At 49.6% G+C, this 104,468-nt stretch overlaps 43 protein-coding genes across 43 annotated transcripts; 19 read left to right on the forward strand and 24 right to left on the reverse strand.

The window, feature by feature from the left end:
- Window positions 1-473: 473 nt before the first annotated feature.
- Window positions 474-659, forward strand: IAQ61_004805 (uncharacterized protein; the record flags this gene model as incomplete). Its single annotated transcript, XM_003839412.1, has 1 exon — window positions 474-659. One exon carries the CDS (start codon window positions 474-476, stop codon window positions 657-659), a length of 186 nt encoding a protein of 61 aa, XP_003839460.1.
- An 883-nt stretch (window positions 660-1,542) lies between these two features.
- Window positions 1,543-1,878, reverse strand: IAQ61_004806 (uncharacterized protein; the record flags this gene model as incomplete). The annotated part of the gene is made up of 1 exon (XM_066096505.1): window positions 1,543-1,878. One exon carries the CDS (start codon window positions 1,876-1,878, stop codon window positions 1,543-1,545), a length of 336 nt encoding a protein of 111 aa, XP_065953823.1.
- A 907-nt stretch (window positions 1,879-2,785) lies between these two features.
- On the reverse strand, window positions 2,786-5,048 carry IAQ61_004807 (uncharacterized protein; the record flags this gene model as incomplete). The annotated part of the gene is made up of 2 exons (XM_003839413.2): window positions 4,661-5,048; window positions 2,786-4,251 (listed from the first exon to the last, which is right to left on the reverse strand). Exons 1-2 carry the CDS (start codon window positions 4,806-4,808, stop codon window positions 2,786-2,788), a joined length of 1,614 nt encoding a protein of 537 aa, XP_003839461.2. The 5' UTR covers window positions 4,809-5,048.
- A 615-nt stretch (window positions 5,049-5,663) lies between these two features.
- IAQ61_004808 (uncharacterized protein) lies at window positions 5,664-6,822 on the forward strand (the record flags this gene model as incomplete). The annotated part of the gene is made up of 2 exons (XM_003839415.2): window positions 5,664-6,410; window positions 6,464-6,822. Exons 1-2 carry the CDS (start codon window positions 6,227-6,229, stop codon window positions 6,820-6,822), a joined length of 543 nt encoding a protein of 180 aa, XP_003839463.1. The 5' UTR covers window positions 5,664-6,226.
- An 818-nt stretch (window positions 6,823-7,640) lies between these two features.
- On the reverse strand, window positions 7,641-9,175 carry IAQ61_004809 (uncharacterized protein; the record flags this gene model as incomplete). Its single annotated transcript, XM_003839416.1, has 2 exons — window positions 7,641-8,782; window positions 8,839-9,175. 2 exons carry the CDS (start codon window positions 9,173-9,175, stop codon window positions 7,641-7,643), a joined length of 1,479 nt encoding a protein of 492 aa, XP_003839464.1.
- A 485-nt stretch (window positions 9,176-9,660) lies between these two features.
- Window positions 9,661-13,185, forward strand: IAQ61_004810 (uncharacterized protein; the record flags this gene model as incomplete). The annotated part of the gene is made up of 4 exons (XM_066096506.1): window positions 9,661-10,157; window positions 10,210-11,463; window positions 11,517-11,735; window positions 11,786-13,185. The coding sequence occupies 4 exons, from the start codon at window positions 9,661-9,663 to the stop codon at window positions 12,693-12,695; spliced, it is 2,880 nt and encodes a 959-aa protein (XP_065953824.1). The 3' UTR covers window positions 12,696-13,185.
- IAQ61_004811 (uncharacterized protein) lies at window positions 13,186-16,568 on the reverse strand. The gene is made up of 4 exons (XM_066096507.1): window positions 16,009-16,568; window positions 15,543-15,936; window positions 13,874-15,476; window positions 13,186-13,795 (listed from the first exon to the last, which is right to left on the reverse strand). The coding sequence occupies exons 1-4, from the start codon at window positions 16,011-16,013 to the stop codon at window positions 13,440-13,442; spliced, it is 2,358 nt and encodes a 785-aa protein (XP_065953825.1). The 5' UTR covers window positions 16,014-16,568; the 3' UTR covers window positions 13,186-13,439.
- Window positions 16,569-17,368: 800 nt separating this feature from the next.
- Window positions 17,369-18,520, forward strand: IAQ61_004812 (uncharacterized protein; the record flags this gene model as incomplete). Its single annotated transcript, XM_003839420.1, has 2 exons — window positions 17,369-17,641; window positions 17,696-18,520. The coding sequence occupies 2 exons, from the start codon at window positions 17,369-17,371 to the stop codon at window positions 18,518-18,520; spliced, it is 1,098 nt and encodes a 365-aa protein (XP_003839468.1).
- Window positions 18,521-18,609: 89 nt separating this feature from the next.
- IAQ61_004813 (uncharacterized protein) lies at window positions 18,610-19,685 on the reverse strand (the record flags this gene model as incomplete). Its single annotated transcript, XM_066096508.1, has 2 exons — window positions 18,610-19,231; window positions 19,321-19,685. The coding sequence occupies 2 exons, from the start codon at window positions 19,683-19,685 to the stop codon at window positions 18,610-18,612; spliced, it is 987 nt and encodes a 328-aa protein (XP_065953826.1).
- A 528-nt stretch (window positions 19,686-20,213) lies between these two features.
- Window positions 20,214-21,509, forward strand: IAQ61_004814 (uncharacterized protein; the record flags this gene model as incomplete). Its single annotated transcript, XM_003839422.1, has 3 exons — window positions 20,214-20,389; window positions 20,471-20,692; window positions 20,762-21,509. 3 exons carry the CDS (start codon window positions 20,214-20,216, stop codon window positions 21,507-21,509), a joined length of 1,146 nt encoding a protein of 381 aa, XP_003839470.1.
- Window positions 21,510-21,556: 47 nt separating this feature from the next.
- IAQ61_004815 (uncharacterized protein) lies at window positions 21,557-23,590 on the reverse strand (the record flags this gene model as incomplete). Its single annotated transcript, XM_003839423.2, has 5 exons — window positions 21,557-22,747; window positions 22,804-22,875; window positions 22,930-23,204; window positions 23,252-23,324; window positions 23,480-23,590. Coding segments are annotated over 5 exons (1,584 nt in total), but the record flags the coding sequence as incomplete, so codon positions are not given.
- Window positions 23,591-25,718: 2,128 nt separating this feature from the next.
- On the reverse strand, window positions 25,719-26,181 carry UBL1 (Ubiquitin-like protein 1; the record flags this gene model as incomplete). The annotated part of the gene is made up of 3 exons (XM_003839425.1): window positions 25,719-25,803; window positions 25,907-26,044; window positions 26,171-26,181. The coding sequence occupies 3 exons, from the start codon at window positions 26,179-26,181 to the stop codon at window positions 25,719-25,721; spliced, it is 234 nt and encodes a 77-aa protein (XP_003839473.1).
- A 2,507-nt stretch (window positions 26,182-28,688) lies between these two features.
- Window positions 28,689-30,224, reverse strand: IAQ61_004817 (uncharacterized protein; the record flags this gene model as incomplete). The annotated part of the gene is made up of 1 exon (XM_003839426.1): window positions 28,689-30,224. One exon carries the CDS (start codon window positions 30,222-30,224, stop codon window positions 28,689-28,691), a length of 1,536 nt encoding a protein of 511 aa, XP_003839474.1.
- Window positions 30,225-31,782: 1,558 nt separating this feature from the next.
- IAQ61_004818 (uncharacterized protein) lies at window positions 31,783-32,043 on the reverse strand (the record flags this gene model as incomplete). The annotated part of the gene is made up of 2 exons (XM_066096509.1): window positions 31,783-31,958; window positions 32,007-32,043. 2 exons carry the CDS (start codon window positions 32,041-32,043, stop codon window positions 31,783-31,785), a joined length of 213 nt encoding a protein of 70 aa, XP_065953827.1.
- Window positions 32,044-33,669: 1,626 nt separating this feature from the next.
- Window positions 33,670-37,816, reverse strand: IAQ61_004819 (uncharacterized protein; the record flags this gene model as incomplete). Its single annotated transcript, XM_003839428.2, has 3 exons — window positions 33,670-35,611; window positions 35,690-35,945; window positions 35,994-37,816. 3 exons carry the CDS (start codon window positions 37,814-37,816, stop codon window positions 35,267-35,269), a joined length of 2,424 nt encoding a protein of 807 aa, XP_003839476.1. The 3' UTR covers window positions 33,670-35,266.
- Window positions 37,817-37,868: 52 nt separating this feature from the next.
- On the reverse strand, window positions 37,869-38,147 carry IAQ61_004820 (uncharacterized protein; the record flags this gene model as incomplete). Its single annotated transcript, XM_066096510.1, has 2 exons — window positions 37,869-38,066; window positions 38,124-38,147. The coding sequence occupies 2 exons, from the start codon at window positions 38,145-38,147 to the stop codon at window positions 37,869-37,871; spliced, it is 222 nt and encodes a 73-aa protein (XP_065953828.1).
- Window positions 38,148-38,312: 165 nt separating this feature from the next.
- IAQ61_004821 (uncharacterized protein) lies at window positions 38,313-40,856 on the forward strand. Its single transcript, XM_003839430.2, has 2 exons — window positions 38,313-39,769; window positions 39,820-40,856. The coding sequence occupies exons 1-2, from the start codon at window positions 39,608-39,610 to the stop codon at window positions 40,597-40,599; spliced, it is 942 nt and encodes a 313-aa protein (XP_003839478.1). The 5' UTR covers window positions 38,313-39,607; the 3' UTR covers window positions 40,600-40,856.
- Window positions 40,857-42,648: 1,792 nt separating this feature from the next.
- On the forward strand, window positions 42,649-43,257 carry IAQ61_004822 (uncharacterized protein; the record flags this gene model as incomplete). The annotated part of the gene is made up of 1 exon (XM_003839432.1): window positions 42,649-43,257. The coding sequence occupies one exon, from the start codon at window positions 42,649-42,651 to the stop codon at window positions 43,255-43,257; it is 609 nt and encodes a 202-aa protein (XP_003839480.1).
- A 128-nt stretch (window positions 43,258-43,385) lies between these two features.
- IAQ61_004823 (uncharacterized protein) lies at window positions 43,386-43,910 on the forward strand (the record flags this gene model as incomplete). Its single annotated transcript, XM_003839433.1, has 1 exon — window positions 43,386-43,910. The coding sequence occupies one exon, from the start codon at window positions 43,386-43,388 to the stop codon at window positions 43,908-43,910; it is 525 nt and encodes a 174-aa protein (XP_003839481.1).
- A 931-nt stretch (window positions 43,911-44,841) lies between these two features.
- On the reverse strand, window positions 44,842-45,348 carry IAQ61_004824 (uncharacterized protein; the record flags this gene model as incomplete). Its single annotated transcript, XM_003839434.2, has 1 exon — window positions 44,842-45,348. The coding sequence occupies one exon, from the start codon at window positions 45,346-45,348 to the stop codon at window positions 44,842-44,844; it is 507 nt and encodes a 168-aa protein (XP_003839482.2).
- A 389-nt stretch (window positions 45,349-45,737) lies between these two features.
- IAQ61_004825 (uncharacterized protein) lies at window positions 45,738-49,425 on the forward strand. The gene is made up of 4 exons (XM_003839435.2): window positions 45,738-46,091; window positions 46,145-46,410; window positions 46,461-48,516; window positions 48,570-49,425. The coding sequence occupies exons 1-4, from the start codon at window positions 45,843-45,845 to the stop codon at window positions 49,191-49,193; spliced, it is 3,195 nt and encodes a 1,064-aa protein (XP_003839483.1). The 5' UTR covers window positions 45,738-45,842; the 3' UTR covers window positions 49,194-49,425.
- A 514-nt stretch (window positions 49,426-49,939) lies between these two features.
- Window positions 49,940-51,599, forward strand: IAQ61_004826 (uncharacterized protein; the record flags this gene model as incomplete). The annotated part of the gene is made up of 7 exons (XM_066096511.1): window positions 49,940-49,995; window positions 50,133-50,173; window positions 50,224-50,325; window positions 50,380-50,421; window positions 50,529-50,670; window positions 50,738-50,956; window positions 51,008-51,599. The coding sequence occupies 7 exons, from the start codon at window positions 49,940-49,942 to the stop codon at window positions 51,597-51,599; spliced, it is 1,194 nt and encodes a 397-aa protein (XP_065953829.1).
- Window positions 51,600-52,417: 818 nt separating this feature from the next.
- IAQ61_004827 (uncharacterized protein) lies at window positions 52,418-54,546 on the forward strand (the record flags this gene model as incomplete). Its single annotated transcript, XM_003839436.2, has 3 exons — window positions 52,418-53,040; window positions 53,088-53,421; window positions 53,470-54,546. 3 exons carry the CDS (start codon window positions 52,418-52,420, stop codon window positions 54,544-54,546), a joined length of 2,034 nt encoding a protein of 677 aa, XP_003839484.2.
- Window positions 54,547-55,312: 766 nt separating this feature from the next.
- Window positions 55,313-55,674, forward strand: IAQ61_004828 (uncharacterized protein; the record flags this gene model as incomplete). The annotated part of the gene is made up of 3 exons (XM_066096512.1): window positions 55,313-55,405; window positions 55,504-55,523; window positions 55,587-55,674. 3 exons carry the CDS (start codon window positions 55,313-55,315, stop codon window positions 55,672-55,674), a joined length of 201 nt encoding a protein of 66 aa, XP_065953830.1.
- Window positions 55,675-55,803: 129 nt separating this feature from the next.
- Window positions 55,804-56,496, forward strand: IAQ61_004829 (uncharacterized protein; the record flags this gene model as incomplete). Its single annotated transcript, XM_003839439.1, has 1 exon — window positions 55,804-56,496. The coding sequence occupies one exon, from the start codon at window positions 55,804-55,806 to the stop codon at window positions 56,494-56,496; it is 693 nt and encodes a 230-aa protein (XP_003839487.1).
- Window positions 56,497-56,700: 204 nt separating this feature from the next.
- On the forward strand, window positions 56,701-58,686 carry IAQ61_004830 (uncharacterized protein; the record flags this gene model as incomplete). The annotated part of the gene is made up of 3 exons (XM_066096513.1): window positions 56,701-56,816; window positions 57,272-58,526; window positions 58,621-58,686. 3 exons carry the CDS (start codon window positions 56,701-56,703, stop codon window positions 58,684-58,686), a joined length of 1,437 nt encoding a protein of 478 aa, XP_065953831.1.
- A 737-nt stretch (window positions 58,687-59,423) lies between these two features.
- IAQ61_004831 (uncharacterized protein) lies at window positions 59,424-60,888 on the reverse strand (the record flags this gene model as incomplete). Its single annotated transcript, XM_003839442.2, has 3 exons — window positions 59,424-59,669; window positions 59,724-60,573; window positions 60,626-60,888. Coding segments are annotated over 3 exons (1,359 nt in total), but the record flags the coding sequence as incomplete, so codon positions are not given.
- Window positions 60,889-63,103: 2,215 nt separating this feature from the next.
- On the reverse strand, window positions 63,104-64,186 carry IAQ61_004832 (uncharacterized protein; the record flags this gene model as incomplete). Its single annotated transcript, XM_003839443.1, has 1 exon — window positions 63,104-64,186. The coding sequence occupies one exon, from the start codon at window positions 64,184-64,186 to the stop codon at window positions 63,104-63,106; it is 1,083 nt and encodes a 360-aa protein (XP_003839491.1).
- A 926-nt stretch (window positions 64,187-65,112) lies between these two features.
- IAQ61_004833 (uncharacterized protein) lies at window positions 65,113-65,672 on the reverse strand (the record flags this gene model as incomplete). Its single annotated transcript, XM_003839444.2, has 2 exons — window positions 65,113-65,428; window positions 65,497-65,672. 2 exons carry the CDS (start codon window positions 65,670-65,672, stop codon window positions 65,113-65,115), a joined length of 492 nt encoding a protein of 163 aa, XP_003839492.2.
- A 1,988-nt stretch (window positions 65,673-67,660) lies between these two features.
- IAQ61_004834 (uncharacterized protein) lies at window positions 67,661-68,053 on the reverse strand (the record flags this gene model as incomplete). The annotated part of the gene is made up of 1 exon (XM_066096514.1): window positions 67,661-68,053. The coding sequence occupies one exon, from the start codon at window positions 68,051-68,053 to the stop codon at window positions 67,661-67,663; it is 393 nt and encodes a 130-aa protein (XP_065953832.1).
- Window positions 68,054-68,936: 883 nt separating this feature from the next.
- Window positions 68,937-71,863, reverse strand: IAQ61_004835 (uncharacterized protein). The gene is made up of 2 exons (XM_003839445.2): window positions 70,420-71,863; window positions 68,937-70,370 (listed from the first exon to the last, which is right to left on the reverse strand). The coding sequence occupies exons 1-2, from the start codon at window positions 71,671-71,673 to the stop codon at window positions 69,066-69,068; spliced, it is 2,559 nt and encodes an 852-aa protein (XP_003839493.2). The 5' UTR covers window positions 71,674-71,863; the 3' UTR covers window positions 68,937-69,065.
- Window positions 71,864-72,643, forward strand: CBP20 (Nuclear cap-binding protein subunit 2; the record flags this gene model as incomplete). The annotated part of the gene is made up of 2 exons (XM_003839446.2): window positions 71,864-72,133; window positions 72,194-72,643. Exons 1-2 carry the CDS (start codon window positions 72,071-72,073, stop codon window positions 72,641-72,643), a joined length of 513 nt encoding a protein of 170 aa, XP_003839494.1. The 5' UTR covers window positions 71,864-72,070.
- Window positions 72,644-72,905: 262 nt separating this feature from the next.
- IAQ61_004837 (uncharacterized protein) lies at window positions 72,906-73,751 on the reverse strand (the record flags this gene model as incomplete). Its single annotated transcript, XM_003839447.1, has 1 exon — window positions 72,906-73,751. One exon carries the CDS (start codon window positions 73,749-73,751, stop codon window positions 72,906-72,908), a length of 846 nt encoding a protein of 281 aa, XP_003839495.1.
- Window positions 73,752-74,339: 588 nt separating this feature from the next.
- On the forward strand, window positions 74,340-75,688 carry IAQ61_004838 (uncharacterized protein; the record flags this gene model as incomplete). The annotated part of the gene is made up of 2 exons (XM_003839448.2): window positions 74,340-74,444; window positions 74,501-75,688. The coding sequence occupies 2 exons, from the start codon at window positions 74,340-74,342 to the stop codon at window positions 75,479-75,481; spliced, it is 1,086 nt and encodes a 361-aa protein (XP_003839496.1). The 3' UTR covers window positions 75,482-75,688.
- Window positions 75,689-76,878: 1,190 nt separating this feature from the next.
- Window positions 76,879-78,445, forward strand: IAQ61_004839 (uncharacterized protein). Its single transcript, XM_066096515.1, has 3 exons — window positions 76,879-77,424; window positions 77,486-77,799; window positions 77,872-78,445. The coding sequence occupies exons 1-3, from the start codon at window positions 77,205-77,207 to the stop codon at window positions 78,082-78,084; spliced, it is 747 nt and encodes a 248-aa protein (XP_065953833.1). The 5' UTR covers window positions 76,879-77,204; the 3' UTR covers window positions 78,085-78,445.
- A 554-nt stretch (window positions 78,446-78,999) lies between these two features.
- On the forward strand, window positions 79,000-79,959 carry IAQ61_004840 (uncharacterized protein; the record flags this gene model as incomplete). Its single annotated transcript, XM_003839449.1, has 2 exons — window positions 79,000-79,432; window positions 79,514-79,959. 2 exons carry the CDS (start codon window positions 79,000-79,002, stop codon window positions 79,957-79,959), a joined length of 879 nt encoding a protein of 292 aa, XP_003839497.1.
- Window positions 79,960-80,013: 54 nt separating this feature from the next.
- Window positions 80,014-80,916, reverse strand: IAQ61_004841 (uncharacterized protein; the record flags this gene model as incomplete). The annotated part of the gene is made up of 1 exon (XM_066096516.1): window positions 80,014-80,916. One exon carries the CDS (start codon window positions 80,914-80,916, stop codon window positions 80,014-80,016), a length of 903 nt encoding a protein of 300 aa, XP_065953834.1.
- Window positions 80,917-81,487: 571 nt separating this feature from the next.
- On the reverse strand, window positions 81,488-83,010 carry IAQ61_004842 (uncharacterized protein; the record flags this gene model as incomplete). The annotated part of the gene is made up of 2 exons (XM_003839451.1): window positions 81,488-82,663; window positions 82,762-83,010. The coding sequence occupies 2 exons, from the start codon at window positions 83,008-83,010 to the stop codon at window positions 81,488-81,490; spliced, it is 1,425 nt and encodes a 474-aa protein (XP_003839499.1).
- Window positions 83,011-83,300: 290 nt separating this feature from the next.
- IAQ61_004843 (uncharacterized protein) lies at window positions 83,301-83,556 on the reverse strand (the record flags this gene model as incomplete). The annotated part of the gene is made up of 2 exons (XM_066096517.1): window positions 83,301-83,453; window positions 83,500-83,556. 2 exons carry the CDS (start codon window positions 83,554-83,556, stop codon window positions 83,301-83,303), a joined length of 210 nt encoding a protein of 69 aa, XP_065953835.1.
- Window positions 83,557-83,891: 335 nt separating this feature from the next.
- Window positions 83,892-84,278, reverse strand: IAQ61_004844 (uncharacterized protein; the record flags this gene model as incomplete). Its single annotated transcript, XM_003839452.2, has 1 exon — window positions 83,892-84,278. One exon carries the CDS (start codon window positions 84,276-84,278, stop codon window positions 83,892-83,894), a length of 387 nt encoding a protein of 128 aa, XP_003839500.2.
- Window positions 84,279-86,576: 2,298 nt separating this feature from the next.
- Window positions 86,577-87,770, reverse strand: IAQ61_004846 (uncharacterized protein; the record flags this gene model as incomplete). Its single annotated transcript, XM_003839453.1, has 1 exon — window positions 86,577-87,770. One exon carries the CDS (start codon window positions 87,768-87,770, stop codon window positions 86,577-86,579), a length of 1,194 nt encoding a protein of 397 aa, XP_003839501.1.
- Window positions 87,771-88,060: 290 nt separating this feature from the next.
- Window positions 88,061-90,890, forward strand: IAQ61_004847 (uncharacterized protein; the record flags this gene model as incomplete). The annotated part of the gene is made up of 4 exons (XM_003839454.2): window positions 88,061-88,389; window positions 88,445-88,643; window positions 88,692-88,789; window positions 88,838-90,890. 4 exons carry the CDS (start codon window positions 88,061-88,063, stop codon window positions 90,573-90,575), a joined length of 2,364 nt encoding a protein of 787 aa, XP_003839502.1. The 3' UTR covers window positions 90,576-90,890.
- Window positions 90,891-90,954: 64 nt separating this feature from the next.
- Window positions 90,955-92,301, reverse strand: IAQ61_004848 (uncharacterized protein). Its single transcript, XM_066096518.1, has 3 exons — window positions 91,839-92,301; window positions 91,643-91,773; window positions 90,955-91,566 (listed from the first exon to the last, which is right to left on the reverse strand). The coding sequence occupies exons 1-3, from the start codon at window positions 92,028-92,030 to the stop codon at window positions 91,311-91,313; spliced, it is 579 nt and encodes a 192-aa protein (XP_065953836.1). The 5' UTR covers window positions 92,031-92,301; the 3' UTR covers window positions 90,955-91,310.
- Window positions 92,302-104,468: the final 12,167 nt, after the last annotated feature.

Raw genomic sequence — 104,468 nt, forward strand, 5'->3', positions numbered from 1 at the left:
CAGCCAGGCCGGTGCCTCTCTACGCGAGGCTCTCTCCCAGCGTGTTGTAGTGATGAAAAAGACGATCAATCCCCAGGCGGTTTAATGGACGGTGAGCTTATCGTAAGCACCGAGCTGAGGACTGAAACATGGGATCGCACTGCATTACTACAATCGATACTGAAGCCTTCGTATCCAGTCTCAAGACCCCGCTCACATATTGTCTAGCGATCGTTTCAGGCAGCTGGACCCACACTGTACGCACTCCCTCGAAAAACTATAAAGTCTCACGGAAATCCACTCAACAGCATACACAAACACACTTACACTCACATACAAACACACTTACACTCACATACAAACACACTTACACTCACATACAAACACACTTACACTCACATACAAACACACTTACACTCACATACAAACACACTCTCTCTTTACTATCTAGTTTCAACTATCCAACAAACCTCCCACCCTCCACAACCCCAACCATGAAATTTCTCCTCTTCCTCCTCACCCTCCTCGTCCCCGCCCTCGTCTCAGCCACGCTGACAACCGGTGACGGACCCGGGGAAACCGGCCACAACAAAATGGTACGCCGAATGCCGGATCCAGCCGTTCCCGTGCAGTCTCAAGCCCCGCCGGATAACTCTCCTCCCGGGCTAGTTACCAGATAAGACTCCACGTTCAGGGTACCGCCACTATTTGCTTGTGCGGCGAGATTTTTGTTAGAGGGGGAAGTGGCGGTTGGGTCTAAGTCTGGTAGATGGATTTATTGTTGGTTTTACCTGGAGGTGAGTTTGATCTTGATCTTGTGATATGTAGATAGTAGGGATACTAACGTGTAGATAGTGAGGCAAATCATCAGCTATGGAGGTTGAAGTGTCCTCAGTGAAGGGATTGTAGTCAGACCTTGTATCAATCAATATCCTCATTGCAACCGTCAAAAGTGTGTACTTGTTGCTCTGCGTGCAATACAATTCATCCCAGCTCAAGATTATCAGACAAAATCTTCTAGGTCTTTTCACCAGGATTAGGTAACATGAAGTGTTTTGAATTTAAAGCCAGGTGCCTAGTAATCTATTGCAGAGTAAAACTAACAGCAGAGTAGAAAAATCACAGTAACTTCCTATCCGCGTGTTAGATACAAAGAAATACATGTCTATGATCTATCACATGGGAGCTATCGTAGATCTAATTTACATGGTAGAGATACTGACTATTTAGTACAAACACGTGTAAACTTAAAAGTTAGAGCTAGATAGGAACACCCCCTATCTAGCCAAAGTATCTAATCTGAAACATAACAATTGAACGAGAAATAAATACGATGTATATCATGCCTAAAACCGCACTCTGTATCCTAGCCACAAGAACAAAAAGTATAAGAACTTTCCTTAACCCAAGGAAAACAGACAAAGAAACACAACACCACCCCCGCCTTCAACCACACCTCTAAACAGTCTATACCCTAAACACCATGACAACATGCCCTTTAAACACACAAACCCCCACCCCTAGGCCTACATAAATCCTTCTGATTCCACAGAACATACAATATCAACCCCTACCCCCCCTCGACTCAACCTCTCCAATCATCCCCAGACAAACCCGGGCTGCCTCGCGTACAACTTCTGGACTGCAATCCCCGTACATGACCGCGAAGTGGCTTACGAGACGCTCGATTTCTCTGCTTTTGTCTTGGTCCTGTGTGGTTTGTGTTGTGTTGTCTGGTTGGGTTTGGCTTTGGCCTTGTTCCGTTGGGGCTGGGGTGTGGGGTTGGGTGGAGGTGGGCGTGGGCGTGGGCGTGGATGTGGGCGTGGATGTGGGCGTGGGCGTGGATGTGGAGGTGGTGGGGGTGTGGATGGGTGTTTGGTGAGAGGTGTTGGATGACATCTTGAACGTGTCTGTGTGCGTATAAATACACCGTCTACTAAACAATCAGCCATACTCTACCCAGAAAGCCCCTAGCCCTCCTTACCCTATACTCGCACGACAAAGAACGAACCGTGAAGGATGCCGAGTAGATGATATGTATGAAGCAGTAAGACGACAGTATACCCAGGAGACTTCCAAGCCTCCCACCAGCGACGCCATGTTATATACACTTCCCCCGTGCCACTAGAGACTAGAGGAACTATAATAAAATATTCAGAACCTGTTGAACACCAAGATGAATATTTTCCCACCGCCCAACGAACTAGTGTACCTTACAACAAACGCAGTGTTGTATGTGCAGGCCTCTTCAAAACTGGTCCGCTTTGGCAAGGAGCCCAAAGTCGTCCATGGGTGGCGACGAGTAGAAATCTGGCCGAGTGCTGGTGGTATAGGAGGGCCAGGTTTCCTCTCAACGTCCATACTCCTAACTGGCTTGAGAACTTGGGTACCATCACGAAAGCACCCTGGTACCCATCCCAACACGACCGCATGAACAAAGCACACTTGATAGATATCGCTAATGAATTCAGTTCAGAGTCCATGTCGTGAATCAAATTGGTATCGTATGCTGATCCCCAAAAACTCCCTCAAAGCGCCAAATGCTCAGACCGAGTAATAAGAACAGAAACGCGGTTTGAAAATGCCACAGAATTACGCCGTTGATGGAAGGGAGAAAAAAGCCAGGTGCGCCGTGTGCGTCAAAGTCAGTTCGTTTGTATACATGGCCTCATGCCAGCGGGGTGCAGAGGAAAGAAAAAAAAATCGCTATGCTCTTGCTTCCAGAAAAAAAAAACCCCCCCTGCGCATTGGCAGATCAATGCTCGACGCGAAGAAACCACACCTCATCAATCATTCAACAGCCCGCCTACTTGACCGCATCACCGCTCGTCCTCCCCGGCGTCATAGGTCGAATCTTCGTTTTTGTAGCCTTTTTGTGCGCTGGTGGCGTAGGAACCCTCATGCCGTCTTCTGGACCGAGTTCGCCCGTCAACCACTGTCCCATGTGTGTCTGCCACCTCTTCAAATCCACCATCTTCGTCTCCTCCCTCAGCCGCCGGTGCCGCACTAGTCGCTCAGCAACCTGCTTCAACACGACCTGTGGTGGCGCGTACTCCTTCAACGCCTCGTTGAGCTCCGTCCGCGCAAGGTAAGCTGCTGTAGCGTCTTCCATCAGACTCAGCGTCTTCCCGCCTGGCACTGTTTTACGTTCTTGCGTGGTGGGATTCGTCCAGGGCCCCCTTTCCCAGTTGTCCAAGGGCAGGTTTTGAAGCCCTTTGTCGACGTTGAGACGTTTGTACCAACGGTGTTCGCCCCGGGCAATGGTGCGCATCATCTTGTGGCGGTCTTCGCCTTCGGTGTACTTGATCAGCACGTTTTTGAACACGGCGAACTTTTCACTCCATTTTTGCAGGACTTTGACCTGGCCTAGCGGACCCGGCCAGACAGCCGCGAAGCCATCGTTGCTTGTGTCTGGTCTGCCAGTGCCAATGGAGAGGAGGAGCGCGGGGTCATGCTCATCGCCTTTGAGGGATGCATGTTCAGAGTAGGCAGCATACGAGGGGTTGTTCTCGCGGATTCCCCCATCCTTGAACCCGAGTTTCCCACGGTTGTGGCCCACGTCGGCAACGAGCATGGAGAAGTAGAAGGGCGCGGCGGAGGTGGCACGGGTCACCTGCCAAATCTTGAGAGCATCGGCGCCCGTGTTGTAGGGTGTGACCCATGCTGGGGCAATCTGAGGGTTGTAGACATGGTTGTAAGAGCGGAGGAGGTATGCCTCATCGATTTGCCCGGAATGGGTTGCGGTCAGGCAGATGGATTGACAGATGCGTGGTGTTGGTCTGGCTGGTACAGATGCACGCGACCAAGCTGACGACTCGAGGGAGGGAGGAAGAGATTCGGCAACGGGGCTTTCTGGGTCGTTGGACCAGGGGTGCATGTCTAGGCCGTCACAGTCTTCGTGGAGTTTGCAGTATTGGCTCACAATATCTTGAACTGCTCGCTCGAGAGGCTTGTGGTCGTATTTTGTTGCCAGGGGAAGAACGTTTCTGCGATGGCCAAAGAGCTCCTGCCCAACTTTGCGGTACAGTTCGAGACATTGTGGGACAGTCATTCGGAGTCGGGCCAGCATGACGGATATGAGGCCGCCTGTGCTTGTTCCATACATGTAGTCGAAGTAGTGACATGGCAGCAGTTCGTCCTCGATGAACTCTGTCCGTTGGCTCCCAGGCACAGGACCTTCTTCCCTTTGTAGCCGACGTTCGCACTCGGCGACTTCATGCATGAGCCGTTGGACGATGAGCAGGCTGGAGTAGCCGCGAATGCCACCGCCATCTGTTGCGAGTACGTTAGTCTATAATGATAAAGAATCTAGTGTAGTCCACGCCCAAGGCCAGTGTTGGGCGGCCAGGGAAGGCACATCGGTCGTCGTCCAGGGCTGCATTGCGGGCCAGGAGTGCTGTGCTTCCAGGCCCATCTCAGCTCTGTATAGGACTGGAAAGGGCGGTTGGAAGGAACGATTGTGGCTACGACGCTAGCTCCAGGGCGATAACCGCGTCCAGTGATGCGTCCAAGGACTGTGCAGGTAGTCGGTGCCTCGGTGGTCGCTCGGCTTATGTGAGGCCGTCGTTAGGATCGATAGGTTGGCACCATAGAGAAGTTGCATCTAGCATGGTTCCTGACGCGTTCCGGGCAGGAACGACACTTGCGTGCCTGCAGTCCATGGAATGCAGTGTTTACATACCTAGCGTCAAAATCAGATCCTCCCAGCAGTTTTCCTTGTTCACACTCATGGTCCACGTCTCTCCCGTCCTGTCCTGGGCGGTCGCGGAGGTACCCGTGGTGCGGATACTCAGCGGCCTCGATAGCGGTTCAGCAGGTGGCTGCAACATGTTGACTGCTGGCGCGCACGCGCGGACAGAGGGCGATATGTACGGGGAAGGGGTTGCTGCTGGAACTTGGTTTGATCAGGCTGTCGCGGATTGTCGCAGGGCAGGGAGAAGGGCTAGCTGGGTATGCTGGGTATGGCAGCAGTAATTAAGGCCGTGAAGAGCCTCCTCATGACTGCCCACGGCCACCAGCAGCAACAGCAGCAGGCACAGCAAGCGTGTATGTGCGCACTGGACTGTGCCTGTCGGGGGCGGGGGGGGGGGGAAGGCGGCGAGGGCGGAGACGGGAGTGGCTGACCCTTGGGCCGCTTGGCGCCTTCTCCCCGGTGAGATCCAGGCTCCCTATTGGTCCAGGCTCGAACTGGCTGAGTCCTCGCCCTCCTCTTTCCCTGCCAGCCTTGGACCGCCTGCTTCGCCTCACAGCCTATCTGGGGGCGTCGCGACGGTACTGGAATCGGGCTTGGGGAGGGCGCTGTCCTGTCGTCCGTCCAGAACTCCCCCCCTCGACTTCTCCTAGGCATCACCTGCGAACTGGCATCGAGCCGACGCCATTCAGGTGACTCGCCAGAGTGCACTGAGACCGCGTTCCCCCATGTCTTCTGGCCTCTGCTCGCCAATCGCCCAACTATCACACGGCGCTGTCAGATGGTCCATAATGGAGCAGGGGGGGGGAGGGGGGACACTGGGTACGATAGGTCCGGTAGTTAGCTAGCCAATGGTCTCTCTCTCTCTCTGGCACCTCAGCTTCACGTCAACGTCCTCCTCGGCACCGGATGAATTGCGTCATAAACAGGATTCGAATGTGAAGCTGGGTGGTTTGCTTGCATCCAAAGGGGGGGAGGCGGGGGGGGGAGCCAACGTCGACCAAGTTCTTCGCTTGGTCATAGCTGAGCAGTGGAGCCACAATGGGCACGGTGGATGGTGATGATTACATAACCAAGCCACAGACTGCACAGCCGCATGTCTTGGCCAATCGGAGCACAACACACCCGACCCAAACCGACGTCAGTGTCCAATGGCCCCCCTACTCTTCCAGCTTCTGTTAATTTGCCTGAGTGTGAGTGCCTGAAGAATGCCAGGTCAACACTGACTGGTTGCTTGGGAGGCGCAGCGCTGAGTCCGCCACCTAGGCCAATGTGTGACGCTGCTGGAACCGCCAGATGTGCTTTGCCAGCCCCGAAGCGACTTCCTACTACCTCACTCCACCTTGGCTTATCCTGTGCTTTCCCGCGCTCTCCCTCCATCACCAGACCCCGACGCCCATTCCTATACAAAGCCCGCCCCCGCTCACGGTCCACCGGTTTGTAGAACCACAAACAACGCCCTTAGAACAAAGCGAACCGCTTTAGTCGTCCCCTTCCCACCACCCGTTTCTGCCCTCCATCGTCTCAGCCTCACCTTTCTCTTGGGTCACAGTCGCCATGGTCGAAGCAAGCATGACCTTCAAGTCCATGTCCACCTCTGGCACATCGTCGAGCAAGGCGAGCAGCCTCTTCGATCTAGACGAAAATGGTCACAAGTCTATTCTCGTCTACAAGTATCGCTCTGGCGCAAAAGGTCTAGAAGTCAAGACCGAGCGCGAGCTCTGCGAAGAGCTCGACCAAGGTTCGTCGCCCACGCCCACCCCGCGTGCATCCCAACTGACAGGGCCCGACCAGATCCCTCATTACCCTTCATGCGCGTTACCAAGAAGCCCATTCCACGAGGCAACAGTCGCCTAGACATTCTCAGCGGCGATCTCATGCTGCCCGAGGAACGCAAACTGTACGGCGACAGACCCACGCTCAGCGCCTCGGTGGCCAACGTCGGCCTGCCCACGCTGGCCAAGTGGAAACACATGATCTTAGGAAGCTACGATGATCTGTACATTGTATCGAAGTCGCATTCGCCCGCCCCGTCGCCAGAAACCTCGCCCGAGGCGACCAAGGACAGCAGTCCAGAATCGAGCCAGCATGTGAGCCCTGCGACCACCTTTCCATCGAATGTCGCCCACCCAAGGCAAAATCCAGATGCATAAATGCGGCGGCGGATGATCTTCGGTTCACTACTACATCCGGATCGACTTATTATTGGGCCTCATCGGGCTTGTCTCACCCTGTCAAACACAGGGAGACATGAAGCAAGTGTTAACAGGCAGAATGGAGCATGTGCCCTCCTGGACATACTGTCCTCCTGCAGACAGCGCCCTTGGACATGCAGTGTCCCCTTGAATGCATTATCAGGAGACGAATATTGCAGCCTATGTACACAGTGTATACCTTCGTGCTCCTATATTGTAGGATAGAGTATTCCAGACTACAAACAAATTGTAGACCTTGTACATAATGATACAACAAAGGGCAGCGTAGTTGGTATGCATACATGTTGGAGAAAGAAGAGGAAGGAGTGGCTGAAATAGAGCCTGAATTTGCTACCAATATTAGAGACGTTCCTCGAGAAGAGACACTTTACGTTCGAGAACTTTTGGTCCACTCTGTTTAAATTGTCAAAATACGAGTCTAGACCATGATTCATGCGTTCATAGGGAGAAAACAACAAAACAAAAAACTCCAGGCTGCGCCTTCCTTGATGGTAAGGTATCGTGTCGCATCGCAATGGGAAAAGAGAGGTAGACGGGCTGAAAAGGGAAACAGGGACAGCTGTGGCTGGAGTGTGGCAGAATCTTGGATTGATGGTGACCGTCAAGTGCGTGCGACACAAACGGCGTGCATCAAGCCGACACAGGGATGTGAGACAAAGCCCGATGAAGGCCCAATAATAGCCCAATACCAAGTCGATTCAGATATTTATTCGTCTACAAGAAGGCGCTGCCAACACAAAATACAGTGTGGTCCATCAGACGAATTTGAACAGCTTCCCAGCCACACGATCCCATTCCTGATCCCATCTGTATTCACTCTCCACCAGCGCTCCCTGCTTCAACTTGTGCATGAGCGACTGCTCACCCCCAAACAGCTCAATCAACTGCTGCGTCAGCTTCTGCGCACTATCGAAGCCTTTGCCATTGACATTTTCCTTGACGAGCTCGGGCCAGGCTTCAAAGGCGCCCCAGCCGAGGACAGGCAGCCCGGCACCAAACATGTCGACGACTTTCATTGGTAAATCGACGCCCGAGGAGGATGTGTGCAGGGAGATGCCGAGGTGGGCAGAGGCTAGGAGGAGGGCGTAGTCGTCGGGTGTGAGCCATGCTGTGGCGATGACGACGTTGAGGAGCTTCTTTTCTTGGTTGAGCTGTTGGATCTTGGAGAGGTAGTGTTCCTTTTGTGGACCTTTGCCTGTGATGATGGCTAGGATGTTGGGGAGATGTGGTTTGGATGCGGCATGAGCGGAATAGGCACTGAGCGCGTCCAGTAGCAAGGCAAAGTCTTCGTCGGCGGTCCATGATGTTGCGCTGACGATGAGCTTCCAAGGGGTTTTGGCAGATGGTAGGAGGTCCTGGGCGTATTGCGCCGTCTCTGGAAGTCTGGCGAGGAATTCGGCGCGCTTGTCGGAGTTGATGGGTCGGAAGATGGAGGCGGGTCGATCGTGTAGTGCCTCTGCTGTTACACCGTAGTCGTTCACCAGGACACGGGCCATTGCGTTTGTGACGGTGATGTTATGTCTCGCTGATTTTGCAAAGCATTTTTCATAAAGAGCTGAAATCTTGACGAGCGGGTGGCTGCTCCCAAGTTTGAGTGCGAGGATCGAGTAGCCAAAGTTGTGCCAGTCGATGACGAGGTCAGTGTTGCGCAGGAAGCACACGAGGCTGGCCACGGCGAGCGTCGGGATAGAGGGGGGGTTCTGGACCAGTAGCCATCTTGCAGGTTCACATCTGTAGCCGAGAGCTCGATAAAGGGACCAGATTTGCCACAAGACCTTTAGGGGTGCCAGAATGGGGAAGAGTAGTTTGCTTTCTGAGCGGAGGCAGTCAGGTGCTGCCAGGAGGGGGACAATCCGGATAAGTGGGTTTGAGACGATATCAGGATGTATTTCAGACTCTACACAACAGATCAGAGTCGGATCTTGCGATAGCTAAAAGAGGTTGTAGATGTACCTTGATAGCCAATCAGGAACACCCTCCCCCCATGCTTCGCGATGCTCAGGGCATGATACTGCATGCGCGGTGAACGACCAATGTCTCCAAGCACAACGACCTGGACCGTCTTTCCTTGCTTCCATGCTAAATCATCACTCCCATTTCTCCTCTCCGCCTCGGTCTTCTTGCCATCCACGTGGACAAACTTTGGCGGCTTGTCCGTGTAGGGGTCGTACTGGCTTGGCAAGGCCAAGAGCAGAATGGTGAAGAAGGTGGACAGAGCAACGATGACGGTGAGGGCAGTGGTGAAGCCATTTTCATTGATGCTGTCGGGAAACGAGACCCCCCCAAACATGATGCGAAGGTGGAGGTGGTGGTGGTGAACACTGGAACAACAGGCCCTACCTAGTGCGGCTCTTGGGACAGGCGTGGGAAAGGGCAAGGTTGGCTGGCGTGTGGAAAACACGTGGGCGCGTGGTGCGGAGATAGGGAGCGGGGATAATCCGAAAGGGGAAGGCGATTGGCAGTCCCCAGTGGAGACCCCTGAAAGCTGAAAGAAGAAAGACTACGACAGACGGCCGCTTATCGACGACAAGGACCACCAAGGGCGCCGCGTAGCCTCAATGCGTCCCACCCGCGCCCCGCTGACTGCCGTTCCCCTGCCACTGCCGTCATTCTTCTCTTGAAATTGACAGCAGTACAGACTGTCGAGCTTTGATCTCGCTACCGATTCAACCCAAACCGCATCGCCTTGCCAATTGCGGGTCGCCAGTTGAGACAGCCGAGAGAGACAGCCGCTTCACTGTCCTGAAGGCGGCGTTGAGTGTTGGAACAGATCAGATGGCGTCGACATATGCCCTGCCCACTGCCACAACCGCACATTCCCACACGCACAATCATGGCCGCTCACGGTCGCAGTATACACCTGAGCCCTCGCCCTCGCCCTACGTCAATACCAATATCAACGCCAACAGCCCCTTGACTGGCGCATCTGCAGGCAAAGAAAACGACCACGGACACTACCGCTCGGAGATGAAGGGCAGCGGACAATTGCACGGCGCAGTGCGGTCGCCATACGCAGAGTACAACAGCAATGCCCATAATCACAATCACAGTCACAGTCACAGTCACAGCCACGGAAACGGGCACGACAGAGTCTCTTCAAACGACTCCACCGGCACATATACCCTCAGGCCGTTTGCCAATGGCGGGTCAGCAGGCAGACTGAGGGGGGAGTCTGACTTGGGACGAGCGTCGCCGCGAAAGCCTGCCTCCAAGTACGGCTTCTCACCCATACACGAGATGGCGCCGACGTTTCCGCCTGCCCCATTATCTTCGTATGTCCACCACATTTTCCAGATTGTAACACCCTCTCTGATATGTAGACAGATCATGGCTGGAGCTGCCCGAAGCGCTGACAGCGCTCCTCATACCTCTGCCCTATTTTCTCGCCTCCCTGGCATTCCCACCGGCAGTCCGACGGCTCTCGAAACTGCCTTCTACACTCACAGAAGCGGTGGCGGAAAGTGCGCCAATCGTTGAACCATTGGACACACCAGGCGGCGATCCGTTACTCCACGCCATGATTCTCTCGTCTACAACACTGCTGCTTGTCGGTGTGGTAGCCCAGATCAACTCCAGTTTACAGCCGTTGGACAGGCGGAAAGAGCAAAAAGGCACGTTTGACATGAAAAATGCGCCCATGAAGATTTTAAGCCACATGTGTGGAATCTTGCTACCTTTTTACGCTTCCCTGCAAATAGGCGGCTCCAAGACTGCTTTGACTCTCTTGGTGGCAGCCGCTGCTGGACTTGGGCCTTTGGGACAGCGCGCAGACCAAGCAGTGTGGGATTCCCTCTTGCAGACACTCAGAACCCGCAGGACAACCCTCGGCGCGTTACTGCTAGGTATCACAGCCGATGTAATGTCTTCTGCTGACATCAGGAGCACTGCGCTGGGCCAAGGAGCCCTTATGTTTTCAGTCCTGCTTGCTCCTCTTCCTTTGCCATATGTTGGACACTCTACGTCGATGAACGCCGATGAAGATTCGTACATGCGTCCGGCCTCAAGTCAGGGGCCGTCTCACAAGCCAGTCTCACCGCTGGTCAACTCATTCGAAAGTACATTACTGACCATTGTATCCGGTCTCATTTTGGCCGTTGTATCCATCTTGTACCATCTTGCAACTTTGTCGTTTTCCACAATCTCGCTGCACATAGTTGGGCTTTCTCTTTCATGCATAGCATCGGCGTCGGCCCTGCTGTTTTTCTCATCCCCATCAACCTTGCGATCCCAGAGACACAATGGGCTGAAGTTGGGGGCTCTTTTTATTGCTGGTTTTGGTTTCTGGGAGTACTACCAGTCCATTCTTGTTTATCTCGTCTTTTTAGGGGCCTGTGCGATATTGGTCGGAGCCACGATTTTCGATGCACGGTCATCTGCAACGTCTGCGCATTCTCATGGACATTCTCATACTGGTCATAAGCATGCACACAACCACGGCCACGGACATGACCATGATCACCATCTCCATGGAAATCATTCGCGACTATCGGCTTTCCTCATTTCTTGTGCGACGCCGGGATCAATCATACACAATGTTTTGATTGAGAAGGATTCGCGACGTATAGCATATTTTGGCGTGTAAGTCTTGTGTTACAACAACTTGTTCCTCTGCTCATGCTAAGACTTTACAGGCTCAACCTCAGTTTCATGCTGGTCCAATTCTTCTATGGCTTCGCCACCGGCTCCTTGGGTTTGCTAACGGACAGTATCCATATGCTGTTTGATTGTGCTGGTCTCGCTGTTGGCCTGGCAGCTGCAGTCATGAGCAAATGGCGCCCAAATGCTCGCTTCCCGTACGGATACGGTAAGATTGACACGCTGGCTGGGTTCGCCAATGGTGTGTTCTTATTGTATGTGTTTGCGAAGTCCCCCTTGCAATCTCCCTCCTAACATCCACCAGACTTGTAAGCGTAGAAATCATCTTTGACGCCTTTGAACGCCTATGGGAAGGCCACGAACTTCAACGTCTCAACGAACTCCTCGTCGTTAGTATCCTAGGCTTCCTCGTTAACATTGTCGGCCTCACTGCATTCGGGCACGCGCACCACGGACACGGAGGCCATGATCATGGCGGCCACGACCACGGACATGACCACGGCCACTCTCACGACAACGAAAACATGCAGGGCATCTTCCTCCACATTCTCGCCGATGCCCTGGGCTCCGTCGCCGTCATCTTCTCCACCCTGCTCACAAAGTACTACGGCTGGTCCGGCTGGGACCCTATTGCCTCGTGCGCCATCGCCGTCCTCATCTTCCTCTCGGCTATCCCGCTTGTCAAGAGCAGTGGCGCCCGCCTCATGCTCAGTCTACCCAATGATCTCGAATACAAGGTCCGCAATGCGTTGGGCGAGTTGAGCGGTCTGAGAGGCGTCGTCGGCTACGCGGTACCCAAATTTTGGCTCGAGGATGCAGGCGCCGCGCACGCCGAGGTTCATGCAAAGGAACATGCGTGCGAGGATGGACATGATGAGCACGTTTACGGTCACGATCATGAGCACGATCACGATCATAGTCACGATCTCAGTCTTTCTCACGACCACGCCCACGACCACTCTCATTCCCACGCTCACTCCCCCGCCCACCCCCCACCCTCAACCCAACGCGTCCTAGGCGTCATTCACATCATCGCCTCGCGCGCCTCCAACCTCGAAGACGTCCGCGAGCGCACCGTGCAGTTTCTCAAGGGCAAGGGTATGCACATCGTCGTGCATGTCGAATATGAAGGCGAAGGACGCTGTTGGTGTCGTGGTAGCGCTGGTGGTGCGGCTGGAGGTGAGGTTGCCGGGGCTGGTGTGAAGCAGACTTGATGGAGGGTGGGGTGGGATATGTTTAGGGTTGAGTTGGGATGGTTTGGTCTGGGTTGGGTTGGGTCTGGCTCGGTCATACGAGATGGTGGGATGGGAAACGGTCATGTATTCTTGGATAGGGATATGGACATGGCTGTGTATGATGGAAATACTCTGTATCTATACCGGTGGGGAATAGGCAAGGCAAGGCAAGACAAGACAAGACGAGACGAGATGTGCCATGTACACACGACATGGTACCAGTACATCAGGACTGCAACAAGGGGCAAGGTAAGGTCAGGTGTGTGTATATTTCTCTGTTCCTTCTCCTTCTACTTCTTACTTTGATCGTTGTGGGAATAACCCGTGTTCTCTGTTTCACGGATGTATATGTGTATATATTACATGGGCATATAGTCATGGTTTCTTTATAGAGGTGGGGGTGGTATGTTAAGGCGTGTGTATGTGTATGTGTATGTATGTGTTGTTTAGCCGTGCGTTCAGAGGGAGGTAAGGAGCAACGGGAGAGTAACCGATGTGTTCATACACTGGCTATACACAAGCTATATACTACTTCGGTCAACTACATGTGCCTACCGAGACGTACGCCATAAAAATGCGATTCCATTACCAATCATCCCTCACTACCACCCATGATTTTAAGCGAGCAGAGAAATAGCCATTTCAACATAGCACATCTGTCGTCCCCACGCACAACCACACGCGCACCGCCAAACAGAGCACCACCACCACCACCACGAAACCTCATCCCTTCAATCCACCCTCAATCCCCCCCTTCCCAAACCGATACCCAAAGCTCACACTCACCGCCGCAAACAAGCCCAAACAGAGCAGCGTCGGTCCCCACTTGTCATGATACACAACGGCCCTGCGTTCCCGAATCTTGGCCACGCGCCACAGATACAGGCCGGCAGAGTAGGTCAGCGCAATGACCGCCACGGCTGTAAACGCCCATGCAGCGGCCAGAGTGAGGGGGTCGCCAAAGTTGAGGAGGGTGGCGGCAATGGAGCCGATGAGGATGGAGAATTCGAGCCAGGAGAGGAAGGTGCGTTCGGTTGCGAGTTGGACTTTGGGTTCGACGCGGACGGGGACGTGGATGCCTGGGGAGGTGGGGTTAGTGATGTGCTATGGATGCGTGTCTGGGTTTGGGGATAAAAGCCCAAGAGAAAATGACTTACGTTTCCCCTTTGGTGCCTTGAAGCGTTTGACTTCTCCTTGTTGTTTCCAAGTTGGTACACCGAGGCTGAATCCGCCGTCGCCCACATCGGTAGGTGTAGGCTTTGGAATTATGGCTACGAGACCGTTGATTATGGCATTACCTAGACTTGCCGCCTTGCGTTCCACCCACTTTTGTGCATACTTCATGCCCCCCTCGCGTCTCGCAATTTCAAACTCATCCTCCTCATCGTCGCTGTCAGAGTCATAGATGGGATAGTCGTTGTCCCTCGCTCGGCCGGCTGCAACACGTTCCTCAATGTCCAGCGCATTGGGGTCATTGGCATTGGTAAGGGTCCCGTAATTCTGCGTGCGTGCCATTTCGTTCTGTTCCATCACGTCGCGCGCTTCGCGGAGGCGGCGGAGTTGCTCGTCGCTGCTGTTGGCTGGCGGGAGATTGCCCATGGCATCTGCATCTTCGTCGTCGCTATCATCGTCCAGAGTGCCAGACGTGCTGATCTCGTTACTCGCGCCTGGACGCTCGATACCGAATTTATGGCTGACGGGCTTGCGAATGTCGACGTTCATTTGCGGGTACCAATAGGGGATGAGGTTAATCCTGGTCGGATTCAGGGTCGCGGTGCCATGAATGTACTTTGAGAACTTGGGCACGGCTTCGACGAGGTGAGAAGAGGTGAGATCGCGGATCCACTGGGGAGGTTCGCCGCCGGCTTGGGTTTGCAGCTTGACTTCGAGGACGGCGTAGGGGAAGAGCTCCTTGTCTTCTTTGGGAAGCTGCTTAAAGGGCCAGTCTACACCAATGTCCATGCGGCGCCAGTTGTCGCCTGCGCGCGTCTTGCCGTCGAGATTGTCCTCGCGTATCATGGTAAGCTCGGTGTCGAGGGAGATGCGGACGCGGGCATCCCCAGGAAGCTGAAAGGCGGTGCGGTGGTAGAATGAACGGGTGACGGGTACCAGCTTGCGGGTCAAGACACGATACTGGATCTCACGGGCAAGCTGCTCATCGGCCGCAATGTCCTTTTCAGGCCGCTTCTGTTCCCTGCGCTCCTTTTCGAAGATTTGCTCGGGCATGAGTTCGCCGCGGAGGTAGGCATTCATGTTCTTCTCCTTGAGCTTGAAGCGCGCCTTGACAGACTCCTCGCCAGTCCAGTCCTCTCGATGCGTCTTCCTCTCGACAAAGATGGTATCGCTCGACATGCCTCCGTACCAGCGCATACGGATCGCCTCTGCGCCTTCGGTCTTCTTGAGACGGCCTTGGTACAGCTCCCATGTGTCCGTGTTGTCATAGTAGATGGAGGTGATGGCCGAATCCTCCTCGTTGAACTCCTTGTTAGGGTTGAAGACGAGGACGGGGAGGTGCTTGAGCACGATGAGCTTCAGCTCGAGGATGTTGTCGGGATGCACCCAGTACTTGGTCGTCTGGCGCACAAAGTTCTGCTGCTTTCCTCCAGCCGACGAATCGCCCTTGATGGGGTTGCCTCGGGTGCGGACAATGTCGTAGAGTCTCGAAAGCTTGACGACGTACGAGTCGTAGTTGTCTTGGAAGAAGGGCTTGCGCTTGAGGCGGGCGGCGAAGACGGGCTTGAGCACCCAGCTGGTGTTTTTCTGCCATCAGTCAGCATTGCATTGGCAGTCCATGCTCCCACACCTCCCCGTCTGCTATATACGCACATCATGCTTCTTGATGATCTTCTGGAAACCGGTGTAGTTGAGCTGGGTGAACTTGGCCAGATCATGGACATCGGCAATCACGTCGCTCAGATCCTCCTCGAGCAGATCAAAGTCGTCTTCATAGGCATCTTCGTGGCCTGGGTCCTGCTGTGCGCGCGCAACTGCGTCATTCACCTCCTTCTCCGAGGCTGCTATGCGACGGATAATCTCCTCGCTCTTGACGCGCTGGAAGCTGTAGACCTTGTCGAGTTCCTTTTCCAGCTGCTCGACAAAGTTCTGCTCCGACTTCTCGTCCCAGATGTGGTGGACGCGCAGCGCATCCTTAAGGCCCTCGTAGTCGATGTAGTAGAAGATCCATTCTTTGTTGAGCGACTGCTTGAGCTGCTGGCCGAACCTATCAGGGCGTGTTAATCGGGTGGTTGACGGGATGGCGCGCTATGTCGCAAATCGCAAAGAGTCTACGAACCTCATGATGGGGGGGGGGGGGGTTGGCTGAGGCGACACGACGAGTGAAAGGGGGGGAGGACACGAGCGAGAGACGTGTGGGAGGCTGCAGGCCACGGGCTCAATCTGCAGCGTGATCAGGAAAGGGTGTATGTATGTATGTGTGTATGTGTGTGTGGTGAGTATGTACAAGGAAAGGGATGTGAAGACTTCCACTCGAGGAGCTTGATCAGTCGGAAACTAGGTTGAAAGGTCGTCGCAGGCCCAAAGCGCAGAACGACAGCCGCTCTGCTGCTCCTCCCCGCCGCTAGCTGGGAACGGGCGTGCAAGAGCGCAGAGGCAAAAGAGTCTAGCCATGACCCGATCAACCACACAGCGCCGTTGACCCAGCCCACGTGTAGAGTCAAGTAAGTAGATGGCTTGGATGCTACTCTACGGCTAGGTGCTTACCGGTACCGGTACCGGCACCTTTAGCGAAGACAAGACCGAGGAAAAGAGATGTTTGTGACTTCTTCTCTTCTCCTCAACGACCGTCCGTGTTGGGAATGCTTTACAGTACGTATAGAGTATACGAGTCTTGTGCAATGGGTGCGAGTCAGCGGGGGGGGGGAGAATGTGGTGAGCCAGCAGATGCTGCAACCACCGTACATCTACGGTCTTCTCTTCTCCCGACAAGCGCATACACGTTACAACTTGACATGCACATGCACATGACTCCAAGATAGAGGATCAACCACTTTTCGTCGCACCAGCCCTTAACTTCTAGAAAAAGAAGACACTGTGGTCAAGATGATGTCCACTTCAAAGAAGCCTCAACAGAACTCAACAGCACCCACCCACCAACCCCACACCATGCACCACATCGCTTGCATCCTCAGACCGCTCCGAAGCATCCCTCGTCCTTCAACATGGAATAGGCCGAGGAGAAAGGAATATGTACACATCGATAGAGTACTCACTCGTAGGACTGACTACCCACCCACTGGTCCATTTGAGTCCTACCCTGCTTCGCGATCCTCAGGCTCGGCAACCATGACAGCCGTTAAGCACCCCAGACACCTCATGTCTCATCAACACAATTACAAAACCATCCAACCAATCTTGACGGCTGCTTGTCTTGGAAGGAAGCCTATAGCTCCCGAATAAAGCCTTGAACTATAGTCCTAACTCTCATGCACTCGGTCCCTCTCAGAGATGGGATTTCCGCCAGCCAATGGGCTGATCGACCATGACGAACAGCATGTCTGCCTTTGATCCGTGAACACAACACGCATTTCCATTGCGCCAGCTGAGCTCTCCCCCTCTTCCTTCTTTCTCTTTGCGATTCTCGCCTTTTGCTACTCTACTTCACTGCTGGACAGTATGCGCATCGTCGTTGAGCAATGATCTTGTCAACGCCTTTCTCCGCGGCGTTTTTACTTCTTTTCACATGTACAATATGGCCACTCGTCCATGCGCAGATGTTGGGTGTATGGGCTGGTGATAGACGTCTTGAAAGTCGACAGAGTGGTAACAACAACAACAATAACAATAACAATAACAATAACAATGGCAATGGCAATGGGCAGAATGGGAATAATAATGGACCCGACACGAGCGCGTTTACAATAGTGAACGGAAGGGTATTTACACCAGGACTGGGCATCATACTTGCAGTACGATTGATTTTCATCTGATAATGGAATATACCCCAGCTAACCAAACACCAGCCTCAGCCTTTCACACCCATGGGTGGCGATTTCTTACACATTGCACTCGATGTCTCTGGTGATGGCAAGCTCGCCGTGCCACCACGCAACATCAATGATGCCCTTACTCAGGTCTACAACTTCACTCTCTTCCTCACAAGCGACAGCCTGCAGAAGAACTTTACTATATCCAACATTACCACGCAAACCCCGCCGTTTGCAAACATACTCGATCAGGAATTAGGACAGACAGTGAAACACATCAACTTTGAATGGCCAGAATGCCTCGTAGGCGATGGCAACGACAACGAAGGAGGAGCAAGAGGAGACTACAACATCTCCATCCATCAAAACTACAAGTTGAACGGGTTTGATCGATACACAATCTTCAACCTCCCCATATCAGTCTCCAATTCCATAAACCGGTTCCCGGGCGCAGGCCAACTGTCCACCAACCCCATTCCCGGGCCGCTGAGTGCCAATGGAGGAAGAATGCAGTGCGAGAATATCCAGAATCAAATGGTCGACTTTCAGACTCAGGTTGCGAGTGTCAATAACCCGCCTGGCCAACCTATACAAGACATTCCGATTGAGACTTCGGGAAGAGGTGATGGCGGGCAAGTCGGAGGGCCAGGCCAAGACGATGCATCAGGTGGCCAGGGTGGGTCGAGTAATCAAGGAGGATCCAATAACCAGGGAGGATCGCGTGGACAAGGTACAATCACTCCATCGCCGGACGGACCACCGCTTGGAGGTGCGGTAAAGATGACGCCTGGATCTCTTTCTATCGTAATGGTCTGCATGATGGGTGTGATGTTGGTCTTGTTCACATCTGCCAGTTGGTGACAAGGGTTTGCGAGCGGGCATTTCAAAGAGTCAAGAACGCTGTTTGGGGCCACAACTTGCAATCTCTAATTTCGTTCTTGCTAATCCATCTACTTGAAATCCTTCTCGCTCAAAGAATCCTCCATCTTTTGTATCCTCTCCCAAGTCTCGCTCCACTTCTCCCACTCACCGTCTGGCAACTTGCCCTTGAGCGGTAACCTGCCTCCCTCCATTGTTCCATATCCCGTCACGCGCTTGACTGCCTCCTTGATCCCCACAATGCCGTACTTGCCAATGTACTCCTCTGCACAACTCACCGTGTACTGCAACTCCTTGATTTTCTTCAAGTTCTCGTCGGTGATGGGCCGCGCCTCCGCCAACTTCATCAATGTGCACACTGTCTTGGGGTATATAGCTGCGAGACCGTCGATCACACCTGCAGCGTCGAAGAAGACGATGGGACCGAGTTGTTGGCCAAGGCCAGAGTAGACTTTGAACTTGGCATGGTCAATCTTAGGATCCAGCGAGACTTGGTTGTGGTAGGAAACAATGGCGTGAGACATCTTGCAGCCCACAATGTTGGGGTGTTGGGCTAGCGTACGGTAGGTAGGGGGTGTGATGGTCAGTCCGTTTGACACGCCTGGATAGTTGTATCTGCCCTGCACATCAGCCCACTTTCTGCCATCCCCATTGACGACAATGCCCAGAACGGATAGAAGAGGATGAAAAACACTCACATCAAAACAGGCAATGGACTCTTATCCGCCACTAACCGATACCACTCCACCACCCCTTCCACTCCCGCCGCCGCCCCAAAATACCCCGGCGCAAGCACCAATCCCCACTGCGCCCCCGCCTTCTTGAAATCCTCCAGCCACTCCAATGTCTCATCTACACTGTTCACCAGCGTCCCCGCCATGATCGGGTAGTTGGGGAACCCGGCATCCGTCAAGCCCTTGCGCACACCGGAGACGAGGTCGATGCGCTCTTGTCGCGACATGTGGATTGCTTCGCCCGTGGAGCCAAGGAGCACAAGGCCACGCACGCCATTCTTTGCAAGGAAGATGGAGTGTGCAATCTGTGTTTCTACATCGACGGCCGGTTGCAGGGATGACGGGGAGGAAGAGTGAGGTTTGAAGAAGGTAGGGACTGGGACGAATACGCCGGTTGGTGGTGAAGTCGCCATGATTTGCTAGTTGTATAATCTTCCCGTTTACAATACAATTTCCTCGCTGAACAGGACACGTTTGAGGTGGAAAACCAGCTGGAAAGATTTCCCAGTGCAAGTATGTGGGACAGTGGGGGACTTTTTAATCACGTTGAATGTTTGTCACGTCTTCGACTCCCTCGGTCTACATTGTTCCAGGAACCGAGGCTGGATGCCCCGCCATCAACCCCGCGCCGACATTCGGGTTACTACGAGGGGACGGCGTGGGAACGCCATGGCATTCGCTCATTCCAGGCCTCGAATTGGATGGAAACGGGTCTTGAACCATGCAAGCAAGTGTTTCAGGTTGAGCACGCGCAGGCGACGAACTTTTGGTTGTTGGTATTTGAGTAGGCAATCGCAGGTACTCATCTTCAATCTTCAATATACAGTTTACCGTCACAACTAAGCTGTGTAGCCAGAAATCTAGGCTTTTAGTACTTACAAAGTACACGTTAGGATAGAAGAAGTAGATCATACGATCAATTCAACTTTGAAAGAGATAGCATGGGCAAGATTGCAAGTATTGAGTACTTTCGAGTACCGCCGCGATGGCTTTTCGTGAAGATCACAGATGAGGAGGGGAATTTTGGATGGGGTGAAGCTTCCCTAGAAGGACACACACAAGCCGTTGAAGGGTGCCTGGATGCATGGGCAGAGAGGTACACTGGGTTTGAAGCAGAGTAGGTTCAGGTCTACACTCTTGTACTCCAAAAACAGGCCCCAAACTCCCATGTCAAGAATGCTAACCGTTGTGGCTGCAGTGATATCGAGCATATCTGGCAAATGTCATGGCGAACTAGCTTCTACCGCGGCGGTCCCGTCTTCATGAGTGCGCTGGCAGGCATCGACATTGCCCTCTGGGATCTCAAGGCGCGCAGGATGAATGTACCCATCTACCAGCTCCTCGGTGGGAAAGTACGAAACAAGTTAAAAGTCTATGCATGGATCGGTGGCGACAGACCCAAAGATGTCAAAGAACAGGCGTACGTCCCTGACTCTTTCTCTTACACACCATGTCATACACCACCATCCACTAACCCACATTACCCCAGCCTCGCCCGTAAATCCCAAGGCTTCACCGCCGTCAAAATGAACGCCACCGAAGACCTCGGCTGGCTCGACTCGCCCTCCGCCCTCGCCTCGGCCGTAACCCGCCTCGAGACCGTAAAAGCACTAAACATGGACGCGGGCATGGATTTCCACGGCCGCGTCCACAAACCCATGGCCAAGCAGCTCGCCCGCGCCCTAGAACCTCACCACCCCCTCTTCATCGAAGAACCCCTCCTCTCCGAACACATTGGCGGCATCACCGCCCTGGCCCAGCAAACCTGCCTTCCCATTGCCCTGGGCGAACGCCTCCATTCGCGCTGGGACGTCCGTCCCTTTCTCGAGGCTGGCTGCGTCGACATCCTGCAGCCGGATATCTCGCACGTTGGCGGCATCAGCGAACTCCTCCGCATAGCCAATATGGCGGAGACGTATGATGTGGCGATTGCCCCGCATTCGCCCCTTGGTCCTATTGCGCTGGCGGCATGCTGTCAGGTCGATTGCACGCTGGCTAATTTTGCGATTCAGGAGATGAGCCTGGGGATCCATTATAATGCGGGCAGTGCGGATTTGACAAGCTATATGAAGAATCCCGAGGTGTGGAAGGTCACGGATGGGTATATTGAGCTTATGACGGGCCCTGGGTTGGGCATCGAGGTCGATGAGGAGTGGGTGAGGCGGGAGAGTAAGGATGTAAAGGCGTGGGTGAGTCCGGGATTTATCGGGCCCGGTGGGGAGATCAGGGAATGGTAATTGGTTTTCTTTGGCTGGAGGAGAGAGGTTCCAAAGTCAAGAAATACCTTGTTTATACTGATGAATGGAACATGATATACTGCACTTGTCCCCTATATGTAGGTTTTGTGCACAAGTCAGACCTGCCGATTCCAAAATCCAACAGTACTGCGTCCTCTAACCACCGCCATTCCACGCCCAATATCCTACTGAGCCAACTGAATCCCCTGCAACATGACCTTCGCTCTAACAGTCGCTCCACCCCCAACATCAAAGCTGTCCTCCCTCGTCAACCCCTGCGCTCCCAGCACATCCTCGAACCCAACCTCCGCAGTCCCACTCTCCACGCCCTTGTTCATCAGCGAGATTCTAAAGTTACCCATGGCTGCCGGATCGGCAAGCATATTAGCCGTCAACGGGATCCTAAACGCCTGATCAAACGACGGATTGAAGATATCCGTACCGGGCGTGTACGTCTTGGCCGGCGTTGCAAACGTCTTGTCGCCCCAAGTGACCCGCACACTGGGATTGAGTTCGTCGCGCTGGCCCTGGAGACCCAACGCGCTGGCGACGAGGATGGTAGCGAGACCGCAAATGGAGTCAGGAGCGGTGTTTGCGGCGCTTTGGGCGGAGAGGAGCGAGGCTTCGGGGACGAAATTGTAGAATTGGGCGTGTACGGTTAGACGGGCGTCTGTGGGTTCGTCCTTGTGGGAGAGGGCGAGCTCATGCGTTCCGCCGTTGAGGAGGACTTCCTTGATGGTGGTGTAGCCAAGGCCAATGTCGTCGTCGCCAGCTAGGTCGTCGTCTTGAATGTCGGCCGAGATGCCCTGCTCGTAGTCTGCTACTAGAAAGTCGTGAGTCTCGTTCCAGACGGGGTCGTGGTCGTTCTTTTGGACAGACGTGCGCCATTCTGCTTCGGCGCCTACTTTGACTTTGACGTAGCAGTCTGGCACGTCCTTGACGACTTTGGCTAGCAGTCGGGAGACGCCAGACTTTTTCTTGGGGGCCGTGATGCCGGTTGCCTTTTCGATTGTCAGACGGATGATGCCGTGATGGGGTTGGTAGGTCTTGAAGTAGTCGTTGTTGTTGTCGAGTTTGACGAGAAAGCGGTTTGGAAGGACGGCCATGCCTTCGATGATGCCAAGAATGACGTTTCGTACGGTCTTCTCGATCAAGAAACAGTCGGCAATATTTGCGGCATCTGTGAAGTCAAGCTTAAGGCTCGGTGTGTTGATGAAGGAGACCTGAATGGCGCCGATCTAAGAATTTTTTTAGCATTGATGGTGTATCATGGTGGCTTCAGATTCATTCTTACCAGAGGAATGACGTTTATGAGAGGGCAAAGTAGTATTGTCAGCCGGCCTTTCAGGTGCGCCCCCTCGATACCCTATGATATGTTAGATCCCCATGAAATCAAGTCGATATCCGAAACATGACTTACAATCTTAGGTACATGAGAACCATCGAGCTCAATATCGCATACGCTTTCCCATTTCACATCCATGTCAAGCTTGATTCCCTCGGTAGGGGTCCTGTGAACGTCCACATTGGAGAAATGAAAAGGGACTTTGCCTAAGTCAAGCTTCACAAACTTGAGGTTGGAAAGGGGCCCTGGGAGAGTAGAAGCGAGGATTGGCTCTACGGTATCTTTTGCAATCTGGGCGCCAGCCACACAGATGTTGGGCCACAATTGAGCGACAATGTCGTTGAGGAACCCTGACCCGTGTTAGCATACAGTCATTGTCAAAGAGTGAGCAGGTTACCTGCAGACTCAGCGCCTCCAGAAGCTGTCAATGTATCGACTAGGGAAGAAGCCATGATGGATGATAGATTCAGCTAATTGAGGGATAATTGGGACGAAGGTAGGCTTATGAACAGCTGTGAACTCAGTGTCCAAGTTTATTCTTGAAGAGTCAGCGTTGCCATGTTTGTCGTAGCTGCAGATGTAGACCGACGTCACCTACCTATCAAATGGTAGCGACAACTCACACAGACAGGCTTCCTGGCTCCACGTCGCGGTTGGTCAACAGCGAACAATTGCCCCGCGGCAGCGCCACTACCGTAATGCGGAGCCTGCCTTCAAGACAGCGGCTGATGCTAGCGCTGGAATTGCGGTGAAGTGCATTGAGGCAAACAATCTACCCGTGGCAGTCGTGTTGTTTGTTGTACTCTTGTTTGGCTTCTGGGAACATACATGCCGTCATATAGTACAGGAGAAGCCAGGTCCAGGCACAAGTGATGAAGCCATTTGACGTACTCTTTGCTTCGAATCGGACCACAAGTTTGGGCATTAGCAGTAGCGGGAAGCTTTGGTAGATCGAATCATGCACGCGCATGAGGCTGCGTCAAGTTGTTGTTGCCAGTACACTTTGGTAGACGCCAAGATATGTGGACTTGGTTAGATTTGAAACCCAATGCGGGGCACTTCCAAGGTTGCTTCGCGAGTTCACGTGCTAGCCATTGGCTATGTCTATCAGGTGACTTCAAGATCAAAATGATAGAAGTCGTTTTACCAGATACCAGAACTGTTTGAATACAATTTGTACTCTGACACTTCAATCAGGCCGGGTCAAGCGTGCATTCCGTTCTCGTCCTGATATATTTCCCGCTCTTGCCCACAGCTTTGGTCTCCTAATTTTTCGTTTTACTAGCAGATGGTGTAGTGACTCTTCACTACCATCTTTACTTGTGTACTCCAGTATTGCGGAAGGAATGTTGGTGTCAGAATGTAGCGTCGACTTCCACTGCGCCAAACGACCAGAGGGGTACGCATTATCAATCCACGAGGATGGATCATGAGTAAGTATAATAGCTCAAACACCTATAGTAGGCTGAGATGAGTTTCTCTCGTGCTCCTAGATGACACAATAGCTACTTCAATTGATAGATCTGTAAGCTTACACATACTACAGCCCTTGCTGTAGTAGCTATAAAGTATTAGCTATAAAGTATAAGCTACATTGACAGGATAATTCTACTTTCACACAGAGCTTGTAGGCCACCAATTCCACTATGCAAACTTGGCCAACAACTTTCACTGTCAAAGAAAAAATGCGGTCCATTCACTGTCCGTCTCGTTATCAACGCAATCATCACATCCAGGACCCCGGACCACTACATTAGCGATTCCACAGCGACAATCAACTTGTGCGACCCTAAAAGTACCATTTTGAGATTGTTTCCAAGGGAAGCCGCAAAGAAATTTGCTCCTCTCAAACAAACCTGACATGACGTCTTCAGCTGCGAGCATTCACAAGGGCAGAAAAAACGTCGATGCGTTGAGAGACTGAAAAAAAAAATCGGGCTAGATCTGCCAGACTTTGTAGTCAGCGTTGAGATATCCGAGGAATAGAACGCAATGTCCATGCGGGAACCAGGGACTGGATATGGTCCCAGGATGGTGATAGATGATCCCTGTTCGGCCGTAAACCAATATATAGGCAGAATTGCAGAACAAGACATACTGTAAGCTCCGAGTTGTAGAATGCGCGAAAATCAAGGCTTGCAGAAGTGCTCTTCTAGCATTTACGGCAAGAGGAGGATACATCCAAAATCATCGAGGCAGTAATTTTTACGAGATACGTTATGAGTTTAGGAATCTTACCCACACAGGGGCTGAAATCTGCGCACTTCATGACAAGCAAGATAACATGGTACCTGTACAGCACGTACCACAGTAAGCTGCTCGCCAGACCAATTCATACAACCCCCGCATAACTAAAATAAAGCCTTTCCTTATACTGCGAGAAAGCCGCGGTCTAATTGCATACTGCCAGGTAGTCTTGACTCTACAGGCTTAGGCGCAATTACGAGATAATTATTGAATATACGACCATGAGCCCTAACCGCTGGCCATTTCCGTACAATCGCTCCAAGGCCGCTGCCACAAGGACTGTTGAGCTGGTGGCCGTGGATGCATCTCCAACTAATCAGGTAAGCACGTGTATCTCTTGGAGTGGACAAGCATGGAGTGTGTGATGTAGTTGATGGGTCTTCATTACTACCAAATACAAAGCCATCCACTGGGACTTTCAGCTCGGTCTTCCTGCTCCAGCCTCCGCTCCCGGTCCGGAGACGGTCCTTGTGAGGATTGTTACAGCATGGCGATGTTGAGAGCCCATGACAGCACTTCGAAATGCTAGGTACTTTCGAGAAGGCCAATCCACTCCACTTCCGTATATACGCATCCACAGGCGTGTGTCTTCCGATGTAAATTCGCGCAGTCGTAGCTTAGCATCCACCTCTCAGCGCAAGGACCAAATGCAGCGTAGCACCGCCCTCGAGCTGATAGTCAGCCGCAGTCTTGTCGTCTGCCCTATACCACATGTCAGCAAGTGTTCAACCCCAACATCAAGTCCTGCAAGGCCAAATCCACGCATAGGTATTATGACGTCGTATACATGATGACTGGAACATACATTTGTTTCCCCCCGTAGATCAACCTCTGTTGTGCTGGTGGAATTCCCTCCTTCTCCTCCACGCGCTCCTTTATCCTCGAGACCTTGTAGTCGGCTTCGATGTCAAGCTCGATTTCCTTGCCGGTCAAAGTGCGTACTCTGTGCGTATTGTTAGCCTATCGCTCTTCTGTTCCGTTGATATTGCCTTCCGCGCTGCATGCAGATGACGAAGAGGAAGAGAGACAAGAAAAGTAGTCTCAAAAGCGAACTCAAAGCTCCACATACTTGATCTGCATCGTGCCTACACTGCACTATGGCCCTCTCGACTGTGCTGGTAAAGCTTTCAGGATCGTAGAGAGGTGGGTCGCGCGGTCTGACAAGGTATGCGAAATACGCCGTCTCTTTGGTTGGCAGGTGTTGGGAGTGACCGACGTGCACGTGGCGGAGAGTATGGTAGTATCGGATAGCTGTGTGAATAGAGAGTGAGGAAGGCAGCCAAGTTTGTCACGATTGTTCCAGGGTTTGTTTGGTGAGGCGGGCGTCAGTCGGCTGCTGGTCATAACGTTACGTTAGTGGGGCAAGCCTTGCGCCACGAGGCGGGGCCGGTGTGGCGTGGGGACGCCACGCCTTGCCCTATATGGTATACCACTCCACGGTCTGTCCTCTTTATGCGAAGACTGGCGTGAACAGTGAAGGGAAGGATAGAGTATGATCATCTTTTGGATAGCTTCTAGAACGTCATTGGACATTGTACTGCTGGTGGTCTAAGATCATGGCCGCACCATGCACATGTGGTGACGAAAGGGCGTGTTTGGTCTACAAAGAGGCAAGTCGTCAATAGCAACCATGGCACTGGAACAATATCTGGATGCCAAATCGAGAAAACTCCTCTGAAGAGTTGCTACTTGTAGAAGTTTCCTTTGTGCAACCTAATCTGGTCGTGGACACTTTAGCCATTGCCAGCGGTCTGCATGATCAGCCCGACCCTTTCCCTGGGATACCTACCCCATCCCTGGGTTGCTGACAGCAATGCACAGTGTTACACTTCTGCATGAACAAACCCTCCGGTCCTGAGCACTGGATTCAGTAGTCCCAACGTCTTGGGCGCTGACATCCAACCAAGTGTAGCTGACACCACACAGCTGAAACACGCTGTCGACGCAAGGCTTACACCCCCATCCTAGAATGTGGTACACGCACGTGTTCAAACTCACAGTTTTGAAAGGTCCATGGGTATGAAAAGTCCAAGCCATATGCGCTGGCAGACGTGCCCAGGTGCAAGACTGAAACCTGTCGCCTCTGCTTTACTCGATACATTACTAACTGATCTAAACACATTGATATACACGAATAGCGGGACCTGGGTAGCCCCTAACACAGCAAGCCCTAGCTCGAGCTTTGCTACCCGATATACAAATGACTAGCCACACGCTGCCTTCCCCGGAAGTATGTACAGAGTAGAAATAAAAGCAAGACTAAGGCGCGAAATGCCGGGGCGACGCAAATTGCCGAACGGAGAATCGAAATAGTCGTGAGAAAACCACCTATATAACAATGGGAACTGAATTCTACGCCAATACTCTGTGGCCAACGGGAAGCTCAAGCAGTTCGTCGTCTACTTTTGCCCATTAATACAAGTATCGGCCCCAATCTTGTCAGACTGTATCATCGTTGTCCGAGTCGAAGTGAAGTCCCTTCTTACACGCCGTAGACCCGCTATCCGGTCTTGGTACAGTCGAAGAGAAAGGTGAATGGTGATAGCTTAGATACCAGTTACGAAATAGAAAAAGACCAAGGTCGGTTGCCGGGCAACGCAACTCTGTCATCAGTGAATGATCCGGCAAGAATGGGTTGAAAGCTATGGTACAAGGAAAGTGACATTGATCCGCCAACATCAATGGATGTCGGAAACTTGAGTGGATTTCCAGCGATCTGGTAATAGACCTAAACTGCAAGATTCCGGTGTTGATAACGAGTCTGAGATCCCGCACTGCAGCACTACCAAGCGCGACAACACTCTATCAAGTCGCAGACCTAGTTATGCAATCATCAGATGATTTTTCATCCAAGTGCTGAGTAAGCTCTAATCGCCCATATGGGCATGGTTTCGCAATCTGCAGTTTTGGAAATAGATGCTTTGAGGCGAGACGCGGCAGTGCCGCTGACGAAGTATGTAGCTCGTGACTGAGGCTGCATGGATTGAAGGAACCGAGCCGGAAAAAAGGTGGAGAAGCGATGCATGCCTACAAGCACACTTGGCCCTCTTCAGACACAATACCCGTCTTTTATTCTCTAATGACCAAGTTGTCCTGCGATGCCATCGGGGAAAGTACGCCGATAAACCCAAAACGCCGGGAATGCCTGAAGATGAGATCTAGATGGACACCTTGGGGCTGGGTCCAAGTAAGAGGGTGCGGCATTGCGATCAACAATGCTGGGCTGAGAATGAACAAACCACGAGAGTTTTTGATTGGAAAAAGCATGAAGCGTTGCAAAGGACATTGCAATGTAATCTCGTGAGATGAGTAGTCGTTCTCTGGTGGGGTCATGGACCGTGCTCCCCTGCGTTCAAGAATCGAGATGGGCCGCTATCTCATCTTGCGGCACTCATTTCGCCTGAGATTGCCGCAAAATCTTGATATGGGAACCCTAGAATAATTTGTGGAGTTGCCTGGGCTAGTACATAGGCGCTAGATCCCATACCTTCGCTTTCATATCCGGAACCTGTTGAGTCGTCGTTTTCAAGTGAGGCGGGTCGCCTGATCGGACGCTTCTGGTTGCGATACTGAAACCTGAACCCAATTTAACGGTCCCCAACTTCCCGTTTGGGAGATGACATTTGGCCTCGATCCCAATGCTGATGTGACCCGTATCCTGATGTTTCAGGTTTACCTGTTGATGTCGGCGCGTAGTTTTGTAGTCCTTGGCTTCGCTCATCAAGCCCACGAGGTGAGGTTGCATATGTTTGATCCACGTCGGCCCGCGCCTTGCCCTCAGGTGCTCTTGATTCTTCGGCATGCTTTTCTTGCCGCGGCAGCGTCTCATGCACAAGTCCAGAAACCGTGCTGCGACGACTTAGAGAACCGCCAGCACTCTCTGGTCCTCGTTGAGATGCGTCCGAACGACCTCTTGCATGTCCCCGTCGTCCTGGCGTCGATGCCGATGACGACGATATGTGCGAGAAGGATGGTGATGTGTACTGTGCCGCAGAGGTGGGCGGTGGAGCCGGTTGGTGTGGGCCTTGGGCCTTCCGCTTTTTGGGGGAGCTGGCGTACTCTAAGTCAGACGCGTGAGATGTCGCACGTTGACGGGACTGGTAGGTAGGCGAAGTTTTGTATTTACCTGATGGCGTTGGAGGATGGCCGCTCCCACTCTTTTCCTGCTGTGATGACGCCGTTGGTGGTACCCAATGATGAAAGTATATCGATGGTGATGACTGCTCTTGTTGAGCATTCTGGGTTTGTTGCAACTGTTGGACCCCTGACGGTGCAGCTGGTGGTTGCTGAATATTCATCTCGTTTGTCGTCAATCGAGGGAGTTGCGACTGAGGAGGATGTCGAAGCACAGATGTGGGTTGGCCCCCGAAGCTTGTCGATTGCGAGGCTCTAGAATCGCTATATCCTGGTGAGGTGTGTTGAGATTGTGCAGACAAGGGCTGCCCGGATAGAACTGCAGTCGGGGCAAGTATCGTTTGCGGCGTTTGAGATTGCCCGGCGTAGATGGCTGCTTGTTGTTGACTGACTGTCCGGGGATCTCTCCTCAGATCCGGTGAATGCTGCGTTTGCGCTTGGATCTGAGTCTGTTGCTGTGCAGCTTGGACTTGAGCCGTGTACTGTTGGATCCACTCGGCGCTCATGTTTGCGAGATTTCCACCTCCAATACCAGCAAAAATGATGGGGACGAGATGTGGTGGTATGCCGCCTTGCATTGATTCTCGCAACATGGCCTGTTCAACTTTGCGCTGCTCAAGCCTCAAAGACTCCTGCCTCGTTCTCTCCTCTTCTTGCTTGCGTCGTTCCTCTTCAGCCTTTGCCGCCAGCCAGTTTTTCATTCCATCTTCTGCGCCCTGCCATTGCGAAGGTGCCGGAGGTAATTGGCCTAAACCTGAAGATAATGGAGGCCCTCGTCCCGGTTCAGGCAGCGTCATCGCCGAGGGTGGAGGGAGGCCTCGATGTGGTGTACCCATCCTGTAGGACGAGACGGCTGTTTGAGCGAGAGAAGGCCGACTTTCGAGCTTGGGTGAGTAGCGAGCAACCGTAGAAGATGAAAGGGCTGGTGAGTAGGCATGAGGTTTGAACTCAAAGTCCGATTTGACTGGATTAGACAATGTGAGCAACATGGAGCAGACTAGAGTAATGCCGGCTAAGTAATGGTATATTTGGACATTAAAATGAGTCCTTCAGTGGCGCCAAATTTCGCAATTCTGGAAAGAGACGGAATAACATACATACTTATTCAGAAGTGCGTTCCCGGGAGCAACGTCCACATAAGGACCAAGGCTTGGTAGCCGTAGACTGAAAGTCTGGGCTTAGGCTATCTGCCAGGGAGCGGAACCCTATTATGATTCGTAGGCAAAGCAAAGCAAACATGAACGAATGGGTACACAGTAGCAATAGGCAAAGCTCGAAGCAATGAAGATCAAGGCCCGGAGAGGCTCGCGTGGGCCGGCGTGGTCGATCGGGTCCAGATGGGAGAAGCGCTCAGGAAGTAGACGGCGGTGGGGAAGGAATGGTAACGACTGTACGGGATGGGTAGAGAGCCCGAATCTACTTGGGCCAACCAACGGGGATGATGGCTGCTAATGCTGGACGGCAGCACGAAGAAACGGCAGGCCGCGACAAGGACAGCCGATGTGTGTGGCGTCAAAGCGGACAATGGTGGTAAAAGCGTGTGCAGGGATATGCATAGGCAACGGAAATGCTGTCAGCAAGTTGGAACTGGATGAAGAATGTGCGTTTTTGTAGTCCCGCCATCTGACGTTCCTGGAGACGCCTTCCGGCTCAAGCAGATTTCTGATCATGGTCTGCACATGTGGCGCAGCCCGCTTTCCGCCAAGCCAAGTCAGCTCAAGGCCAGCAAAAGGTAGAATTTGATAGTACCTCAGGCCTGAGGCTAGGCATGTCCAGTCGGTTTGATGAGCTTTCCTGTCTGGCTCCAAATCCCATCAACAGGCACCAGACATGGAGCATTATATTTTCCACATTGTTCTCATGAACTGAAGATACTGCTGAGCCCTGTGCCGTGCAATCGGTCGGGTATCGATAAAGACCCTCCGACGCTATGGATACCAAGTCCCGATTCCTTACCATATGGAAGCGCAAAGAGCTACCGGTTCTACATGTGGCTCCTTCTGCACGCGGTCACCTGGATAGAATGGTCGTTAATCCTCTGTGCAACAGTGTTCAGCAAACAACAACTTTGGTCGTGTGGCTGGAGCAAGGCTTGTAGACGGAGCAACTGAACAGGACGGCGTGGCCTGGCAATGCAAGCCGTGCACTAGCACCAACCAACAGGGTCAACGTCCGGGAGCAAGCGAGCGCGACATCTGGGAGAGATTAAACGCTCGGTTCACGGGCGCGGACCTGGTTCCTCCTGGCCTGTTCATGTCGCATGACAAGGAAATGAAGGGTGATGGCTTTCATAAGACCTCAGCCAGCTGATTACTCAATGGGGTAATGTGAAATGAGCCATACGTGTTGGAAGAGCCGCTGTGCGTCAACACGAAACCTTGGAACTGGTGGGAAATACTGCATTACGGTCCATTGAAGGCCCAGTTCCCGAATTTAGTGTGGTACCCAGAACAGGAAACTCAGATGCCGTCATAGCGTAACGGGTAGGCTTGCTTAATCAGAAGCACGGAGTCTGGAGGTGTCACGGAGCAGGGAGCCTTGCTCCGCCTACACCCCTCCAGATCGACATAGCGTGACAGTCTGCATGGCCAATCGATAAGACCGACAAGCGTTGAACAGAACAGACACCCAGTTTCGTAGTGCGTCACGACTAGGGTTGGAGAAGCGCGGAGGAACAATCCATTTGCTGGACTTTGCATGTGCGCTTCTTTTCGTGCCGTAGTCTATGTAGTTAGCGCACATCGGCATGACAGTGTATGGTGTGTTCCCACCACTGCACCTAATAAGCACAACAAATGGCACTTGCATGCCACTGTTATGAAAGGAGCGTTGAGCAGACGTGTTGCGCAATCGCCAGGCGCCTGGCACCGACCGAACGATCGACTAGTCACCTAAATTTCCGTGTCGGCGTTTGGGCTTTTCCGTTTTTGACCATGCGGCGGATCTACGTGAAACTCGAGGCGGACCGGATCTGTGTGAAGCGCCTTCGAGCGAGATTTGGTCGGAATCCTGCACATACCAGCCAATCAGCAGTAGAGTGCAGAAATAAGTAATGTATCGCTCAAGATTGAGACACAACAGCTCGAGAACTGCGGGCGCCGACCGTTCTCACGGTCGAGTTTGGGAAGTTCCGGTGTCAGACCAGGGCAATGGGATCTCCTTAGCCAAACATCGTATAAGCCCAACTGGGTGCAGAACTACTGCTTTGAGTACACGTGGCTGCATGCGCTGCCTGGTTTAGGCTACAGGTTCTGCAACTTTGTAACTGTGCAACTTAAAGCAACGTGGTTCTGGTGGGAAACAGCGCGGGAAGGACCCGACTGACTTTTAGGAGTGCTTTCTTGTACAACCCCTTGCCCTTGGTGAAGTCTGACGCCGAGTCCGTTCGAGGTTTCCATGTAGAGGAAAGAGAAAATAGACAACGTAGCAGGGCCAGTGCCTGTTCTTCTAATGAAGCTTCCTACGAGTGCCTTGTCCCCACAAAGAGTTCGGAAATCAACAACGCATCCATTTAGAGACGTGTGTGTGTGTGTGTGTGTGTGTTGACGTCGATTTCATGTCTACGTAGTAAGCTATTGCTCAGGCAGGAGTGAAGCAAAGTCTCCACACGATTCTGTTCAACGGTAAAATGGCAATGTAGGACCATTAGATTCGGGGCTTCTTTTCCCAATGCAGCTGTATCCGGCCTGTGAAGTGGAAAGACGAGCTGTGGAACGTCAATCCACCAGCAGACAAGCGTGGAGTCCCGGAGACAGCAGCAAGGATGAATGTGGAGTTGTCTCGATCCGCTGATCTAGCCGTAGATCTAGTGTGTCGATTGGTAAACTACAGCCAACTAACGGTCTCAATAGTCCACTTTGATATGTGACGGTTAAGGATACTTCCACTCAATAGGTTGAACCTATCGGCTAGTATTGAAGCTACAGAGAAAGTTTTCGGCTGCACTTACACATCGTTCCTCGCAACCGCTTCCTCTTCGCGCACCACGGTCGCGAGTGGCGTACCGATCTCAGTCTGGACGTTGTGCACCTCTCTCATCCAGAAGCAAGTCATGCAGATCTTCGCATCGTGGCGGAAGAATCGAACCATGATCAGCGTGAAAAACTACTCTTGAATCTTGATGGCTGCTGGAACGGCGCCAGGGTCAGGGACACATCAAACGCTGGCCTTCGGGGTAGCCGAGTGGGCCTCTCAATCAGTCTAGAAGCCGTCGTGTAGGTATCAGGATCCAGTCAAAAAAGGCGGGAGGTGAAGAGGCGACGATTGTACGCGTAGTGGGCGGAGGCGAAAAATGTGTAAGGTAGGCAGGATGTAGCGAGACGTTGCCACCACAATCGGCAATCACAACTGCCTTTTTGGGAAGCGACACATTCCCTCGACCGGCAGTTCGAATATTCAATCAAAGATATGGGCCATCCTTGCAGTGCTTCTTCACAGGTTTGTATGCATTTCTAGTCATTATTGTATCTATTGTACCTATTGCGCCTGAACGGTACGGTATCATTGTGTGACCAAGATCACCAGTCTCCATCTTCATCAACATGGCTCGAAGTTGTGAAGAACCGAAGTATGACTCGGATGCGCCTAGTTATAGGTCGATATACCATACACATTTGATCCGTGGTATCTTTCTTTCTGTAACAATTTCATATCTGCGTATTCACAATACCCAACACAACATCAACGTATCCATGCAGACTTTGCGCTTTCCAAGAATACTCCACCTCCATCTGCGGCTAGCTTGCGCCCCAAGACTCCCTCCAAGCCTTTCCCACGAACACTCATTTCGAAAGTCAGCCACTTAGCCATACAGACCACACACACATACACGCACACTATGGTAATCCATGCCTAATTACCACGCGAGCCCTGCGTCCCTGCAATAAGAAAACTTACTCTTGTGGCTGCAATTGTGCGCTTGTGCTTGTGATTCTGATGCCAATACTGCAAGCCCATGGGGCTTTGACATCCACCATCTACACGTTTACCTAACCTACCCTGGTCCTACCGACCGTCTTCCCATCCACATGGCCCATTCACTCCAGGCCAAGATCTACACTCAGAACAAACCAAAAACACCCCATCAGATGGACGGATGGACGGATGTCACTTCGCAACCTTTATATTTCAGCCCAACGCCTTGCATCACTTGTAGCAGGCCTACCTTCTGAAGTCTCACCACCCCATGTGATTCTCGCAAGGAGGACAAATGCCATCTCCCATTTCAAATGATTAGTTATTATTCCTACTCTATAGTCTTATTCGACCGAGCTAACGTCTACGTGTATAACATGCTAAACGTACGTAATGCTCTCTCTGTGTCGGCAAGAAACAAAGGCCGCAACGAGAAGGCCAATATGAAATGCATAAAAAGCATGGATTAAAGGCCAAAAAGTGACTAGATATGATGAAAATGCATAAAACATTGATTAAAAAAGAGGAAAAGCAGTGGTATCTTTGATGAGTAAAAGCCAGCCGTCAAAAACCATGCGCACACTGCGCCCATATCATCAAGCAAAATATATCAAAGTAGAAGAAAAGAAAAAAGCTGCATCAGAAACATGACCGTGTCGTGGAAATCTAGCGTGGGATTTGCTGCCCCCAAAGTACCTGTGCAAAACGTGAGTAAGCAGACTTTTCGACACCGAAGTATATGGTAGTTGTTGTTATTGTTGTTGTTGTTGTAAGTGGAGGTATTGCACCACCAAAACGCAAGGTCGGGATAATGTGTAGCACTGTATGTGCCTGAAGAAGATAAGTGCTGTCGTCCGAAAAGGTAAGCAAAATCGTTGGAACTGTGCAAGGTCGAAACGTGTTAACCACGTTGGGTGCACGCGACGCCGTCAAGCCACTGATCTTAATTGATCGGCGGGCACCGTTAAACTTTTCTCGAATAGGCATGGGAAGGTCGCTTGCAAGATTGCATCGTGGTGACATGGTAGGTGTCGGCTCCCTATCCCAACTCGATCCTATCCCGATCGCGCTTCCGCCCCTTCGGTGAATGCCAGGTTCATCGGGGTATCAATGTACATCACGCATTGGCTCGCTTCTTCCTCATCCTATATTCGGCCTTCGCCACGCGCATCAACAGTTCTTCGTCCTTGATTGGAATCCAGGATGTCAACACCTTCATGGCATTCTCAAAGTCCGAATCAAGTAGGATCTCCCTTGTGGCGTCGATTAGGGCGGCGGAAGTGGCATGCAGTACGTCTAGGTCTCCACTGAAGTTGGAGGTTGGCGAATTCGAATATGACTTATCTCCCAACAACATGAACACGTCCCAAACGCGTAGCTGAGCCGGGAACGGGAGAGAGTAGTTGAACAGTGTCAAATACCATCTGGTCCCATAGGCAGTTGAGGTGATGCTCATCTCCTCCTGCATCGTTGTTAGTATAGGATACTATGCAGGCAGGGATAGCACCTTGCGCGCTTGCCACGGCTGGTTTTAACTTACCAACTTTTTGGCCACATCCCCTCCGCACAGCCAATTCTGTTCAAAGTCATCCAGAGCTTCCATGAGTCCTGAAAAGCCAGCTTCGTAAAGTCTCTCCAGGCCTCGGAGCATCCATAGACGAACCAGCATAACGAATGCGCGGTCCTCTTCATAGTAGCAAAGCAGGGTGGCTGCAAGTGCTGCCATGCCCTGCACATAGCCTGTATCGGGCAAGTAGAGAGACATGGCATGGAGTACTCGGAATAACAATCGCTGTCTATTGTTTGTTAGCTTTGTTTGGCGTATTGGTGCCCGCAGTACATACCCTCCACGATATCGGCGCCTGAACATGATGTGTCTGTTGATTGTTCGCGGCACATCCACATCGATTTGTACATCTTCTGCCGAACTCTCCGCCTGTAGCTCGTAGAAGCTCGTGATCAAATCTTCCTCGGTCGGGCTGTTCTCGTCTGCTTTCGCACTGGCTGCGAGAAACGAGTACCATGCGGTGGCCCTCCATCGGTCAGGAATTCCTTTCCACGTGCGAGAGATCAGTTTCGGGTCTTTGGTATCGAACTCAAATAGCATGCCTCCCTGGTCCGCGCCTGCCTTGACCACCTTTGCCATTTTCCGCCACTTTTCGTTTCGCTGAATCTCCTTTGCCTTCATTGCCTGGGCAGTCTTGCCTCCTTCCTGCTGCTCTGCGACTTCAGCCAGGCCAGGCGGAAGTTTGAGCATGTTGCTCGCCTCATCTCTCAGACGACGGTCTCTGTTGTGGGGTAGGATGTTGGTGGCATGTCGCAATGGCCTGCGCGTGCTGCGAGTGGCCGAGGTCTGGTTCGAGAAGATGGAGGACTTGGCCTGCTTGAGGGATTTGAGCGAGGCGCGCCGTCTGGGTGATGGTGAGTGTGGGTCATTGGAGCGCGCTCTCGATGGGCTGCGGCCAAAGGTTGTGCGTCTGGGCTCTTTGGCCACCAGTTGCAGTGTCGTGCTCACACGCTGCATTCGCGGCACGTCTGGTCCTTCCAAGCCATCCCCAGACACTCCATTCGTGCGCCGCGTCTTACTTGGTATGATGAAGCCATAGCGATCGACCTCTCCCCCTTCGAGGTCAGCCCAGTCCTCGAGCCCGCCAGCTGCTTCGGTGGGTTCCTTGGAGATGAGACTGGCATGCCTGGAGCTGTAGACGGAGCTCGTGTCCTCGTTGTTCGCATCTACGGTCAGAGCCGATGTCATGACTGTCGTGTCCGCCACACTGCTGTTGTCGGCCACACTGTCCCGCGTGCTGTTGGAATCCCCATCTGGTGCATCCCAATTGACAGCACTCTCATTCCCATGCTCGTACATGATGCGCACCTTCCGCGACAGCGCCATCTCATCCGTAGACAGTACACGGTGGCTGGCCGACCGGCCCCGTGTCGAGTATCGTGACAGCGATCGCGGGGATAGATAATGGGCAGAGGACGGCGTGCGTTCCTGCTGGGTGCTGGGCTGCGCCTGCTCGGGTTGTCGTGGTGGGGTCACTGGAGTGCATGGCGAGGATGCTCCTTCCACACGCAGGTCGACGTGCTTGCTCCGTCTGTTGGCCTTCTTACCGCCCAGCATGATGCTGCCCCGCTTGGAGAAGGAGATTTGCGTGTCTGAGGTGAGGTCGTCGAGGCTGCCTGTGGGGATGATCGTGTCGATGCCAGCAAAGTTCTCGTCGTCGTTGTCGTCATCGACATCATGCAGGTGCTGCGAGGCATGGCTTCTGCGGCTCCTCTGTGACTGCGAGAGCAGTGAAGGCGCATCTTGGACCACAATGGCAGGCAGGCTTGGGGTCCTGCGGAGGCTGATGGGCGGTGACTTGTCATGGTCGGTGGCGGTGCAGCTGGACGAGGCCAAGGCAGAGTCCCTGCGATCATCGCCGTCCCCCAGCAGCAGCGCCCGCTTGAAGGCAGACGTCGTCTTGGGCCCTGGCGAGGTTCGTGGGCGGCGGACACTGCTGAGCCATGAGCGCGCTGCGGGGCTCTTTGGCAGCGGAACTGTCGCGTTCGAGGGCGATGGCGACAGCTGTGACGACTCCTCCACAGCCTCGGCTGTCTCCACCACCACGTCCATCTCCACGGCCACCGTGCCGCCGGAGCATGGCTCAGGCTCCTCGATCATGGTGGCGTGAGGCGCGGGCTCCTCTGTTCATGAGATCGGACCGTAGACACAGCTAGCTGGGCAGAAAATAGCGGCTGCAAAAGCGAGATGAAAGGAGGCAGGCGGGCGGTTCGTCAGTCTGGGCTGCGATTGCGCGGGAGGCGTAGGGGTAGGCGCAGGCGTAGTAGGCGTAGTAGGCGTAGTAGGCGTAGTAGGCGTAGTAGGCGTAGTAGGCGTAGTAGGCGTAGGGGTAGGCGGGCGCGAGTGGTGCCTGGGGGAATGAGCCGGTGCACGTGTTAGAAACAGGCCAGGTCGTTCAATGGCAAACGATTCCAATACCAAAGGGTGCCATTGAAGAACAAAAAGGAAAAAGCCATGCGACCACTCGGTACTATCGAAACTATAAAATCGCCGTGGGCCCTGGCTAGCAACTGCTTACAGCGTGCCTTGGGCGGGGGGAGGGAAAAGGGGCGTTGCTTATCGGCTCGGGGTCGCGAGGGTCGTGGCTCCAGGCTCTCGAAATTGCCCCAAGAACGCGCTTGGGGTGACGCCTGCTCACTTGACCCGCCTGCGCCTGTCCTTGAGAAACGTCACCTACACTACATTCACTACGTATATACCCGGCACACTGTCTCATCTTCTTCATTATTGATCGTTAGCCTCAAACACCACCATTCCTGGACAAGACCTGCAGGTCCCCCATTCGTTATTCAATGCTTCACTCGCCAGTCATTCGAGTCTGATATGACAGCGAGCGTGGTTCCACACGTCCCATGGGCTTCCAAGTCCCAAGTCCCAAGTCCTCTAACTAGCTAGTGTACCTGGCCACGACGTCCCAATACGGCGCATGGAAGAGAGATTGTCAGCGTTACAGTTGAGCTGGAACTCCCTGTCTGCTTCTCCTTTGTTTGCGTCGTACCATGGCATCCTGTCCGAGTCTTGCAACGCGCGTCCAATCACCACCTCATGTCATGTCTCCAGTTCAGGAGGAACGATATCAGCCTCTCTTGACCAGATGCTACCGTACACAACATCAACTATTGCACCACGGTCATGGAGTACTAGCAGCTGGCCGATCATGATACGATCAAGGTTTGCAAATGGGACTGCCTCGCCTCGCCTCCTCGCAACGTCCCTTGCATTTGACAGTGGACTGGAACAAGATCTCCGAGGCTTTGATCATAGGCTCGCTACAGTTTCGTAGCACTCGATTCCACTCCGTCTCGGTGTAAGATGTAGCAGCCCAGTTGATTGTACTGGGACGTGCATGTCCGCCCTTTGTTTACTTTGTCGTCAAATTCAGCAAGTAACGACTCATCCATGGATGTTTCGCATATAGGTACATACGGTTACGCCAAGCATCTACCATCAACTCCACGAACCATAGTGCACGGGTAACATCTGCGAAGATCAACAGTCATGAATACTGCTCATGGTTTGAAATACCCAAGAAGAAGAAGCAGAAGCAGAAGACGACGATATGGTAGATTTCTCATCATCGTGCGACTTCACTAGCAATACAGAACTTGGTGAATGGAGTGAGAGAGCCGTCAGCTGACAAACAGAGCAAGCGCACTTCAGTAGCTCGCTTACAACTTACCTACCCCACATCTCAACCTTCGAGTATCACTATCGACTAGAGAGCCCAAGTCACCTTGCAAACCTCGAAGAGATGCATGGTGCTCTACAATCCTACAATCTACACTGATCTCACAAGTTGGTATTGGCCATTGAACCCTCACTCATACCGTACTACAGCAAAACTAAAATCTTCAAAATCGAACTGCTACTATTGTTTACACGCACAACACCATGGACGACACAAATCCTACAAACCGCTTTGATAGCTTTCATGTGTATCGCACTTCGTATAAAAATATTGGTCCACACGCCATTGACGTTGGTATCTTGGTCCCCAAAGATCTGAAGCCTGGCAGCCATCCCTTACTCGTCAAGTTCCATGGTGGTGGTCTAGTACGTTCGTGTCCCCTACTAGAGTAGACATCTGGAGCTTACTGTCTCAGGTCACCGGCGACTGTCTCTACCCTGACTGGATCGGTGCATTCTTTGTTCCTTTCATCCACCGCACAAATTGCATCACCGTGTTGCCAAACTACCGGCTTATTCCCGAGCATACGGGTGCCGACATCCTTTCTGACCTTGACAACTTCTGGGCATGGTTCCACTCTGACGCATTCCCCTTGTTTCTCAAGTCCCAGGGCATAACTGCCGAGCTCGACTACAACCATGTACTGGTGTCTGGAGACTCTGCGGGCGGTTACATGACGCTGATGAGCGGCTTGACCCAGCCAAAAGGTAGTATCAAAGCATTGTTGGCGCAATACCCAATGACAGACTCCTTGAGACGCAAGCCCATGGACGAACTTTACGGTCAGCCATCTCCACCACCCACCCTTGTGGATGAACACATATCTAGCATCACGCCAGATGTAGTGCTCTCATCAGCAACCCCACCCGCGCGTATGAACATCTCGTACGCTCTCTCTGTATACGGTCGGTACCTGGAGTTCTTCGGCAATGAAAAGGACATGTGGCCACTTTACCTGATAGAGAAGAAGGATTACCTTCCACCAACCTGGATCGTTCACGGCGATGCTGATACAGCCGTGAGCATCGAAGATAGCAAAGCGTTTGTAGAGAAAGCGAGGAGGCTAGACAGAGTAGAGGTGCAGCTTGTAGTGAGACCTGGCCAGGAGCATGGCTTTGATATTTCAGTGAAGGAGAATAAGGAGGCGTGGTTGAAGCAGGGTCTGCAGTGGGTGGAAAAAAAGTGGCTCAGCTAAAACAGGGCCTTGAACTGTTGATAGGACGGGGGACTTTTGGGGAAAGGAGTGGAAAAGCGATGACGGCCGATGTTGATGACATGGAGACACTATTGAGCATTGCCAAATTACTCGATTTGTCGGTACGGCCCGAAGTTGTTTTAAGTAGTGGGGGGTACATATCTACTGTGTTAGGTGTCTTATATGGAGGAACTTACGGTAAATTTCCTAATTATAGACTTTATTACTAAATGATCGGCAAACCTGCTGATCACGTATGATGACTACCTACATGTTCTCTTAACCGCCCTTGTTAGAGCCGCACTGCTAATTGCATCGCCTTGGACCCTGGTTCCTCAGCAAGCAAATGGCGGGCAATCGTGACCAGACACCAACCCAGTCTGATCAAACTAGAGAATGGACATTTCATCTGAACATATCTCTTCCTGGGCTGGAAAACTAGCCGTGCATGAAGATCATATTGTACGGCCAGGTCGAATCTGTCGACACGCTGGTGCTTTCGGTAGTCGCCAGGAACTCGTCAAGGGAAGGCCATCATCACGACTACGAACCACTTTCACTTGCATAAGAACACGTCTCCGTGGCCATGGACATACAATCACGGGGCTCTAACATGGGTTCAGAATCTCTAATATCCAAACCCACAGGCTTTTGTACCTCAGAAATCCCCACCCGTGAGTCTCCCTCGGAGCTGTAAGCTCTATGCGCCTTTTCCCTTCAAACACGACTCCAAACCGAGCAGCACGATAGCCCCCGAGATCCCTGGGATAGTAGTCATATCTCCTATCTGATAGCATACCCTGACTTTGTTTTCAAGTTTTGAAGATGAGTCCACGAGTTCCAAGGGCCTGGTCGTAGCCCACGATGTACCAGTCTTTGGCCGCTACTGAAAAAAAAAACGGTTAAACAACGACTGGCCTCTTTCAATTTGTGAAATTTGCAACTAGTTCGTCATCGATGCTGAGTCAAATTTCTACCTCAACGAAGCGATAGGAAGATATTAGCTCGACGAGAACGCGCTGTTTTCACTGCAGAGCATCACATCGATGGTATGGTGATTCAAACCAACAAACCAAGTGGACTGCTTCTTCTCAGAACAATGTTGGAAACCAACGCGCCGGTACGCCTGATGAGTATCGGCACGGAGAAATGTTTCCTGGCAAATTTACAAGGGAGATTCCCATCACGCTGTACCAAATTTGCTTCATAGAGACCGGTGTTTTCAAAGCTTGCAAATCTGGCTTTTTGACGCTCGGGTGATTCACGTTTGGCGAGGCGACTGAGTGGGCTGAATGGACTGGTTGGTGAAGACTAAAATTCGCATTTCGAAGCTGGTATTGCATTACAGTAGATACCATCTTACTACCTATGTGAGTTTAACGTATGGGGCGAATAGGGCATCACGAATATTAACTTGTCCACTTATCATGCTAGACTCTACAGAATCATCCAAGAGTGAATCATCATTTTCACATATTCAGTCCGGTTGGAGGTCAGCGGAGGGATGTGTGACATCCTCAACCATGAGATGTGCATGATGACAGTCACGGCGTATCTAATCACCCACGCATACAGGAGAAACACGATAGATATTGAGGTCTCACAATACGGTGCGCACGGTATGTGATGACCTAGAACCTCAAACAGGTTTCTCGGTAGTCGTCATCGATGGTAGCCAGACGTCATGCTGATACTGTCTCTAGTAGCAAACATGTATAGATGATAACGAAGTAGAGTACAAATAGAGCAGTGGGGTCACGCAGAATAGCAACGTTTCTAGTGAACGCGTAAAAGTGGCATTGTATAGCAATCATGCTGGTACATTGTTCATATACATTCACTAACAGTGCCGCTCGGATGCGTGAAATGGTGAAAGCGTGGATCTACAGGTAGATCCGTTACACTGCAATGCCAGTCAGTCTTGATATATAACGGTCTGTACCATCGGTCCCTATAAGCGCCTCATGCAATCACGTAACCAAATCACTCAACCATAAGACATACACACCACAACTTCTCAGACCACAAGTTAAAAGCATAACAACAAAGATGACGACGCCCACACCACGCACACTCTCCTTCCTGGAAACGCTGCCCACGGAACTCATTGGCCTCATTACAGATGCCCAAGATTCACAAGGCCATAACCTCAGCAAAACGGACCTTGGGAATCTGCGCCTTGCCAGCCGCCGCATGCAACAGGCTACATTTCAAAATATCGCCAAACGCGCTCACACCACCCACAAGTTCATGCTTTCACGAGCGAGTATACAGTATATGTTGGAAATTGGCAACGACGAATACGCCAGCCCGTACGTGCGTGAGATAGCCATTGGTCCTGAGCGGTTGAATCCAAACTTCGAAGCTCTCCTGGAGGACATGGATGAAAAAGTCAAGGAGCACTGGCTCGAGTGCTTCAAGCCTGTATACGATAAGCTTGTCAAAGAGCAACAGGAATTTGTCACTAGCGGTGACATGTCCCGTATGCTTTCGGAAGCTTTTGTCAAGTTTCCCAACTTGGAGCGTGTTCGTCTTGACAGCTACCCTCTCGATCCAGTTGGGACATACAACGATGCCACAATCACCGAATGGACCGTGGGCTGGGGTGCAAGCTCGCTGCTGCAGGAAATTGGCTACACCTCTCAGTATATCTACTAGGATATATATGGGTGGCCAGGTCCCCGCGATGCCTTGGCTAATCGGTCCAGGTCCAACGAGTTGCACAGCCACTATGAATTGGTGTTCAAAGGTTTAGCCGCCATCAAGGATAAGTGGTGGATTTGGATATGAGCTTGCATACCATCGGTGGTGAGCGTTTGTCAAAGCCTTTTGATGTCAATGGACAACATTGGCTTGCTATTCGTGACCACGTGCGCACAGTTAGCCTGGCACGAGCGCTGAGCATCAACCCAGCCGACCGACAGAATGTTCCCAATCAAAACTGGGTAGTATCGTTCCTGTCTGGCTGTTCAAAGTTGGAGTCGTTGCATATGAACAAAGTGGAGCCTAACTGGCCCTTCTTCAGACTGAACTTCGACAGCCTTCGCAATATAACTTTGAAGAACGTGCGTGCTCCGGGTATCGGCTTTCACAACTTTATTGTACAGAATGCGGGCCTTCTTGAAACCATCATATGCAATTATGTCATCTTGAAACGCGAAGTCGAGGGCATGTTATACGATCTATGGTATCGGGACGTCAACCCCAGAGCTGTATCTTGGCTCAAGGTCGTCGACATTCTGGGCAGCATTCCTTATCTGAAGAAATGCCACTTGTCCGAGCTGATTCAGATGGAAATTTCGCCAGTTTAGTCAATAGATTAATCGGTTTGACTTCTTTGGTCGTTTGACGATCGTGAAAGGCCCAGAAGGTCTTTATTCGCGACAATTGGACGGATCCGCATCGGTTCAGCTCTCTGGGCCTGATTTCAAGACTGAATTTGGAGCTTTCGCGGTGCGCATGACGCTTATCGATGCTTCGACAAGTGGCTTTCTTGCACAGCGGGAGAATCAATATACCCCAATGCTCAAGCTTTGGTTCCCTGAGGACAACAAGCAACTCGAGATTGGCCCAAATGGCGAATATCTGTTCTCATGTCTCAGCCTTGACGATTTCCCTCTTTTGCGAAACTAGACTGGGGCATTTGTGATCATAATGGTGTGAATATCAAGGTATGGCTGCCCAATGGTTTGCCATCTTGGAGGTTGGTGGTGGGAATATCACCCACTCTATCCCGGCAAAGGCCGGCTCTAGTTCTATTTGCTTAGATTTAGGATTCTTTCGTCTCGGTGTTTATAGGATGTTGTAGAATATAGATCTTGTTCTTCTGAATCTCTAATTGTGCCATATGAAACGAATATGCGTGCGAGCTACAACAGCACATCAGTTTCCTTTATCGCGATGCAGAGAAGCATTCCGTCGGGTCTCGATGTGCATTGTTTGAAAGCTAGTGCTTTGCATCGGTCCCGAAGGGCCCCGAAGGGCGAACAATATCAAAAGCCATGGAGATCCATGCAAGTGTACTCGCAACATGTCATGCAACCTGCGGAGAGAATTGCGCCTATTCTTAGGAAGCTGAGAGTGACTAAGGGGCTGTCAATCGCAGCCTGTCTAGGTCCGATTTCCAAGTGCTCTGAGAGCAGATCGCACGCTAGCAAAGGGTAAAGGCCGACGATAGCCACGGAGGTACTATGTAATTGCCCGTCAAGTCACAAAACGTGTGTGCTAGAGTACAATACAGCCTCAACACCAGGGCTGCTGGTCTGAAAGTACAGTGATGCAGACCAAGGAGCCGCAAGAAAGCCGCCAGAAGGTCCCACTCATTCGATGAGTGGATCCGGCCGACCCCAGAGGTGGAGCGTAGAAGCGACCGGTGGCCTTGTCCGCACGGCTCAGAGTGATTGTTGAGTGTCGTGACCAAGTGTCCACGGGCTTGGCGACAGCGTCAAGGATCGATTGCAGATAAGCAGACTGAGAAGGCTGACACCGAAACTTCTCTAGCGGCCCTTGGTAGAGAAAACGGGTTGATGACAAGCTTTGCCGTTGGAGCTGGACCAGTGACGCGCGAGGTGCATGGACAGTGGCAGCAACAGCCTCGCCTTGCAGCCAGAAGGCAAAAGCCAGATCGGAGTGCGTTGAGGTTGATGGAGGAATGCCATTGGCAAGCTTCACAACGGCGTCGTGGAAGGTTATGACGTTGAAGTCTCTCGCCTTGGGCAGCGTGGTGGAACTTTGTCGGCTAGTCGGCATACAAGTCTTGCCGCCGAGAGAGTAGCGGGGATTAGCGGCTTGGGCGGAGCGGAGAAGCTTGGTCGCCTGCTTCCTACGCCACCACCAATTCGCCGTTTCCGTTCACCTCCTACCCCGCTGTCGTCATTGCAAAGACCGAACCGATGGAGAGATTGTCGACAATGTGCATCCAGATGTCTGCACTATACAGTGTCCTCATGGTGTATGGATGAGCGAACGCAGCAGGTGGAGAAGATCGCTGGTACCGCATATCATACGCATCACTTCGACCAGTCTTGGGCAGGATGTGACGTCTGCCGTCTGCTCTTAGTCGTTGAACCACACATCCTGAGATGGTTCTTACTGCGCCAAGCAGCTTGCTATCTCGGTTCTTGGCTGGCTATTGTGTCTGTGCCACCGGAGTTCTCAGCCATGGGGTTTAAAGCGATCAAGTCCCCCGAGTCTAGACGGCTTGTCTCCAGCCAACTTCCTCCTAGCCATCGAAACCAATCGCTATGGGTAAGAAGCAGCCTTCACTCGAAGGCCACAAGTCGGGCCAGGGCAACGACCCTCTCTCCAAGCCCGCCCATGCCCTCACCTTCCAGCAAGTCATCGAGGAGTGCAAGTGTAATCCTGATGATGGGTTGACCACATCCGAGGCGAAGGCACGACTCGAAAAACACGGCAACAATGATCTTGGTGAAGATGGTGGCGTGTCTGCACCAAAGATTTTGCTGCGTCAAGTTGCAAATGCCATGACTCTGGTATGCATGCCGAGTACCCGAGATCAGGAATCCTTCTAACTCGTCACTTTCAGATTCTCATCGCTGCCATGGCCGTCAGTTTTGCTATTCAGTCTTGGATTGAGGGTGGTGTAGTAACTGCCATCATCATCCTGAATGTCGTCATTGGTTTTGTGCAGGAGTTCAATGCTGAAAAGACAATGGACTCTCTTCGATCTCTCTCTTCGCCGACCGCATCTGCTGTTCGAGATGGAAAGACCGTAACTGTACCTACAATAGAAGTAGTACCTGGTGATTTGGTTGAAATGAAGACAGGTGACACTGTTCCAGCTGACGTCAGGTCAGTTCCTCTGTACGCGCATTGCAATACCCCGCTGACTTACTTCGCAGAATTATTGAAGCAGTAAACTTCGAAACTGACGAAGCCCTCCTTACCGGTGAATCGCTTCCTGTCTCAAAAGATGGTGATGCCGTCTTCGACGAGGAGACTGGCCCTGGCGACCGCCTCAACGTTGCATACAGCTCCTCTACAGTCACAAAGGGCCGCGCGCGTGGTGTCGTCTTTGCTACTGGAATGTACACTGAGATTGGTTCCATTGCCATGTCTCTGCGCCAGAAGGGCTCCCGCGTTCGCGAGGTCAAGCGCAAGCCTGATGGTAAGGCGAAGCCCCACCGATATGCTCAAGCTTGGACTTTGACCGTTGGTGATGCTGTTGGTCACTTCCTCGGTGTTAATGTTGGTACTCCTCTTCAGAAGAAACTCGCTCGTCTCGCTATCCTCCTCTTTGGTGTCGCTGTCGTCTGCGCCATCATCGTATTGGCTGCCAACAGCTTTTCCAACAACAAGGAAGTCATCATCTATGCTGTGGCCACTGGTCTTAGTATGATTCCCGCTTCGCTTACTGTCGTCTTGACGATCACAATGGCCGCCGGTACTAAGCGCATGGTGCAGCGACATGTTATTGTCCGCAACCTGAAGTCTCTAGAAGCTCTTGGCGGTGTCACCGACATTTGTTCCGACAAGACTGGTACCCTGACTCAGGGTAAGATGGTTGCGAAGAAGGCCTGGATCCCTGCGAAGGGCACTTATTCTGTTGGCACCTCCGACGAGCCTCACAATCCCACACTTGGTTCTCTATCGTTCAACCCTAAACACCCACGACACATTGATCCCGACATCGACGAGAAAACGGAGACTTATGAAGAGCTTTTGGCCGACAATCCACACCTGGTTGAATATCTCAAGGTCGCCTCCCTGGCTAATTTGGCCAATGTTCATCAGACTAGCGAAGGTGTATGGAATGCTCGTGGTGACCCAACTGAGATTGCGATCCAGGTCTTCGCTTCTCGCTTCAAGTGGAACCGTCTTGAATACACTACCGGTGACAAACCTGCCTGGAAACAGCTTGCTGAGTTTCCCTTCGATTCTGACGTCAAGAAAATGTCTGTCATCTTTGAAGAAACGGCCAGCTCCAAGAGATACGTCATGACCAAGGGTGCCGTCGAGCGAGTTATCTACTCATGCACACACGTCTTCAACGGCGAGGAGGAAGGTCCTGTCGAGCTCGATGACGACTACCGCGAGGAAATATTGGCCAACATGGAGTCCCTCGCTTCACTTGGTCTCCGTGTCCTCGCGCTTGCCAGCAAAGATTACGACGGTCCTGCAATCACCAAGGGCGAGGAAATCGACAGGAAGGCTATTGAGGAGAACCTGATCTTCCGCGGTCTGGTAGGTCTTTACGACCCTCCGAGACCTGAGACTGCTGGATCCGTTCGCCAGTGCCAGAAGGCTGGTATTGAAGTCCATATGCTTACAGGTGATCACCCCGGAACTGCTCGCGCTATCGCTGCTGAAGTTGGTATCCTACCATCAAACATGGCTACTCTCGCCAAGGAAGTCACAGACGCAATGGTCATGACCGCTACCCAGTTTGACAAGCTCACCGACGAACAAGTGGATGCGCTTCCGTTACTTCCATTGGTCATTGCTCGTTGCGCGCCTAACACCAAGGTCCGCATGATCGACGCTCTGCACCGACGCAAGGCTTTTGCCGCCATGACTGGTGATGGTGTCAACGACTCTCCGTCTCTCAAGCGCTCCGATGTTGGGATTGGTATGGGTACTGGATCTGATGTCGCCAAAGATGCTTCTGATATCGTATTGACTGATGACAACTTCGCCTCCATTCTCAACGCCATTGAAGAGGGTCGCCGCATGTTCGACAACATCCAGAAGTTCATTCTTCACTTGCTCGCTCAGAACATCGCCCAAGCTTGTGTCTTGCTCATTGGTCTTGCGTTCAAGGATGAGAGTGGCTTCTCCGTGTTCCCTGTCTCACCTGTCGAAGTCATGTGGATTATTATGGTCACCTCCAGTCTACCTGACATGGGTCTCGGTTTCGAGATCGCAGCTCCAGATATCTTGTCCCGACCTCCCCAAAATGTAAGTCTCAGATATATCGATGCTGCAGAGAAATGTGTACTAACACTTCCCAGCTCAAACGTGGTGTCTTTACTATCGAAGTTATGGTCGATATGCTTGTCTACGGTCTCTGGATCGCTGCCCTTTGTCTGGGAGCCTTCTCCCTCGTCATGTTTGGATTTGGCGACGGCAACCTCGGGATAAGTTGCAACGAATCTTTCAACCCAACGTGTGAGACTGTTTTCCGCGCCCGTGCCACAACTTTTGCTTGCCTCACTTGGTTCTCGCTCTTCCTTGCGTGGCAGATGTTGGACATGCGCCGCTCATTCTTCGCGATGCAGCCACACTCCAAGAAGTACCTCACCCAGTGGGCCATCGATGTGTGGCGCAACAAGTTTTTGTTCTTCTCGATCATGTTCGGATTCATCACGATTTTCCCCGTTCTGTACATTCCCGTCATTAACGACAGAGTGTTCAGGCACAAAGGTATCAGTTGGGAGTGGGGCATCGTCTTCGTCGCTACCTTCCTCTTCTTCCTCGGTATCGAGACCTGGAAGTGGGGCAAGCGTGTCTTCTTCAGGAGGCGTGAGGCCAAAACCGGCGGTCGACGAGGCTCGATTGACCTGGAACAGAAGGTGTTTGAGCGATACCTTAGCACAGCTATCAGCACTGATGGCGACAGTGATGAGAAGAGATGATTCCACGAATGATGCGTTTTCTCGTGCCAGCAGGCACGTCATGATAGTATAGTTTGTAGCTCCAGATTGAGGAACAAGGCCATGGCAGGAAATGTGTCTTGGTTCGAACGGGAGTTTTGCGTTGCATGGCTTGCGATACCTATTTGCCTTAAAGGCTGCTTCTTATGAAGTCGGAAGCTTTCCTAGTTGTTAGATACCTCTCTGGTAGTAATAAGATACCTCTGAATGCATACTTCGTTCAATTGCATTGTTGCACGATCTTGACAGGCACACAAGGCCATTGACCTTACGAACTGCGCATTGCTTTCATGGCTTCCTTTAAGGGCTACAATTAGTTCGCAACAGCAGAGAGATCGTTTGATAAACTTATGCCTCCCATTCGCACTCCAGACTTGGTTTCCAAAGCCTAAGGTCACCTAAGGCCATCCCACCTCCAGCCAGTGCCAACGATGATCGGCCCACTCCGCCTGTGCCAGGCATTTCCGCTCCACTGCCGCCGAGGCCGAGAAATTCAGTTTTGCCGGCACCAAGGCCGACACTCTCGGCCTTGCACTAGCGCCTTTTGTCTAGCTTCATGCATTGCATCAGCCCAGCCTTCCTCACTATGTAAGCTCATTGTCGGCGGCTCTTGATAGGTATAGTGTGATGGCTGCCAATGTAGGTCGCGTGCGGAGAGTTTAAGAGATAAGCGGATCCAGATGGGATGGCGGGGTGGTTGGAGCGTGTTGGGATAGGATCCGACTATCATGCCTGGAGATGCGCATTGGAAAAGGCTCAAAGCCCCTCGAAAGATCGAATACCGGTACGCAAAGACGTTTTGATTGTGCTCAGTCCGGAACCAATCGCATCCGAGATGTGAGCGCTGTCAGCAAATGGACGCGCGGAGTGTGTTCTGGGTTGATGTACCACGCTATGTATTTGGATTACGTTTGTGAACAGCGTGCAACCCACGTTTGTCTTCCATCCGCTAAGTCCGTTAAGTTGGTAGAGATGACAAAGCGTGGCTGTGGAGGCTGACGGGTCTATCCAGTCCAGTTTGTGGTGGTCATACTTCTTTGCGGGGAAGTCCTACTCACGTTAGTAGTTCCAGATAAGACCGAGGCGGGCACTTGGAATTGTGGCTATAACATGCGTATACGCGGCTCTAAAATTTCGTTCCTCGTTTTTAAACTGATCGCTGTTACAGTATCTCTACATGCGCATGACTGCGCACTGGATGATCGATACCGTAAGGCGAAACTGCACATCACATCGTGCCGGCGCTCCCGGTTACATCCTGTAACAACCATTTTCCCTCCCCAAACTCCGTTCCACGGACCAACTCCACAAACGCAGTTATGCCTGCGATGCCGGCTCATGTCGATGTGATGGCGCTCGAAGCGCGAGAATGGCGTAATACTGTAGGCCAATCTGGGATGACGCCAACAGCCTTTGCGTTCCTCATTCCTGTCTTCTTCCTTGCTGTGGCAGCACCATTGTAAGCTTTCTGATCGTCCTTGGTACCTGCGTTGTGATCTTGGGACGAATGGACTGACGATGATCAGTCTTTGCGTGTTCTGCATGCGGAAAAGACGGCAGACACCGCTTGTAACTAGACCTGCCACTAAGGTGAAGAAACCTGCGCTGCGACGTGCGGAGGCGAGGGAACGGTTGAACGAGGTCACGGAAGTGTCGACTCTAGCGGCCAAGCCAGACGCAGAGCGTTCTGGTAATACTGAGAATGAGGCGATGACAGAGAGCAGTTCCGTAATGGAGCGAGAATGGTGGGTACAAAGAATCTGGTTCACAGAGTCGTGTGCTAACAAAATCTCCAGTGCGATATGTCTCTCCGCTTTACACGCTCCCGCGCCGCCCGAGCCCGTGAAGCTCAGCGATGCACCTATTACCGATGAAGCAGCGAGACCACCATCAGTGAAGGATGAAGCAACAGCAGACGAGCCTGAGACCATTCTTAAGTTGCAAGTCTGTCAGCACGAGTTCCACGCTGAATGCCTCGTCTCGTGGTTCGTGCTTCGCAAGACAAGTTGTCCAATCTGTCGCGCAGTTTACTATAGCAAAGAGGCCATGCAAGCGCTTGACGAAGAGGAGGCGGCGCAACTCGCTGCTGTTGCACCGGCACCAACACCAGCGGAGCTAGAAGCACAGACTCCGGCACCAGAGATCAGGAATTGGCAATATTTTCTGTATGGCCATAGTGTGTGGCATCGGGGAAGAAACGCAAATGCGAACTCAGCCGCGGTGGAGATGCAACCAACGCAGCCATCGACAGAGGCAACGCAACCATCGACAGAAGCACTACAGCCATCAATACAGGCTGCAACACAAGAGACAACACAACAGTCAGTTGCACAAGCTGCACCACAATCACGTCCATCGCTATGGCGGCGCTTGCGTGGAGAGTTATAGTTACGAATTAGTGATCGAATGAATTTGCAAGGCGCGTATGACGGACGGAGGCGTAGTACGGTAGCTTATCATTGAGGGCATTCTTAGGACGAACTTGATGATACCTAGATACCCAAGTCATTATAACAGCAATTCAATTTGAAACAAAGAAGAACATGAATTGTTCCATGCTATGCGGAGAAAATCTCTACAAGTATTGCGTAGATGGTGTGAAGCTGTGCCCATTGGCAAGAGCCCTATGTACCGGTACCTGGTTATCCGGAAATGCTTGGCGGCGCAGTTTTGCCGATCGGCTTTTCCGAGGTAGGGTTGATTCTCACCTCCGCCATTGTCGCATTGGACACTAATCTCCACACAAAGGGCAGTCATGGATAGTAGAAGCACCGCTCAGGGCTCACCCGAAAACGTGGAAAGTAAGGCGGAAACCAAGTGGACACCGGCCAACGCCCACGGTACTGCTACAAGCGGGCCCACGAGCGCAACACGACCGGATGAGCCAGGCAGTCAGCAATCACCACCAGCCAAGAGAAGAAGAGAGCAGAGAGAAAGGACACGAGTGAGCAGAGCGTGTGACCGGTGTAAAAGGTACAGAATATCCTGGATAGAAGTACTGTCTCATGTTTTGACAGTTGACGTTGCTTGCGTACTCTGCCTCTGGCTCACGTGCTTCATGAGGATGCTGATACACAGATAGGAAGAAGACGAGATGCAGCGGCAGATGTCCATGTGCCCTCTGCCAAAAATCTGGTCTACCATGCGAGTTCACAGCATCGTATACGCGAGGTAGACTCCCATCAGTCATTGTAGATGAGACCCCCATGACTGCAGAGAACGATGGATACAGAACTACAAAGTCGGTTGAGCCATCGGGGCATGATTCACTTGCAATTCCCACTCCAAGTCTTTCTTTCCAATATCCACGTATTCATCCATCGCCTACTGTGGATCAACCAGCAGTTTCCAATACTACAGAAAGAGTCGAGGCCTCGGATGGATTTGCAACGCGAGATCCACAATCAAGAGGCTCGCCCGAACCGGCACAAGGCCAGACAGATTCGCAAGGTCACTATGTCGGCTCGTCATCTGCAGCATCCTTCCTGCTCAGGATCCAGAAGCGTCTTCACCAAAACTCTTCTCTTTCCCACGACTCCAGCATTTTCACTTTTGGCGATGCACCACTACCAGAGTTTGATCCTTCTTTCTTTGTACTCCCGCCAAAACCTGATGCGCAGCGGCTAGTCGAGAGGTATTTCGATTATGCAGCGCCGACTCACCGTTTCCTGCATCGACCAAGCATTGAAAATCTCTTGGAAGAGTTTTATGAGACACAGGGTGAAATGCGAGGGCGTGAGGATAGCAAGGCGAAGGCTGCATTACTGATGGTGGTGTTTGCGCAAGCACAAGCGTATATGCCACCTGGGAGCACCATACAAGAAAACAGGTCAGTATCCGTATCTTTGTTTCGATACGCGTGCTCACAGGCCATAGTGCACGATATTTCTTCGCCGCTGAACACCAGCTTTCCAAGGAACGTGGTGCCGTGCGATTAGCAAGTGTACAAACACGGCTACTACAGTGCTTCTACCTTCTTACGCAATCTCGCATAAACCACTGTTGGAGTCTCTTTGGGACGTTGTCGCACCTCGCGTTTGCTATAGGACTACATCGTGGACGGAGGTACGACGTCTCAAGTAGAGGTAAGGTCGATTACATCGAGATTGAGAGTCGTCGTCGGCTCTTCTGGTGCGCATACTCCTTGGACAAGTATCTAGCAGCTGCGCTGGGAAGACCACGCACGTTCAAGGATGAGGACATAGATCAGGTCAGTCAACAGCAATATTCAGCCATGATTTGCACTGACTTTGCCTAGGAGTTACCAACCATCGTCAACGACAACGATCTTCATCCGACCCACATGTCACCAACATCTTCCAAGTCACATTCCATTATGATGGGCCCCGTGGAACACATCAAGCTCACACGCATAGTTTCTCTTGTGCTTCGCGATCTTTACTCCATTCGACCACCGAGCCTTACGCTTCGGGTAGAACTTTCTTCCAAGTACACTAATGATCTACACGCATGGCGGCACTCCCTGTCTCGTTTCTTGTCAGATCCAGCTGATGGAGGGGGCATTGATGGACATCTCCTGATCCCCATATACCAGCGTCAACGGAGCGTACTGAATTTGGCCTACTATCACGCCATAATCTTGATCCACCGACCTTTTCTGCTCCGCGACTTCGCAAGTTTGACGCATATGCCTACGAATCCCGCATGGGGAAATAGTGCTGGTATCGATACGAGTACCAATGTAACGACTTGTCTCGAGGCTGCCATGAATATTGTTCGAGTCGTAGACGATGTCTTCACATCCTCTAACCTCTTCCGGTCATTCTGGTTTACACAGTATTACGCCTTCTGTGCAGTCGTTGTATTATACATTTACCGTATACAGCAACATCTAATCACACCAGGACGATGTGAAAACTACTTTGCAGCAGGTCAAAAGTGTCAACGCCAACTAGAAAGCGTAAGCGGAACAGATTGTCTTGCTCAGCGTTACTGTCTGGTTCTCGAAGAACTCCGTGTCGAGGCTTCGCGTACAAGTGGCCGGCTATCCAATGCTAGCGAGACACCGATTCCGTTAGCTGCGGATAACGCTCCGACATCTGGTGATGCTGCATTGCAAGACACACTGCTTCCGGTCTCTACAACGCCACAGACGGACTCTGCGAGCCCCGGCATGGGCGCTTTCTACAATGCGACCAATGTACCTCCGACACCCGAGAGTGCTGGTTTCAACTCCAATTTTTTCGCATCAAACAGCGTGATGGCGGATCTGACCAGCTGGGGTCAGTTCGACAGTCTAGTGACGGCAGGTATCGGGATGTTTGATGCAGGTTTTCAAGGAGATAGTGGAGCCAGCTTTGGCTTTGGGTTGTAACTATATCGATAATCATCTCCGATACGTCCGGCCATCACTTCCGACTCGAAGCGTACGCACGAGAAAACTTATCGCCACAACACGTCAAGTTATCATCGTTCAGACCCCCCGATACTCTCCCGTTCAATATAGCGAAGCCATTACATTCAATCTGAGTGCACAGCCTTTGCGCACAAGCACAGTACTAATGCTACAAAGATGAACTTGCTTCTCCGCGCTGCTATTTCGCGCCGGCTCTGTTACTGGCCTACCGATCACGCCACTTCCTCAATATGGATACTGAATGCAACCACCTTACACAAACGAAGCTTTGTCGCCTACAATTTCGGCTATTTTACTGAAGTTCCACAGGAGTACAAGTCCTAAAAAGGGATTTAAGTTGTATAGGAGGATATTCCTAAGTCTAGCAGAAAACAAGGCTTTCTTGAGAAGCTTTCTACTAATATACTATATAGGTATAGTTCTAAGGTCAATTTACTACAAGGAGGAAGACGGTTATTCTAGGGTAAAGGGCTAAAGTAGTCTAACTAATCAAGAAGTTCACAGCTCACGCATACTTACCACAGTATGCTATCTAGCATGTAGAAGGCCATTGATTGGTAAGGCCTCACTCCAGCTTGCCCGTCTGCATACACAATAGGGTAGTACACAGTGTGTGCCACAGCAGTAGAATCTCAGTCCACCGTATCCGATTTGCGCTTCGCGGATGTGAGCACGAGTCGTGGTCCGCGGCTTCAATCGCTCAACGATATTTCATTGGCCGCACATGCCTCCTCACAGTCATCAACCATTCATTTCAAACCCTACTGTCGAAAGAGACGTTGGTCGAGAGTGTCAGCGTCGAGACACCGGTGAGTCGGTAAGTCGGTGAGTCGCAGACCACAAGCAATCCTACTATGCGGTACTTGTTCTTCTTCCAGGAACGCCAACAAAACACTAAAGTTCAGAGTTTGTAAGGGTTTCCGAGCCGTTCCGAAGTCAGTAATATCCCGGCCATTGGTCGACAAACTTTCGCTAACAGGCTTAAATCTGTAATCCAGATTCGGCAACGGGAGCGATGTTCTGGTCCGCTCCGACATCCTCTCTACGTCGGCATACAACAACACAACAACGTCCACCGTTATATAACAGTTGTCGATAACTAAATTCAGTCCAAACCATACAAATCACAAAGACACAGTTTCAATTCTCCTAAACCAATCAAACCTATCCATCTTCTAACCCTTACGCACATCTTCACAACCCATCACACCCAAAATGGCACCCATCCGAGTAGCGATTTACTTGTTCCCCAAAGGCGATGTCCTCGATTTCACTGGACCCGCAGAAGTCTTCTCTGCTCCTCCTCGCGACTTTTCCGGCGAACCCCCTTTCCAAGTAACAACCTTTTCCCATTGGAATCCCGTATCCTCCGCCTGCGCGGCCCTCACCTACGTCCCTCAAGCCACATTCCAAGAAGTCGCCTCCAAGATCGAAGAGTACGATATTCTTGTGATTCCCGGCTCCGGAGAGGACACTCTCGAAGCTTTGATCGCGTCGCCAGAGGGCAAGGAGCTCACCGCCATGCTGCAGAAGTTTGCTGCCACGCCGCCACGCCCAGAGGTTGGCAAGCGGGTGTTGCAGAGTGTGTGCACGGGTGCTATTCTGCTCGCCGCTGCAGGTGTGTTGAAGGAGCGCAAGTGCACAACACATCACCTCAGCTTCAACAAGCTGCGCGAGATTGCGGATAAGGCTGCGGGTGGTCCCTCGAACATTCAGATCATGGAGGAGTTGCGCTGGGTTGATGGAGGCTTGAATGACAAGGGTGTCAGAATCGTACATGCTGCTGGTGTGAGCTCGGGTATTGATGTTACAGTCTGGACTGTGGGTCACTTTGTTGGACCAGAGCACCAGAAGTGGGCGTCTGAGTTTGTGGAGTTTGAGCAGAGGGACGCAGCGTGGGGCAAATAAGTTTAGGCATGCATTGGAGTAAGGAGAAATAAAAAGGAAAATCAGTACAACTCCCACGGTTATGCTGTGTCTGGGGAGTTGGAAGGACCATACAACTATCGGTGGGTATTGGGACAAACGAATAGACATAAATAGAAATGAACAAAAAATTAAATAACTATTTTCACGTTCAAGGTTTATGGCACGCAATAAACTACTAGATCAATGAGATTTCAATCCAGATCGCCGAAATGCTTGGCTGGATTAACTCAGCCTGAACTCTCCCATCTAGCTTTTGGAACAAACATTATAACGGGATTCTTCAACATGTCATCGAGTACGTATGATATTTCTTGCGTAGCCTACTGATTGCTGTGGTACCACAAGACACAATATATATCCAGCCAGACTCCTTCGTCATCTCAACAATCACGTCAAGACGCAAAGTGCTCGGTATTCGGACATGTGGGAGCAATGCGATATAGAGCAGTGAAATTATAAATGACGCCTGAATGAAATGGCGAAGTGATTGATAGGCTGTCAGTTATTAGCTCTATTATTCGGACACCCATGTTGTTGCAATGGGACTGGGTCACCGCTAGGTAATCAAGGAACATATGCAAGGAAGTAACGGTCTTGGCTTTGAGGTTCACTTTCGGTAAGCAGTTGCCCGCTTGTACTTCATATGTTGTGAAAGTGCGATCAAGTAACGCGGTTCATTTATGAGCAACTACGCCCCCAGCTGTTGCTAATGCGTTGGAACAACACTCCACACATCCCGAAGTGAGAACAACAGACACACACTCGTACTGCCGCCCACTTATAATCATACTTTCACTATCAATACCCCACCATCGTTGTATCACTTGCCAGAGAGACCGGTCGCAAACCTCTCAACCGTCATGTCCTTCAATCCATTCAGACTAGGGGCAAATCGGAATACACTTATTCCGGCTCTTTCCCAGTACGAGCGCATACAGGAAATCGAAGAGGGTTCAGAAGGCTATGTTGAGGCCTGGAGAAATTCGCGCACGGGCTCGCTCATCGCTGTCAAGGTCGTCTCTCGTTTACGGCCAGTGGGGGAGCTCACGGTTTTGCTGAACCTCATGCCTCACACGCACATCATAGATTGTCTGGGCTACATTGAGGGCCAACCTTCCCCACGTGATTTGACACTCTTGCTCGAATACTGCCCTGGAGGCGACCTCTTCCAGGTCCAATCTCGGAATTTGGGAGCAGGGAACGACGGGACGTTTTCGGAAGAGTTCATGTGGTCCGTATACGTGCAGCTAGCTGCCGCGATGGCATACCTGCATGAGGGTATCAACATGGAGCATCCCTGGAGACGCTCCGGTTGGAGGACGATATTACACCGAGACCTAAAAGCAGAGAACGTATTAGTAAAGAGAATGGGTGTCTTTGACGACATGTCAGACATTCATGTGAAGCTTGGGGATTTCGGAGGTGCCGATTACTACAGACCCTTTTCTGTAAACCCAGAGTCCTTTGGCACGCCGATAAGCTGGCCGCCGGAGATGATCGAGCGTAGGATGGAGCTCACCACCACAGGGGCCACACAATACGCACCACCTTGCGATGTATGGGGAATTGGAGCAATAATGCATAACCTTGCCCACACTTTTCATCCGATCGTGACACCCTATCACCTTCGAGACGTATGGACATCACAGGGGAACGTACCTCCTTATCCAAGCAACTGGCCCGAATCGAGAACATGGAATTACTGGGCAGCAAGAGTTCCACGGCGTGTGGTCCCCATCAACCTTCCGACAGATACAGTGCCGGAACTCATGGGTTTCGTGAAGCGGTCTCCTACTGATCTCATAGATGTCGAAGCGTTATTCTCCCGAGACCGTCGACCCAGTCCAAAATACTCTGATCAACTCAATCACTGCCTGATGCTTGCTTTGAACATGGATCCGCTCCAGCGCGTGCGCGCTGGAGAGTTATTCATCGTTATTCTCGAAAAGCATACGAATCTCCTCATCGAAACAAGACCACCGCAGTATACAGAACACCTCAGAGACCTCGTAGCTCGCTGAAAAAAAGGATCCATGATAAGGGGGCTTACGGTGCTTGGACCTTGAGCACGCACTGGTGGGCTAGAGAGTTACTGTATTATAGATCGATTTAGGAGCTCATCAGGCTTGGAGAATTTCACTTCGTACCAGCAACCATTGTTTGGGCTAGAAAAGATATGCAGAATCGAGTCCGCAGAATACACGTATGTTGTATTTGCAAGGACGGTCAAGCCTGGAGTGGAGTGCCTTGTGCATGAAGACGCGCTAAATTACCGGTATGTACCGGTAAATGACTAATCTCCCTGCTAGGTAATTTACCCATTCCATCCTGAACACAAGCGCGCCATGTTCGCGACTTGTACGACTGCCCGGACACCACTGCAACACCAACAATCCCGCGCCGCTTCAACAAACTTCCATCAAGGGTACTGCATACAATGTACGTACCACTTTCCTATTCTGTGACTTTTTTTTTACAAGTATGATGACCCCAAACACTTGAACCGAGTGTCTCATAGGCAGCCCTCTCTTGCTAGTCCGCGGCTTGCGTATGTTAGCCTAGATGAACGAGACCGTGGCCTGTCGTGAGACGCCATGCGCGAGCACAAGAGCTTCTGACTGTTGTTTGTCTCTTCTGATAAACTCACCTTGTAGTCTGTTGCGAACTGACACATCCACAGGTCATACTGTACTGTGGTACGTTGGGTTCGGCAAACTTGCTTGTCTCCTGAATTAGAGGTCGTAGGGCGTAAGAAGCTTAGTAGAACGTCTCATTCGCATAATCTATCCTGGGGATCTCAAGTGATCTGGCATCTCAACGTAAAGAATGGTCTGACTCCTTGTAACGCCCTTCCCATACTGTTTAAACAGCGCGTCCGACAGCAAAACATTCGGGCAGGATGAGTATCACTGCCGTGAAGTGATCTCCATGCCCTCCGCTATCGCTGAGACGGTTTTGCCCTTGTGTTTGAACAAATCTGCATTTGGCTCTTTCTCCTTCTTGGGCTCCTTGTACCAGAGTTGTTCTTGGTATGTCAGCAGGCTTTTTTGTATAACGTCGGTCAACGCCTGCATCACGCTGTTGCTGCTAGCAGCCTTTACTTTGTCTTTTCCGATGGTGTAGTGGCTCACGAATCTGCCATTACACTCGCTCTATTCCTTGTTAGCCCTCAGTTTGGTATCACGAATAGCATGCAAATTACGCACTATGCCATATGGGTGGCCCTCCAAGGTATCTGCCAAGAATCCAGGCCAGCCCACTGCATCATCACAGGGTATGCTGACAATGGTCTCAGCGGTCTTGTTGAAGTCATAGCGAATGTATTCCGAAAAAGCGCGCTGTTCGTGACTCCAGTTGTATGCCCACTGCTTGCAGCCAGGATAGCGCTCTTCGCTTGGGCAGTCACGCCATGCTTCCAGCATCTCCAGAGTGGTCTCTGAGTTTTGCGCGACGACAAATCCAGTGTTCAGAACGCGGAGGCCCTTGCTATCTCTGCTGATGGACGAGCCATCTGCTATGAATTCCTCAGTGTCCCAGGGCATGGCGATAGAGGTATGTTTGTGTATGCCCCATCGGTTAAACATCCACTCCAGGGGAACTTCGAGATGTGGAATTGTGGCGTCTGCGTCCATGGCAACTACAAACTGATAGTCGGGCAGCAATTCGCGGAAGACATGCGGCATGATCCAGGTGTCATGACGATCCTTCATGTGTTGCGCCTGGTAGAACTTGTAGTCGTATCCGTGGATCATGGCATAAAGATAATGGTTCATGATGGCGTTGGATACGAGTCCTCCTCCCTCCAGCTCTAGATTCTCCCAGTCCATCAGAGCAGGGTTGAGGATTTGATTCTGTCCAGTCGGGACCCGCGTGTCGATGTCTACGATTAGGATCTTCTTGCCCAAAGGCTTCTTCCATATCGATTGGTTGCGAGATTGGAAACGCAGCCCAGATGGGTCGACATATTCCGGGTTTGTCGGATCATGTTTTATTGGTGCGAAGAGTGACAGTATAGTATTGCGTAGATTCGATGTAGGTCGTAACGGTCCTGTGGCACTGAGCTGTATGTTAGAGATGTTTGTAAGGCCGGGAGGATGTGTTTACTTACTCGTGAGTGATTGTCTCCAGTCTCTCAAAAATCAGCCTCGATTGGTCCGCAGACCCAAAAAGGTAGAACGAGCATGATACGACCAAGAAAAAGGTGATGGCAATAAGGACCGCGCGATGATGAGCCAACATGGTGAAGTGAAAGTCTTTCTGAACAAAAGGGACTAAAATGGAGCACTTCGGTGATGACAACAAAAGGAAAGTGGGAGAGTGAATCTGAGGGTTGCACGACCACGGTGGCGCACAACTTATTATTATCCCAAAGAATGGAAGCCCATCAAATCACAAAGTTGGGGATTCAGGGCTGACGTCAGCTGTTACCGTACAAACGGACCGGCGCTACAAGAATCCCTTGCTGCCGATCTTGATAGTTGGAAACGGATGGCGGATAGAAGGTTTCGCTTGGTCAACAAGGCCACAGCTTTGTTGTGTACCTTCTCAACAAGAACAAGGCGTCGTTATTGTTACTCGCAAAAGCTACTAATTGAAGGCTCACATTTACTGCCGTGCCGCGCCGAACCGAACATGATGAAAGAGTTCATAGAGTAAGGAGTGGATTGGAAGGGCTGACCAAACTGTGAATCAAAAGGTCCGTATCAGGTCCGCAGGCATCATTTTCACTTGTTGGGTATCGCGTCAGCTAGTGTTCTCAGAAGCAGGGAGAGTAATGGCCCTAAGAACCAAGCCACAGGGGAATCGTTGTTTGACTCTCTCACCCTAATCAGGTGTAGATGTGGGTTTAGCGGCTGGGTTCTATCTCAGTAGTGTATGTGATGTACTTTCCAAGACACCTAGGGGTGGCACCTACACAATAAAGGATACGTAGGGAAGGGCGGTCACCTCTTTCTATGTTTCTCGTTCCTTGATCTACACCACTAATCCTATCTCGCTCTACCACAACCTCACTTAAACGCAATCAAACCCAACGCACGATTTGACCGTACAGTGTCTTACGCTGACTAACGTTTGTAAAGCCAGAATTACGCCGAAATACCCGAAATTACGGTACACTAAGGTGGCTCCTGGGCTGGAAGAGCATGGACAAGTAATTGGAAGTGAACGCTCCCTTCACGAAGCCTACCGGTACCTAACGCGTGGCTCCTGAAGCTTAAACAGAGTGTCCGCTGTCCGCACTTTCCTGTGAGGAAGCCCATGTTTCAACCAATGTAGCCAGTCGGGACGCATCAGCGATCCTGTCGGTCGACTACGGATCATGCCGAATGTGGAAAATCAATCGTCTACCACAGTAGCGTACCGGTACCTACCGCCCCGTACCAGATTCCCGACAACCTAAAGGTTGTCAAAAAAAAAAACCTTTGAAAAGCCAAGCGACGCCTCGCCAAATTAAAATTCCGGTGCTGCAATCGAGAATTTTTTCAATGCTCTTTGTCTTCAAAAGAGTCCCGTCTGGTTATTGCTCAGTCGCGTTGGTTACATTTCCTGACTTCAGTTTCGCCCGAGTTGCAAGGCATGCGCGTGTAGTATGTGTGCAGTGGACTTGTCTGAAGTCGCTTCGTTCTTGGCAGTTGCTGACTCGATGAATGGATGCGAAAACCACATGAGAAACTATTGGAACCACGGCATGGCTTTCTTGCTTGAAGCGCGTGCATGATCAATGATGTTCACTTTACCATGTTGAAGTGGACAAATGACCGATTCAAATCTGCCGTACTCCTCTCCTTTGGCTTGAACCAAGCCATTTGGTAGGAGGGCGTGCCGCAAATCTCCGTATTAAGATTGCCATCGAAAAGCCTCGTTTGCGCCACCATGATAGATTTCTGGATGCCGGTTGTTGCAGGAAGGATATAGCTGATAATGGATGAAAGTTGCCTGGTGATCGCCAGGCACCTACAATGCTTGGGTCCATTTCTAGCCATTCCCGACTGACCCGATTGGGTCTACCGTAATCTGGCAGCTGGTAGTTGTACCGGTACGGTAGTTTACATAACTCACTCCTCCAACCGTACGAATCGCCAGTGGATCAGCACGCGTATATCCTCGCAACTTTACTGCCGCATGAATTACGTATATGGCACCCACATGGAGATGCGATATTTCACATCAGTAAGGTCTGGCGAAGATGTTCTTGCAGTGGGATCACGACAGCGTGCTAGCTAGGCGGTGATGAAACGTAGTCTTACGACGCACCGGCAAACGCTGATTACATATATTATTCTACTCGTACAGCATAGAGAATCACGCGATAGTGCATACGTCCAGGAAAGCACGACGTTTGTCTGAAGTGCGCGATCGTTGCTCGGTACCCGGCTTATGAACAAGACGTATTAGACATTTTGGGAATCTACTTGCCAAAAGTATAGGTGATTAGCTACCCACACCAAAAAGTGCTCACCACGTTTATAAAAAAGACTTGGGCATGTAGTAATAATTCAGCGATATACCGCCTATGGTATCTATCAGTTACGCAACTCTGACTGACTATATACAACAGTCACAACTCATGTACACAGCAGAACGTCTATAGAATATCCGCTGGCTTGACAAAGATCCAGTTCTTGTCCGCTGTCACCTCCCTTCCATTAGCTATTTGCGCAGCGGTATTGTTCTTGATCTCGCCCTGGATACGCTCCAAATAAGCGTCACGCCTGTTGATCCACAAGTGGACTCCGCCCTTGGCCGTATCTACGCCATGGAACAGCATAAACGAGTCGCTTCCGGGGGTGTCACCAGCAGCGAAGATGGGTATCTTCCACTCATCAATGTACGTCAGGATAGCCGCCCATTTGCCAGCGAACCAGGTAGCAGGTGTCCAGAGGTAGGGAGTCATGACGAGGTCGAGGTTGGCTTCGTAGTCGTAGATGCCTTCGGTGATTTGCTTGCGGGCATTGGTAAGGTCGCCAGAGGTGACATTTTTCAGCATAGTCGTCACGCCAATCACATTCTGAGGGGGCACGTTGTATCCGTACTTGGGGTCACTGGCCACGAAGCGGACGAGCTCCTCATGGGCAGCGCTGATGACGTAGACGGCGATGCCATTGTCCATCAGCGCATTGTAGAGCTCAGCTTGGCCACGAAAGACCTTGGGGGTGTTTACGGTGCTTTCGGTGATGTTGTCGCCATCCCAGTACTTTACTGGGAGTGTCGAATTGTATGCCATGAGCTCGTCCACATAGCCTTTGAGGTCGCGTAGGGAAAATCCTGACCAGATCTGTGCGACCCACGGGTAACACACTAAATCATCTACTTCACAAAGGCGGTTATAATAACTGTAAAGTGATTCTGTGAAGTTGGCTGTGTCCTTGAAGTCGATCAATTTCAGACTTGGGTCCATCTTCTCGCGCGTCAGGATACCGCGGTTCTCAAGAAATGGCAGTAGGGATTCTTCGAGATCGTAGCGGTAGCTAGTGTTGTCCATGTCGAAGACTGCATAGTTGCTTTGGTTGGCATTCTTTGCAATCATGGCATTAAGCTTTGCTGCAGCGTCAGCGGGCCAATGCTGTAGTTGGGTAGTCGATGTCCCACAGCTTGGTCCAGCAACACTTGGCGTGCTGGCGAAGGCGAGCCATAGAGCTACCGAGAAGAATGAATTGGAAGTGTGCATTTTGCTGTGGAATGGCAATTGAGCCTTGAAATACAGAGTGGTAGTTCCGGAGGGAGTTCGCAGGCCAAGGAACGAAGTCGTGCAGAGACTTCAGCGCGAATTTATAACGCCCAAATGAGGGCCCGAGATGGCAATTGAATACCGCCGGCGATGTGACCGAAAGGCATCCCGCACATAGTTCCTACAAAATTGAATGGAGTCTCGATTGGTAGAGATCATCTGCTCGGAGAGCGCTCACCACATGGAGTAAGTGCGCGTGTAGCGCACCCTTGGCAATGACGTCTTGGCCATTCGGGTATCTCTCTCTCTCTCTACTACCGTCCCCATGGTGTTGTTAGCTCCTCGTTGGCGCATCACCACATCCATCTCTGTTCTTCAATCCTGTTGTACGTGGCAATATCACTTCATTTGTAGACACGCACTGTTCCCAATTGGCTGTTCCAGGAGTTTGCTTCACCTAGGTGGAAAGGTGGAAACCGGCAAATCCTTCGACGCGACTAGGACACGACCGAGTCAGTGACGAAAACTATGACCCGTCTAACCGATAAAATAGCATGGGCCGATTCGCACTGCCGTATTGCCATGCAAATTATTCAGCGCGATAATCGCTCAAAGTATAGCTTTGAACGCAAGTTCGCATGCATTAAGCTTTCCGGTGATCTGCCTTTTGGAAGACCGGTAAGCTTGAGGCTCCACAACACAGCCTCTTGGAGACATTACCTGTGAAGTTCAGAGTGAAAGATAATGGAGTGGTGACGGGTTAACAGGGCTTCCAGCTGCAAAACGGCCATACAGGAAAGGAGGGATACGAATGGTGTTGTAAGCATACAAAGTAGACTGATCTCAAACTTTACTTAAACTTGAAATATGAACGCTTTGATTTAATTCTACAAAGTAGGTAGCGTCCACAATCCCAATCACACCCTCTACCCCAAAAGCGTAGCAGCCTTATAGATCTGATATATTGACAACCCAACCCCCACCGTGTACGCAAAACTCCTAATAAAGCTCTTGGAATGCTCAGCAATCTGCACATACGCCACCCCGTACACCGAGCGCGCAACAAAGAAGGCTCCGATAAACGTAGACAAGCCCGTGGCGTCACCACGCACAATCTCCCTTCCGATTCCTGCGGCCGTCGTCCTCTCCGCCATGATGCTTGCGAGAACCGCGACGGCGAACAAGGGCAATTGCTCGAGATTATTCGATTGCGCATTCTCGGCACGCTGGTATTTCTGGAATCTGTGCGGCATGAAAGGGTGCAATTAGTGGGTGTATAGATACAGTCTCAGGTGAATAGTTTCACGTACACTGCGTCTGGGACCTTTCCCTTCACGGCATCGGGCGCGAGAGAGGCCTTGGGGTTAGCATTGTTGACTTTATAGCCATTTGCTGAGAGAATGCTGCCGGCGTATATGTGGGGGACGAGCGAGAAGATGTAGTATGCTGGGATGGCGAGCAAGGGGTAGTTAAGCGAGTTGGCCATTTTGACCGTCAAAGTGATATGTTGATGTTTCGAGGGTGATTGGTTCCGTACGAGGTCAATTGATCCGAAAGTTGCGTTTTGTGAGGTATATTGGCTTCCAGTTGGGTGTTTTGTTGTGAGAGGGATGGTGCCAGTGGAGCGATGGTCTGACTAGCATGACGCGTTTCCAGAATTGCGTCATTCTTACGGCACACACGTGCGTGTCTATTTAGTTGTGGGGTAAGTCAAGCTTACCGCATAGAGTATAATCGCACACTTCCCCAGAATAATGCATCTTAGACTTGAGTGACAAAGTGTCTGGTTCAGCACGTTATATACAGTACAGTGTATAAGTCATGAAGTGGCACAAAGCCTAGTCAAGAATCAACACAACAAGGGCTAAGCAATACATCTGAGGAGGTAACGTTTGTTTCGGTAACATTGGATGAATTGGATGAGGAACTAGACACTTGTGAGGAAATAGTATACAGGAAAACCTGTGAAGTGCTTTCCAAACCTCGATTCTTGGTACAAACAAACGAGTCTGACACGCAAGAGCGATTAATTTTATCTCGTGATCTATATACCGTGCTTGGAAAATTAGTGGCATCCAAAAAAAAGCCAAGTTGGATCAATGTTATCGTTTGTACCGCATCCCTCAACTTCTCCGCAAAAATGCTCTCATACTCCTTCTTGGCTTGCAGAATGTCATCTCGATTGTAGCGTTGGTCCTTAGGTATCCGTTCATAGATACGCTCAACTTTGTACAATCCAGCACAATGAATCCAGATCGCCCCTAGGCGCAGGTATCTCCCTGTTTGCCCTACTTGTTTGACAACAATCGCTGGCTGCCACCAGTAGGGCTTTGTCTTCGTTACGAATAGAGCATAGCAATCCAGGTTACCAGGTATACTGTCTGCGAAGCCGTAATTATCCCAACATATATGTCGTGTGACTAGCTTGCATGCGGCTTTCGATTGCAGTGGCTGAATAGCACTCGAAAGATCGATATGTACTGAAGAAGCCTCTCGCATACCATCTAGGGCAAAAATGGGAGCTCGAACTGTAAGAAACGCTTTCTTGATATTACCAGAAACCGTGGGTCCAATGATGGAGTAGTCGATGTGCAGAATCTCCGCAATGTCTATACTTTCATCGTTTTCTGAATATATCACTGCACTGTGCGTAGATGCCCAAGACCAGGTCGGGATCCCCAAAGGTGATGTGGTAGCTTCGAGTATACGTTTCTTTATTGCTTCATCTCGAGAGCTGTCAAGCTGGTCTGTTTCGTCGAACGTCATCCACATCAGATCATTGGCAAGTGAAGATTCCCATAATCCTGCGAGATAGCGATCGCAGGGTCGAAAGGCCTCTAGACGCCTTGCGATGGCCGCGATCGCTGGCAAACGATCCTGTTGGCGACTCAGTTCCCGCCAAGCATATTTACACACAGTTGTGTGCCAACATTCGACCAAATCCTCAGTTGCATAGTCTGCAGGATGTGATCGGTATTTATCCCTTCCCACTGGCCGTCGCGCGTCGATACCAGTTCCGCTTTCGCGTTGCGTTCCATGGCGACATTGCCAGAATAATTCTTGCGTACCGAAGTAGATCACTCGATTGGACAAGCTGATCTCCTGAAAAACCCACCCTCTGTTCAGGAGAGGCCATGAATCTTGGCTACGGTGAAACTCTGGCTCGGATCCATGCGGACATACACGCCGGCATAGCCAGGCAGAGGATTCCCAATGCAAGCCCATGGGGTATTGCTAAAGCATCCTTTGGTAGGATTATCGGCGTGGGCCGCAGCGATTGTGATCATTGCGCCTTCATAAATATCAGCCATTGCGGCTGCCTGATTTTGCCAGTCTTCATCACAGTCTTGGATGATGCAAAGACTATCGATCCATATATAGCTTATGCCAAGTCTCTGACAAATCTGAACAGCGTCCTGGAAAGTTGATGGGAGTCTGTTCATAGCGATCCCGGTCTCCAAGTGATGGCTGAGACTAGCCTTTGGAAGTTTTGACAATGGCCTCGCCAGATCCCCAGCAGTGACTAAGACAGGCATATCTCTCAGGGTGAATATCTTGTTGGAGCAAAATTACGTCGTCTTTTATCTCCAGGAATCTGACATTTCTGTGTAGAGGTATAGGCGTGGGCACACATCCTTCATGCTCCTCGAGACACTCTGTAAGCCATCCGGTCATAGTTGTAAAAGTTGATTCAGAACTTGTAGAACCAGGTAACATAACCCCTATCGGAATATTGCCGTGCATGTATTCATGACCTTTCGTTTCAGTTATAGTTATCGTTGCGTACACACGCTCTGAAAGCATACCTCCTGGCAACTGGAAGGGTCTAAGGGAGACTACAAATCTATCTTCAGTCCAAATGGTCATGTTGGACCAGATATTCATATTTTGATGAATCGCTCACGTCTTCGTACCGTATCAGGGTCGGAACAGCCCAGTCAAGACAAGCCAAGAAGAGAACGAATATCGGACATAACTCTTTTGCTCCTTCCCTCAGCTCTTCAAGCTTCAGGGGATCAGTTTTACGGTAATCGCAGTGGTTACATACGTGATATTCATCCGGCGTAGTGTGCGTGACTTCAGCTTCCATGGTCCTGGTATACGAATCGTCCGCAACAGAAATGTTTCGCAAGAGTAGAACAAGCACATTCGAGTTCCATCAAAGAAGTAAGAAACCAAGTCAGAGACTTAACTGCCACCAGAGACCACCCTGGCAGCACTCTGCAACACCATCCACATTGGGTTCACCAGTCTGCTGATCTGTCGTGCGTCGCGATTGGCCAAGTCTCGGTGTATGTGGTTCTCTCAGCCGCGCTTACTCGCAGCTTCAGATGTGCATAGTTCGGATTCTTCTGTATTGGGGTGATAGAGCTGCATGAAGGTTGTGTAAGGGATGGGTGGTCGGTGTGGCTGACGTAGAAGCTCAAGCTTAATCAATCGGTCAGACGTCATCGACACTTGTCCCTTGCTATACCAGTACCGTATACCGTACTCCTTTTGACAGTCATCTCTACACATCTAAGATCAGGGTACAGAACACGTAGTATACATTTCATAATCAGGACAAAACGCTATACCACACATTCCAATACAACCCAACACAACCCAACCAACAAAAATCAAGGAATTATACATTTAGCAGTTGCCACCGCCTTTTCAGGTACATACACAGAGAGCTAGGCGTAAGTATAAGAAGAAGAAAAACTGGTAAGCTCCAGAGCATGCGGAAGATACAAGACGAGAAACCCCCTTCCGTAGATACACTTGACATTTGGTACTGTACACATATACACTGCATTGTACTGCACAGCATAGCACCAGACTAGACTAAACTACATCTCACTACATGATCCCAAGCCCCAGCTTCCCCCGCTCCCTTTTAAACAGGCAAAGCCACGCCCAAGCCCCTCAATCTCTCCACCGCCGCCTCAACAAGGACCTCGTTCCTCCGAATCAACTCGCCGACAACCTCATTCTCCATCTTGCGCGTATAACTCGGCACCTTGACCCCATCGCCCCGTTGCGCCGACAATGCACCTGCACCTGCACCCGCACCCGCACTCGTACCGGCTACCTCCTGTGCCTGGCGCAAAACCTCCTCCTTGCTGCTCTTCAGCCGCTGCACGCGTTCGTAAACCGGCGTCTCCTCACTGCCATCCACATCGGCCGAGAGCGTGCGACTTGATTTATCCAGCGTGGCGTCCATGAGCTGCAGTTCCTGGATCCAATCTGCTTCCTTGTCGCTGAGCTCCGTGGTGTTGATATTTGCCATTTTGCGGCGCAGAGCCTCGTAGCGTGCCGAAATTGCTTCCTGGCGCGACTTGACGCGGTCCAGGCGGTGGGAGATGTGTGCGGCGCCGTAGGCTGCATCGGAGGAGGAGGCGTCTTGGGAAGCCGTGTCTGTGCTGTCTGGGCCGCCGGTTACAGAGTCGATGTTCGCGGCGATTTGACTGGTTCGATAGACTTGATCGCGGAATTCTTCTTGGAGGCGGGTGGCGCGGTTGAAGAGGTCTGAGACGGCGTGTTGGAGCTTGCTTGTTTGGACGGAGAGGACGCGGTGCACGTCCATGAGTAGTTCTAGGTTTGCGGGTGAGAGACGAATTTCTTCCTTGAGGCTGCTGCGGTGGCGCGAGGGTATGTGGATTGCGCTTCTGATGTCGAATGGCTCGTATAGTTCTTTGGGCGGCTGCCATGGTTCGCGAACTTCCTTTGCAGGACCACTGATGGCCATATATCCCGCTATTTCGTCTGGAGTCGGTATATCCTCTTCCGGCGCATCGAGAAGTGCTGCAACGGGCTCGGAGTTGACGGTGGTCAGGAGAATGTAGCCAATGTTTCCGTCTTCGATTACGACAGCGGAGGTAACTTCTTGTTCTGCAACCTTGCCGGTAGTCCGACGCTGTAGGTATTGCTCGACAGTAGTGTTCGCCGATTCGAGAACGCGCTTGAGGCGGAAGTCTGAGCCTTCGATTTGGGGCTCTGAGAGCTCGTTTTCTAGTTTGCGGATCCAGGACTCGAGAGAAATGTAGAAGACACCACTGGCATGTGAGACAAAAAAGGAGAAGTCGGTGTGGATGTCGGGGGTTATGCTCTGATTGTAGGTGGACTCGTCGCTTTGGACAAGTGCAATGGTCTCGGCGATGGTGAGGTCGTGCTCGGGTATATCCTCTACATCGACATCATCCTGTATATGTTAGCAAGGGTTTTAATTCTCCATGGCAAATATCACATACGTCAGGAGCAGGCAACCAACGCCCCATAATACCCTCGAGATCCAAACAAACGTGCACTTCGCTCGTGTCAGTGAGCAGACACACGACAGCAGTTGGCAGGCCCTCGGCAGCCTCTTCCTCGGAGCTCTCTGAGAGGGTCTTCAACGAAAATACAATCATATCACTGAGCTCAAAATCGTCCACATCTGCCGTCACTGTGAATGGTCCTTGTAGCAATGGCACCACTGGTGTACTCGCAGGACGCGCAAACACCTTTACAGAATCGCCGTTGGGCAGCTCCTCGACGAATGGGTCGGCGTATATGATGTCTGCAAGCCACGCAACCTGTTTCTCCGAAGTCTTGACCTCTGCCGCTGATGCGTCGTCGTCTTCGGAGAGATTTGCGTAGTTGATGTTGATGGACGACGTGAGGGTCTGCAGGAAAGTGAAAGCTCCAGGCGATTCAACCAGCTGCCACTTGCTCGGTAGCAACGGACACAGAGCATACACGTCTCCCGGTACCGTAGCGATCCACAGCGTCATGGGCGCCCATCCATGCACGCCCTCCTGGTCTGGGAAGTCGCCAAAGCAGGCCGAAGCAATTTCGAGCTCCACAGAGTCTGGCGAGAAGCCCTTTGATGCTCCAAACGTGGAGGCACTGAGGTCATCCTGATCGCATGTGGCGTTTGCCAGCTTGGGCAGGTCGATGGAGAGCGAGGGTTCGCTGAAGGTGGACCGGTCTGCGCGGTTCACTTCCCACAGTCTGACGACGCCTGCTTTTGTGATGGTTACGAGACAGCGTCCGTGGTAGCCGAGGGGATGCCATAGTGTTGTTGCAATGGGCGATTCTTCGAGTACGTGTATGGTTGGTCCCACTTGAAACGTCTTGGGCTTGAGCGGGCTGTCGTCGCCAGTTTCCAGCAGCGAGGCGTCTGGGAGATGTACAACATGAACTGTATGCGAGGTTGAGACGCAAAGATAGTCACCACCTGGCGAGATGGTAAGACGCGTGATCGGCAGAGGTATCGACACTCGGAGGGTGCGATATGCGGGCTCGATGCCCTCTTTCACGTTGACCAGATCTGCCCAGCGCAGCTCGTTTCCCACGGCCACGAAAAGCTCTGAACCCCTCGCCGCAATCGTCTTTCGTGGACCAAAACCTCGGACTTTGTTTGTCGCCGCTGCATGTCCATTTCGTCGCCGCGGCGCAAATAAATCGTAGCCTGGGTTTGGGCGGCTGAGCCAGTCTGGCGTGTAGCTCAGGACCTTGGGCATAGTCGCAACTTCTCCTTCAACTCTCTCTCTCTCTCTCTCGATTCAGTCTCTCAATTAGAGGTAAGAGTATTCGCGTATGCGACAGGAGATACTATCAATGATGTTGTGGGGATGGTAAGAGAGAGCTAGTTTGGTCGTGGCCCATGTGCAAACAAAAAGATGCTGGGGGTGATGCTTCGGTGATATCGCGCTAGGACCTAGGTAACTTACGCGTTTCGTCTCGAGACAGCTCTCTTTCTCCCCTCTGTCTCCACGGGCCGGGGCACCTTGAACACTCTTGCACGACTAACCACAGCAGCCCCAACACCAAGACCAGAACACCAATCAACATCTAGACTTGTGCGCGCGCAGATAAGAAAGACTTACACGACTGGCGCAACGCTCATACACGGCCAAGATGCCTGCGCTACGAAGCACCGTAGAACGCCTCGACAAGCCGTCTTCATATGCCACATCCAAAGTATGCGCCAATCTCCTCTCCCTCTCAAGAAAGAGACATGTCTAATGCCAAACCCCCCAGAAGCGCCGTCGCGACCGCCGCGACCACCGCGACCAGTCCCCCTCGCAGCGCTCGCCCTCGCCCGAAGACAAACTGCGCGACGCGACCACGCTGTACGTTGGAAACCTCTCCTTCTACACAACCGAAGAGCAGATCCACGAGCTCTTTTCAAAATGCGGCGAAATCAAGCGGCTGGTGATGGGGCTTGACCGCTTCCAAAAGACACCCTGTGGCTTCTGCTTTGTCGAGTACTACACGCACCAGGATGCGCTGGACTGCATGAAGTATATTGGGGGTACCAAGCTGGATGAGCGGATCATCAGGACGGATTTGGATGAGGGGTTTGCAGAGGGGAGGCAGTATGGACGCGGCAAGAGTGGCGGGCAGGTGAGGGATGAGTATAGGAATGAGTATGATCCTGGTAGGGGGGGTTATGGAAGGGCCGTGGACGAGTATCATGAGGCGCAGTAGGTGGAGAGAGCTGCTGGGATGCGAGGAAGGCCTCTGAGCACATGTGAGCCAGCCAGTCGCGATTTATGCTGTGGCACCGGAGTTTGGAGTCATTTTCAAAGGTAGCTATTCCTCCTTACTCTTACTCTTCACGAGGTACATAATGCTCATCCGCACAGAGAGTGCTACTAAATGCAAAAAGTCTACACGAGCCCCGCCCGCTGCTCGCTGCTCGCTGCCCGCTGATCCTCTAATATGCTTCACCGTACTTTGTATATTCCAACTAGACCTTTGTCCGATCCGCAAGCTCAAACTGCCTCCTCCTTTCTACTGCTCCAACAACCTCTCCCAACCACCAGCTATGTATGCGCGCATCGTTCGTCAACTCTGGGTGAAAACTACATCCAAACACGTTCCCTTGTCTCACCGCGATGATTTCCTCATGGCCCTGTCCTTGCTCCCCGTTCGTCGTGTCCGCGCCCAGCGTCGCCATGACTTCCACTTGGGCATTCAGTTCCAGCCGCGCCAGTTCGTCACCTGGGGTCTGACTGGGGGCAACGACTGTATCTTCGAGGCCTTTCTCGCCATCTTGCTCGCCCTCTTGTTTGTGGGGCAGAATCTTTTCTACGACGGGGGCGCGGATGAAGACGCATCGATATGGTTCTTGCTCCTTTTCATCTTGATTTCCAGACGAAAGGAAGGGCAGGTTCAGACCTTTGACGAAACTCTCCTGCTGTCTCCCGAAGTGATTTCTTCGGACGCGCACGTCCAATCCGCCCACTAGTTCCTGACCTCCCTTCTTGGTCCGATTTGCACTCTCGGCCAATAATATCAGGCCTGCGCATGTTCCCCATGTTGGTCGCCGGAGTACTTTGACAAAAGAGCGGAGGGGTTCGAGGAGGTTGGAGCGAGAAGCGACAAGAGACATGGTTGTTGATTCGCCGCCGGGAATGATGAGAGCATCGCATTGTGCCAGTTGCTCCGCAGTGCGAATCTCGAGAAGGTAGAAAGTGTGATTGGGGTACTGACGCGAGGCAGCGCGCAATAATTGAATGTGTTCGCTGAATGCGCCCTGGAGGGCGAGCACGCCGATTGTGATAGTGGCGGGGTTTGGGTGGGAGACGGTCATTATGCGTAAAGTGAGCTGGATTGAGACGCCGAAACTCCGAGATATGAAACGGGAAATAGAAGAAAAGAAGAGGAGGAGGAGGAGGAGAGTATAACGGGGCCTGGGCTGGCGAAGGAGAAGCGGCGTTAAGAGTACAGTCACACGTTCGTACAAGGAAAGCGGGACCGAGGAAGCACTAGAAAATGGCTTATCGATAGAAAGAACATTCTGTCGTCGGTACGTAACTTCCCATTACTCGGATTACTCAGCCTACCCGACCAGTAGAGTAGCCCTTGCGCTGCATCCGAGTCAGGGTCGATGAAGAGACAGCAGTCGCGAATCATGGTCCTTCTTCGAGTTACTCTCTTGCGGCTCTGGAACCCCGCACATGCCGTGAATAGCCTGTTCACCTGCCTTCGCACCCATCACCACCACGACATGCACCTGTCCGGCTTGTGTGAGCAAATAGGGCTGACCCGTTTCCCGACGGCTGACGAGAACCTACTACAAAGCAAGTGTCTAGTCGCTTGCTCCACGGCCTGAGCTACCCAACAAGCGGCATTGTTAGTTTAGATTTTGATCACCATTCAGTCTACGAATCTGTCTACCATGGACACGTCGACTGCGGGCCGGGACGCTCGACGCGGTCTCACGTGCTGGCTACTGGATACGCGTTCACTATGGCCTGGCAACAAGATCACAGATTCAGATTCAGTATATCATTCCCCCTTTACCCCTTGTCACTCAGCCATGGCTGACGACATGTACAGGCAAGAGAAGCGTTGGCCTTGCTCAGCCCTGAAGAGCAATCCAATGTAACGCGCAAATATCACATTGCCGATGCCCGCATGTCTCTTGCTTCGGCCCTGCTGAAACGCGTCTTCGTCCACCAGACCCTAGGAACTCCGTGGCAGGAAATCAAGTTTAGTCGAAAGCGCGACCCCAAGCATGGCAAACCCTGCGCTGTCCTTGCCAATGGCTCCCCCGCCCCCATCGAATTCAACATCAGCCACCAGGCCGGCCTCGTCGCCCTCGTAGGCTGCAAGACAGACGATGGAGACGTTGAATTAGGCGTAGACATTGTATGCGTCAACGAACGCAACGAACTCAATACCATTGACCAAGAAGGCTTCGACGGCTGGATAGACATTTACACGGATATCTTCAGCCACGAGGAATCCTTCGACATGAAATACACGGGGCTTTCCTTTCCCCTCCTCGACGGCACCATGATCACGCCTGAGGCGCTGGGCCGGCACGACCGCTGTTGCACACGTGGTCGAGACTTGTCTCTGACGGTGGCCAATGGCGAGAGCAGGACGGTGAGTAGTGATTTATTGATTGATGCCAAACTACGCCGCTTCTACACGTATTGGGCGTACAAGGAGGCCTTTATCAAACTCGACGGCGAGGCTCTCCTCGCGCAATGGATTCCGCGACTGGAGTTTAAAAAGGTGCGAGCGCCTGCTCCCGGGAGCCCTGCACGGTGCAGTACGCATGGTGTTTGGGGGGAACGGGTGAGCGAGGCAGAAGTCTGGTTCACGGCGAAGAAGGGAGGAGAGGGGCCGAGGGGGGTGGAAGGGGTGGAAGGGGAGAGTAGGAGGTTGGAGGATGTGAGGATGGAGATTGTGGGGTTTGAAGAGAGTTTCATGGTTGCGGTTGCTATTAGGGGAGTGGTTGATGGTGATGAGGCGGGGTTGACGGCGTTTGAAGCGTTGGATTTGGAGAAGGATGTGTTGGGTGGCGTTTGAAGCGTTGGATTTGGAGAAGGATGGGTTGGGTGGCGTTTGAAGCGTTGGATTTGGAGAAGGATGTGTTGGGTGGCGTTTGAAGCGTTGGATTTGGAGAAGGATGGGTTGGGTGGCGTTTGAAGCGTTGGATTTGGAGAAGGATGTGTTGGGTGGCGTTTGAAGCGTTGGATTTGGAGAAGGATGGGTTGGGTGTGGCGAGGGGGGCGTGATGAACTCCATCATGTTCATGTCAACTACTCTATACTTTCTCCTCTTTTTAGTAGTCCCTTTTCCTCTCCACCGGTCGAGTATAGAATGTAGTGGGCAACGAGGACGGGAGATTGCATGGAGGACAGCGTAGTGCAGGAGCAGACTGGGATCAGAATGCAGGCAGTTTGCAAGATGGGGTGTGTTCCCAAGCATGCGCAGCAAAAGGCTTCCGTGTGACCCGACAGAGTGGAAGAGGGTAGGTAGCGTAAGCGAGGGGCGAGAAACAGAGTGCCAATCAGGAGCAGCGATGACCGGGATGCAATGCACTGCATCCTTCTCTCATGCAGCGATATCTCGTACTCTGTCAACGTGCATTTCCCAGGGCTGAGCATGTATATTGCGGCGAGGTTGATGTTGCAGTCGAGTGAGTACTCTAGTAGGATGGGTGCATGACTGTGTCGACGGAGGGGGGTTGTGGTGGTTGTGCCTCACTCCCACTCTCCCTCCTCCTCCTCCTCCTCCTCCTCCTCCTCCTCCTCGTCCTCCCCACTTGCTGGCGGTTCGGTTGGTTTTGATCACGTCCGGATCACACAATCACGGCGCGAGACGAGAAGGGGCCATGCAAAGACTAGGCTCATTCTTCTGGCCAAGCTTCTTGATTGCGTGCGTGGAGCCCTCGACCGTCATCGTGGGAGTGGAGAGAGTGGGGTGGGACTGGCTGCCCCGGCTGGACAAAGTCGAGAGAGAAGAGAGGAGGAGGAGGAGGAGGAGGAGGAGGCGGAGGGGTGGCAGCACAACACTCGGTGTTTGGGCGCTTAGAGCAAGTGCAGTAGGAGTGCCTGGGGGAACTGCAAAGCCCATCACACCCTCATTGGCCAATCAGCGCAGTCACCGCCATCCGCCTCGACCCTCCTCGGCTCGCCCTTGGCCCGGCCAGGTTTGTGGCGGCCCCCCAAGACCACCTTCCGGGCGTCTGATTGGCCCAGCACAGCCCAAGACCCCTGTCGGCCCCCTCCCCCCCCCCCAAATCTGCCTTCTGCCAGGCTTTGCTGTGCCCGTACAAACAGTATTCGCTTGCTTTCCTGTCATTCGCTGCCTACCGTCTGTAGCTTACTTGCACTTCCCTCCAAACGGGAAACTGACCTCTGCCCGGCCCTGCGTTTTTTTTTAGGGTATCATGTACGAGCCAGTGCTGCGAATCTCTCATGGTTGCACGAGATTCTCTCGAGGGGCCAACTCTTGTAGCCCATAAGTCCTGTTGCGCCCCCCCCTCCCCCCCGCCGCCGCCGCCGCGACTGCATACCGTACTGCCGCCCGACTTGCGTCCCATCTACTGTCTACCATCTACTTAGAGTACCTACCTTGCCTTGCCTTGCCTTTTCTACCGGTCAGATTGTTCTTGCATCCCAGCGCTTCATGGGTAGTCGCCTTGGAATAAGAAAAGCTTCTTTGCCATCGTCCGCTGTTGCGACTTTTGACTCTCTGATCCTGATCATAATCTAACCTGTTCTTCTCTCTTCCCCACTTGGCCATCATGTTCCGCCTCACAGAGTTGGTCTTCATCGTGGCCAGTTGCTCGCTTGCCTCTGCTCACACCGTCATTGTATACCCAGGATGGAGAGGGAACAACATTCGCACCAACGGCACAGTCTCAGATACCGATCCCAGCATTGTTCCTGGCTCGCTGGGCATGAACTACCACCAGGACACGGAGTCCTATGGATTTCCCTATGGCATGCAGTGGATGTACCCATGTACGTACCTCTACCTCCCTCTTTCACTAGAGACCACACCCACTAACCGCGCACCACACAGGCGGCGGTATGCCCATGTCACAGAACCGCACAAAATGGCCCATCAAGGGGGGTGCGCTCTCCATCCAGCCCGGTTGGTTCCCCGGCCACGCTCTCGCACTCTTCTACATCAACATGGGCTACGGCAACGAACCCCTCAACTACTCGCACGCCATGCTCCCCGTCTTCCAAATCACCGGCCCTTCCAACCAGCAATACGAAGGCACCTTTTGCCTACCCCAAGTCCCCCTCCCGGCCAACTACACCCCCAAGATTGGCGACAATGCAACCATCCAGGTCATTGAGCTGGCCCAACACGGCGCCGCCTTGTACAACGTGAGCCCTCCTCCTTGATCTTCGACCTCGTTCCCCCCCATGAATATAGATTGCTGACCCTATATTGATCAGTGCGCGGACATCACTTTTGCAGAACCAGAAGACGTCCCAGAAGTAAACGCGACCAATTGCTTCAACTCGACCGAACCCCACCAAAAAATCGGCTTCCAGGTCGTCTACACCACCACAACCTCACCCGCCCCCCGCACCACGGTCGTCAACACCTACGCATCCATACTCGTCCCCGCCCTCCTAGCCGCTGCCTCGTGGATAACGTGGATGTAATGTAATATGGTTTTCCCTTTTGGCTTTTTCAATTCTCGGTTTCCCATTTCCACTGCTTTGGCACGGCGTTCAAGGGCGCGAAAGATATCCTGTCTCTATATCTGATCTCCATCACATGCGCTCCCAGTTGGGACGTCTTTTGCCCCAAGGGCGGGGGGGTATTCTTTTTTTATTGGTCTCTTCCTTCTTTTGATCTGGGAATTCCTGGTTGGGAAGGAGTGATGTGGGAATAGGAAAATCTTTGGTACACAATCACTCCTTCGAGGGGGTTTTTAAGATTTGAATGTGACAATGGTATATCGTATATATATACACCCAGACAAACTGCTTTTCGCCGTAATTCCGTTGTGATGAAGAAAGTCTCTCAGAAAGTCTGGTCTGCGGTGCATTTACCATACGAGTTGTGTTGGGGGCACGTGAGGTTACGGGGATCCAGAATGTTGGTTTGGCTTGTGCTACAGTGCAGCAAAACAAGCCATCAAGTGCGATACGATAGATGGCAAGTCGCCGTCAAACCCTGCAGATTTTTTTTATGTTTTTGCATTATGAAGAAGAGGCTAGCCTTGTCCTTGTTATGACTTGCTAGTAATCTCGGCTAGTTTGAGGATCACGTTACTTGTCTTGTGCTATGAAAATAGCCAGGATGTAGCAGTGGCAAATCACATGATACTCAAACTACCCGAGCGCATGGGTAGACTGGCACTCGTTCCGAATCCTCGTTCCGAGGACGTTCCGAGCGGTGTGGACCCTGGGAAAAAGTAAAAGTAAAATATCATCGTATCTGCCAACACCCGTGACGGTAACAGCGACGGTATCTCCACACACTCAACACACCCACACCACAATCTGCGCGTCTGGGATATGCGCGCCGCGGATTTCCCCGAAACGTGATTGAAAGAGGGTGATTGAGGCGACATGGGCAGAGGGCGTGTCAAACGACGGGTCGTGCAGAGTGAGGATGGGTGGGCTGTGGTTACGCATGGGATGGGTGGGTTAGAGGTGGGCAGGCGGAGAGGGGGAGAAGGAGGCGAAGGAGATGAAAGTGACCAGGAGATTGGGAATCCAAAGGACAAAGGTAAAGACAAAGACAAAGGCAAAGTCGTAACAGGCATGCCCAACATAATCAACGACCTCACAACAACAACCCTCCTCGCCGACTTCAAAACTCGCACAAACCGCTGGCGGGACACGGCGTGTGCGGTGCACTTGCGTGGCCTGCTGGATGCGAAAGAGTGGCTGGATGTGGGCGAGGCCGTGTGTGTTGGGATTGGGAGTTTTAGTAGGGATTGGGAACATCGGTTCAGGAGTCTGTGGCAGCTGGTGGTGTTTGTAGAGGTTGTGGGGATGCGTGAGTATGATTTTTCAGGGCTTTTTGTTCTGGATGGGCATGTGGATACTGATGCGGATGCGGATGCTAATGTTGATTTAGTGCAGAAACAAGGTCTGGACGTCAAAGTCTACGCGCAAGACCCTGCCTTTACCCCCGTCGATATATCATTCCTCTCGAGTCTAGACATTCAAGTCAAAGATCCTGGAATTCAATCACACATCAGTACGCGTACCTTTGTCTATTCCCCCTTTGTAGACTGGTATCTCCTCCTGCCCACGTTTCTGCAAACCCGAGATCCGGAGCTGTATATTGGAAATGAGATTCTGGACGACTACACGGCGTATGCGCAGACAGAGGATAAGAGGAACAAGTTGGACGAGTGCAATCAGCTCGGGCGCAGGTTTTTGGACAGTAGAGACGTGGCGAGGTTGGAGGATTTCGAACTGCATGCGCATGCGTTGAATGGCTTGGTTGTGTATTGGAAGAAGCAGCAAGAAGACAATGACGAGGCTGAGCTAAAGACTGAAGATGATGCGCCGAGTTGAATCCTGCTACATCACGACTACTTCTACACCCACACAGCTCAATCCCAGCCTTCTTCACTCGGCGCCCCAACGCGCTGCAAACCGATCATTCCCCGCATCCACATTTCTCTCGTACTCGGATCGATCCGCCACAAATGCCGCCATCTCCTCGCCAAACACCTCGGCCATCCATGCAAACGCCAAATCGATCCCAGCGCTGATGCCCGAACTCGTCCAGACATTGCCGTCGACGACCCATCTCGCCTTGGCCACCCAGTTGACTTGAGGGTGTTTGGCTTTGACCTGCGTCTCCTCGTTAGCGCTCTCATGTCTGTGTTGGAAAGATAAAAAGACGTAGTGTGCAATACTCCTATCCTTCCCCAGCCACCCCCAAGGCAAAAACCCAACCCAAAACAAACAAAACCAGTCAAACAAGAGACGAAGAAGAAGAAGAAGAAGAAGAAGAAGAAGAAGAAGAAAACCAAAACAAACCTGATTAAAAGCCCGTTTATTCGTCGTCGCCCGCCTCCCAGCCAACACCCCCGTCCGCGCCAAAACTTCACTCCCCGTACAAACCGTCAGAACCCACCTCGGTCCCCCTTCCCCCCCAACCCCCCTCTCCCCCAACCACTCCACACACCGCGCCAACACCTCCTCATTCTCCACATCGCGCGCCCCGATCCCACCCGGGATAAGCAGCACATCGATGTCGCGGGGCGCCGTGTCGAGCGTGTGCGTCGGCACAACGGATTGGCTGATTGAAGAGCCCGTGGCGGTTTGGCCGCTGTTGTGGGTGGGCACCGGGGCGAGGGTGGAGGCGATTGTGCAGAGGGTGAGGGGGTGGCTGAGGGAGAGGATGTTGAAGGCGTCCATGGGGCCGGCGTAGTCGAGCAGTTGGAAGCCGGGGAAGAGGAGGACGCCGATTTTTAGGGGGGTGGGTGCGGGTGCGGGTGCGGGTGCGGGTGCGGGTGCGGGCATGGTGTCGTGTCGTGTCGTGGGGAGGGGAGTTTTGTTTTTGGGAAGGAGTGGGGTTGAGATGGTGGTGGTGGGGAGTAGGGATACTGAGGTTGATGGGATCGCTGTGCGTTGTCAAGACAGATTTCTATTTTTTTTTGTCCTAGACGAAGGTGTGGTGATGCTATTATTTTTTCCCTTCGTGGTGTGGGCTGCTTGTTCGCACTCGCAATGTTGAATCTTGATCAGTTTGTGGACTACACAAGTTGCAGTCAGACGTCAGACTGTGACTTTGGGGAAAGAATGCAATATTAGTCAGCACACATGTCCCGCCTAAGATATGGTATATCATGTCTTGGTATTCCAACTTAGACTACCGCCTTGAATGCTGGGCTCTTCCTGATTCCTGCTCGTCATCACGTGCCAGCTCCTGCTCGACAACGTGGAAAACTTCAACAAGGGACCAAGATCGCCTGGGAAATCGTGTTTTCAGGGTGAATTGCAAAATCCAGCGAAGTCGGGGAGAAAAAATAATTGCAATGAGGATTCGTGCTATACTGACAAGTGGCAACAAGAACAACAGCGGCTCTGACATCTACACCACACCATGCATATGCACAACACCCCTCTCATCCTGCTGCTGCACCGTCAACATGCGCCTCGCCCGCTCCACCCGCTCCTTTGTCAACACATAACTCCTCGGCAGATTCCCCTTTGAGACCAGCTGCTCTGCCAGCGCTTCGCATGCCTTGCCCTCGAGTTCCCCAAGCACCATGTGCACCACCGCCTTCCCGCACAACGTGCCATTTGGCATGCCATGTCCCGTGTAGCCAGCGCACAGCCACAGACCCTCCTTGTCCGGCACCTTGCCCACCCACGGGTGGTCGTCGCGACTGTAGCCCATGATGCCCGTCCACTCTGCCGCGGCCTCGAGTTGCTCGACGCCCGCGGTTTCGCCGTCTAGATCGAGGACTTTGAGCAGCGCGCTGCGGAGATATGTCGCTGCGCCGTCGTCGACGATCGTGTCATCTGAGACCCCGATGCTGGGTAGATGGCCGGCACCTCGGCCGCCGCCGAACATCAAGTGCCCCTTTGGGTTGGGCACGCCGGCGTATGGCCGTTGGATCAGGTAGTCGTCGTTGTTTGCGGGTTGGCCTAGGGCAGCGACCATGCCGTATGAGTTTGGCAGGAGAGTGGAGCCCTTGGGGGGAAGGAGGGCGCTCATCTCTCCGCGCACGGGCACGATGAGGTCTGCAAAATGGGGGAGCAGAGCAGACGTGTAGCCATTCGTTGCGAGGATGAGGGTGGGTGTTGTAATCGTGCCACGGGGTGTGTGCAGTGTGTGTCTGCCACCCTCGGACGTAATTTCATTCACTGGTGTGGTAGTCTGGAGATTGATCCGTCTCTCCTTGACCAGCTTCTCCAAGATGAACGTCACCAGCTTGTAGGGCCACAAACTCGCCGCACCTTCACTGAGTGTTGCGCCGACGCACCCAGCGGCAATGCGGTGCTTTTTGAAAGACTCTGCGTCTTTTATGACGGTGACGTGGCGTGCAATCTCTGGGGCCACTTTTTGCAGATGGGCGACTTCTCGTTCGGCTTCGTCCATGGCTTCTGGCGTCCAGAAGGTACGGCAGCCGGATACATCGCGCCATTCGCAGGGGACGTTGTTGTCTTTGATGTACGAGCGTACGGCTGCGACGTTTTTGAGCTCGAATTCTGCCACGTCGAAGGCGCGATCGAAGAGGAGGGGTTGGCAGTGTCCGCCATTCTACATGATCAAGATTAACATGGAACTTGAGATTTTTGCCATGTGTCTTCGAATGCAACCACCGTGCCATTCGTTCCATGCGCCATAAATTCACTCACCCTTCCAGTGGCACACCAACATGCTTCCCGGGCCTCAAGCAACACGATGCTCTTTCCCTTGGCCCGCTCATCTTCTGCAAGATATCTGGCCGCAGACGTGCCAGTTATACCGCTTCCCACAATGACGATGTCAGCTTCGGCTGGTAACTCGTCGGTAGTACGATGACCAAGCAGGAACTCATTCGGCTCGCTATGCCAGAATGATTTGCTTGATTCTGGCGTTGGGATAGACGCGCGACCATGCTTCATGATGGAGGATTGATGGCCCAAGGGTCAATGAGATGGAAAAGGTTCGTTCTGAGAAGATGTTGCGATGAATGGAGTATTTATCTCCCGAGCCTTATCTCCTCTGCGTGCTTGTAAATGTCCCGGCCGTGCGATCCTTTCTCGACACAGCATGAAGCTTGTGGTGTGTTGTGGGGAGTAGGTAGCGGGTCAGATGTCTCGGGAGTAAAGGAACAACTGTACACCAACAGCCATGTCACGTAATCCCGATGGAAAACCTGGCAGTCGGTGAAGCATGCTTGATCATCGCAAATCTAGTTGCCATCTTCGAGTCCGACAATCGAGGAACAGGAACGATGTACAAGAAGACATGAAGGTACTCTTTGAAGCGGTGAGACGCCCTTGGTTGGTCCCTGGCGGAATCGGAACGGAGCCCGCGACTCAAATACCATGGGCATTTCGTAGGGCTGACTAGGTCAGGGGCAGTCCACACCGCGTTGTTTCTTCACTTACAATGCACTCAGTTCGTGTTGCTAATAATAAAGTGTCGAGAATCACTATTGGTGACATTCTTAGTTGAGAAGAAGTTCCCGACAAAACTCGTAGAGTTATCGAATGCACTAGCATCACAAGTATCCATCATGACAAATGGACAAGCACGGCCGAGTATAAGTCATCCAGTTGAGTTCTGAGATGCTAATGTACAAAGAGAGGTTGAAACAAGTCATTGCATCGATGACATTACCGAAGCCCAGCTTCACGCAGTATGAAAGGATGATGCCGTAACTCCGCTCAACCACCCAACTTATCTGTTACAGTCATGACCCATCAGAGGGCCATCAAAGATCGAAAGCAAGTCTCCTTCGCATCTGTGTGTTCCATTGTGTACCTACCTCTGACTGCCATTATGCTTTTTTTGAAGCCAAATCTCGGACCGTACTCCTAACAGACAATCCACCAAACAACCACTCATTCGAATGTCGTCCTCTCCATGGATCACTCACAGTCCTTCCAGTCGACTCTAAAGCTGGCCTTGTGTCGTTTGGTTTCGCTTGTGGCATGGGAGACTTTGAGCGTTTGCGCGAGACGGCTCCCCTGGAGCGACTCCTCGAGCGACCGCGAAGACGCTGTGTAATGGCACCGAAGAATTGATTCTCTGTTGGTGAGGCGACTTTGGGTGATGTGGGTGATGTAGTGGAGGCTGGTGATAATTGACCAGAGGACTCCGAGGTTTTGGAAGCGATGGAATTTGTGCGAAGCGGAGGTGGCATTGATTGGGTTTGAGAGCTCATGGTGGCGGCTCTCCTTTGATACTCTTGTGATGGGAGTAAGAGTGCAATCGTGTTGAAGAACAAGGTGCACTACAACAGCTACCTGGATAGGTCAAATGATGAGCGCAGAAAGCTGACGATGCGGCTCAATCTTACGCGCAGCCAGCTCAACTTATAACACTCTCTTATCGACCTGTTCTACCCTCTCCCAACCACGCATGCCTTGGCGCATGTTCCTCCCCAAGCTCAAGGTCGGTGTGTTCTATGTATCAAACCTCCCAGATCTCTATTCCATCCAATCAACCACCACACCTCCAGAGCGGGGCTACAGTTCCCCAAGAGCACTCACCGTCTCCCACACAAACGGGTTCCCACATGCGATTGCAAGGCCAACACATCTGCATTGTAGCCGAGCGGGTTAGACCACGATGGGTGGTAGGGCTGGCCAGGGCCCCGGGACCTATCACACCGTCGTTCGCCGGGTGGTTGCGACGAATACAAGGTTTCCTGTGTAATCGGGAGTCGTAATGCTGCTGCGCGACCCCCAATGTGATCAGATCTCGCACGATATTTTCCCATGACTTTGGAAAAGGAAGTGCGCATATTGGTGAATGTCCAGCCCTCAACGTATTGTGATGCTCCTCCACTGGGAGGCCGCATATCGGCAGCGCGTCTTTTTGGAATCAGAGTTCTGGGGGAATACTATTCGAGCACTTATCGGAGCTGCCGCATCCTGTGTACATTGCACACCTACGTCGTGCAGGGTGCATATCTCAGATATGATCATGCGCATCACTGACCGGTTTGCTTGGCGGAGCTTTTCTGGACAAGACGTTCGTTTTTCGGGATGTGGCAACTGTATGGACTGCAATCCGCGGCACATTATGGCTTTTGGCCAGGGCGAGGCTTTTGTTGGGCATGTGATGGGAAAGCTGTCCTGTCGAGGTAACAATGACCTTTCCAAGGTTAAGGTGGCGTGTGAGCGCCTACGTGCAGACTGCATTCGCTGACCAAGCACGTGACATGGCCACGCCGACTTGCAAAAAAAGAGTTCAAAACTCAGCAAAACATGTCCAAGTTTCAGTCAAAACAACGAAGTTCTAATCAAGGCCTGTGAAAGTAGTGATCTTTGAAGCTTAATCATGGTAATGGCCTATCTGTTAACTAAACGCGTGATATATCAGCAAAAAACAATTCACAATGCTACCATCGCTACAATCGAAAACGTAATTGTTGCGCATCGTGTCGACACCTTTGACATGCATTAGATGTAGTGTTAGTGCCTCTTTGTCACGTGAAGGACCACAGACTGCCCAAAAAATCCATTACTGCCCATGCAAACTGCAAAAAAAAGCAATTCACAACTTGCAATCGAGAGAAGGATGTTGTGCATCCTCCGGGAGTCGAACCCGGGCCAATTGCTTGGAAGGCAATTATCCTACCGTTGGACCAAGAATGCTTGATGGAATGGAGGCAAATTTAATACAATATATTATACAGATTAATAGTGAAGAATGATCTGTCCGGACTTTCTGCGCTCATCAACTGTCTTCATCGACAGAGACGCGGAGTGTTCGATGTCTCACCGACCCTCTTAGCCTTTTTAGAATTAGCGCACAGTGACGACACGTTAGTCCCACATGCGGTATACCTGAGAATTTCTCGCTCTACTAGTTAGCCACTTTGCATTCAGCTTCAATCTCCGGGATATTATAAGATATACTTCCTACGCCATCAACAATTCGCCTTAGACACTGGCCTACATGCACCTGTCCACTTTATACAGTGCAGAATCTTCATTTGTACTGAAAGCACTCTAGACAATGTTCCTGCAAATCATTTCATCTTCTGCACCAGTGCACTTGGACTCTGGCTGTCTTGGACAGCGAATTGTCTAATTGACGTGACAGTTAACCGAAGTTGTAGCTGATTAACACTACTTTGTCGCTTGATGAAAAGAAAGGGTGTCTAAATGGGTGAAGAGAAAGCATATGGACATCATGCATTGGAGTATTTGTACGTCTATACCCCGAGGGATTGGAAGTAGTGTTGGTCAATCCGGCGCATTCATCTCCCAAGCTGTTGAATGTTACCTTCAGATAGTTCCAGAACACATCTCGATATTCAAGTTCAACATGTTTCCTGTCATGCTTTTGACTGCTGCGCTTACGTGCGACAGCATGAACAAGACTGGTGGAAACAAGCGCCTGCACTCTTCCCTCGTTCTGATGGTTGCCTCATACGCACCCCTGCAAAAGCATACCAACGCAACCGACTACGAACCATATGCAATCATCTGCCAGGCTCGGTTTCCGAAGCCTAAGACTTCTTCCCGCGCGTACTCCTGGTCGCTTTTGCTGGTGCAGCTCGAGCCTGGCTAGCAGCCGTAGGCGCATCAAAGGATCTCGTGGCCCTCTTCTTTACCACTTTTGTAGCACCCTCAGTCTCAACCTCCTCCTCGTCCATCTTCCTTTTCAGCCCTGCGCGCGGCGGTACAGAGCGTGTAGAAGTTGCCGAAGCGCGAATGCTGCGATTCGCTTCCGAAGACGGTGGGGTAGGCGGACGTTTGCTCTTAATCGCTGCGATGGGCGATTTAGGGGCATCGTCTGTGGATTCCTTATTTGCATTGCGCTGTTGAGCTACCCATGAGAGTAGATTTTCTTCCGTATCTGCATCATCATCCTCATCTTCGCCTTCAAGCATTGCGTCTGCCATCTCCCCTGCGATATCATCTCCTGCATCTTTATCGTTTGCCATGCGCATTGCAAACTCGAGGAGTTGTTGTGGATCCATGCCACTGAGCGGGCCGCCTGCCGAGGCAAGCTGTCGTTGTAGTGCTGCCATGAGAGCATCCTGGCTTATCCCATCCACAGGGGCTTCTGTGTCATTTTCTTCAAGGTCCACACCTGCTTCCTCGTCCTCTTCTTCCTCTTCGTTATAAGGTGGTGATACGGGAGCAGACACACAGGTGATTGCACCCTTGCCCTTGCCCTTGCCCACTCTCGATGCCCGTGCGCTTGGGGACTTTGCTGATGATGAAGCGCACGTCCAACGGGGTGTATTCACCATCTTTTCCCTCCAGTCCTTTAGTAACGAATATGACGGCGCGTTCTCATCCAAGACTGCCACCTCTGGTTCACGTTCTGCTTGAGACCTCCAGACGACAGGTGAATGCTCCAGTTGGACCGTGTCGGTCTTGAGGTCTGCATCCTCTGTCAACCGCCTCTTGTTGCTACGTGTTTGCTGGACCCCACGCTTTCTCTTCTGGCCAGTGTTTGTGGCCTTGCCATCATGCACCACAGTGGCTGCATCGTCGTAGCCGTCTGAGCCATATTCAATATCGTTGAAGTAGTCGAAGCGATCCCAGTCGGCGCTGTTGTCGTCGTCGCCGTAAGCGGTCGGGGGTGGTGATGCGATTGCATGTTCTGCCAGGTCGTCCGCAGCCATGTATTCATCCTCGACATACAGCCAATCGTCGCCGTAATCGGAATAGTCGTCGCCGTAGTCGCTCATGTTTGGTAGTGTCCAAAGGTGATGATTGTGGTGTGGAGGTGAGAGCGCAAGATGACGCGTTGGCTCAATGAATACCGGTAGGACAACAGCCACTAACACCGTGAGCGTATTGTGCCACTCACAACTCCATCGCGCGCCACGGTTTTTGAGGTAACGAGCCACAGAGTCTGCACACGCGTGCATCGTCCACCCTCACTCTCACCCTCAGCTTCATCTTCCCGCTGCATGCCTTCCCCTTCAAATGTTAGGGGGCGAGACGGGACAGCCCGTGTTTACCTGAATTCACAAACATGAAGCGCGCATTCCCCGCGAAACTGACATGTGCCAAGAGCTATCGCGGCTGTATCCCCAAAGCCGTGTACAGCCGCACCGAGGCAGCGCGGATACATCCAGCCACAAACAATCGACTTTTGGTTCCTAGTTTTCCACAGTCGAGGCCGTCTGCTGCTTCTTTAATCTACTTTCTTGACCGTGAAAAGAGAATGCGTGCCCTCAGAAAGTCAACGAATCTATCCCGCCGTCTGCTTGCTGGCACTGGCGTACGGTACAACTCTACAGTCACGCCTCCTGCCAAAGCGCTTACTTCAGTACTCATAGCTAACCGTGGAGAAATTGCACTGTGAGATGGCATTAGACTTGTGACAGAAGAAGTGTGAATGCTGACCGAATATCAGACGAGTCGGGCGAACAGCATCAGAGTATGGCATCAAGACGACAACACTATACACAGACCCAGATGCACACTCACAGCACGCTCTGAGTTCGCCCTACGCTGTGAATCTCGGGGATCCATCTGCATATCTTGATGGAGACAGAATCATCCAGATCGCCAAAGAGCACGGCTGCCAAGGCATACACCCAGGATATGGTTTCGTACGACATGTCAAATTCATCTTAGAAAAAAGGCTAATGTAACACCAGCTGAGCGAGAATCCAAACTTTGCAAGAAAGTGTACAGATGCTGGTATAACCTTTATTGGTCCACCATGGCAGGCCATAGAGTCCATGGGCAGCAAGAGGTAAGCCATGCAATGTCTGGGTAATCAAACATGCCTGACATTATCAAGTGAATCCAAAGACATCATGACCAAAGCTGGCGTACCTTGTATCCCTGGTTACCATGGTTCAAATCAAGATCCTGATCACCTCAAGGCTGAGGCTTTGAAGATCGGCTATCCAGTCCTCCTTAAGGCCGTCAAAGGCGGAGGAGGAAAGGGTATGCGCATTGTCCAGAACGAAGCTGAATTCTTCGATCAACTCGCCTCTGCCAAGTCTGAAGCTCGCAACTCTTTTGGCGACGAAGTCATGCTGGTGGAGAAGTACATCACAACCCCCAGGCATATTGAAGTCCAAGTCTTCGCCGACAAGCATGGAAACTGCGTTGCCTTGGGCGAACGTGACTGCAGTATTCAACGACGTCATCAAAAAATCCTCGAAGAATCGCCCGCACCTCACCTCAAAGAAGACATTCGTCAGGACATCTGGGAAAAGGCCCGTCAAGCGGCACTGGCTGTCGGCTACGAGGGCGCTGGCACTGTCGAGTTCATCTTTGACAATGAAACTGGCCAGTTCTTTTTCATGGAGATGAACACGCGGTTGCAAGTCGAGCACCCCGTTACCGAAATGGTAACCGGAACGGATCTCGTACACTGGCAACTCATCGTCGCGGAAGGCGGAAAACTGCCTCTGACGCAAGCTCAAATCGAACAGCGTATATCAGAGCGTGGCCACGCAATCGAAGCTCGAATCTACGCCGAAAACCCAGACATGAACTTCATTCCAGATTCCGGACCGCTTCTTCACCTCCGCACACCTAAGCCTTCAGAGTCTGTCAGGATTGACTCTGGTTTCATAGCTGGAGATGAGGTATCCTCACACTATGACCCCATGATCAGCAAACTCATTGTGCAAGGTCCCACGCGCGAAGCCGCCATCCAGAAGCTCCGCGCCGCACTCGAGGAATACGAAGTCGCAGGGCCAATCACAAACATCGAGTTCATCAAGCGCATGTGCGTGAGCCCCGATTTCATCGCCGGAGACGTCGAGACAGGCTACATTGGGAAACACCACGCCGAACTTTTTACGCCCACCCCACCAGCACCCGAAGTCTACGCACAAGCCGCGCTGGGCCTCGCGCTGCAGGAAATTGCATCTTCAGCCAAAGGAATGGGTATGGGTGGCCCGCCCATTACCGCTATAGGCTTTGGTCACAGTACCGGCTTCCAACATCGCGAATACAATCTCGTATCCATGCCCGCCGACGGCAAGGGCGATCCTACAACCACTAAAGTAACATTACGACAAACCGCACCTGCCAAGTTCGATATCCGAGTGGGAGAGGATGTAAGTTACAACAATGTGACGTCCACGTTTTCCCCCTCCACCAACACCGTGACCTCGTTCTACCCACACACCCGACTTTCCAGTACTTTCATCCTCTCGCCTTCTGCTCCTTCATCGCCCCCATCAAACAGCATAACGCTATTCCAAACTGGAACACAGCACCGTCTCACGCTCGCTCTGCCGGCCTGGACAACAAGAGCGCTTGGTGTCAAGGACGTGACGAATTCGGTGCTCGCGCCGATGCCATGTAAAGTGCTGCGAGTAGAGGTCAAAGAGGGCGACAGTGTAAAGAAAGATCAGCCACTCGTCGTAATTGAGAGTATGAAGATGGAGACTGTGATTAGGAGCCCGATGGATGGCGTTGTGAAAAGGGTCGTTCATGGACAGGGTGATTTGTGCAAGGCTGGCACGGAGTTGGTGGAATTCGAGGGTGCTGAAGAATGGAATGACGGGAAAGCGTAGGGAAAAGGTGGTCCGTGAGGAGTGGAGATGTTCTATTCTTGCGGAAGAAAAGAGAGGATTCAATTGTTTGGCAGATGATATAGGCTTACGAAGTTACTGCGTTATGACGAATGATATACACTGATCAACTGTTAGCTTGCGTGTCTCCGCACATGGGAATCACTGTGTCGCAACTAGGAATATGATGATCAAAATTGTTGGTAAACCTAAGCTTGTTGTTGATTATTGTCATCGTTAGAGATACCAATTGCAAGCGAAATACGATGTTAGTATAACGCATTTGCCAGAGATGAATGTGATCTCGTACGATGGGAAGACATGTTGAGCTGCTTACAAAGGCAGCAGGGTTCCGAGAAAGCATGATCATCACGAGGTATAGTATTAAACGATTACAATATCTTATGCTATCTATTCCATCATTAGATCTCATTACCAATTAGGTACATTAAACCCTCATGAAACGCTCAAACCACAACATCCACCATCCTTGCTCCTTCTACTGCTCCTTACACTTCTCCGGCAGGTATACAAAGCCCGACGGCGAGTAATCCGGAAGCCGACGTCCCAGCTGGCCGAAAGTCCACGTCATATTCGAGATAGCTCCATGAGCAGGCACATGGCTACAAAGAGAAGACCGCAACAAAGAGAAGACCGCAACAAAGAGAAGACCGCAACAAAGAGAAGACCGTAAATTGGTTCACTGCAAACATGCTGCAAGGGTTGAAAGAAAGGTACTTACACGGACTGACTAGCCAGACAGTACTGCGACACGGCAGCGATGAACTCCTCAATCACGGTGTGGTCGTCGTGGATGGGCATTCTCTCCGATTGAATAACGTGGTCGGAGTCGAAGATCACGACGGTGCTGTTCGTGGTGGGACAGGGGGGCATGATTACGGAAATGGTGAAGTCTGCGGCGTGCACGCTGCACTCTAGATGGATGGATGTGGCTCTGAAATTGGTTGTCTCGGCAACGTATGGTTTTTTGGCGCTGGGGGATTGGGTTAGTAACTTTTTTGGACTTGTAGTATGTGTGTGTAGGAAGGAGGGGGGGGGGGTAGCTTTACATGTATGTCTCGAACTTGATGCCTGGGATGTTCGAGTAGTACTCTTTTGCCATTTCGGGAACCACGACTGTCGCGCCGGCTTGGGAATAGGTCTTTACGCCGAAAGCATGGTCGTGGTGGTGATGGGTAGGCTGTGTACAAAAGTAAGTACGAAGTCGACGGGAAAAAAGACCAATGTAAGAACAAAGGCTCGTACCCAAACCTGGCCAATTGGCTTTCCTAAATTCTTCCTTGCCCAATCCACTACAGCCGGTGCTTGCTCGGGCGGAGCATCCATGACAATCACGTAATCGTCCATTTCGAGGAGAACCTGGCGGAAGTCTTGAATCTGGGGGAGTTTGAGGATATAGAGACCAGGTAGTTCGGGGTATTGCACGACTTGGAACATTTCGGATGTCAGGTACCAGAGGCCGAGGTAGATGAACTGGCTACTTGTTCGTTGAGTACAGCGGTCACGCTGTCGTCGACAATGGGGACGAACACTGGGGTGAAGGTCTCTGGGGGTGGGGCGTCGAAGATCCAGCGGGTAGTTCGGGGTCGATGAGCATTTTGTTGGCCAGGAAATCCGTAATAAGCTGCTTGTTATTGTAGATGACTTTGTAGTGGTTACTATTATCACTACGGTATAAAATTGTTTACTGTAGAATGGTACGCCAGGGGTTTACTATGTAGGTGTAAACTGCCCTTATATATACCTATAAATAGGTTTAAAGTAGTAGTTTACTTTTATTAAAGTAGTAGTTTACTTGTATTAAAGTAGTAGTTTACTTTTATTAAAGTAGTAGTTTACTTGTATTAAAGTAGTAGTTTACTTTTATTAAAGTAGTAGTTTACTTGTGTTAAAGTAGTAGTTTACTTTTATTAAAGTAGTAGTTTACTTTTATAGTAGGGATTTAAATTAAGTATAAAAAGTAGTTTTATTTCTATTATACGCTATAATACCTAACTAAGACTAAAAGGGGTAGAGAAGATTAGCTTCACGCTATACGCACATATGATATAATAATAAGTCATAATATTTTTACTAATAGGAGGTGGTAATAATAGAGGTAGTGATAATAGAGGTGGTGGTAGAGATGGTAGAGGTGGTGATAGAGGTGGTAGAGGTGGTGGAGGTAGTGAAGAAGATTAAAGAAAGGAGGGGTAAAATACTTAGATAGTTAGTAGGTAGGGTAGTAAATAGGTATAGGTTAGGTTAGGGTTAGGTTAGCTTATATTAGACCCTAAACCTAACCTAAACCTAACTATAAATTTTCGCATAGGCTATAGGCTTAGGGTAGGGTTAGGTTACACAGACCTTAGGCTTAGGTTAGGTCTTACGTAAGTAGGTTAGGGTTAGGGTTAGGTTACATAGGCTATAGGCTTAGGTTAGGTCTAGGGTCTTACGTAATCTACTTATAGTATATATATAATAGGTATATATCTTAGGTATCTATTATAGGTATCTATTATAGGCATGTTGTAACAATAAGGCAGAATTGCCTGCCTATTGTTGCATGCCAAGTTAGGCCTAATAAAGGCCTGACTCACTAATATATATAGAGAATAGCTCGCCTATAGTTAGGATAGGTATATTCTTCTTATCCTTTTGTACAAGACCTATAGGTGTAGGAATCTTATCCTTTTCTATATAGACGCGCACTCCTATATACCTTTAAGTTATATAGGATACCTTTTAGATACCCTACCTACCTAAGTTATTATATTATAAGAAGAATATTATCCTAGCTAGTAATAGTATTTAAGAATATTGTATTTGTTATTATTTTAAGCTACTAATTTAGTTCTAGTAGTTATCTAACCCTATAACTCTATAGTTAGAATAGCTATTAGAACTTCTAATAACTAAAGCCTATAGGCTTAGACTTCTAGACCTATAGGTAGTGCTAGATTACCTTTAGAAAAAATCGCGTTAGATTGCGTTAAGGTAGAGACCTAGAGACTACTAAAAGCCTAGAGGAATTAGAGGCAAAGCTAATATCCTTCTATAACTAAAACCCCCTAAAAGAAAAAGAAAAGATTTATTATTCTTATTAACTATAAAATATTAGATAAAGGTAAAGGAAGGGCATCTAGTTTAGCTACTTTTAAAAGCCTGTTTACTAATAGAAAGAAATTAGATAAGGAAGACTTAATTAATAACGCCCTCCTAGAAGGACCTGCTTCCTATCTATCTCTTAAGGTACCTTGTGCTCCTAGGAAATCTTAAAGTAACACCTCTCTTAAAGATAAATATATATTAACCCTATCTAAAAAGGAGAGGTTAGAGGAATAAGTTAAGTAACTTACTAATTAGTTATATAACACCTCCCTCTATAAGGAGATATAGGGTACTACCTAACTAGGCTAGTCTTTAGCTTCTATATTAAACCCTATAGTATATACTATAAAAGCTAAGAGATAATCTAAAAAGATACTAAATATCTCTATACTTAGTAATAGTGCTAATCCTACTTTTAGATAATAGCAAGCATCTATTTAGAATAGGCTAGAGATTAATACTAATTACTACCCCTTTTCTAGAGCTTAGATAGCGTTAGTCTAGGGACACTACTTAGGACTAGCAAGAGAATACTTAGAGCCACGTTACCTATCTAATTCCCTAAGTCTTTAGTTCTAAAAAGCTAAGGAAATAATTACCCTCCTTTAAACTTACTTTATTACTAGAAATTAGATAGCTAAGAGTTAGACTATATTTAACTACCTATATATAACTATTGCAGGAGGGATATTAACTAGATCACGGAGCATCTTGATCCCGATCAATCCCGATCAATCCTAGTTAATACCCCTGTATGACCCACTATCTGATCAACTGCCAGCTTACTGCCAAGTGCCTAACAAAAAGCAGGAGCTCTAGTAAGGAAGGTTTACTAATTATTCACCTTCTAGTAAGGGTAGCTAAAGCTCTATATATATAAGTCTAATCGCAGTAGATATAATCTAATAATCTATCTTCTAAATTATTCCTAACCTTAGTAATCTAAAAATTTAATAGTTATAAGCCTGGTTCGCGCTTTACCTTATTAAAGATTGTCCTATCTATTTAAGCGTATTATTTAACTTAGACACTAAGCTAGCAAGCTTTACTCTTTATACTATTTCTTAAGCAGAAGCTTACTTATTACTCTTCTACTATAAGTAACTAAATCCTAAAGGGGGATATCCTACTTACTAGATTAACTAACTAGCCTACCTAGTATATTTAATTTAGATACTATGCCCTAACTAAAGGGATCTAGGTAGAGGTAGACCCTAAGGCTCTAGATACTAAAAACCACTTTAAGAATAAACCTATTAAGCCTAACATGCTAACAGATATCACGCTATCTAATATAACAAGCAAGCAGTACAAGCTCTAAATAGCTTAGTACTAAGCCTGCTTATTAGATTAGGTATTAAAGTTATTAGCAATCTAGAACCTCTTTATATAGGTTAATAATATAGTAGATTAAGGGATCCTTACCCTAGCCTATATAGAGCTTGTTAATTAAGGAAGAGTAACCCTCTAAGCACTTATCTAAGTGCTCCGCAATAACCTAGCGCTAACTAACTTAAGCGCTATAATACTAGCAAGATTATAGTATAAAGCTTATCTTACTAAGGTAAAGATAAGTAGCTAAGACACTAATTACTAGTAGAAGGAGTGGACAATCCTATATACGCAAGCTAAGGTATACAACATTCCTAATATTAAAGGATAGCTTGTAGTACAGGATTATCTTAAAGCTCTATCTACTAGGATCTTACTAGATTAGGGTTAAAATATATTTTAAAGGATTATTAAAAAGTTAGTAATAGGAGAGCTAACTTATAACCTCCTACAGGTTGCTAAGATCTATTTATTACTTCTCTAAGAAAATAATATAAGATTAAGCTCTAAAGGTCCTAGAGTATTTGCAATAATAGGAGCTCTACCTTCTAGTTAACTAAAGAAGGAGTCTTTATACCTATATAGTAGATCTTACTTATAGAAACCTCCTAAATATAAAAATATTATTAAAGCTTAGACTAATATAGGTAACAAGCTTACTACTACTTAATAATTAGAGATTAAGAAAAAGATTAATAGGAATCTAAAATTCAAAGAGTTAAGAAAAGCTCTAACTAAGACCTATCCTATTAATTAAGATTATAGTAGTAAGGCAAGCACGATCACCTATCTAGGCAGTATCTAGGCGGCACTAATTAACCCTATATTAATAGCGGAGAAAACAAACAGGATCTATTTAACTATAGACTTTAAAGCTCACGCTCTATCAAAGAGCACTATCTTTAATAATAGGGGTGCAGTGCACCTAGTTAATAATATAAGCTACCTAGAAGAAAGCTTGTTTAGATTAGTTAAATATAAGATAGTTAAAGCAGGAACTTAAGCTTTTCTAATCTTAGGTAGAGGGACAAGAGTAATCCCTAATACTCTTAATAGACTAAGAGGTCTAAAAACAGAAGATTTAGTGCTTACTAACGTAGTGTTAGTACAAGGTTTTTATGTAAATATTATATTAGAAGCTTAATTACTTAAAGCAGGAGTTTAGTTCCTTAGGCTAGATACTACCTTGCAGTTTAGATTATTAGAAAAGAGCGTTGTATTAGCTAAGTTACTACGCAAGTTTAACTTAACTTTCCTAGAATATAAGCCCTCTACCCCTTATTAAATAATCTAAAGCATAGTGCCTAAATAACCCTAGTAATCCTAGATAACTTACCTAAGACACAATAGTAAGGAGCTTTAGCACTAATAATTAGGCTATTTAGGACCTAAGGCGCTTAAAGCTCTAGTTAAGTTAGCTATAAACGTTAGGATTAAAGGAACTCCTAGGAGCAAATACAAGCACTACGCTATTATATATGCCTAATAGGTTATATTAAGATAACTAAGGGAAAGATTACCACGTCTATACTACTAGGTATTATAGGATCTATTTAACATGCTAACAGGTATAGCTTATAAGTAATAGATCTTAGTATTAAAGTGCAACTACTTAGGAAAGCTTTATACCTATCTACTATAAGCTAAAAACCTTAATAAGATTATATAGGTGTTCAAAAATTTTAAGAGCTTAATACTTAACTAATATAAGCTTAGTATAGTTAAGATTATGTAAGATAACAACGTTGCAACGCTCCCCTAGCGTAGCAAATCTTACTTTTAGATCTAGGTAGCTAATAATAGTATTAAAATTAAGAGCTTACCTATATATACCTATAAACCTAATAGAGGAGTAGAAAGAGTAGGGCAGGAGATTATAACGAAATTAATTAAAATAAGGATTAGTGCTAACCTACTAACAAAGCTCTAGCCTAAAATTATTAAAGCAGCGACTTAGCTCTATAATATAAGCCTGTCCTATACTTATAATATAATATTACCTAATAAAGTGCTAGATTATTAGTTTACTAGATACTTTAGGTGGTGGCAACTAGAGCAGATAAGGGAGGCAACTACTAATCTCTGCCCTAATTAGAGCGGAATATACGCCTATAGCTATTAAGCTTACCCCCTTAACAGAGATTAAGCAGCTAGGCGTTACAAGAGGGTTTTTAAGGTGAACCCTTAGGGTTATATTAGATATCTAGTAGGATACAGAGTATCTAATATATATAGGATATAGATCCCCTTACTTAATTAGATTATTATAACGTAGAATATTACCTTTAATAAGGATCTTTTCTATAAAGAGAAAGATCTAGAGTAGCTTTAATAGTTAGAGGCTTAAAAGATAGTTAATATTATTAGCAAAGATAAGATCTATAATATAGGAGAAGTATATAAAGAGCTTAATATCTTTAATTAGCTTTGTATTATAGTAGAGCAATATAAGGAGTCTAGTAAGCAAGGAGGACTAAACCTAGCGCAGGAGCTAGGGGGTAGGGTAGAGCTAGAGGAGGTAGATAATTAGGCTAGCTAGCCTAGTAATTCATAACCCCCTAAGCAGACACCTCTAGCGTAGGTACTAAGCATAGCTAGCTTAGCATAAAGGATCTATACAAAGTCCCCTAAGCTAATAGGGCTCTAAACTCCTAAACTAATACTAGAACTAAACTTTAGTATAGGAGATAAAGGATCTATATAGGTTATAGATTAGGGTTATACTACCTAAGATAGTAGTAATCTAACTTACTTTAACGCCACGATAGGTAGCTCCTAGGAAAGACCTAGAGGGGAGAGTGCTATTAGTAGGTTACTCTATAAGAGCACAGAGATAAGTAAGGGCACCCTATCTAGCTCTTATAGGGGTGGTGAGCAGAGCTCCTACCTACCCGCTTTAGGACTAGATTCTATATCTCCTGCAGATCCCTTACAAGCGGCACCTAGAGCTCCTAGAAGAAGTAGAAAACTACAAGTTAAAGGACTGCCACTAACGCGTGTTAGTAAGCAAGCTTAGGGACAGGACCCTAATAAACCACTAGGAGGCTCTATAAGTATAGGGATATATATAGTAATAGATCTATTAGATATAGATCTAATTAGAAATCCCTTATATAATCTTTTAGTATATCCTAAACTAAATACTATAATCTACGCTATAATTATAGTAGTAATAGGGAGTAAATCTCCTAAAAACCCTAAAAGGAATACGCACTAGGACGCTCTATAAAAAGAGCTAAAATAATAGAAGGATCTCTATAACTACTAAATAGGATAGCAATTTAGAGACGTAGTATATAAAGAAATTAATACTCTACTAAAAGCTAGTACCTAGGAGGAGATTAATAGGCTAACTAAAGGAGAGTATCTACTCCTACTTAAATAGGTGTTTACATATAAGCTTAATTAGGATAGTTACCTAATTAAGTGCAAAGCAAGGATAGTAGTAAGAGGAGATCTATAGCTTACTAACTTAATTTATTTAACCTATGTAGCTACCCTAGCAGCTTAAACCTTTAGGACTATAATAGCTATTAGAGCTAAGTTTAACCTTAAGATATATTAATATAATGTTGTTAGAGCTTTCCTTAACGCCTTAAGGGATTAACACCCTATAGTTATCTATAAGCTACCTAAAGGATATTAAATACCTAGGAAGTGCGTTAAGCTTAAACGAGCTCTATATAGATTAAAAGACTTACTATTATTATAGTATAATAAGCTCTTAACTATACTCTAAGAAAATAAGCTTATTACTTCTAAAGAGGAGCTATGCCTATTCTTTAATAGAGATTGTAGTATCTTGTTAATATTCTATGTAGATAATATCCTATCGCTCTATTACTAAAACTACGCAAGCTAAGCTTATAAAGTCATCCAAGCTCTAAAGCAAAGATATACTATAGAAGAGAAGGGACCTGTAAGCTAGTTTCTAGGGGTAAGAGTAATCTAGGATAGAAAGAGATAGATAATAACGCTTATTTATAATAAATACATTAACAAGATTATAAAGAAATTTAATCTAGTAGAGATAGGAAAATTCCCTACTACACTACTATTAAGTAAAGATATTAAAAAGAGCACTAGAGAAGCTACTAAAAGGAGATTAAGGACTATTAGGAGCGCGTTAGATTAATCCTTTACACCTTAATTATAGTGCGCCCTAATATTGCCTATGCAGCCTCCTAGCTCTCCTAATACCTTACTAACCTATCTAAACAACACTTTAATGCAGTTAATTAAGTAATTATCTATCTATACTAAACTTAATACTAATTAATCTAATATAGGAATAGGGATCCTAATAAGCTTATAATATATAGTAATGCGTTATTTGCTAATAATATTAATACTTAGCAATTATTATATAGATACCTAATTACGCTCTTTAGAGAACCTATTATTTAGAAGGTAGCTTAATAATTAACTATTACTACTTTAACTACTAAGGCAGAGCTTCTTACGCTTAAGCAAGTAAGCAAAGAAGCAATAGCGTTAAAACGCTTTTTAACTAAAATACACCTTACTTTAGATACTACCTAGACAATTAATTATAATAATTAATAAACTATTAGGTTAGTAGTAAGTAATAATAAAAGAATCACTACTAAGCTACGCTATATAGATATTTAAAACATGTAGCTTAGGCAAGAGTATATAAAGGGATCTTTCTATATTACCTACCTACCTACTAGTAATATACTAGCTAATAGGCTTACTAAAAACCTAACTATATAATAATTTATAAGGTTTAGGGAGCACCTAAAGTTATATAATAGTAGAGTATATATTATATAGTATTAATTAAAGTAAGGTAGTATATAAGATCTATTAATATATAATATAAAAATAACTAACTATAGCCTACCTCTTTATTATTAACTAGGTAGCTTTCCTAAGGAGCTCTATTACGCGCGCGAAGCGTGCCTTAGAGTCTATAGGGGGCTACCTAGGTTGCCCTATCCTAGGATCTATAGGGGGAACCTTAGAGGAGCTAGAGTCCTTATCTTCTAATAAGGAGCTCTAGGCGCCCTTAGCTATAGAAGTAGCCTTGCGCGTAAGCTTAGCAGTAGTAGTAGCAGCTTTTACTAGCTCCTGCTATTTAGCCTTGCTCTCCTTAAGGAGCACTAAGACCCTTTGCTTCTTATCCTTAAGAAGGTCTTAGCTCTTACCTACCTGCTTCCTTACTAGGAAGGATAGCGTAGAGTATTAGGCAAGCTTAGGGCTATTAGTTTGTTAGTATAAGATCTTACTAAAAGTATTATAAAGGAAAAATTCTTATATAGATTATATATATTAGGATATAGCTATACCTAGAGAAGCACTACTAGTACTAAGTCCCCCTACTAGAAGAGTTATAGCACTTGCTATTAGACTTATTAAAGAGCGCTAAGCGTAGATAATTTAGATAAGTTTTAGTATAATAAATACTAGGCTCTCTATAATAGGAGGATCTTAGGGTCTCCTTAGGAGCTAGAGAGGGAGTAGGAGTAGGAGTAGGGATAGGGGGCAGGGTCTAGGGAGGAGCGGGAGCTAGAGTTAGAGCTAGAGTAGTAGGAGCTAGAGTAGGAGCGCCTTTCCTTAGCTTCGCGATCTTAGCTATAGTAGTAGTAGCTGTGCGCTTAGCTACTATACACTCTATAATAGCCTTACGCTTAGTAGTAGCACGCTTTTCTTTAGTAGTAGTAGCTTTAGTAACTATAGCTTTAGCTACGTAGGAGGTAATAAGGGCAGTATAGGTAGAGTAAGCGTAAGTAGCAGGTTTTAACTTTAACTAAGATATAGGTTAGTAGGGATATAGGTATAGTTTAGATCTTTAGGGTTATATAATCTTATAACTTAAGCTATAGTAAAAGATTATAGTTAGGTAGATAGAGTTATAGAGCTCTATCTAGACAATATCTACGCGCGTAAGCGCAGGCTAAACAAGGAAGGCGCACTAGTTAGTATCTAAAGGGTAAGCTAATTTAACCCTTTAGATATACAACGCTCTAATTAGCTACACTACCTACTAACTATAAGCGCAACTATAACAACAAAAGATCTACCTATACCTAGGGGGTGTGTTGCAGGAGGGATATTAACTAGATTACAGAGTATCTTAATCCTAATTAATCCTAATTAATCCTGGTTAATACCCCTGTATAACCCACTATCTAATTAACTGCTAGCTTACTGCTAAGTGCCTAACAAAAAGCAGGAGCTCTAGTAAGGAAGGTTTACTAATTATTCACCTTCTAGTAAGGGTAGCTAAAGCTCTATTTATATAAGTCCGATCGCAGTAGATACAATCCAATAATCTATCTCCCAAATCATTCCTAACCTTAGTGATCCAAAAATTCAACAATAACTAATATAGAGATATTCCCTACTTTTAAGTTATAATTCTAGAGTCTTACTATTAGAGGAGAAGTACCCTAATTAGAGTAGTATTACTACCTCTAGATAAAGATTACACCTTCCCTAAGGATACTAAACCTTACTTTCTAATAAAATTAGTATAATAATTTTAAGACTATAGTAGATTATCTTACTACTTTTAATATAGAATACTACCTATACCCTACCTTATCTACTTCTACCTAGACTACTCTATCCTCTAGAAAAGGACTAACCCCCTTCTAATACTCTAGAAACTAGTCCTATTTAGACGCTAATTAGAAACCCTATAATAGACCTTTAATAGCTAAACCTTATATACCCTACTTATAATAATAAGGTATTACTCCTTAAAATAATTAACCCCTATCTACTACGCTAGCTACTCCTAGCGCTACTATAATAGGAACCCTAGGAACTTGCTATAATTATAGAAAGCCTAGGCACTTCTCTAGTAACTACCCTAAACCCCCTAGGATTTAGGCTATAGATATAGAATAGGTTATTAAGAATTCTAAGGAAGAAGAAACTACTAAATTAACTAATTTAGATAGCTATTAGACAGGAAATAATAACACCTAGAAGGATCCTCCTTCCTAGGCCTAACTTAATATAACCTATTAAACCTTTCCTTAACTAAGTTATTTATTAGTTCCTATTTACTTGCATGTATAACCCTATACCTTAATAGATCTAGTATTTGCCTAAACACTTTAGTAGATACTAGGGCCTAAGGTTACTTATTCCTTAATTTAAAAATTACTTATAATATCTCTTCTATACTTAGGGTACCTATCTAAAAGCTACTATACAAGCTTACTATTAAAGGGTTCTAGGATTAGATTTCCTCCCTAGTTGCCTACTATATTTAGCTTTATATAATAGTTAGTAGCTAAAAGGTTTATAACTACCCCTTTATAATAGTAGACTTAGGTTCTTAGGATTATATTATTAGATAATACTAGCTAAAATAGTTCTAAATCCTAATTAATATAGATAAATCTTAACTAATCTAGCTAGAGAAATATCCTCTAACCTATAACCCCGCACCTCCTATTCTAGTATAACTCTACTAGCAAGTGCTATCTACTCTAGTTACCTATAATATCTTATAAAGAGACGCCCTTTAGGATTAAGAGGAGAACTAGAACTAAAATAGTCCTAGTTTAATTAATAGGATACGTAGTATACTTAAAATTCTAGCTACTTATAGGGCTGCTACTAAACCTATTACGCTACCTACCCTAGTCTAATTGCTAACTATTACCCTACCTATAAAATTCTAAATTACTACTATTTCTGCTAATACTTTCTATTTTAATATAAAAAAATCTTCTAATAAATTCTTTACTACTAGCCTATATAAGAATAAGTATAGGATCTAAACCCTATCTAAATAGGACACTCTAAACTATAGCTTATTAGATTAGAAGCTCCTATCTAACTATAACTCCTATTAGGATGTCTTTAATAAGGCTAAGGCTAATAAACTTCTAATCTACTAGCCTTATAACTACAAGATAGTCCTAGAGGAACCCCTTCTAAACTACTAGAGTCCCCTCTACTATTAAAATACTAAGGAACTCTAGGCTACTAAGGAATATGTATAAGAGCACCTATAGAAAGGTTTTATTAAGACTAGTTAGAGCCTATTTGCCTCTCCTATCCTATATATTAAGAAGCTAAATAGAGGCCTTAGGATCTATATAGATTACTATAAGCTTAATAGCTTAACACGAAAGGATACGTATCTAATACCCTATATAGATAATCTTTTATCCTAGCTAGCTAAAGTAAAAATCTTTATAAAATTAGATATTTGTGCTACCTTTAATAAGATCTAAATAGACCCTAACTTAGAGGAGTATACTACTTTCTACACTATGTATAGTGCCTATAAATATAAAGTCCTACTATTTAGGCTATATAACAGACCTGCAACTTATTAGCGCTATATAAATAATATACTAATAGATTATTTAGATAACTTCTATATTACCTATCTAGATAATATCCTTATCTACTCTAAAAACCTTGCTACTTACAAGGACTATATTTAAAAAGTCCTTAAGCGTCTTTATTCTACTAGATTACAGGCTAATATTAAGAAAAGTAAATTCTATATAACTTATACCTATTACCTTAGATATATCCTTACTAATAAAGGCTTAGAGGTAGATCCTAACAAAGTTAAAGTACTCTAAAACTAGTCCACTCCTAAGATAATAACTAGAGTAAAGTCCTTCCTAGGATTTACTAGATTCTACTAGCAATTTATAGAAAACTTCTCTAAGATAGCTAAGCCCTTAACTACTCTCTAGAGCCCTGCTACCCTATTTGTATAGACTTTAGAATGTTAACAAGCCTTTAACTAGCTTAGGAATGCCCTACTAGTAATCCTAAGCTTAGCTTACTTCTATCCTAAGTATCCTCTAAAACTAGAGATAGACGCCTCTAATAGAGTTATTATAGCTATCCTCTTATAGGAGTATCCTAATAGGAAATAGTACCCTATATCCTTCTTTAGTTAGACCCTTACTAGTTCTAAACTTAATTAGGAAATCTATAATAAAGAATTATTTATAATAATCTACGCCTTTAAGAAATAGCGTGCTAACCTAATAAGTACTTAGCACCTTATTAGAGTATATATAGACTACTAAGCACTAGAGTACTTTATATCTACTAAAGTCCTTAGTGCTAGGTAAGCTAGATAGCTAGAGGTTATAAGTCCCTTTAACTTCTAAATTAAGTATACTCTATTATGGACTGGCCTTAAGGGAGAATGCAATAAGCGTTAATAATAGTATTTAGTATCTTAAAGGAGAGATAAGCCCTCCACGCCTTTTTATAGGTGTCTAGTGTGTTTGCTTAGTAGTAGTGTTAGACTTAGTCTATCTTGTGTTAGACCTAGGCTTAGGTATAAGCCTAAGTCCTTTACATACCCCTAACCTTCCCTATAAACCCTTGTGAAATCGTCTTTCTAGGGGTCTAGGGTTATATCTTTATCCTCTATAATCTATATTAGGCTTTATTACTATATTTTTTAGTTTTATTATTATATCTTTATATTCC

Source organism: Plenodomus lingam, assembly GCF_022343315.1.
Source record: "Plenodomus lingam strain CAN1 chromosome Unknown contig_19, whole genome shotgun sequence".
Lineage (NCBI taxonomy): Eukaryota > Fungi > Ascomycota > Dothideomycetes > Pleosporales > Leptosphaeriaceae > Plenodomus > Plenodomus lingam.

Bases quoted from the DNA above. Each gene is read 5' to 3' on its own strand.
- IAQ61_004811 (XM_066096507.1), bottom strand. The intron at 15,477-15,542 runs GTGCGTATATAG...GACTGATGGCAG, and splicing joins AGATCATCAAGAAGCATGAT to AAAAACACCAGCTGGGTGCT. The intron at 13,796-13,873 runs GTAAGTCATTTT...CCACCTCCCCAG, and splicing joins CAAGGCACCAAAGGGGAAAC to GCATCCACGTCCCCGTCCGC.
- IAQ61_004821 (XM_003839430.2), top strand. From the start codon at position 39,608: ATGGACGACACAAATCCTACAAACCGCTTTGATAGCTTTCATGTGTAT. The intron at 39,770-39,819 runs GTACGTTCGTGT...TTACTGTCTCAG, and splicing joins AGTTCCATGGTGGTGGTCTA to GTCACCGGCGACTGTCTCTA.
- IAQ61_004825 (XM_003839435.2), top strand. From the start codon at position 45,843: ATGGGTAAGAAGCAGCCTTCACTCGAAGGCCACAAGTCGGGCCAGGGC. The intron at 46,092-46,144 runs GTATGCATGCCG...CGTCACTTTCAG, and splicing joins TTGCAAATGCCATGACTCTG to ATTCTCATCGCTGCCATGGC. The intron at 46,411-46,460 runs GTCAGTTCCTCT...CTTACTTCGCAG, and splicing joins ACTGTTCCAGCTGACGTCAG to AATTATTGAAGCAGTAAACT.
- IAQ61_004835 (XM_003839445.2), bottom strand. From the start codon at position 71,673: ATGCCCAAGGTCCTGAGCTACACGCCAGACTGGCTCAGCCGCCCAAAC. The intron at 70,371-70,419 runs GTATGTGATATT...TAACATATACAG, and splicing joins GTTGGTTGCCTGCTCCTGAC to GATGATGTCGATGTAGAGGA.
- IAQ61_004839 (XM_066096515.1), top strand. From the start codon at position 77,205: ATGTTCCGCCTCACAGAGTTGGTCTTCATCGTGGCCAGTTGCTCGCTT. The intron at 77,425-77,485 runs GTACGTACCTCT...CGCACCACACAG, and splicing joins CATGCAGTGGATGTACCCAT to GCGGCGGTATGCCCATGTCA. The intron at 77,800-77,871 runs GTGAGCCCTCCT...TATATTGATCAG, and splicing joins ACGGCGCCGCCTTGTACAAC to TGCGCGGACATCACTTTTGC.
- IAQ61_004848 (XM_066096518.1), bottom strand. From the start codon at position 92,030: ATGTTCCAAGTCGTGCAATACCCCGAACTACCTGGTCTCTATATCCTC. The intron at 91,774-91,838 runs GTACGAGCCTTT...TTTTGTACACAG, and splicing joins AGCCAATTGGCCAGGTTTGG to CCTACCCATCACCACCACGA. The intron at 91,567-91,642 runs GTAAAGCTACCC...CCAATCCCCCAG, and splicing joins ATCAAGTTCGAGACATACAT to CGCCAAAAAACCATACGTTG.